This window comes from Myotis daubentonii, chromosome 2 (assembly GCF_963259705.1).
Source record: "Myotis daubentonii chromosome 2, mMyoDau2.1, whole genome shotgun sequence".
NCBI classification, from domain to species: domain Eukaryota; kingdom Metazoa; phylum Chordata; class Mammalia; order Chiroptera; family Vespertilionidae; genus Myotis; species Myotis daubentonii.
The window spans coordinates 177724816-177868994 of NC_081841.1; the positions used below are offsets into that span (position 1 = coordinate 177724816).

The following is a 144179-nucleotide window of genomic DNA, read 5'->3' on the forward strand; positions in this document are numbered from 1 at the left end:
TGAGAAAGACTATGGGAGAACTCGAATTTCAAAGGGAACCACACCAATGTGGAAAGGAGGAGGCTCTGCCGTGATTCCGCACACAGCCCATTGCACTGGAAGGTACTTCAGAGGCTGAACTCCAGATTTAAGAAATAACCTGTTGTCACATATGCCTTCACACAAGTAAATGTATATAACTATATAAATATTCATTCCCTAGATAACTAACTTTAGGGACTACTGCTTTCCTGTCAAATTTTCCTTCAGGTAATCATGAAACTTACATAAAACAGACAGGCAGGAGCATGCTTCCCCTGTAACAGGACACATCAATGTCATTTAAGTGTGTGCATTACTATCAAAAGCACTTTAAACATTAATTTAGGTTTTCATACTGACCAGGAACTCTTGGGCGTTCCATCTTTTCATGCCTATCCCCTTCTTTCAAGGCCCTCAAGAATGGAATGGCAATTTTCTTTTCTGAATTCTCACCACATACTGCTCTGTCCTTCATGTGTTCATCTCCACATGTTTCTTTTACCTGAAACTCTACTGAAGGACCCAGATTTTTACTTTTCTAACACTGAGTCCATCTTTAAGCAGACATTTGTTCTGGGAAAAGCACTTTGAAAAATAAAATAGATTACTTGCAAACAAACTAGCTTAAAAAAACAAGAAATTCTGAAGTAAACCCCCCAAAAATCCAATATACCCACCTCTATACACAAGATGACCAATGTTATCAAGTTTACAGTTAGTCCATTCATCATAGGAAAGCAGCGATTCTGCCACCAGATTTAATCTACAAATGTCACCACACATCTTCAGACATCAATATTGAAATTGTCATGATAAAATTATCTTTGACGCAGAGTCAATAACTTTCAGGAAAGGCTCATAACCTCATTTATTATGAGGACTCTCACTGGAGACATGGGATCTTCTGGGGGCTGCTTGATTTATCTCAGGATACAGGGTGCTTTTGAAATTTTTTTCTGACTAGAGTACATGATTGTGACATGCACACTATCTCATCATAGAGGTGGGGAGAGATGCCATATGGCTCCTAGACCTATTTAATGTTTAGAAATAATAGGATCCATCCCAACTACCCCCTTTTTTAAATATATTTTTATTGACTTCAGAGACTAAGGGAGAGGGAGAGAGAAAGATAGATAGAAACATCAATGATGAGAGAGAATCATGGGTAGGCTGCCTCCTGCATGTCCCCTACTGGGGACCAAGCCTGCAATCCAGGCATGTGCCCCGACTGGGAATCGAACCATGACCTTCTGGTTCATAGGTTGATATTCAACCACTGAACCACGCTGGTGGGGCACCAACTACCCTTTTTATGGTCTCTGCCAGCAATGCCCACATTCCATGATACCCCATCCCCTTCCTTCCAGAACTGTCAGCAGAACAACCACAAAGAAACCACAAATCAGTAGTTTTTTTGGAGGTGTCTGAGGGTGGCAGAATAAGCCAACCCAAACATACCACTTTGGCATAAGGATTATCTTGAGCGGAATGCAATTGGGAACATGCAAATACAAGAAGAGCTCACATCATTTGTAAAGATGTCCCCTCTCCCCTCTCCACCAGGAAGGACAGAAGTTAATCACCTGAGATAATGCTAAACCCTAATTAGCCCAGAGGTGGCACCAGAGAATCAACATAACAAACTTTACATCTAACCCTCATCTTCTATTAGCTTTCCCATATATCTGCCTTTCCATAATCAGCCACCCTAGAAACTCCAAGTCCTTTTCCTTTGTCTTGTCACTTCTCTATAAATGTACTAGAGGCCCTGTACACAAAATTTGTTCTCTGGAGAGGGTCCCTCAGCCTGGCCTGCACCCTCTTGCAGTCTGGGACTCCTTGGGGGATGTCCACCTGCTGAGACCCCTTGGAGGATCGGGCCTAAGCCGGCAGTTGGACATCCCTCTCACAGTCTGGGACCCCTCTCTCCTTACTGCCTGTCTGCTCACTGCTCCTTACTGCTTGGCTCACTGCTCCTTAGCGCTGCCACACAGGCGGGTGAGGCTCCTGCAACCACTGCTGCACTCTCCAGCCGTGAGCCTGGCTTCTGGCTGAGTGGCGCTCCTCCTGTGGGAGTGCACTGACCACCAGAGTGCAACTCTTGCATTGAGCATCTGCCCCCTGGTGGTCAGTGCGTGTCATATTGACGGGTCATTCTGCCGTTTGGTTAATTTGCATATTAGTCTTTTATTATATAGGACTAGGGGCCCGATGCACGAAATTTGTGCACTGGGTGTGTGTGTGGGGGGGAGTGTCCCTCAGCCCAGCCTGCCCCCTCTCACATACTGGGAGCCCTCAGGCGTTGACCCCCATCACCCTCCAATCGTAGGATCGGCCTGGGCAGGGGACCCTCATTTCCCCCCATCACTGGTTCTGCCCCCAGCCCAGGCCTGATGCCTCTGGCCCAGGTGTAAGGCCTGGGCAGGGGACCTCCAGACCCATCCAATTGCTGGCTCTGCCCCTTGCCCAGGTCTGATGCCTCGGCCAGAGGCGTAGACCCCCATCACCCTCCGATCGCCTGATCGGCCCCTTGCCCAGGCCTGACGCCTCTGACAGAGGTGTCAGGCTTGGACAGGGGACCCCCATCTCCCCCCGATCACTGGCTCTGACCCCCGCCCAGGCCTGAGGCCTCTGGCCCAGGAATCATGCCTGGGCAGGGGACCCCCATCTCCCTCTGATTGCTTGCTCCACCCCCCGCCCAAGCCTGATGCCTCTGACCCAGGCTTCATGCCTGGGCAAGGGGACCATCATATCCCCCCAATCCCTGGCTCCGCCCCCCACCCAGGCCTGATGCCTCCGGCCCAGGCCTGATGTCTCGGCCAGAGGAGTTGACCCTCATCACCCTCTGATCACCAATCACCGGATCAGCCCCTTAACCAGGCCTGAGGCCTTTGGCAGAGGTGTCAGGCCTGGGCAGGGGACCCCCAGCTCCCCGTGGTTGCAGGCTCTGCCCCTGCCCAGGCCTAAAGCCTCTGGCCAAGACATTAGGCCTGGGCAGGGGACTCCCAGCTCCCCGCGATCTCCCGCTCTGCCCCTGCCCAGGCCTAACGCCTCTGGCCAAGGCATTAGGCCTGGGCAGGGGACCCTCAGCTCCCCGCGGTTGCAGGCTCTACCCCTGCCCAGGCCTAACGCCTCTGGCCTAGGCGTCCGGCCCAGGCAGCGGGGACCCGCAGTGGCAGCGGGGGGCACTGCGATCGCGCGGGCTCCGCCCCTGCCCCTGCAGGATGCCTCTGGCTGAGGCGTCCAGCCCGGGCAGCAGGGACCCGCAGCTGCAGCGGCCCTGTGATCGTGGCCTCCGCTTTAGGCCCAGGCAAGAGACCCCTAGCTCCCGGGACTGCCAGCTTCGACCATGCCCACCTCCCATCGCTGGCTCCACCCCTACTTCCTGCTATCACTGGCCAGGGCAGCAAAGGTGCCTGATTCTCCAATCATGGCTGGGGGGCAGGGCAAAGGCAGCCCCAGGGCCACCTTTGCCCTGCCCCCCAGCTCTTAGCTCCCCCCTGGGTTTCCAATCACTGTCAGTGGCAGGGGGCTTCTACCTGCTTTCCCTTTCGCCTCCCTGCATTGTGCCTACGTATGCAAATTAACCGCCATCTTTGTTGGCAGTTAACTGCCATCTTAGTTGGCAGTTAATTTGCATATAGCCCTGATTAGCCAGTGAAAAGGGTAGCGTCGTACGCCAATTACCATTTTTTTCTTTTATTAGTGTATATTGTTTTTTGGTTAAGATGCTATAAGCTCAAGTTCTAATCACTCCTTACAGTTACTCATCAAGTACTCCCAAGTGCAAACATGCGGCACATAATAAACTTGTTGTTTTTCTCTTGTCAGTCTAATTTACAAGGCCCTAGCCAAGAATCTCAGAGAGTAGTGGGGAAAAGTTTTCTTCTGCCCCTACATACCAAAGTTGGCTAAACACAGACAAATCTATTCAACAGCAATTCTCTAGATTACCCAATTTGTCCAGCTGCTTTTTTAAAATCAAAAATCTAGATAAAATATTTTATCATAATTTGTCTCTTTAACTAACAGAAATTTCTCATGCCTTCATCTAAACCCATTTCTTCTTGTGGCATTTTCCTAAAAATTATATAATCTTGAGAAACAATAATTTGAAGACAGTAATCAAATTACCCTTTGCTTTCTTTTATCTTAGCAAGTTTACTTCATATCTTTTTTGTTATTTTATAAATAATTCTCCTCTTCCTTAATCATGTTTTTGTTCTTTGTTAACCATTTCCTCTTGAGTTAATTAAAACTGAACAAAGTGCTCTAACATGGATTTCACTAACAACATATAAAAGAACTGCTACTTTATTTTTATGGCTAATGCTCCATTTTAGTACATCTCAGAATTATGCTGACTTTTTACAACAGCACACCCATGTAGCATGTTTTAATTTATATTCATCTATGCCTCCTACCTCAAAAGTTTATTAACAGGTTTGATGGGGAAAGTACTCATTAGACTGCTTGGTACACAGACAACACTCCATACATGGTGACTCTGGTTAGTCTTGATACCTTATACTAGAGTCAATGAGGTATGGAGGGGAAAGGTTTGATCAAAGTGCACTGTAAAACATATTTAGCTAGTGAATAGTCAAATATTTGTGCACCCTGCTTTAACACAACTCATTATATGCAAATTGGAGTTTATGGAACTGGTATGTGACTCAGAGGTCTGTTATGAAGAACTCCTTTGCCTTTGCCCCAGCTGCCCTCTTTGCTTCCCTGGGTGTCTGCTTGCCCTCTCCCAAACATTACATCCAGCAGCTGGACTACAAACAATCCTTCATGATTTTCAGTTAGATATGTGAACTACATTTAAACAAGGTAATCCACGTATGAAGGATGATTGAGCAGGATCCATATATCTCTGGAATCTAAAGCAAATCCAAACAGGAGTTGTACTAGTATTTCTGACCAAGGCACAACATCAGATAAATCAGAGATATCAATAATACAAATAATATAACATGAAACTAAGCAACTATAAAGCACTATGCATTTAAAAGAGTAGAAGTATGATCCAAGACTAATAAAATGGGCATTAATGTGTGTACACATTGATTACACAAGAGGCCCCAATGAGTTATTAAATGCTCATCTAGTTTTATTGTATATAACAATTATAACAGCTTCACTATATCATAAACCTGGCCTAAAATGAAAATAGTATCCAGAATAATTAAGAAGTAAGCCTTCATTTAGAAACATGCTTGCCAATCACCTTAGAAATTTGTCAGATGAGCCAGATGTCCCAGGTTTCTTTCTAAAATCATGTGGGGTTAATGCATTGGCCCCACAGGGTAATCAGCCCTCAGATTGTCTGAAATGACTCTCATTTCCAGCATCTACACCATTCCCCTCCCATTTAAACACATGGATAGCTGGTTGTTCCTGCTTAGTCTTTCCCTACTCAAGAAATCTCCCTCTGAAGGCCCAATCAAGACCTACTTCCCCTACGTGCCCATCAGCAGACGAGTGTATTAAAAAACTGTGGTACATCTACACAATGGAATACTATGCCGCTATTAAAAAGAAGGAACTTTTACCATTTGCAACAGCATGGATGCAGCTGGAGAGCATTATGCTAAGTGAAATAAGCCAGTCGGAGAAAGATAAATATCACGTGATCTCACTCATCTGTGGGATATAATGATCAACATAATTTGATGAACAAGAATAGTTCGATCTAGAGCAGCGATTCTCAACCTGTGGGTTGCGACCCCTTTGGGGGTAGAATGACCCTTTCACAGGGGTCACCTAAGACCATCGGAAAACACATATATAATTACATATTGTTTTTGTGATTAATCACTATGCTTTAATTATGTTCAATTTGTAAAATGAAATTGGGGGTCACCACAACATGAGGAACTGTATTAAAGGGTCGCAGCATTAGGGAGGTTGAGAACCACTGATTAGAGACAAATGGTAGGGGAGGGAGGGTTAGAGAGCAACCGAAGGACTTATATGCATACATATTAGCATAACCAATGGACACAGACACTGGGGCAGTGGAGGCTTGCCCGGGCTGGGAAGGGATGGGGGAGGGGGTCAATTGGGGGAAAAAGAAGACATATGTAAAACTTTAAACACTAAAAAAAAGACCTACTTCCCCATAGAGCAGGGGTGGGCAAACTTTTTGACCCGAGGGCCACAATGGGTTCTTAAACTGGACCGGAGGGCTGGAACAAAAGCATGGATGGAGTGTTTGTGTGAACTAATATAAATTCAAAGTAAACATCATTACATAAAAGGGTACGGTCTTTTTTTTTAGTTTTATTCATTTCAAATAGCCGGATCCAGCCCGCGGGCCGTAGTTTGCCCACGGCTGCCATAGAGCCTTTTCAGATTAACCAGCAAAAGCTTTTACTTTCCTCCAATTACCTCCACTTTTATGCACACATCTTAACCAAACATCCCAACACATACTGTATTCATGTATAGTGACATTTAGGAGGTAATAGATGTTATCTGACATATTTAGTCCTTGCAAACCTACAAGTACTGTTACACGTTATGTACTTCATAAGGTAGGTATGAAGATCAAATAATACCTGACACATAGTGGGAGGTCAATTAGTTAATGTCCAATTGATGAATGAATTAACAACGTGAGAGCACATAGTATTTCATAAATATGAGTTTCCTTCTCCTCTCAGACCAATAGAAGCAAAAGCTACACAAGACCAAATGTATAAATCCAACAGGTGACTCTTTCATCTGTAGGCCAGCAACTCAGCACCCCACTAAACTGTATATCCCATTTTGTAGTGACGCCAATAGATTAAAATTTCTTCCTCCTGTAATTCAGATCTACATCCCTGAACCTTCAATCCCGGAGTCCTGGCTCAGCTAAAGGAGCCACACAACCTATATAATAAAATCCTAAGTGACTGTTATAGCAGAATGACCAGAACGACTGGTGGCTATGATGCATACTGACCACCAGGGGGCAGACGCTCAACACAGGAGCTTCCCTCTGGTGGTCAGTGCGCTCCCACAGGGGGAGCGCCACTGAGCCAGAAGCCAGGCTTGCGGGATGCAGGGGCAGTTGCAGGGGCAGTTACCGATTAGCAAGCAGGCGGGTGGTAAGGAGCAAGGGGTCCCAGACTGCAAGAGGGTGCAGGCGGTGCTGAGGGACATGTCCCCCCCCCCCCCCCCCGCCCTCCAGCCCCAGTGCATGAATTTCGTGCACCAGGCCTCTATTATAGAATTAGATGCCTGGGGCCTCTTCCTAATTTAGCCTCCTGGAGGGCTCCCATGGATAGCTAGGAAAGGGGATGCCCCTGCACATTCCACACCCAACACACACTCTCATTGTGAAAGCAAAAATTCTTTAAGAAAAAATAATTTCAAGCGAATGTCAAAGTTTTATTTCAGACTTGCAGAACAAAAGGCAGCAAACAGGAAAAGTGCGTTCACAAAAAGTCTTGGTAAAGGGCTCTTTTAGGAATAGAAAGGAATAGCTAGATAAATGGATGTCAAACTCTAGTTTCTTCAGAGCCTCACTTGGAGGGTGTGTTAAAACAGTGTTGGGAATAAGAGTTTCTGATTGTTAGGTCTGAGGCGGGGCCCAAAATATGCATTTCTAACTAGTTCCCAGGTGAACGTGAGATGCTGGACCAGCGACCACACTTTGAGAACCCCTGGTCTAGAGTCCAAATAAAAGTGTTTAGCTGCAAGGCTGATTCCTTTTACAGGGCCGTGAAGCTGCCTCGCCTCTATCCATTGGGCATGCGAGCCACCCTGCCTGTGCCTCTAACCAGAAATACCGAGCCGCCCCGCTTCCATTCACGGGCAAGGCCAGGTGCGAGCCATTTGATTCAACCGTTGGGTTCTGCTTTTCAATTGGGATGCTTTGGGGGATGAACTTTGGGATGAAGGTGTCTCGTCCCCCGAGACAGAACCACTCCTTTCTCACCGGACTCCCTGCGTAGCCCGAGAGAAGGACGGCGCCAGAGCAGCCGAGCCCTCTGCCCCCCCCCCCCGCCTCCCCACCCCCCCCGCCTCCCCACCCCCCCCCGGGCTCCCATCGCGCACGCGCAGCAGCGCCTCCTACAGCAGCAGAGGCCTCTGTCCCTGGCTCCCACCGCGCATGCGCAGCAGCGCCTCTCGCTCGCCTCTGAGATGGCGGCCCCGAGTGGCTGCTGCTCTAGGAGTGACTGGGGACGGACGTTTTCACTCCTCCCTCAGCCTCCCAGTCCCAGTTTTTACCAGCGCTGGCATTAATGTGTCAGGTTAGTACGAATTTTGAGTCCCTTCGCCTTAAAAAGAAAAGAGAAGGTGGTCCTGCCGAAACCCGGGATCGAACCAGGGACCTTTAGATCTTCAGTCTAACGCTCTCCCAACTGAGCTATTTCGGCTCCTCTCACGCACGTCTTGCAGCGAGATATTACTGAATTCTTCGCGTCTTCCCGTGGGTCTCCTGGATAATTGCAGCGTTTCTCCTTTGTCTCATTAAATGGTTACATCAGAATTCTTTTGTCTTACTTTTTACAAGCCACGATTAGCTGCCCTGTATACGTAACGTACTTTCTTCAACGTGACCCGAATTTCTGACTTAATATTCAGCGGGGATCGAGGACGAGCCCGTGTGCGGCTGCCGGCTCCGGCGGTCGGTGGGCCCGGGCGCCCGCCCCGGGAAGAGCGGGATCGGGGGTGGCGGGGAGGCCGCCCCCTGGGGCTCCTCGGAGCTGGGCTGCTCCCCTGGACCCGGCAGGGCGGTCCCCCCAGCCAACCCCGGCCCTCCCCTCCAACCCGCCCCTGGGATCGGGGCGTGGACGAGGTCGTGGAGGCAGGATTGGGCCCGAGCCGCCCCTTCACCGCACCGCGGCTGTGTGCCAGGGGCCAGGCTCTGCAGGCGCCCTGAAGCCTGGCGTGCTCTTTAGGGCGATTGTCCATTGGCGGTCCTGCTTCCTACGCCCGTAGATCATGTTTCTGAGACATCCTCTTCGTGCCGGGCAGACATTCTGCAAGGCCTAGACATCCTATTTTCCCCTTCTCCAATTAAACCGCAATTCGCTGGAGGCAGGGATGATTATCTTAGCGCGCTTTTAGCCCGCTGCTTAGAGCATTGCATTACAGCGGGCGTCACAGCCGGCATTGAGGGATGGATGCATGCCTGCATTCCAATGGGAGGGGGCGATATTTGGATTTGTTTGCAAACGCTAAGGTGGAGAATCGTTTTCTGCGCTCCTTTTTTGTGTCAAATCCAAATAACAGAAGAGCTTGGGATTTAAAAGAAGGTATTGGCTAAGGCGGGGAAGGAGGCTGGAGAACTTGGGGACGGACAGGGATCTGTGAAGGCTTTGGTGGGCTTGGAGTGAAAGAAGGAGAAATTTGAAGCGTCTGCCTTGTGCGGGTCATACATAAGAAAGAGATAAGAAAAGACGACTTTTACAGGCTTTCTTATGAGACATGAATGTAGCTACCTTTCACATTCTCTTCAAAACAGTGTAGGACAGACTTGAATCTGGGTGACTAGGCAAGTGCCCGGGACGTTTGGAAGGGATTGGGTGGGGGTGGGAGTGGGGGGGGGGGAGTTGGGGGGAGGATAAAAGGTCCAGGGTCTGAGGGGAAACGGAGGAAAAAGGATCAGAGAGGTAAGAAAAGGAAGAACACAACCAATAAACTTCATATTTTACAATTTAATGTGGTAGCATCCTTTGGCCAATGACAAGATAATAGAAACTAGGTTGTAATAGCGATCACTTGTCGAGTAAAGGTGGATTTCAGAATGTAAGCGCTGTGATGTATGTCATGGATTAACCCGGTGGCCACACCACTGGTTTGCCCTGAACAGTCCTTGTTCACGTCTGTTGTCTCTGAACCGTGGTATGTACTCTTGAACTGGAAAATAACCATGTGACCATCCAGTTTACAAACTGTGAAAAAGAGCCACAGCTTGTTCTACATAATGAACTCTACTAGTGTCACCATTAGTGAGAAGATTTTTAACATCAGAACAGTATTTGTTGCTGTTTTGTAAAGGCGATTTTTCCCGGGCTGGGTGTCATAATTCCCAAATTGCGCAGCCAGGTGCCATGGGATACTGCAGTGCTGCATATTAGTAGGTACATTTTTGAGGGAAACGCGGTGATACTGGACATCTGTGGGACACTGAACAACCTACTAGGTAGCTCATAGTTTCAGCCATAGATAACGCTACATTTCTTTCAGGGACATTATCTCTTCGAGAAGCTAGGTTTTCAGCCGTTGTGATAAAAAAGCAATTGCCCAAGAAAATAAATGTGTAAAGGAACTAAGAGTGGCGGTGTCTAGTCTGCTTCCACGGCTGGAGAAATTGTGCACGACCTACAGGGTGCACACATCCCATTGGTAAATCATGATGAGTGTTTATAAATAAAAGAAAAATAGAATTTTTCTTTCCATTTATGTGTATAATTTTTTCCAAACAGTTACAAAATTGTTGGACATAAATGCTTGAGTTGTTTGAGCCTGAGAACTGTTTGTGCCCTGGCCAATGTGGCTCAGTAGGTTGGAGGTTGCGGTTTCGATCCCAGGTCAAGGCATATACCAATGGATGTGGATGTATCTCCCTTCCCCTCTTTCTAAAATCAATAAGCATGCCATGGAGTAAGAATTTTAAAATTTTTTAAATAAATATTAAATGAACTGTTTGGTATTTCTTTTGGCCTGAGGCATTGGAAAAGATTATTAGACACTAAGCATTAGGAACAGAGAAAGTTTGAAAACCTCTAGCTTAGTGCCTTGGATTGATAGTAAGATTGAAAATTATTACTGAGCTTAGGAGAAAATCTGGCTTTGCTCAGCAAGACTGCAGAGGCAAGAAGAGCCATCAGAACCTCCACAGAGACCATGTGCCAAGAGCTCCAGGAAAGTGAAAACCTGCACATACGTCACAGTAGGGACAAATGAGAAAGAAGTTGGCATTCGAATGAGAAGGACGTTGAAGAAGAAGACTCCATGTTGAAAAGCAGTTTGACATAGGCCGCAAATTAGCCCATGGATTTCAGCCAACTCCAGTCTAATTACCTAGGATGACTATGAAAACTAATTATGAGAAGACCTGAGACTTTAACCACTACAGAGCACATGTTGTATATAGTTATAGCATCTAATACATTTTTGAGTTGCTGTCAACTATAATTTGTCCTTAACTTTGCCTCCAGGACCCCACAGCACAAAAATAGCACTTACTTTGATTTGCTTCTGATTTTAATCAGTATTTCTCAAGTGTTTAAAAAAAATATGGGAATATATAAAAAGCATAGGCGCCAGTTTGAAGGGAATCCCAGTGGCCAAATTTAGGACAATCTGAGCAACAAAATAAATAAGGCAAGTAATAGATTATTTACCTATTGAATAAAACAAATATCTATGAGCACAATAACAGGGAGCACAATACCACTGAGAATTCTGGCTTATGGGTGAATGACTTGCACCTACTGATAAATATGAAGGGTGTGGTGGCATTGGAAGTCATCATTTTCCAAGCATTATAGTAAAGATTGGTTCAGTCAAGAATCATCAATGGATGCAAGGTCTGAGGGGAAAGTTATATGATGAGCAGGATCATTGCATGGTCTCAAAGTGTTTCTCCACATGCTTAATAGTTGCATGGGGAAATAGAACCTATACAGTGGAGAAACTGTACAATGCCTTGATCTGGTCATCGAGATCAACATCAGCAATGAAGGACATTCAGATATCATGTGCCTCCTCATGTGACTACCTGGAAAGGACACAACTTTGTCACTTATGTACCAGTCCAGCCAGGGATGCATAACCTGAATTTAATCTGGAGGCAGCACACACAATCCAAAATAAGGTCATTTTGGTAAATGACTGGCTTGTATTACTAAAGTTGTTAAATTCATAAAAGCAAAGAGCTGAGAAAAGCAAAGAACTGTTTCAGATCGAAAGAGGCTGAAAAGACATATTCACTAAATGCAGTATGTAATCCTGGACTGGTTCCCATTGCGGGGAGGGGTAGACGCCTTAAAGACTATGATTGGGGCAACTGAAGAAATTGGAATAGGAGTTTCATGTCAGTGTTAAATTTTCTAAAACTGGCAACCATCGTTAGGTAAGACAATATTTTTGTTTTTAGGAAATACATACTGAAGTATTCAGGAACAGAGAGATATCATATCTGCCATCTACTCTCAAGTGATTCAGAAAAATAAAATAGTATGCATACAATACACACAGAGAAAAAGAAAAGAGAATAGGAAAAAGTAAGTGGTGAAAAATATTACAAGTTGCTGAATCTGGGTAAAAGAAAGATGGAACTTCTTTGTACCATTTTGTAATTTTTATAAAAATTGGAAAATCAGAATTAAAAATAAAAAACTTAACTGATGTCCTTCTGGAGCCAGACAATTTCAGTTTAAATCAAAGTAATGCTAGAGACAGAGAAGAACTTAGGGTTTATTTAGTCTGACCCACAACTTTCACATACCAGGAAACTGAGGCCCAGAGATGCTATAAACAACTTGATTACGGTTATTGTCTTGCTTGAGATTGACTTGGGCTGCCATAGCAAACCACCACAAACATTTGGGGGAGAGGAAGACAGTGATTAATGAACAGAAATTTGTTTTCTCACAGTTTGGAGTCTGGGAAGTCCAAGATCGAGGTGCCTGCCAATTAGGTTCCTTGTGAGAGATCTTTTCCTGACTTGCAGGTGGCTATCTTCTCACTGTGTGCTCACAGGGACCTTTCCCTGATGCATGTGCATGGAGAGAGAGATTCGAACCCTATCCTTATAAGCTCCTTAACCTTAATTACCTACTAAAGGCCCTGCCTCCAGTTACAGTCACTTTGGGGGTTAGGGCTTTAACATATGAATTTGGGGGAGGAGGTGTCATAGTAGTTTCACAATTTGTTTAGTGCAGAACTGGCTGCTGACCTATAGAACATATTCTTTAGCTGGCACCAAATGCTCCTAATATGCATTGGAAAAAAAAAAAGACCTTATTTCAATTAAAATTTGGCTTGAGAGTCTAAATCCTCAACTGGAATCTGGTATTGAGGGCTCAGCTTTTATATGGGCATGTCTACACATTTGAAATTCTCTGTGTACAAAAAATAATACCTTTGCTTGATGGATATAAGGTGATTTCTTCAAAGTTATATACTTTATTAATGTTGTAACTTAGGGGGAGAAGTATAAAAAAGTTAATAGATTGCAAAATCATCAGTGTACTGAATTGATCCAAAAGAAGTTCATTTATTTAAAGCCATTAAACCACAAGTCAATAAAGACCTTATTGTTTTTTGTTTTTGTTGAATCACATACGTCGATATAAAGCCTCTAGGTATACCTACCGGGCCAGAAACAATTAAGTAAATTATACTCAAGAACAACCTACTGAGTTTTTCATATGTCCTAATCCAATCCTCCCACATCCATCAAGCAAAAGCCTAACTAATCATGTGGACCCTGCACAATGGCCTAAAGGCCCAAAAACTTGGATTCCAGAGCTTGAGTTTCATCAGCTTGCACACTCTTTAAATACTTGTCAACTTAATTGCTTGTCTCTCTTTTTTAATGAAGTGGGCCAGCCTCCCAACTGCATCCCTGCCCAACTCCTTACCCCACCCCTGTCTAGCAATGAAAGGATAAGGCCTGATTATTCACCCAAAGAAATAAGACAAAATAAATGTAATGCAGGAGCTTCCTAAACCCTTGATAATTTTTTTAAATGCCAGAAACAAAAAATAATTAGTCTCTTTTTTTTCCCCAGTGAAGACGCGCAAGGTAGTGTTAAATGACCGGAGGCTCAGAAAAGGAGGCCAGGACAGAGAGGCAGGTGCCTGTGCTATTTGGCCCTGAGTCCCCTCCAACCTCCCGGGAACCTCATATTCTTGACTGTCACTGCTTTCATCCACTTCTCTAGTCCTGTTCTCTTATACCCTTACCACACCTCCATGTCTCACCATTGGCCAATTCCTGATCCACGGCACACTTACCCAGGAGTCTTCACAACAGTCAGCTCTTCTCTACCATTCTTCCCTGTCTTCCTAGCACACACCGGGCAGAGATTTTCTGGAGGACGTTAGTAAATGGGTGGGAACGGGTGGGAGAAAAGAGTAGAGTTTTGCTGCTTCCTGTGGTCAGGAAATGACCACCAGCTTTCTTATGTATGAGAATGGCATTATAATTATGTAGGAGAATACTATGGGTTTTAGGCTATGTTAAAGTGTTTGGTGTTGAAGTGTCATGGTGGCTACAGTTTACTTTAAAATGTCTCAAACATAAACACACACACACACACACACACACACTCATACAAATACAATTAATACAGCAAAATGTTAACAATTGTTCAATCTAGTAGGTAGAGAAATGTATCTTTTAATTTTTTATAATGACATTTGAGAAAAGATAAATATGAGCCTTAGGTTACAGATCCAAGGAATTTCTGAACTGTAATGCTATTTTTCACTACATAGTGAAAAATTTTGTTTCTTATTGATGGGTTTTTAGGTGTCAGACTGTGAGAAGGAATGTATTTTGTGAGAATAGAGAGGTTCTTCACCAAATCCACAATCAGTCCAAATAGCCCATTTGTCCATCTGTTGTTGAAGTTTGTCCTGTATGTACCAGGACCATATTTTTGGAATCACCAAATCAGGACATGAGGGCTGACAGAGGATTTTTTCCCTGACTTCTGTTCTTACTCACATGAAAGCCTTACAAAGGTATAACATCAAAGTATGCATAAGTATGATTTTTTGCTTAATATATCATGAAGCATCTTTACTGAAAAATAACACAATTAAATGAAATGATACTGTTTCAAGGTCTGGGACACAATTTCCATATCTTGTAGTCAACTCCAATGTGATTTACAGAAAAATCTTTCTTTAACTTTACAAGGTCAACTTAATCTATCATGACATATGTTCGGGATAAAAATGTCTTCCTTTGTCTTTTATTCTTAACTTTTCATTTCCTTCTTGAATCAGGCTTTCAGTTTTGACCTTCACAATTACTAAGGAAAATCAGATTGCAGTAATTAGAATATTGCAGAAACACCATATAAAGCTATGGCTTGATTAGTCCATTAACTTAAGCAACCACACTTTTAACTCCTGAGAATTTTAAACTGATTTAATGTTAGCTGTGTGGTGCACTATTTTTTTTTTATGATAGCTTAAATATTTGCAGAGTAAGTCAGAGGTAGCATACTTCTTTAGAATGTTATGAAGGCAAAAGGAAAGCCTGCAGAGTAGATGACTCTTAGGGAAATGAATGTTTTCTAAATATTAACACATGGAATTTGCACTTGAAATGTAACATCCAAATAAGCTATAATGTACATTTTACTATGGAGGCTTTTTCTGAGCAAAGAAAAATTGCCTTATATTTTCACCTAAGTTTATTCGATTAAAAAATGTGAAGGGCAGAACTGCAGAACCATTCATCAAAGTTTTTAAATTTGCTAGAAATAGAAAGATGTTTCTCAAGGGCTTATTTGGCCTAGTTTATGTAATATTTCTCATCTCTGTAATTTTTATGCAGCATTTTAACCTGAAAATGTGCTCTCCCTCCTCTCTTACCCATTTCGCTGTTTCTCACCACTATCTTCATTAAGTGCTCCAAGTCAAGTCAGTATTAAGGGATTAAGCAAAGAACAGAACTGTTATTAGAAAAGACTTTTTATTGCAAGATTTTCCAGCAGTTTAAAGCCAAGAGAGGGAAACTGTGAATTAAAATTGCTTTTTTGCTTCTCAAAACTGACCTAATTAAGTCATAATGATAAAAGGGGGCTTCCTACTTTCTGGGCTTTTTTTTTATTGAATTACATTGGTTAATAAAATTCTATAGATTTCAGGTGTACAATTCTATAATACATCATCTGTATATTGTATTGTGTTCACCACCCCATTTCTCATCCCATCAGCATTAAGCCCCCTGCCCCCACTTTACTCTCTCCTGCCTTCTCCCCACGCCCCATTTCCTTTCCCAATGTAGGATAGAAAGATTGCATTGGTAAAACAGGGTATTTTCCACCGTTAGGTAAAGCTTGTCTAAGAGTGTGTCAATTAAAGCATGGTGAGTTTAGCTATAAACACAATATTAGAAACACTGACTATTAAAGCTAAGCAAAGATCAAAGAACAATTATTCCAAGAAGTTTCCACAAAGAAGCACCAAAGTGAGGATTAAAGATCAGTCCTTCTAAACAACAAAACGTAAGTGAAATCAGTAGCAAGCATAAGACTTGTGAAACTGGTTTACCTCTTTCTTAAAAGTGTGAGGTTCAAGGAAGAAAGTATGTTTTATGTGGTCAGTGGTGTGTGAAGAAGCGTGGGGTTCTGCCTGGGGTGCGGTGGAAAAGCAGATGTGTTTGTGTGGAAAGAAGGGCAGAGAGAAACTGAGAGAGACAATAAGACAGTGACAAACAATCTGCTCCTTTAAAACCCCACAAGCGAATAGAGATGCTGAGTGTCTGGGTCTTGGGATACAGAGATGATGACACTCCCAGGAGCAACAAGTCTAGTGGGGCACACAAACCTATAAACAGATGAATCTCCGAGTAAAATCTGATGGTAATATAGAGGGCAGAATGTCAACAGCTGCAGGTGAGGCCAACTTTGGTGAGTAGGTGACATTTGGGTTGGGTTTTGAAGATTGACTAGGAGTTATTCAGACAAAGAAGAGGAAGGTGCCTTTCTGAACGGACGATAGCTGTGCAGAGGAACAGGGCCTTCAAAGGGCATGGAAGAGCCCAGCATCCTGAGGAGGCCAGGGTGCCCATGTGTGAGGGCAGCTGAGGATGGAGCTGGAAGGAAGCAGCGAGCCTGGGTATGGTAACTCTTTAGACTAGATTTTGAAGCATTAGGCAAAAGGGAACCAAAAGTATTTTCTATGTCAGGGAGTGGTATGACTTATAGAAATACAAGTCTGGGTGGGTTAGAAAAGGCCAATGGGGGAAAGGGGGGGCATATGTAATACTTTCCACAATAAAAGATTAAAAATTAAAAAAATAAATACAGGTCTGGGGAAGTATAAAGGTCTGAGTGGAGAGGGTCTTGGGACAGGGAAACCAGCTGGAGGGTGTCACAGTTAAGTACTAAGGCAGTGGCAGTGAGAGCTGAAGAGGAGACACCAGAATTCAGACACTGTTAAGGAGGAATTGCAGGCTTTATAAACAAACATGGGCAGGGAAAGAAAGAAGAGTCAAGGATGGCCTCAAAGCTACTGGCTTTGGAAAGGGTGAAAAGTTGCTCTGAGTGTAGAATACAGGAACAAAATGTAGGTGCTAGGAAAACGAAAGGTGAGCATCATGGTCGTCAGGAGGATGAGGATTGAGGATATCCAGAGAGAGCACGTGAGTGAGGAGGTTGAGAAAGGAATGCTGGGAAAATCATCGCATGGGGCAATGATTCTCAACAAGGGAGGCGGCACCGAGGAAAGGAAAGAAGGTCCCCTGAACTGGCTGGCTCTGCTTGGCTGCTTTTTAAGCTGGGGACAAGGTGGGTTTTGGTGACAGGGCATACTTTCTAGGAAAGGCAGGCTTGCGGAATTTTCCTTTTCCATCTGCATTGCCTGGTAACTATGTTTGCACCTTTACTGTGGGGATAAGGTGGCAGATGGCTCATTACTGCCACCCTAGAAAGGTGTTCCTGTCAAACCTTGATCCATTGTGCGGGCAGGCCAGTGGCTTTAACACTGGCAGTTAGAAGGAGATAAAATCAGCTATCTCTGTGTTTCTGAGTAGAGAGTGGAGGGGTGGTGACATTGAGGTCAGCCCATCTGGCATTCCTTCTGGCCATGTGGTCTTAACTTGGCTTTCTGGTCACCTGGTGTTTTCTATTTTTGCCCCAAATTACTATGCTATCCCATAACCACTACTTTTTATTACCTAGATGCTCTCCTCTCCTACACTCCAATAAATGGACTCTAGAAATTTTGCCTGTGTTGCCAAAAGGAACAGATGTTTTTGTCTTTACCTTAACTAAACTTCAGCTGGCCACCTACTTGTTACTGAATGTCTATCCCTTTGGCTTCTGTGGTATTATTTCCTCCTGTTGTCTGGTGTTCCTCTATTTTTTTAAAACCATTCCTTCTTAATCTCTCTGGCTTCTCTGCCTGAAATTTATACGTTGGTGTTTCTCATGGTTTGTTTGTGAATCATGACACCCAGCATCAACATTTGTGTGACCTCCTTGGGAAGATTTTAATCCATTCTCAGGGTTTTCATAGCCATTTAATACCTAAATACAGTTGTTTGTACGGAAAAAGACTTGCAAGTTTATGATTATAATAGCTTTAACTCAAAAGAATGTCACAACTGTAAACCTACTTTGGCCCACACGGTTTGGATCTGTAGCTCTCGAGACCTGCCCACCAATTTGAGCTTCAGAGTAATGTCTGATTATTTATTAGATGTCTCCCACAGATCTCTAAAGATCTGCTAAATGTAATTGACCATTCTCCACTCTTAACAGTGCAACACTTAAAAATCTTAAAGTACCACACAAGTCAAGTTCACCTCCCACATATAATCAGTCAAGTTTCTAAACAGTGTTCTCACATCTGTTCTCCATACTACCCCTTTCTTACAGTGCTGGGCGTTAGGCCTTATCATTGCTAGTCTGATTTACTGCAATGGCTTCAGAATTTGAATCTCTGCAGGAGCTCAATATTGCTTTCCTTAAACTCATCTTCCATGCCGCTACCAGAATAAGCTATCAAAAATGTAATTCTGCCTGACCAGTGTGGCTCAGTGGTTGAGCATCGAACCAGGAGTTCACGGTTTGATTCCCAGTCAAGGCACATGCCTGGGTTGTGAGCTTGATCCCCAGTGGGGGACATGCAAGAGGCAGCCAATCAATGATTCTCTCTCATCATTGATGTTTCTATCCCTTTTTCCCACTTCCTTCCTCTCTCTGAAATCAGTATGTTTTTAAAAAAGAAATGTAATTCTATCAATAAGAATGGCAATAGATCTCATAACATGTAAAAACACTCATGATATATTCTAAGTTAAAACAAGGCAGACTCTAAAACAGTATGTCCATTATAATTCCATATTTGGTTTTTAGAAATATATATATATATAATTTTTTTTTTAATAAATGAAATGAAGACCATCCATCTAAACAATTAACAGGGGTTATCTTCCAGTGGTAGATCATGGGTGATTTTCTTTTTTTTACTTATTTAGTTTTCCAAGCTTTCTGCAATGAACAGATATTCTTTTTGAAATCAGGAAATCAATAAATCCCACAATCTAACAATTTCAATTTCTACCGTAAAATGTTGAGTTAGCTCCCTGCTGGCAGAATAAAGCCCAAGAATGCTTTCACGGCAGACAAGGCCCTCCATGAGCTGGCCACCACATTCCTCTCTCGCCTAATTTCCCCACAGAGCAATGGCTCTCAAAATACAGGGTGCATCACAATCAGTAGGCCCTACCCACAGAGTTTCTGATTCCAATCAAGTCTGAGATGGGGCCCAGGAATTTGCTATTCTAACAACTGATTCCAATGCAGTTGGTTTGGGAACACATATTTTTAAATTATTGTGATAAAATATACATAACAAAAATTATATCTTAACTATTTTTAAGTGTATAATTCAATAGCATTAACAATTTACAATGTTGTACAATTTCCATCCTTATCACTTTCAGAACTTTTTCATCTTCCCAAATAAACTCTGCACCCATTAAACAATAACTCCCTCTTCCCCTCTCCACCCAGCCCCCAGCCCCTGGTTAACCTCTACTCTACCTTCTATGTCCGTGAATTTGCCTACTCTATATACCTCATATAAGTGGAATCATTTGTCAGCATCTGCTGGTGTCAGTGTTCCAGATTTTGGGTTAATAGGTGTGCAGCGGTATCTCATTGTTATGTTAATTTGCATTCCCCCTGTGACATGAAATGGAGCATTAATTTTTTTAACACTTTGTTGCATTAAAAACAAACAAACTGGTTTTTCATGCTATGTTCCTAATGTCTGTCAAGGTCATCTTCTGAGATGAGACGAACAATAAAGTGAGTCTATTAAAATTGAAAACAAAATTATACACAAAAATGTATGTAAGAACAAATGACAGAACAAATGATACAGCAAGTGTTTTTATTTTGTCATCTACCCTCAATGACCAACTCCACCACAATTGCTCAGTTGGTCCCATTTCTGCCTGTAACTTCCTAGCCTCCCTGAACTTTCATCTCAACCTCCCTTACACCTGGCTCCCGATCTCCATTTTCCACAGGCTACCTCCAAGAAGCATGTCTTCCCCACACAACCAAGACCTGTGGAGCATCATTTCAGTTCCTCTCACTCACTAGTCCTTCTGCCCGACCTGATTCATACTATTCCCAATTCTTGCTCAATCTAACTATTTTTACATATCTCAGAATTTTGAAGTTACAAGTGTTCAACTTCAGTTTGTGTTTGATTTCTGTTTGGCAAATCCTCTTACTAATGTTGGATGTGCTTACTCTTTCCCCAGTCTCCACATTCTCAAGGTCCTCACTCCATTTCTCTCCCCCTCCCTCACCACCTCTGGGCTAATGACCTTGCTTTCCACTTCACAGAGAAAACAACCTCAATCATGCACCGAAGCCAGAAAGCTGGGCTTCCTCTTGGACTCTATTTTCTCTTTCTCAACACAATGTCCAATCAGTTACATTTTCAAATAATCTTAAAGGAATTAAAAATACATAATTAAGTATTTAAAAATTGTTCTACAGGAAAATAAAAACATTCATTACTAAAAAAACATGTTCTATATTAAATACATTAAAATATAGATCATTTTATAAATTAAATCATTTTAAACATGATAAAATTTCTGATACAAGGTTACTTATACATAGTTCAATGACTAACTTTGTTTTTTTTTTTTTTTTTTTTTTTTTTTTTACAGGAAGTCGGTATTGATATATTTCACAAATGAGAGTAAGTTGGGAAATATTAGTGCAATTTAATCACCCACAGGGGTGATTTATGCAAGATACACTGACAGTGAACAAACCAGTAAAAAAAAATAAATCATTTTGCATTTTTAAAATGGCACCCATTAAAGACTGAAATAGTCAACATTTGAGTCACTGTTACATATTCAGTACTTTAAAAGTTAATGGACAACAATGAATCAAAAGGCACTTTTTAAAACCTAGCTTCTCACTACCACCTGAAAAAAAAAATTCATGGTAGCAGTTTCTAAGACCCATCCTAGTTGATAAGGAATGATTAGTGTTGGCACCAGAGAATCCCATTTGCACATGGTAGTGAAGGAGCCGGTTCACAGGACATGTTTTGGCCAGGGCTGTCTTGCACTCTTGCTCTCCAGCCTTCTGTGGCTAAACGGTGGTGCACTCAATGGGAACAGGCTTTTGGCCACAAGCTCTGTTAGGAGGCAGTCTAGATGCGACTTGTCATGGTTTGGAATATAGAACTCCGTTTCCACTTCATGTGAAAAAGACAGTGTCAAAGAGCGGGGTTACTCATAAATCGCTTGGTAGCCATCTTTTCACTCTACCACTGTAGTTTTTAACAAGAGCATCCTGTGTGTGTGTGGATATGGGGAAAGCTGGGCTTGGAAGGACATGCCAGAAAGGGAACAGTATTTGTGACTGTTGACAACAAACTCACAACTTTGACACTGGTCTTACAGTCAGCCTGCAAAGATGCAGACCTCTTTTACCTCCTCAAGCGCTTCAGGTTCCCATCCCTGCCTCCTGCCACCCGACCCTCACTAATGAGACTTCTGATTGGAAGTCAGATGACAAGAATTCAATGTTGGCACATGGATGAGGCAGTGGATTATCTAGTAAACAATGAAAAGCTATCTACCCACAATGGTTTCCCCAGGCCAACATAAGAAATTATTTCAAGAACCAAGTCAAGAACTGTTTCTGCTGGCCCAGTATATGTGGATATTGCCCTGAGTGTTTGGAAAGGTGGGTAGCCACCAACATTAGGGCCAGTTAGGTGCCCAGGGACTTATCCTGGTCCACCTGTCTCCACACCCCATGCTTCTACCTCCCAGAGCCCTTGAGATAAGATCCAAGGAAGGCTCATTGGGCAAAACCACCTTGCTGCCAATGGAGGTCTGACAGGATCCAATAGTTGTTATTACAAAAAGTGCTTTTGCAAAAGGGGCAGGTTAGAAGAGGGAGGTAATATTCTTTAGAAAAACTCAATACCCATCTACTTATCAATACCCAAAAGGCTGAGGCCATCCAGGGCACAATTTGGTCCGTGGAATACTGAGTGAAAGAGGCAGCTGGTATGAAGAGGCACCCTCACTGCCTGACTCCTGGGAGCACTTATCCATCCTTTTCGGCTGGGGGAGTGTCAAAGAGCCCGACTGCCTTCTTGCACAGCAGAGAGAACCAGTAGAGCTGGGGAGCGATGAGGAAGGCATTGGCCACATTGCAGAAGACAGGGATCCTGAATGGCACTTGGAACAGGCTTATGTCCTTCTGTTGGGCATAGGACCAATACATGAAGAGGAAAAGAAGGATCCGACAGGAAAAGAAGGTGGTCAGCGTGAGGATTCCGTTCACCTTGTACAGAAGGGTGTGCTGCTTCTTTAGCTGAATCAGAATTTTGCCCAGCGACACAAATGGAGTGCTCAGTTCTGCTGTGAAGATGCAGCCAACGAAGAAGTCCCCCAGCTCTCCCCTAAACCTCTGTGCAATTGGCACAAGGACCAACAGAATGGCCACATGGTGCGTGATCATGAGGCGGTTTTTACTTAGGAAGTTTCGAAAAATGATGAGGGAGTGTCTGCGGTTCTGTTCTTTGATTCGGTACCAGTCACAAAGGTACATGGCGTAGATGTCGTAGACCATATATGGAATCAAAAACCAGACATATTCTTGGGCAAGCCAGTGCCTGTCGGAGACCACGTTGTTACAGGAGCGGATGATGGCGATCCCCGACCCGGTGGCCAACACAGCCTGCGCCGAAGAAACCACCCTGGTGCTGATCATCACGCAGTCGTAATCGGTCCATTCGGGCCGCGCGCGGCGCAGCCCCCAGGTGCAGAGCGCGAAGAGCCCGGGGAAGAAGAGGGAGCCCCAGGCCAGCGTCAGCAGCATGGGTGCTCCGGGCTCGGCGCTCACTCGGCGCCCTCGGCGTGGCTCAGGTCGACTCCGCTGGTCTCCGAGACTGCCGCGGCCCGCCCGCCCCTATTTCTACCCTCCACCCTCCACCCTGCACCCCGCCCCGGCCCGCGCGACTCCGGCAGCCTCGGGGCGCTGGCCCCGAGCCCGCACCGCCACTCTCCGCGTGACCTGACCGGCGGCCGCGATAGGCGCGGGCCGCGGGCCGGGGCGGGGTCTCGCCGCCACCGCCCCTGGGCCCAGAGGCTTCCCCGGATTCCCGGGCCGGCCGCGAGCGGGGTGCGGGGGCGAGCTGCTGCCCGGGCGGGGAGGTGGGGTCCGCGGCGGGCGGCCCGGTGGGCTCCGAGCGCGCTGATGCTGCGCCGGGACCCGCCGCTGCCTGGCGGCCCAGGCAATGATGCCAATGACTAACTTTGAAAATATAAAAACTATGTCCTTCTTTTAAAAAAGATTTAACTTCATGTTACAAAATTATCAAAAGTTAAAAAGTGCTTCCATTTTGTTCCATTTTTAAAGCAATTGTAGTATAATATCATACCTTAAAAAAAAGATGAGTTAGGGCCTAAGTCTCATCCTACTTGCCTAAAAATGAAAACTTCAGAGAATTTCTAGGCAGGACAAGGCTGGGAGGCTGGCTGAGTTCAGTGCCAGCAAAGCTGTCATCGGCCGAGCTAACACTCCCCTTGTTCTCAGAACCAGGCAATGCCTCCTTCTGCCCACTCTTATGAAGGAGTCCTTCTATGCCTACTGGTTCCTAATTCAGAAGTTTCCTGGAACAATTTCAATATTTAAATCCTATGCCAATACTGAAACTCTTCTAAAGATTGAGGAATTTGGCATTTGGATTTTATACAAAAAGTCATGAAATAAAAAAGAAAAAGAAAGAAGACACTTCATTTGGTCACTTGATTTCTTATCTTGTCGAGGTAGGATAATTTTCTTCTTTTTCCAAAAACTGTCCTGACTACACAAACGGTGGCTGTGCTGGGAAGGGTTCTAATGCCTTGTCCGCATTCTTCCAGTTGTCAAAATTTTCTTTGTACCACTCAACTGAAAGGGGGGAAAAAAGACAAAAATCAAAATTAAAAAACTAAACATCAGTTAACCAAAATTTACTGAGTTCTGCTAAGTAAGAAAAGTCTTGCCCAACAGCTTATGAAGACTGCCTAATGACAATATGATTTTGAACTGACATTAATCAGAAGATATTTCATCAACGAAAATTCAGATTTAAAAATCAACTATTTTTTTCTTTTTAACTTCAAAAGTGCTTCAATGTTTAATTTGCTGGTGTAAGTTTAAGACATTCTGATTTTAAGAAATTCAGGGGAAATGAGATAAATCATTTGCGTTAGTTTTAAAGTTATAGAAAATAGGTGTAGTATTTTATTCATGTAAATGTAGTAATAATGCATTACAGGCATAGTGAAATGATATGAGTTTCCTTCTATTACTATGCGAAATTATTTTATGTTGCTATACGATCAGTAAAGTTTTTTAATTAAAAAAAAGATCAGGAGGTAGGGGGGTAAGAGATCAACTAAAGGACTTGTATGCATGCATATAAGCATAACCAATGGACATAAGACACTGGGTGATAGGGGAGGCTAGGGGACTGTCTAGGGCGGGGGGATAAAATGGATACATATGTAATACCCTTTGTAATACTTTAAGCAATAAAAAAAAAAAAGATAAATTATTTTTGAATTTGCTTTTTAAAATTTAACACAAGTATTTTGTATTTTAAACTCTGAATCAAGAATTTATGTTTGGACATATTTTTTCTCATTAGTATATTTCTAAACAGAACTTTAATATATATATACACAGACTTTATATATACCTATTTTAATAGATATTTCTATACATATTCAACTTGCTTCCTATTTGTTTGTTTCAATATAAAAAGACTCAAGACACTTGCCCTAGCCCGTTTGACTCACTGGATAGAATGCCAGCCTGAGGACCTAAGGGTCCCAGGTTCAATTCCAGTCAAGAGCACATGCCCAGGTAGTGGGCTCATTCCCCAGTAGGGGGCATGCAGGAGGCAGCTGATCAACGATTCTCCTCATTGATGTTTCTATCTCTCTCTCTCCCTCTCCCTTCCTCTCTGAAATCAATAAGAACATATGTATTTAAAAAAAAAAGACTTAAGACACTTGAAGACTGTAAGTATCTATATTTCATCAAATCTAAAATGACACTTATCTTAAGATGGACCATTATTTTACATACCACTAAGAAAGAAAAACATTGCAATGATAATTCTAAGATGCTAGTGACTATAAAAACACGTAACTTTTAAGGATATGAAAAAAAGCAAAAAATCATATACCTGAGAAACAATGAAATTAAGTAGCTGGTAAATGCTAAAAAGATATAGGAAAGCTGATCAGAAGTTAGTCTATGAAATTCAAGATGCTTAAGAAATATAGTACTATTGCTGGAAATATATTAAATGTAACAATTTGAAAAGTAAAAATGATTCATCACAATATTCTACTGAATTTGTAGTGTTCTAAAAAAAACCCACTTTTTCTTTAAATTTTTCTCAACTTTCATCCCTCAAATGACCAATTCATAACATACTTGTTTTCTTTATTCCTTCTTTCCAAGGCACTTTAGGTCTCCATCCTAAGCCACGTATTTTTTCTGATTTCATTGGATATCTCATGTCATTGATGGGTCTTGGAAAACAAAACAGATTTAAAATGACACTGTGGAAATATATTTACAAATCTGAATACTAAGAGAAATAATGGGTGTCCATGCATCTTCACCATAATTCAAATTTTTTTCTTAAAAATTTTCCCGCTGATGACATGACCATAGAAAATTTATAAAATAAAGTATATATATTTTTAAAATCATCTATAATCCCAGATGCCTAACACTCACTGTGGCTTATCTTCTCATTTCAGCACAATCTAAGTATGAATGCGGTGGGTCATACCTAAATGTTTGATAAATAAATAAATGCATATAAGCTTATTAGGACTCTTGTATTTCATATCCTGGGCTGGGTACTTTATATTATAACTGAACCTTAAAATACTTTTTAAAAAGCAAGATAAGTCCTAGATTGTTTGGCTCAGTGGGTAGAGCATCAGTCTGTGGATTGAAGAGTACTGGGGTCGATTCTGGTCAAGGGCACATGCCCAGGTTGCGGGTTTGATCCCCTGTAGGGGGTGTGCAGGAGGCATCATTGATGTTTCTATCTCCCTCTCCCTTCCTTTCTGAAATCAATAAAAATATTTTTTTTTAAAAGCAAGATAATATTTTTTCTATTTCACATTCAAGGAAACCTCAGTCCTGGAAAAGGTCAGTAACTTTCTTTAAATCACACAGTTAGTAATAATGCTACACTTTATTCTTATGACATTTATAATTAGAAAAAAATATTTTAGTAGAAAACTCAAAATGGACAAACTAGTTTCTGGTTAAGTCCACATATTTTATCATTTTATGAGTACCTAAGATGCCAAGTCTTTCCCCAACGTTTTAACTTGTTACTCACCTATCATTAACATAATCAACCCAGTTTTCCATTTCAGACTCTGAATTGGTCTCTTTGATCTGTCAAAACGGAAAGGGCTTTTAAGTCAAATTATAAAATGAGACCAGAGAATAAGAATGGTTTTCAACAGAGGATTCAAAAGACAAGGAAAACAACTTCATGAGAGCAGGAGAGACAACTAAGATGAACAGCATTTTAGTAACTTTCTGTACTTTATAACCCAATCTCTACCTGAAGCTCAGAAAGAAGACATATTGTATACTATCACAGAAAATAAAATTTTTTGGCTTTTGGTTTTTACTCATTGTGATATTGTCTTTATAATAAGAAATATATGTTTGGTAGTCAACCCTGTTCCTGTCACGGAACTCCTGAAATACTTGGAATTTCCTAAGTAATAAGAGATAAAGGTGTCTTTTGCTATTTATAATAAGCCCTTTTCAATCGCATCAGAGTTGATGTTAGTAACTGATCTTGGGGAAGTTCCTAAGGATGGAGGCTGGCTGCCAGGAGAACCAACCAGGTGATTAGAGGGATAGAACTCACCCCCTACTCCCCACACACCTGGGAGAGGAAGGGGAAGAAGTGCTGGAGGTTGAATTAATCACCAATGTGTTAATCAATCATGCCTACTTAATGAAGCCTCCATTAAAACACACACATACACACACACACACACACACACACACACACACACACACACACACAAAGACAGGGTCTGGAGTTTCTAGCCTGCTAACACATGGAGGTGCTAGGAGAGGGGCATGCCCAGAGAGAGCATGGATACTCCACACCCCTTCCCTCACACCTTGCCCTATTTGTCTCCTCCACTGGCTGTTCCTGAGTCACAGCCTGTGTAAAAGACCAGTGATCTAGAAAGTAAACTGCTTCCTGAGTTCTGTGAGCCAGTCTAGCAAATTACCTCCACCTTATTGCTGGTTGGTCAGAAGCACAGGTGACAGCCAAGTCTTACAAATGGCATCTGAACTGAGGACAGTCTTGTGGGACTGATTCGTTAACCTGTGGGATCTGATACTATCTCCAGATAGAAACCATCAGAATTGAGTTAAATTGTAGAACACCCAGACGGTGAATGACGATTATTCGGTGTGGGAAACCCACACGTTAGGAGTACAAAGAATTCTGAGAATAGTGCAGAGGAAAACAACAGTTTTTCAATACACTCAGTCCTCCTTTCCACTGAATTCTGAGATTCATCACTGATGTTCACAAATACATACAGACACTCATAACCATAATTATTTACATATCATTGCTCCTTTATTCTAAGACTTAAAGCTTTTTATTTCTAAAATTGAGGTATATCTTTTATTGGGATATTAGGATTTTTCTCCCTGAAAAACTGTTACTAAATGAATAATATAATTTCAAATGACACATCTTAGTGTATAGATAGTAAACATCAGTGATTGTCAACCTTTTACATCTCATGGCACATAAACTAATTACTAAAATCTGTGGCACACCAAAAGTATATTTCTTGCTGATCTGACAAAAAAAAGATATTATTTTTATTCATTCACACCAGATGGCCATTGTTGTGTTAGCTGTTGTCATTTTTTTTACAATCTCATTCTCTGAAAAGAGGTCAGTGCCCCTGACTAAATAGTTAGGTATTATTACATGTTTTAAAAATTCTTGCAGCACTCTGGTCAAAAATTGCTGGTATATATAACTATAAATTTTATGTATTATTTATTAACTTTCAATTGAATAAACTGTAAATTGTTGATTTTGACTAAATTAGTCATTGCTATCACTAAATTTTGAAAATACTACCCTTTCACAACATTTACGTACCAGTTGTATTAGTTCTTTGGCAAGCTGGAGAACTGACATTTCAAAAGTGGTTCCAATGTTATAAATTTCACCTGGCTTCCCCTTTTTTAGGACAGTGAGAAATGCTTCTACTACATCAGTAGCATAAAGAAAATTTCTCTTTTGGAGCCCTGATCCATGAATGCAGCTAAAAATATTAAATAAAAGGAAATCATAAAATGTAAAAAAGTAAGCTCGTCCAAACCAAAGTAAGGCAACAATTGAGCACAACTCCCGAAAAGCAAATTCCCAATGCGATCCTAGAAATCTTTTACTGAAAACACAAAATTTCACAACTTTTCTAAATTTTATCCATAGTTCTTAAATGATCTTCAAACCTCCTGAGGGTACTCAGTAGAAAAGTGGCAAATATATGTGACCCTCTGAGAAATATTTATTCATCAATTGTATACCATAAATTTATTTTGAAGAAATATCTACAGTTTTATGAATTAAATAAATCCTTTCAAAAAGTAAAGTTATATACAGATAGATGTCGAATTTTATGCGATAACTGAAAGTTCCAGGATAAACCATTTAAGAACTGAATTTTTTCCCCCTGTCACCATTTATTCCCCTTTCCTCCATTCTACCTCCCCGTAACCTCTTTCCCTCTAATAATAACCATACTGTTGTGTGTCTATGAGTTGTTGTTGTTTTTTTGTTTTTGTATTTTGCTTAGTCCCTTCACTTAAGAACTGAAATGATCTTAGTAAATAAATTATAAAGATGAATTACAAATTATACTTATTTTTTAAAGAACTATTGACTAAATGTAGAAGAAATTCCACAACATTTCAGAAAAGCATATGGGTACAAAGGTAAATAGTAACATACCATTTCCTGTTGTGTTGTAGTAAAGAAATAAATTTTGGAATAACCTAAAAGAATATTTAAATATCACTTTAGACTTTGGAAATTTACTCATTAATATGAATCTAAGCTCATCATATTATTGTTAAGAAATATACATATAGCCCAGCCGATGTGGCTCAGTGGTTGAGCATCGTTGACCCATGCACCAAGAGGTCATTGGTTGGGGCACATGCCCGGTTGTGGGCTCATTACCCAGTATGGGGCATGCAGGAGGCAGCCGATCTATGTTTCTCTCTCATTGATGTTTCAATCTCTCTCTCTCCCTCTCCCTTCCTCTATCTCTAAAATCAATAAAAACATATTTTTTAAAAAAGAAATACACATATAGATGCATTCCAATTATTATCAGAGTTCAAGAAAAACCTATTACAATTTCAATAAGTAAAAGAACTCTAAGACAGCTCAGCCACTGAGCCACACCAGCAGGGTCTGACTACATTTCTTTATTCACTACTTGTACTACTTTCTGGAAGACATTCAGGCCTGCAACAATAAAGAGGAGTTGGAGAACAGTTAACCAGATGACTGCAAGATAAATTTATTTCCCCCCCTCTTTATTTTTTATCCAGTCTCTTAGCTCCCTCCAGCCCTTATCTCAGTTCACTCCAAATGTTACTCTGAGGACAGGGACCACAACTTGGTTGTCCTATCCCCCAGCCATCCTCAGGGGCCACACACTGCACTCTCTAGAAGTGCTATAGACAGAATTGAATCAAAGGACAAAGACACTAATGTGACCTCTTTGGGGATTTCATACAGTAACAGGAAACAAACAATGTTCTCCAAAGGCCTCAAGTGCACAGTCTCTCTGGGGAACACTTTAAGCGCAGAGAGGTTACCTAAAACTTGAATAAAACAGATTTGCCACAGCTCTACCACACGCAAAGCACTCCCTCTTGCCTTCACTGGGCAAATATTACTGTACAGCACCATCTGTCTCTTTAAATCTCCCTGACTTTGGAGTCCTGCTTTCCAAAATGCACTCTAAAGTCAGCATTTCCAGTTCAGGATTCTTGGCACTAGCATGGCTGATTTCGTATGGTGTCTCTGCCCACTTGGAGATGCTTTCCTCCATACTAACATCCCATCGCTGTGGAGTCTCAGATCAATTTCTGTAGAAGCTTCCCCCATCACTCTCTAACTAGTTTTTACATTCATGTATAGCCTGACGTACTGGTCTTACTGCAAACCAGGAGTCTAAACTGCAGCGTGATAGCAGTGCTTGGGAATCCTGCAAAGTGCAAGGCATTTTCACGTGTATCATCCCACTGGATTCCTCAAAATCCTTTCTAATATTATCCTTACTCCTCAATCGAAAGATGATGCTCGAAGGGCCCAAGGTCATGCCAGCTGATGAATGTAAGGTCAAGACTTAAGCTCAAGTCTTCCAACTCTAAACCAGAGATCTGCATGTGGCCTATATAGCATCTATAAATTACATATAATTACAACATAATTGTTGAACAAATAACTGAAGAGAGATTACTGTAAGTTACAATCACTAAAACACTCTGAATTTAGAAATAAAATGTACCTTTTCTGGATATTGATGTGGTCCGTAAACATTACTGCTTCTTGTGATGACAACTGGAAACTTAAAGAGTATTCGACAGTAAGATAATGGAACGGTCCAAAATAATAATTATCTAAAGTTAAGCAGCTTTAAAATAATGGCACTTTTGGCTAAATAATTCCACACACCTTAAGGACAGAGCGAAGGGATTTTTTTTTCTAATGTAAGACTCCTGAAAAGATGGGAGAGGATGGGATTCAGATAAAGGCAGAGGTTTCAATAGGGATTTTTTCTTTATTGGGACAAGGGGAGGACAAGTATAGATGAAGGCAGGTTTGTAAGTCTGACAGAAGAAAATGAAGGAAATTTCCACCTGATTATTTCAGAGACCACCTATAGGTTTGCTTAGATGTTATACTTCAAATTGGCTTTCTCTGCTGTACCAACCCTTACAAATAAAAAACCTACCAGAAAAGGGAAAAGGACCAATGCTACTGGAACACAAAAGGCAAAAGAACCGTAAGTCGTTCCTTGCCTTGCCTTTCTGGCCCAGGCCCTAATTACTCCCACAGATCAGTGGGAAGTCAAATGTAGGGGGTTCGAGCTGATAATTCATACTGGGTAAGGCTCCCCGCTGACACTGTCAGAGCCACCGGGGAACTCTGCCTCCTATTCACGAGGAGCCACGAGAGGTGAGTTGTGCCGACAGGAGCACAGAGGCGGTAATCGAATCTGCCCTCCCTCTCTCTTCCTTCTCTCCCAGGACTCCTAGGAACAGGGCTTTTCACTTTAGCTGTAATACTCTACCTATTACTGAAGTAAGAAAAAAGACCCTTCCAAATCATTCCTTTAAAAGATGAACTAAACAAGAAGTAGGTCCTACATTGTCCACACGCTATAGAAAATCAGATTTTTTAAATTCCTTAATATGTAACTTTTCTCACTACATATCTTCTACTCTAGAAATGAAATATTGCTAATGCTAACTTGATGTTTTAACATCTAAGTCCAAAGAAAAATGATTGAAGAGTTTTAAATTTAAATTGAAGTTCTTACTTTATATTGTTCCCAGTAAGATTGTACAAAACACTCGGCCTCTGCCTTAGATGATGCATACGGATTTGTTGGTTGTTTGGGTGAAGATTCATCAAATTCCTAATTTTAAAAAGATAAATTTCTTTTAAAAAGTACTATGCATACTTTCTAAGTAGAGAAATCAGAAAACATATTACAAACTTGAAATGTTAATCACTACATTAAAAAAGACATTAATGAACCCCAACTACGCGCCAAGCATTTCTCTGAGCACTTCAATGTAGTAACCTATTTAAAGTTCACAACCACCCAGTGAGGCAAGAGGCAGAACAGCAAGTGCAAAGGCCCTGAGACAGAAGCGTGTTCAAGGGAACTACAAGGAGCTTCGTGAGACGTGAGAGAAATGGGAGATGAGGCTGGAGAGCTAGAGGGAGTCCAGAATATGTGGAACCTTGAAGGCCAGCATCAAAACATTAACTGACCTTGAGCAGAGTAGTAATGTCATGATCTTACATTTAAAAATTATTCTGGCTACTGTGTCACATCAGATGTAGGGTGACAAGGTACAAGGAGGAAAAAGTTCAGCTTATAAAAAATGCAAGGAGAAATGAAAATGGTTGCCTCTCAGAGGTGGGATTGTGGATTGAAAAGTGGTTAGGGTCTGCTTTTTCTCACTATAAGTTTTTCCAAACTACCTGATTTTTTTCACTCATATATGTTTTGGTGAAAACAAAATAAAACAGAATGAGGTCATTACTGACTATAAAGAATATAGACTGGAAAATTGAGCCATTTTTTTGCATTAAAAGTATGACATTTACATATGATTAAAAAAGGAGATCAGATTCCAGTTTCTACAATAATTTCACACTCAACTCCTTGACATCCCAGGGTGCTTTCCTGAGTGAACAGGCAGCATGCTGCAGCCTAATTTACACATGCTCTAGCTGATGCAAATAACATTCATCATGCAAATAAGACTGGACAAAAAGATGAAATCTGCTGTTCTCTTGTAAAACACTGTCAGTCATATTACATTTACATCTCTTCTGTGAGTATTGTTGTTGCCATTGGAGTGGCATTATTTGATTTGACTAGAGGCACAATGGAATGACAACTGGAGAGTCCCACAGGTAATGTATAATCAGAGGCTGAAAAAAGCCCAGAGAAAGTCTTAATATTTAAGGTTTGTTGCAAGGTCCATGGTAAGTAGATGAAATATATATTTTCTAAGCTTACCTTATCAAGACTCCCTCCGTATACTTCATCTGTGCTGACGTAAATAAATTTCTCTACTCCGGCTTCATGAGCAGCACTTACCAAAACGTGAGTACCATAAACATTAACATATGTAAACTCAAAGGCACGTACAAATGAAAGATCTAAGAAAAGAGAGAAAGCACGAACAATTCCATCCAAGGGATAAAATAAATACCAAATGGTAGACTCAGGTTTAAGGAAAACTCTATTCACTTCTCTTCATTCACTACAAATGCGATAGTTTTAAAAATAACATAAAACACATGGCTATTATGATTTCTTTAAGCCTAAATTACATCGTACGTGTACATTCTTAGAGCCTAGAAAACCATCAGTGCTAGATTTGCAGGAAACTTTTAGTTCCATAAGAAAAATAAATAAATAATACATCTAAATTTAAAATAATATTTAAATTTAAAAAATTTTTGAAATTTCATGTTGAAGCTAGAGGGCTGGGCTTTTCAGCTCAACATGTTATTGCTGAAAACAACAACTATTGGACAAATTATTTTATAATACATAAACTAGAGGCCCGGTGCACGAAATTCATGCACTTGGGGGGGGGCGGGTCCCTCAGCCCGGATTGCAAGAGGGCACAGACTAGGCCAAGGGACCCTAATGGCACATGATCGGGGCCAGGGAGGGACATGGGAGGTTGGCCAGCCGGGGAGGGACCGCAGGAGGGCTCCAGGGTGTGTCTGGCCCGTCTCGCTCAGTCCCGATAGGCCGGACCTCAGCAGCAAGCTAACCTACTGGTTGCAGCGTCTGCCCCTGGTGGTCAGTGCACATCAAAGCGAACAGTTAAGCGGCCTTAGCCTATCATTAGCATATTACCCTTTGATTGGTTGAATGGCCAACCTGACGATCAGACACTTAGCATATGAGGCGTTTATTATATAGGATTTACTTTTAAAGAATCAATTCTCTATAACCGGGGAATGAGGGCAGCTTTCCTAACTATGGCTCACAATACAGAAGCAAAAGAAAAGAAATTGATAAATTTGACTACATAAAAATTTTTGCATGGTTAAAAAAACAACAGAAAAATCTACAAATTAAAAAGACAAATGACAAACTGGGAAAATATTTAAACTTATCAGAAATAAAGGGTTAATATATTCAATCTATAAAGAAGTTACAAAAAATAACAACCCTATGGTAAAATGGGGAAGAGACATAAATAGTTTGGACAATAAATACAAAGATCCTGAAGCTTAAGATGCTCAACCTGATTACAAGAAAAATCCAAATTAAAAACTCATAGAGCCCTGGCCAGTGTGGCTCAGTTGGTTGAGCACCATCCTATGCACTGAAAGGTCGCCAGTTCAATTCCCGGTCAGGGCACAGACTCAGGTTTTGGGTTCAATCCCCATTCAGGGAGTGTGCTGGAGGCAGCTGATTGATGTTCCTATCTCATATCAATGTTTCTCTCTCTCTCTCTCTCTCTCTCTCTCTCTAAAAAATCAATGCAAATATTTTTTAAAAAATACAGTTTGAATGTCCATCTCCCCAAAAGTAATCACTATGCTGACTTTGGTTAAACTCGTATTTTTAAGATAACATTCAAGGTTACATTTCAATCTACACTAAAAAAAAAGTGACCTAAAAAGCACCAATTACTTTGATGACAGAGTGACCCCTGGCTTGTTTTTCTAGTAGAGCAAGGTATATGCTCGCTCAGGGACACATACTAAGTACCTACTTGTTCAGCCCCATTACTGGACTTTGATTTAGGCCAGTGATGGCGAACCTATGACACGCGTGTCAGAGGTGACATGCGAACTCATTTTTTTGGTTGATTTTTCTTTGTTAAATGGCATTTAAATATATAAAATAAATATCAAAAATATAAGCCTTTGTTTTACTATGGTTGCAAATATCAAAAAATTTCTATATGTGACACGGCACCAGAGTTAAGTTAGGGTTTTTCAAAATGCTGACACGCTGAGCTCAAAAGGTTCGCCATCACTGATTTAAGCTAATCAGCCACTGGAAAAGATAATTTGCCCCTCATAACTGTAACATAAAACAATGCTTACCTACATGTGTTTGTGCAGCAAAATGTAGTACTATATCTATTTTCTCTGTTTCAAAAAGCAGTTTCACAAAGTGAGAATCACATATGTCACCCTATATAAAAGCAAACATGAAAAAAGTAAGTTTCATTTAGCATTCTCATTTGTAAAAACCATTTTACTGTATGAACAACAACAAAATGATAAGAGAAGAATTCATTTTCCCCTCCCCAGTTTAGTAGAGAACAGCTTAAAATTCAACTGAGAGGTCAAGTAAGTACAGTAATGAATAATGTATTTTTTTCAGCATCCTAGGATATAAAATATTCAATTCAAAAATATTTTTGCAAATAAATGTCTAAAATAATATTTTATTGAGCACCAACTACTACTGAGGACTGTACTAGGTTTTTTCCATAACATTCTTGCCAACCTAAGGTCACTATATTAACAGGACAAATTTTAAACATATTTTCAAAAGTTCGAGATAACCATTATTGAAATATATTTAAAGTAATTATTACAATTGGAATGACATTTTGAAAAATGTACTTAATCACAACTAAGTAAATGTAAGAGTACATCTGATGTGTAGTTAGTTCTAAAAATATGTTTTCTCACCCTAGCTGGTTTGGCTCAGTGGATAGTGTGGACCTTGTGGCTGAAGGGTCCTGAGTTTGATTCAGGTCAAGGGCACATGCCCAGGTTGCAGGCTAGATCCCCAGTAGGGGACATGCAGGAGGCAGCCAATCAATGATTCTCTCTCATCACTGATGTTTCTATCTCTCTCTCCCTCTCCCTTCCTCTCTGAAATCAATCCTATATAATAAAAGGCTAATATGCAAATCGACTGAAGTGGAACAACTGGTCACTATGACGCGCACTGACCACCAGGGGGCAGATGCTCAACGCAGGAGCTGTCCCCTGGTGGTCAGTGCACTCCCATAGGGGACCACCGCTCAGCCAGAGGCCTGGCTCATGGCTGGTGAGCACAGCGATGGTGGCGGGAGCCTCTCCCACATCCGCAGCAGCACTAAGGATGTCCAACTGACGGCTTAAGCCCAGTTGGACATCCCCAGAGGGCTCCTAGACTGCGAGAGGGCGCAGGCCAGGCTGAGGGACCTCCCCCGCACCCCTGGAGTGCATGAATTTTGTGCACCGCGCCTCTAGTAAAAAGATTTAAAAAAATAATAAAATAAAAATATGTATTCTCAATAATTCTTTGGTGACTGAAGAAAACACTTTCATACAGAAGAACAGAAGAATGAAATGTGGTTAAAAATAGAGTTTCTAGAACCACTAAAAAAAAACCCCACATAAACCAAAGGATAACGAGTTGCATTTGACATTAAAATTTGCCTTTGCAAATTAATGACCTGGTTCTCTGGTTTATACTTTGGACTCTTTTAAGAGTGGCTAGGAAGAATCAGTCTCCCAGAGCCAATCAATCAACTTTCATGGGAGAAGACTATCCAATGGGCTGTATGGTGGGCTTTTTGGCTATTGGCTGGCCTGTGTAACACCCCAATCTTCTCAAATCCCAGCAAGGCCTTATTAAGAAAGATAGTGAGGACCTAAAAGTCACAAACCATGTAAGTTCAATCAGCTACTCACAGGTGTGCCAAAGTACCAAAAATCACATGTAACTTTATATATCGTGTCAATCCAAAAGTAGTATTCTCTATAGCATGTGGTACTTCTGGAACCTAAAAGGTCTTTAATTAGCATGTTTTCTAAGCCCATATTACACAAGTGTGTGAAGAAGGAAGATATAATGTCTGAATAAGTAAAGAGGCAATCTATAATAGTTATCTAATTACAAGAAACTTTCATACCTGTATAAATTTGTAGTTTTGTTTGTTAGAAATGGTTTCAAGATTCTTCAAACTTGCACAGTAATCCAGCTTATAATAAGTAAAAGAAGGGAAGAGAAACAATACAAAAAGTGATAATAGCTTTTCCTATAAAATATCAATTTATTTTAAAGACTATAGATGTTCTGATTGTAATACAAGAACATATGTTCTTAAAGTGTTTGCTTTTTGTATTTTTAAAAGTTTCTAATATCTTAAAAGTAAAAAACAAAAATGTAATTTCGTTATCGTTTCAAAACACACATACACACACACACACAATAAAATCACTTGTTATAAACCTCTCCTTCAAAAAATTTTCCTGCCCAGATTTGCCTCCAGCCTTTGGTGGCTAGAAAAGTTTACTATTCCTTACTGAAAAGGAATTAGTGATTGAGAACAATTACACCTGTGTTACACATATTATAAGCTCATTACACTTTTTCTGAGTTAACTGCTGGTAAATTGGTATAGAGAAGAGGGAAAAAATTACTATGAAAGCAATGCAGGCAAAAATTTCTAGGACTTATGGATTATTCTTTGACTACGTATTTTTCCTATTACATTTTGTGAAATGAAGGTAACTAACTGCATCTTGTGTTTAAAGTAAAAAATTCAGTAATCATGGTATTTCCTCTGCCCTGCAGGTGTGGCTCAGTGGTTGAGTGTTGACCTATGAAACGGGTGATCAGGGCTTGGTTCCCGGGTGGGGCACCTGCCCCGGCTGGGGGCTTAATCCCCAGTGTGGGGCAGGCAGGATGCTGCCGATCAGTGATTATCTTCCATCATTGATGTTCCTCTCTCTCTTCCTCTCCCTTCCTCTCTGAAATGAATTTTTTTAAAAATCTGTGATTACCAGTCATGGTTTCAGATTCTCTAGGGAGAGTCCGACTATTATTAAAAAATTCTCAAAATTAATTTAATTACATTTTAATTTAAAAACTAAATATACAGTTTTCCATGAGGTGACAGTTATAAAATCAAATTATAAAATCAAATAATCATAATATTCGAATTCAGAAAAAGGTTAATAATCACAAAATTACACTGAATATTGAGTTTAGGGTGAAGATTTTTTGGGGGTAAAAATACTGCTCTTAAAACCTTTACTTTATAGGCTATCATAATAAATGAAAAAGTTTCAAAGGACTTTATTACTAAGATTAAATATAGCATGAACACATAACTATAGGCCCCTAAGTTACTAAAGTGATAAAAAAATGAAATTATTAGCATGACAAAATTCTAATATTTTAAAAAATATAAATAAGTTTCAGTGCATGAACTCATTTTTATAAAACTTACCTTGTCTAGATTTATGATCATATAGTTTGGATAATCTTCCACTAAAGAGACAATCACATGTGATGCACTATAAGAAAAAGTATATGTTGTTAGTAGAAAATTTCACCTTTTCCATAAATTCTTTAATGTTGCTCTAAGGCTTAGAGTGGTCGGCAAACTCATTAGTCAACAGAGCCAAATATCAATAGTACAACGACTGAAATTTCTTTTGAGAGCCAAATTTTTTAAACTTAAACTATATGGGTAGGTACATTGTTATTAATTAGGGTACTCCTAAGGCTTAGGAAGAGCCACACTCAAGGGGCCAAAGAGCCGCATGTGGCTCGCGAGCCGCAGTTTGCCGACCACTGCTCTAAGCTATCAAGTATTAGGCAACAAATGAAAGATACCTTTACATTTTTTACAAGAAATATAACTACACTGAATATACACACACTAACCTTGTCAACAGTATCAATATACAAAGCCTTATATTCCCTTTACGCTATGGAGAAGACAATTTACTGGTTCTGGGTATAGAAAAAATTAGTTTAAACAAATGATCTGTCCATGCATGCTTTGAGTATGGGAATAAAGCAGGATGATAAATACAATGATTGGTGGTCAGTGCAAATGGACTATAATGAGCCTTTTCAGAGACTGTAGGTATAATTATGTAAACATTAAGTTAGTATGAGCATAGGAGTTGTCTATGCTCAATGTAATCCTACTGCAATTGCTATCTCTTAGTAGAGAATTTGATGATGTAAACAACGGGGGGGCGGCGGGGGGGGAGGGGGGTCCTAGACTAAACCTAGGATTGCAAGGTTAGCTGAAACCATCTGAGTTAGATATCCATAGTGGCTCCTGCGTTTCAGAGGACCCTGGAGTGGAACCAGAGGCATATCTCAGTGAGATGATCCACCAGATTTTATCAAAGACACCAAACATGGGCAGGAACAAGGACAGCCCTCGACCAAATGTTGCATTCAGAGTTTGTACTTAACAGGCCTTTCTTTCATAGCATTTTCTAGAAATACCCTTCCTGGACCAGCACTCTCACACCGGTACCATCCTTTCATGTCCATGTTCCTGTTCTCATTAAGTGAACCTTGCCTGCTGGTACCCTTCTCCAAGTCACTTTCAGCTCAGAAAAGAAGATTTAATGTGCTAATGGGCTTGGGAGAAAGAGTCCCATGTCCCTCTTCTTCCACGAGGCATTGGGAATGTTTCTTGTTTGCACTTATGCACTCATCCATTCAACAATTACTGAAGACCTTTATAAAATGAGCATTCTTCCGGGTGCTAAGAGAGCAGCAGTTTCTGCCCTCATTCCGTTTACATTCTGAAGTGGGGATGCAAGCAATAAACGACACATAACAATACGCACAATGCATAATACCATTTCGGGGAGTGGTAAGTGTGTTAGTAGGGAGGGGCTATTTCATTTTAGATAGGGTGGTCAGGTAAGGCCTGAGGAGGTGGCATCTGAGGAAACATCTGGACTGAGTGACGCCAACAGCCTAAGCAAAGGGGAAGCAAGGGCAGAGGCCTCAAGAAAGGAGGAAGGAGCCTCCTGTGTTCCAGGGAAGGCAAGAGGCAAGCGTGGCCGGCACAGAAAAGCTAGGGGCAGACTGGCAGGAGATCAGAGTGGAGAAGTAATGCTTGGGCGTGTGAGAGTCTTCTAGATAGGGGAGAGAGTCTGGCTTTTATTCTAAATCTGATAGGAATCATCGGAGTAAAAGTTGTGCACGCTTGCTTAATAAACACTGACTTGTGAGAAACAGACTTGGAAGCATTGTGACCAATCAGGAGGCTACAGCAGTCGTCCAGGCAAAAGAAGAAAGTAACATGGGCTGGGTGCAAGGGGAAGGGGGTGAGAAGAGGCCTTGAGGATATACAGTGGGGCCTTGACTTACGAGTGTCCCGACTAACGAGTTTTTTTAGGCCGATTTTTTGCATTGAGTTGATAGAGTAATTTGAGTTAACAAGCTTCTTAACGAGCTCGGTCTCGAACGAATTAAACTCGTAAGTCAAGGCCCCACTGTATTTGGAAGTAGCAAGAGAGGACTTGATTGTGGGTGCGAGGGAAAGAGGCAGCAAACGTTTAGTACCAACAGGGAATTTTTAAGTCAGTTGACTAAATCAATGTCCTATCACATTACAAAAGTTTATTGTTTGGCGACAAGACCTGTGTATTGGAGGGGAGGGGGTCGGGAGGGTTGAAGCAACTGGCGAGCAGCTTACTGCAATTACGGGCGCACTCAGAAGAGCGGCAGGTGCACCTCGGGCCAGGTAGGCGGGCGGGTACGCCGCCCCTCTGCCGGGGGAGGAAGGCGTTTTAAAGAAGTCGCAGTTTCAAAGGAGCCAGGTCCTCGCAGGCCAGGAGCGGGGAGAAGGCAGGCAGATACCGGTCATGCACTAAGGCTCTCCCCGTCTCAGAAACCCAAAGCTGGTCCCAAGCTGCCCAGAGCACGCAGAGCCGCAGGAAAAGGCTGGGATTTCTGGGGAGCCACGACTCGGCCAGCGACGCCGTTACCTACATGAAGCCGGCGCCCCCGGTCACCAGCACCCGCTTCGCAAAGCAGCTGGGAGGACCCAGGGGATCCACCCAACACGCAGCCGACATCTCCGGGGTCAGCAGCGCCTGGCACCGTAAAGTGCCAGGTGTCCAGACCGTAGGGAAGTTCCACCGCGACCTTTTACGACGCGCCTCGTTCCCGCCCCTTCCCCCCCAACACCCCGCCCCCCAAAGTTACAGGGGCGGCTTCGGGAACGTAGCGGATTCCCCGCCCATTGGAGGGCTGGGCGGAGCCCTCGGGTGCGCAGGCGGGCGCAGCGATTCTCTGCCGCCGCCCGGCTTGCTAGCATCTATGGGGGGGGGGGGGGGGGGGGGGGGCGTGTCTGGGAAAGGGCGGTCTTGGAGGTTTCCGGGCGAGTGTCACCAGCATGAATCAGGCTTTACTTAGATACCCAGGTGGTCGGAGTTATGCGTGATCCCCTTCTTTTCATTCTTGTGCAACAGCGATCTCCACAGATTACGCAGCAGTTGAGTTGTGAACTCCGGGCAGTTATCTGACCAAGTATAGAGATGAGAGGTTGGAATAGCAGAATGACCTCTTGCTATTGGTGTTAATATTATTACAGACAGCGCAAGCGGCTTGCAATCAGGGTAAAGATGTTCCCTCTCCGTGGTGGGCAAACTGCGGTTCGCGAGCCACATGCGGCTCTTTGGCCCCTTGAGTGTGGCTCTTCCTAAGCCTTAGGAGTACCCTAACTAAGTTAATAACGACGTACCTACCTATGTAGTTTAAGTTTAAAAAATTTGTCTCTCAAAAGAAATTTCAATCGTTGTGCTGTGGATGTTTGGCTCTGTTGATTAATGAGTTTGCCGACCACTGCGAGTCCTACTCTAAGATCTTTTTCTGCTCTGCCCTAGCCTGTATCCTTGTTTTTCCTTGGATTCGCCTGGCATGCTACTTCCTTAGACCTGGGTGCTGTTTCCCCAGATGTCTGCCTAGTATTGACCAGCCCAGATGAACCACTTTACTCTTTATTTTTCTCCGTAGCAGTTATCAACATTTATGTTGAATTGGTCATTGTTCCTGCCCCATGAGGGCGGGGCTTTGTTTCCTGATACAATCCCAAAGGCCTGGGACCAAGCCTGGCACAGAACAAACTCAGTAAATATTGTTAAATAGGCGAATAAGATTCTTACGGGTTTTTTAAAAATCTCATAATACCTCCAGTTTATTCCTAGTCTGCCAGAGATACCAGAAAATGCTGGCGATATGATAGGAAGTGTTTCCCCAAGGTTTCTTTTCCTAAAAGGTGAGGTCCGTTGTGAGAATTTGCTTATACGTAATAAAGCTGGTTGTCAAGTGAAAATAATGTATATACATTTCTTCATGAAATAATTTTACTATAAACATTTATAATACCGTATGGGAAGTGCCTGGGCAGGGAAGTAGGGGATTCCTGTTCCAGGGGCATCTAACACAGAGTTGACGTTTAAGGAAGGCTTCAAAAAGAGCCTTGGGGAAGAAGAGTAAAGTAGAAAAAGGAAGGTGATGTGGAAATTGAATAGTAGAATAAGACAAGTAATCCAGCCAGAGGGATCAGCAAATGCTCTAGGCCCAGAAGGGAGAACTTTGAATGTTCAGCGAACTAACCATGGCTTGGTAAGGATGGAGATAAGAGACCAGAGATGTAAATTTGAGAGACTCGAAAACCATATTCTAAAGAGTGGGTTGTGTACCAAGAGCAATTGAGAACTTTTGAAGGAAAGCAATGCAGTCACATTGCATTACCCAAAACTTTCTGTGGCTCTAGAGATGGGCTATGTGTAGCCAACTGGAGAAAATTAAGACTGGTGCAGCAGGTCAGTTGCCATAGGCCAAGTAAAAAGATATTATGAAGGCCTGGAGAGGATAGGGGCTGCTGCTTCCTACCATCACCACCCGGAAGACACACTAATAAACATCTGTTGATTTGAGTTGACTGGGTGCAGGCATGTAAGGAGTGGAGGGTCGCTGTAATTCCCTACTGTCTGGCCTGCTGGGTGATGATGTAATTCAGGAAGACAGGAAACTGGAGGAAAAAGTCGATTGGACTATAAAGTTAAGTATCTTTGAGATATTAAAGTGGAAACGTCCAATAGGCTGCACTGGCACCCAGGGCTTTGTTGTGGGTCCCTCTCTTCACCAGAAACGGTGCTGCCTGGGTTTGCTGTCCCGCAGGCCCCTGCAAAACCTCCGGCCCCGGCCCGCAATCCCACGCATGCGCAGTGGACAACCGGGGCAATAATTTTTCCGTAACCTGAAGCAACATCCTCCTAACTCTCCATAAAAAAAGGCGGGAACTAGCCAACAGGCTGGGAAGTGATGGGGCGCACTCATCTGCACGTCCCGCCCACTTCAGCCTCCAATTGGTGGATGTCTCTGGCTCGTGGCGCAGGCGCCCTCCTCATTGGTTGTCAGTCTCCCGGGCTGGTCGGCGGCGCCTGTCCGGCTCTTCCCTCCCCCTTCCCCGGCTGCCGACGTGGGACTGGGAGCCGCCGGTGGTTAGCAGCCGCGGGTGGGTGCCGGGCGGCGGGCCGGCATGGGGGTGCTGCGGCTGCTGGCAGTGGCCCTCGCCTGCTGCTGGTGGCCGCCGGGCAGCCAGGGTAAGACGCTGCGGGGCAGCTTCAGCAGCGCCGCGGCCCGAGACGCTCAGGGCCAGAGCATCGGCCACTTCGAGTTCCATGGTAGGTGCGGGGGCGGGGAGCGGGATGAAGGCAGCGGACATCCCGCGGCCGCGCCCCCGGCTGGCGCGGGGATCCTGGCCCCGAGTGGCCAGGCCGGGAACTTCACGCAGCTCACCTGGACTCGCAGCGTCGCCCACAGCCCTCCTCTTTCCGCAGCTCAGCGGCATCGGGGGAGGCGTTTACTGCGACCCCTATTACTGCTCCCTACACCCCGTTAGCACCCTCTCCCCGCTTGGGGGTTGTATTCTGCACTTAAAGAGCGTTCCTCCGACCCTCCCATACAAACGTAGTACAGATGACTCGCCTGCTGCATTTGTCAAGATCCTTCCCTCAAAGAAGCATCAGTTGCTCACTTCTGGCTCAACCTGATTATATATACACACTAAGGCAGCGGTTCTCAGCCTGGGGGTCGATCGACCTTTTCACAAGGGTCGCCTAAGACCACCGGGAAACACATACATAATTACATATTGTTTTTGTGATTAATCACTATGCTTTAATTATGTTCCATTTGTAACAATGAAAATACATCCTGCATATCAGATATTTACATTACAATTCATAACAGTAGCAAAATTACAGTTATGAAGTAGCAACGAAAATAATTTTATGGTTGGGGGTCACCACAACATGAGGAACTGTATTAAAGGGTCGCGGCATTAGGAAGGTTGAGAACCACTGCACTAAGGCACTGTAATTGTGTGTGAGTTTAAGCCCCAGAATGTAGATTTCTTGGGTTTGTTATTAAGATCAATTCGATAAAAAGTACAACAAAGAGGTTTTGGGAATTAGATAAAACACCTAGTAATCTAGTTGTCACTATTGCTAGAACAGTTTAGTTACTCTGCTACTAAAGGAGGCGATTAACTATGAATCACTAGGCCTAGAATTACGTTGACAGAAGTGCATGAAAGTGTGTCCTGGGAGCTTCATAATTTGTGTCCTCTCTGGCTCTTCTGAAATCAGAACTGCATTTGATTCTTATCTTCTGGTCTCCTTCAAAAATCAGTAAGTCAACAATGAATGAATTTACAGTTTATCCTCATTTTTACCGAATTCACTTGTACCCTCAAGATTTTTCTTGGCACACACTCTTGGTACTCTTAATTTGACTACTATATTTCAAATAATTACTTGCCTTGATGGGGCTGGGATCCTTGACTTACATAGTCTTTGGAGTTAAACATAAGAATATTATCCTAGAGAGGATTCTTAAGAGAAGAAAATAGAAATGAGAAGCTATTTTGTGTGGGAGAGCAATTTAAAGTATTAGAATGTTACAGATTGGTAGTTCAAGGGAGGGAAGTGTTTTGTTTTTTTAACCCAAAGTTTTCAAAATAGCTGAGAAAAGGAGATGCAATCCAGTTTTCCAAAATCCAATGTGGAATAGATCTTGGGTGAATAAAATAGAAACTTTAGAAACAGAGTTTTATTTCATTTATTTACTTTTGTTGTTAATCCTCACCTGAGGATATTTTTCCATTAATTTTTAGAGAAAGTGTAAGAGAGAGGGAAAAACAGAGAAACTTCGATGTGAGAGAAGCACATTGATTGGTTGCCTCCTGCATGAGCCCTGACCAGGGCCCCTCCAGGGGAGGAGCCTCCAACCAAGGTATGTGCCCTTGACCGGAATCTAACCCGGGACCCTTTCCTCCACAGGCTGACGCTCTATCCACTGAGCCAAACCTGCTAAGTCCAGAATTTTATTTTTTAGATAACATTTTACGTTTCTTAATCAACTTTGAGTTTGACAATGAAAGCAATATCACTACAGTAAATGGCACAATGTCTAGAAGCAAGACTTAGACAGTCGTCATGATGATTACTTGGTAAACAGGAGAAACATATGTAGTAAGTCCAGATTTTTCAAGAAAGCTTGCGGAATAGAGTGATCCAAGTATTTTAACACTCTCCCCCTCTCCCCATGGCCCCCTCTTTGTGTGTGTGTGTGTGTGTGTGTGTGTGTAATTGCAATTTTCATTTAATGCAAGTTTAATAAAATAATACCACAACTATACTGAAATAATGAACTCTGATTCAGAATGCAATTTAAGGTGTTAATAAGACCTTAAAGTCATTCTTAACTTTTTATAATTTTTTTAAATATATTTTTAATTGATTTCAGAGAGGAAGAGAGAGAGGGAGAGAGAGAGATAGAAACATCAATGATGAGAGAGAATCATGGATCGGCCGCCTCTTGCACGCCCCCCACTGGGGATTGAGCTCACAACCCTGGCATGCGCCCTTGACCGGAATCGAACCTGGGCCCCTTCAGTCTGCAGGCCGATGCTCCATCCACTGAGCCAAACCGGCCAGGGCTTTTTATAATTCATAATGTAATCAATTTATATAGGAGACTTACACATTCTTTGATACATACTTATACATTTAAATTTACTTAACATGTTTAATTAAAATGATCATTATAACAAAAGTAAAAACAATAAGATAATTTTAAAATGAAAAATCAGCCCTAACCGGCTTGGCTCAGGGGATAGAGCGTCGGCCTCCAGACTGAAGGGTCCCAGGTTCGATTCCAGTCAAGGGCATGTACCTTGGTGGCGGGCACATCCCCAGTAGGAGGTGTGCAGGAAGCAGCTGATCGATGTTTCTCTCTCATCAGTGTTTCTAACTCTCTATCCCTCTCCCTTCCTCTCTGTAAAAAATCAATAAAATATATTTTTAAAAAAATGAAAAATCAGTCTCCTGCTTTACTTCTCACCCAGAGTCCATTTCCGTAGGAGCATCTATTTTTCTGACATTTATTTTTGGGCCTTAAATGTAGCTGATGTGTGCAGCCAGGCTCATTCTATAGTAGTCTTACAACATATTCTGAAAGTTGTATTGTAAAAGTCACATGTCAGATTTTGTCAGGTATAAGATGTCTACCCCAAAACCTCATTTATTTAAACTTCCTTGCTATTAGCTATGCTTACTTTTTTACATTAAAAGTGTAATTCAATTGCCTGTCCAGCACAGCTCAGTGGTTGAGCATTGACCTATGAACCAGGAGGTCAGGGTTTGATTCCCCGGCAGGGCACATGCCTAGGTTGAGGGTTTGATCCCCAATAGGGCGCGTGCAGGAGGCAGCCGATCAGTGATTCTCTCTCATCGTCGATGTTTCTATATCTCTATCTCTCCCTTACTCTCTGGAAAAAAAAAATTAAAAAGTATAATTCAATATTAACAGCTGTGTTATATTGAAAAACAAAAGAAACTTAGTAAATTTCTATAGGTAATTTATGAACATGTTAAAGACGTGGAGTGGTTGTAAAATGAGGCACAAATTCTATTACAGTGAAGATGCACATACAGCAAATGTTGTTTATTCAATGAAATGTCATCAGTTAGCTGAAGTATAAGGAAAGGCCACACATTGATTTGGGTAATTAATGTGCATAATCTCTTGACTTGCATCTGAATGGGATGTTCATTCTAATGTTATCTACCTAGTTAAGTGAGATTTAAGAAAAATTGTGTTCTTTAAATTCCAACTTTGATGAGTAAAAGTGAATTGTCCTACTATCTTGCTTTTGTACAAGACCAAACTAGTTGATGATAATTTTTGTTTCAATGTCCAGGTGATCATGCTCTTCTGTGTGTCAGAGTTAACAACATAGCAGTAGCTGTTGGAAAAGAAGCTAAACTCCACCTATTCCAAGCCCAGGAATGGCTAAAGCTGCAGGAAAACAATAATGGTTATAGTTGTAGTGAAAAATTATCCAAAGCTCAGTTGACAAGTGAGTATATCATTTTTCATTTGATTATTGGGTATGTTTTTTTTCCTCCTTAATGTTAAATGTAGTGTTTGCATACCAGGATGTTTCATGACACAGCACACATTACACTGTGGTGATACGTTGGTATGTTTTAAACTGAAGTTTAAGGAAACTGACCTTTTCCTTGATTAAAAGATAGAATGCCTTTTTCCCCCTTTATCATGCAAAATTTTTGAAAATATATCCAAATAACTTATAAGGACATACTTTTTCCTTCATTCAGACTTTTTACTGGTCACATTATTCATACTAACATGGCAGATATATTTTGACCCAGTAGCAGCACAGAGTGAATTTGTTGAGTACATATTATATGCCAGCACTGAGCTAAGCACTAAACAGGTATTATCTCAGTTAATTGTCTAAGTTAGCCCAAGTGATGCTGTTTTGCAACATGCTATTGGAACATAGGACCTCGTCATGTGGTGACACAGTATGTCATTTTAGGATGTACCAGCACCACATCATTTGTAAACCTTTAGGTTTGCCTCTAGAGAGGTACTGCTTTTATTCTAGTTATCTGTATCCTTGAGCTCTTCCATTCTCATCAACACGATCTCATCCATTAGGGTGTTAGCCATCCAGAGTGAGTACAGACTTTTTAATATAGAAATGACAAGCATGTGCCATTCTACCCATTTCATTAGGAATATGAAGCATCCATGAGAAACAATGGAAATTATCTCTCCTCCCTTTTCTCCTCTATGTTTTCTCTATCCTGTTTTCCATATTGATGGATCTCTGAATCTTCTGTTAGTCTAGTCAAGTAAAACACTGCCATTTCTAAACACCCAGTCTTCCTAGCCTTAGCAGCTCTCTGGTTCCCTCAGAAGGCAGCGAGCCAGAATAGGGATAAGAGTAGAAGTCTCCAGTCCTTGCCACCCATTGTGGGGGTCTTTTATTTAGATTTGTGAGATGACTTTGACAGTATGCTGAAGAAGTCTGCATGACTTAAGGAGAGACAGTTATATTAAGTTAGATACCTCAACCCTGAATTTCAGAACTTACCTGAGAAATTCGTGCAAATGCTCATTATCAATTATCTTTTTTTCTTTATACACCAGTTTGCTCACCTGAATGTTCCACATATGTATAAATAGTCCTTGCCCATCCAAACCTGGTCCTCTATCAGTGTTCCCAGTTGTAGGAACTGGCACTACCATCCATCTCGGACACAAGCTGGAAACGAAGGAGTTTGCCAACACTCCCCTCTCGGAATATCTCTTGAATTCATCTAATTTTCTTCATCTCCACCTCTACCATGTTATTCCAGGTTGCCATAATCTCTTGCCTATACTGGTGCAGTAGCCTCCTACCTGGTCACTGCAGCCATGCTGATCCTTCTCTGTCTGGCCATTGCTTACCGGCCCCTCCCACCAGCTTCATTTCACAGTAATGCCCCCTCCTGCCTCATTTTATTTGTAGTGCTTGTTTAATTTTCGTGTTATTCTGGACTTTTATACAGGCTTTCCTCTTCTTGTTATTCCCTCCCTTCTTTGGCTTCTCCCTCCTCTAAGTTAACACTTGAGTTTTTATAGCCTCTTGTTTTCCCTACAGCACTTATTATAGTTACCACTTTTCATTTTATTTATTTGTTATAAAAGCAATCAGTAAGAGTACCAGTGCTCTTTTGGTCTACTCATTCGTTCATTTATTGATTCACTCACTGAGCACTTCTATTGTTTCATGTAGTATGCTAGGCACTAGTGATAAATCATGGACCAAAATACTGACACTGAGTCCATAAGGCTAGTGGGTGACAGGAAAGAATCACATCACTGTAAGTGTGATACTGCAACTGTGATAAGTATTATGAATGTTACTTATGTGGTACTATGAGAATGAGAATTCAGGATTCTCTAGTGCTGGGTTAATAAGCATTTACTAAATATTTGTAGGGTGAGTTATCATAGACCTTAGTGCTTGAGGGTTTTTTTTGGTTGGTAGGTGTTTTGCTTTGTATTGGGTACCTCAAAGTCTTTTTCTTTCTCCAATAAAAACTTACCAGGTGGTTTAAAGCTTTGAGCTGTAGGAAGGATTTGTTTCTTTATATCACATGGCCCATACTATATACACTTGCAAAAGCATAATTTTTGTATCAGTCATAATATGCCTTCAGTCACAGAACTTAGGTATACAGGAAGACAGTATGGTACAATGGAAAGACTGCTAAACTGAAAATCACTGCTAGTGACTTGCACTTTACTTTGAGCCACACTTTACTTATCTGTAAACAAGGAATCTGGACTAGTTTTTTTCTAAGGTTTCTGAAACTCCTAAAATGCTGTGTTTCTCATTATAATTCTTTAGGATGGAGTTGCATATACATAGAGCTATAACTTATAAAACCTCTTGCTGTTGTTTCTTTTTTATTTTCCGGTTCAATTCCCCACTCTCTTGAGTACAAGAGTATTCTTTGGAATTATTGGAACAGAAGATCTCAAGAAACAGGAATTTTTGAGGAAGAAGATTGTTTTGTTAAATTTTGGGTCCTGAAGTAAATTAAGTACTAGTGAGACATTAATCACTTTCTACTTATTTCATCAGTTCTTTTTCCAACAACAAAAGCCAAGTCTTAAGAAAATGTATGTTCTCTAACTTATATATTAGTTGTTATTGTTTAGGAGCTTTGGTGCACTGAAACAAAAAGTATATCCTTAAATTCATGTCAGTGTAATAGTACCACATTTTAAAATAATTTATCGTAGAAATAATTCTCATTTTGTGGTCATTAGTGATATTTTAAGAATTAATAGTCTTTCACCTACTTAGTAATGAGTTCATTAGCTATTCCTAACGCCTGTGTAAAACTTTACTGCTGCTATGAACAATGAAAAGACTAGCAGATTTGAAAAATCCCCTATTGTCAAATGTGGCTTGTCAATTGAGTATACTTTTGCCCAAATGAATGTTTGAGAAATTAGTTTTCAGTCTTCCTTTGTTCTCTTTTAGTAATGTCATAAAACATCAGCTTTAAAGATCATAAAATATTTTGTAGGTCTTAAAGCAAGCCAACAAGGCATTTAAAAGCACTGAAAATAAATTTATGTAAAAAAATTTAGCAAGGAGATTAAGAATAACTTACTGTCAGATTAGAAGAGCTAAATATAATTTTGCAGATAAAACATGTTCATATGTCTTTGTACATCATGTGCATATATTTTCTTTTGTACATTTGTCATGTTTATAATTCCTTTAAAAGTTTTAGTATATTATGCTGTGTATTTTTGTTAACAGTATTCATTTCCTTTTATAATATTCGTGCACTCAGCAGTGTGGGGGAGGGGGTTGCACCCTTTCGCAGTCTGGGAGCCCTTGGGGGATGTCTGACTGACAGCTTAGGCCCGCTCTCTGGGCCTAAGCCATCAGTCGGACATCCTTAGCACTGCCACTGAGGCAGGAGAGGCTCCCACCACCGACGCTGTAAGCCATGAGCCCAGCTTCTAGCTGAGCGGTGCTCCCCCTGTGGGAGCACTCTGACCACCAGGGAACAGCTCCTGCATTGAGCGTCTGTCCCCTGGTGGTCAGTGCACGTCATAGCGACCAGTTGTTCCGCCGTTCGGTCGATTTGCTTATTAGCATTTTATTATATAGGATAATTAGCCATATAACATTATTCTCTGAAATTCAAGTTTTGTTAATAGTTGAGGTACTGATTACATCAGCATAGAACATGTGTGCTGTGCTGTAGTCTTTTGTCTCAAAAACAATGAATATACAGTTTTGTTAAGAGGCTTATTTCCCAGGCTTGCTGAAAAAGGCAACAAGACCAAAAGTTAAGGCTGTAACACTTTCTGAAGCACACTCTTGTTTTAATATGATGTAAGTCTGCGTAATTTAAAATGAAACATTAAAAAGTGTATTGGTGAAGATATAATGGCTAATTTTTATATTGTTTTATCTAAGAGGAAAAGTGCAAGTGATAGAACAGCAACATTGCAGAGCTTTTATATAATCAGGTCCAAATTCTGTAATTGCAAGCTGTACATTTCAAAAACCTTATTTCTGAGCCATGTATGTTTGTATGTATTTCTTTAAATGTATTTTTGTTGATTTCAGAGAGAAAGGAAGAGGGAGAGAGAGATAGAAACATCAATGATGAGAGAGAATCATTGATCAGCTGCCTCCTGCATGCCCCACACTGGGGATGTGCCCTGACCAGAATTGAACTGTGACCTCTTTGTTCATAGATAAATGCTCAACCACTGAGCCACATGGGCTGGCAAGCCATGTATTCATTATACTGTATATTGAATTCTTACTAAAGGTCTTCAAATATTTAACAGAAATTAGAGTCTTTGTTACATTTTCCAGCAGCTGTACAGTTAAAAAACAACAACAGTATAAATGTCAGCTAAATTTAGATAGCCAGAAAAACAATGCTGTAGTATTGTTGATAAAATCATCTTGTCCATTTAAACTGCTATTAATGAAATTCCTAATTATAAAGTCCAAGTCCTCAAAATTTGAATCCTGACTAGATGCATCAGTGTTTCACTTATAAAGACAACTTTATATAAATAACATTTTTCCAGTTTTTAATTAGGAATATTTTCAGTCATACAAAAAAGTTTAAAGTAAGTACAACCACCACTTGTACATCCTTTGCTTAGATTCGGTAATTGTTAATACTTTGTTACATTTGCTTTGTGTTTGTATGTGTGTGATTTTTGTTTGTAATCAAGCCACAAGAAAATAAGCTGTGGGTGTCATGAGCAGTTCAACCCACCATAGTTCAGCCTACATTGTATAAGAGTAAGGACATTCTTCTTAACCGCAATACTGTACTACAGCTAAGATTTCTTAAAGTGAATTATTCCATACTGTCCTCTAAGATATTTTTCAAATACAAATTTCAACAGTTATCTCAAGACATGCCTTTTATTTATTAAAAAGTTTTTTCCTTCAGTTGAGAAATAGTTTGAGACTAGTTGACATGCTGTGCAGGAAGTCTAGAGTTGGGAATCAGGCCTATGATAATTCTAAATTTTAAGAATACTTGACTTCGTACAGAATGAGACTCTTTACATAGGATTTTCATATATTATCTCATTTGCTCCCCTCTGGGCTAGCTAGGGCAGGTATCTTTTTTTTTTTTTAAATTAAATCTTTATTGTTCAGATTATTACATTTGTTCCTCTTCTTTTTTCCCCCCATAACTCCCCTCCTCCCAGTTCCCGCCCCACCCTCCGCCCTCACTCCCCACCCACTGTCCTCATCCATAGGTGCACGATTTTTGTCCAGTCTCTTCCCACATCTCCCACACCCCTTTCCCCCCCAAGAATAGTCAGTCCATTCCCTTTCTATGTCCCTGATTCTATTATAATCAACAGTTCATTCTGTTCATCAGATTATTTATTCACTTGATTCTTAGATTCACTTGTTGATAGATGCATATTTGTTGTTCATAATTTGTATCTTTACCTTTTTCTTCCTCTTCCTCTTCTTAAAGGATCCCTTTCAGCATTTCATATAATCCTGGTTTGGTGGTGATGAACTCCTTTAGCTTTTCCTTATCTGTGAAGCTCTTTATCTGACCTTCAATTCTGAATGATAGCTTTGCTGGATAAAGTAATCTTGGTTGTAGGTTCTTGGTATTCATCACTTTGAATATTTCTTGCCACTCCCTTCTGGCCTGCAAAGTTTCTGTTGAGAAATCAGCTGACAGTCGTATGGGTATTCCCTTGTAGGTAACTGAGTTTCTTTCTCTTGCTGTTTTTAAGATTCTCTCTTTATCTTTTGCTCTTGGCATTTTAATTATGATGTGTCTTGGTGTGGTCCTCTTTGGATTCCTTTTGTTTGGGGTTCTCCGCACTTCTTGGACCTGTAAGTCCATTTCTTTCACCAGGTGGGGGAAGTTTTCTGTCATTATTTCTTCAAATAGGTTTTCAATATCTTGCTCTCTCTCATCTTCTGGCACCCCTATAATTCTGATGTTGGTGCGCTTGAAGCTGTCCCAGAGGCTCCTTACACTATCCTCGCATTTTTGGATTCTTTTTTCATTTTGCTTTTCCGGTTGGATGTTTTTTGCTTCCTCGCATTTCAAATCATTGACTTGATTCTTGCGCTCCTCTGGTCTGCTCTCGGGCGTCTGTATAATATTCATTATTTCAGTCCATGTATGCTTAATTTCTAGTTGGTTCCCCAATATAAGATCGAGGGTCTTATTAGTTTTCGTGTAGATCTCATTAAGTTTATCGGCAGCTTCTAAACAGTTCTTGAGAGACCTTAAAAGTGTGGTTCTGAACTCTATATCTTCCATTGACAATTTTGTCCTGTTTCTTTGTCTCCGCATTTTGTTATGCTTCCTTGGTGCACCCCCTAGTGGTCTTTGTTCGCAGTCTTATAGTTAAATCTTGATTGTTGTAGCTAATTCCAGGGAGGGTTTGACCTCCAGGCCAAGTGGCTATGAGAATCAGCTGTGTCAGCAGTGAGAGAACTTCTGTCCTCTAGGGAGGTGCTAATCTAGCCTTTGCCTGAGGCTATCCGGCAAATGCCTCTGTGCAGGGCTTGGGTAGGGCGGGTCGCACAGGATCAACAGGGTGGGCCGGAGAGAGCAGTTATGGCGGCTCTCAGTCCTGTCCCCAGGGGCTCTGCCTCTCTGAGTCCCAGCACCCGCTGCAAAGCTCAGAGAAAAAGCTGCACTCGCTCTGACCGAAGCCAGACAGTCCCGCTTCTCCCGTTTGAGTCTGGGTCCCTAAAGACTCGCCCGGATCTGGAGCTCAGAGTCTGCGACTCCCTCCCGATTGAAAACAACAACCGCGCCCTCCGCCGCCAGCACGCTCCGCGCACTCCTCACCTCAGAATTTGACTTCACCACTGTGCCTCCTCTGAGTGTCCGTGTGCGTTTCTCTTTCCTCCTAGTTGTAGGACTTCCACTCAGCCAGCATTCCTGTGGTTCTGGGTGATGTCCCTTCCGTTTTTTGGTTTCACTTTTGAAGTAGTTGTTCAAAGCAGCAAACTCCGGCGTTAACCTATGCCGCCATCTTGGTTCTCCTCAGGGCAGGTATCTTAATTGTACTACCGAAAAACAAATTTAGAGAGGTTAAGTAATTTATTTGCTGAGTCATATGTTGTTAAGTAGTAGGGCTAAGACTTGCTCTTTTAACTCTTCCACTCTTCTTATTATATACTAGAGACCTGGTGCACAAAAATTTGTGCACTCAGGGTAGGGGGTCCCTCAGCCCAGCCTGTGCCCTCTCGCAGTCTGGGATCCCTCAGGGGTGACCACTTGCTGGCCTAGGCCTGCTCCCTGGGGGGTTGGGCCTAATATGGCAATCAGACATCCCTCCGGCATCCCAGCAGCCCTCGGGGGATGTCCACTTGCCAGCAAGGAGCAGACCTAAGCTGCAGTCAGACATCCTTAGCGCTGCTGAGGAGGCAGGAGAGGCTCCCACCACCACTGCTGTACTGGCAGCCATCAGCCTGGCTTGTGGCTGAGCAGAGATCCCCCCTGTGAGAGCGCACTGACCACCAGAGGGCAGCTCCTGCATTGATCATCTGCCCCCTGGGGGTCAGTGTGTGTCATAGTGACCAGTCATTCCCAGTCTTTCTGCTCTTAGGGTCAGTTTGTATATTACCCTTTTACTATATAGGATAGAGGCCTGGTGCGTGGGTGGGGGCTGGCTGGTTTGCCCTGAAGGGTGTCCCGGATCAGGGTGGGGGTCCCGCTTGGGTGCCTGGCCAGCCTGGGTGAGGGGCTGATGGCTGTTTGCAGCTGGTCACACCCCCTTCAGGATGGGGGTCCCCACTGGGGTGCCTGGCCAGCCTGGATGAGGGGCTGATGGCTGTTTGCAGCTGGTCACACCCCATTCAGGGTGGGGGTCCCTACTGGGGTGCCTGGCCAGCCTGGATGACGGGCTGATGGCTGTTTGCAGCTGGTCACACCCCCTTCAGAGTGGGGGTCCCCACTGGGGTGCCTGGCCAGTCTGGGTGAGGAGCTGAGGGCTTTTTTCAGGCTGGCGGGTGACTGAAGCTCCCAGCCTCTTTTTTTTTTTATTCTGGGATTTATTTACCTTCTATAGCTGTCACTGGAGCTGAGAGCCGGCTCCAGCTCTGAGGCCGTTGCCTGGTGAAAGCAATTATCTGGGTTTGTTTAGCTTCTATAATTGAAACTCTGTTACCATCACTGGTGCTCTCAGTTCTGAGCCCGCTGCCGGCTGAAAGCAGGTACCTGGGGTTTGTTTAGCTTCTATAATTGCAACATTGTTGCATCTGGAGCTCAGAGCTGGGCTGCGGCAGGCGGGGAACCTTGGCTTCCTCCATCACTGGAGCAAGCAAGCCTCATGTTCGCTTCAGCTGTGTGGCTGCCAGCCGCCATCTTGGCTGGCAGTTAATTTGCATATCTTGCTGATTAGCCAATGGGAAGGGTAGCGAAGTTACGGTTAATTACCATGTTTCTCTATTATTAGATAGGATAGTGTGTGAGACACTACTCTCCTTCAACTTTTGATAAAGTGATAGTGTTAGTAAGTGCGTCTTAGGTCAGTATCATAGATTTGGATTGAGGGATCTTAAACATCATTTAGTGTTTCTCAAAGGGGGTACTATTGGCATTTTGGGAGGAAGAGGTCTTTTTTGTCAGTCTTTGGATTGCATGAGGCTTAGCATGGCCCCCTTCAAGTATCTTCTCAACTATTGTGACAATAAAACTGTCCCTACACATTTTCAGATTCCCCAGAAGGGAAAAGGATTACCCTGTATTGAGAACCACTTGTTAGTGTAACCATCCTGTTTTAAAGAAAGGAAAAAGAGAATAAATCTTTATTCAGCAACAATCATATGACAGATACCATGCCAAGTGACATATAATTTGGTCCTTACATCAGCTCTTTGCTCTAAGTATTACCTTCGTTTTACAGCTGAAGTGAGTCATTGCTATGTTACTTGCCCAAGGTCACATGGAAGGTAAGTATTGGAGCCAGGATCAAGTACAACTTTGTGTGATGCCAACATTCATGAGTCCCCTCTCTCCTGCCACTATATAGACCTGACCAGTGTAATAACTCAGAATCACTGCTAGTGACTTATAATTTCTTTTTCTTTTATTTTGCTTTTAGTGCCTTTTTTAAGAATTGACAATTAGAAAAAGATTTTGGAAAATCTTTTGAAGGTATTTGTCAGTCATAGTTATTAGATATGATTTTCTAAGTTGAATGTTCCCTTTTAAATTTAATTCAAATCAGTTTTCAAAAATGTCATTGTGGTGGTTACACAGCATTTTGAATGTATTTAATGCCACAGAATTGAACACTTAAAAATCGTTCAAATGGTAACTTGTTTTTTGTATATTTTACCACAATGCAATATACAGATCATGTATCATAGAAACCTATGTAATCTTATTAACCAATGTTAAGAATATGTGCACTTGAAACCTGTGTAATCTTATTAACCAATGTCACCCCAATAAATTTAATTAAAAAATTTTAATGTCACTAACCTACTTGAAAAATTTGAAACATTTAAAATGAAAAATCAGAGTTTCAGCAAAACCATTCTACTCATTTGTGGTGTTTCATAGTACTATCATAGTGATTCCTTTGGTTAAGATACATTATTTTTCTCTGCTTCATGATATACAGACCATATGCCAATACTACAACAACGTTTGAATTTCTAAGGCTATAAGAATTAAACAAGAGGTGTGGCTCAGTGGTTGAGCTTCAACCTATGAACTGGGAGATTGTGGTTCAATTCAAGGTCAGGGCACATGCCCAGGTTGGGGGCTTGATCCCCAGTAGGGGGCATGCAGGAGGCAGCCGGTCAATGATTCTATCTCATCGATGTTTCTATCTCTTTCTCCTCCCTTCCTCTTTGACATCAAATCAATAAAAATACAAAACAAAAAAACTTAAAAAAAAAAAAAGAATTAAGAGAATTCTAACTTCAAACTGATTGTATGACTAAAACAAATACATGTGAGAGTTTTGCTTTGAAAGTGCTATCTTCTTTCTCTTTAAAGTGACCATGAATCAGACTGAACATAATCTGACAGTATCCCAGATTCCGTATCCACAAACATGGCACGTATTTTATGCAGACAAGTATACATGCACAGATGACAATGAGAATTCTCAGGTGGAAGATATACCATTTGAAATGATGTTACTAAACCCAGATGCTGAAGGGAATCCACTTGATCATTTTAGTGCTGGAGAATCTGGTAAGAATATACATTTAAATATACTAAATACAGAAAAAGATCTACCAGTATGCGCAAATTTTTTTATGTTTTTAGATATTAAAAGTTAAAAACTTATGTGTCTAATAGTAGAGAAATGATTAAATGAATCTCCTTATAGCACTTTAATAGCTATGCTATTAAGTTAAAAAGGCAAAACACTAAATTTTATACTATATGATTTGAACTATGTTAGGAAATGCAGAAAAGAAGTACAGAATATTAACAGATTATTACCATGTTAAGTGGTAGAAATTTACAATTTTATTTTATCCTATATATTCTAAATCTTTAAAAAATGATAACCTAGCATTATTTTTATAAACAGAAAAATATTAATAAGTTAAGTAACTGAAATTGGAAACTCCATGAGAGATTAGAACTGTGCTACTTTGTATGACTATCCTTTCAATAGGTTGTTTGAGCAGATTTAAGGATTGTATTTATTGGAGCTTTCAACTATTTTAAGAATGGTCAAAGTTTATAATGCTTTCCAAAATTAGGTGTACTCCCATTAAATTTTTCATCAAAATTTTAGGTTGATTATATGGTACTACTGAAATGAGATACTTAGCCCAAACAGAAATGATTTCTTGTGATTCATGATAGACATGCCAGTAAGTATCCTAATAGATTTGTAAATTAACATGTCAGAATGAAAACTAAGACCTGTAAGCAATCTGTCAAAGAAAATAAGATTCATGAGTTCATTAGCCATTTGGAAGAGTCAATCTGTGTAGAGAAAAATTTAATCCCATTGCATCTCATTGGCCATCAAGGTGGATGGGTGGAGGTAGAACAGGAGCTGAGGCTACATTATACAAAACTGATTGTTTAGTTCAAAATATAAATTGCCACAGAAAACTCAAGAAGCATGTGTTAAGGACAACAGGTTACAAGTAAATGTATGAAGAGATCAACTTTTTTAAAAATATCTTTTGGTCTGAAAAATATATATCTATATAGTGACAAAATGAAATGCTAAATGTTTTAAAATAGTAAATTCTGAAAGTTTTTTATGTAAAGGAAATTTCATAAGGATAAGCTACTCAAGTTGTTTTGAATGCAAATTAACCTAAAGATTATTTTTACTTAATGGTAGTTTTGGTCATTGTATAGTGTTATTGGAAGTTAAGTCAGTCCTAATGGTAGTTTGGATCATTGTGTTGCCAGTAGAAATAAGAAAAGCCTTTTTAGGGATTCACCCATGGGAGGTTGAGGTGGTGTTGTAAGATTTATTGGGATTGCCCTAACTGGTTTGGCTCAGTGGATAAAGCGTCGGCCTGAGGACTGAAAGGTCCCAGGTTCGATTCCGGTCAAGGACATGTACCTTGGTTGCGGGCACATCCCCAGGAGGGGGTGTGCAGGAGGCAGCTGATCGATGTTTCTCTCTCATCGATGTTTCTAACTCTATCCCTCTCCCTTCCTCTCTGTAAAAAATCAATAAAATATATTTTAAAAAATTTATTGGGGTTGAAATGGAAAGCATTCCCCAGGTTCCTGGGGTGTCGTCTCCATCCGACCCACTGTGGAAAATGACCAGCCTTGTCTCCATCAGGCCCAGAACAAAGGCCAGTGTCCAAAAATTTTGCCATGCTGCACCTTACTCCAGTTCAGCCTCTGACCTTATCCAGCTAGCTTAGTCTGTTCCTGCCTGCACTTGGGCTGCTGCTGTGGCAGGCTGATGCTTGGAGTTCCACAGCTTCTGGCTGCTGGCTGCTAGGGCCGCATGACTGCTATGGAGAGAGAACATGCAAGAGAAACCATGGGGCAAGAGTGTGCTAGAGAGAGAGAGAGAGAGAGAGAGAGAGAGAGAGAGAGAGAGAGAGAGAGAATGAATGAATTTGTTAGATGTTAGACTGAAAGTGGAGGAATGGAGGAACCTCTCTCCCTGTGCCATCTTGGCTTCTACTGCACATGTGCCCAGTAGAGGAATTTCTTCTATTTTATCTCTCCCTCAGTAATCTGACTAAAAGATCCTTCCTGCCTGTTAGGTCCTGAGGATAGAGGAAGCAAGGTCTCCTGGAGAGTGTGTGAAGCTGTAACTCCCTGATGAAGCAGGTTTATTGTCTGATTCAGCTCTCTAGTTTATTAGACTTGATGTCTGATTCCCTTTGCTTCCTTCCTTTATTAATATCTAGCTACCTACACTAAAAATTGTAGATTACTATTAGAAGTTAAGTCAATGCTACCATTTCTTTTATCTTTCTAAAAGATGTTGGCATTTATTTTTCACTAGAGGCCCGGTGCACAAATTCGTGCACCAGTGGGGTCCCTCAGCCTGGCCTGTGGGATCAGGCCAAAACCAACTCTCCAACATCCCCCGAGGGGTCCTGGATTGAGGGGTCCTGGATTTCAAGACGGCGCAGGCCAGGCCGAGGGTCCCCATCAGGGCTGGGAAGGGACACGGGAGGTTGGCCAGCCGGGGAGGGACCATGGGAGTGCTTTAGGGTGTGACCAGCAGTCGGACATCCCCCGATCCCCTGAGGGGTCCCGGATTGGAGAGGGTGCAGGCCAGGCTGAGGGACAACCCCCCCACCGTGCACAAATTTTGTGCACCGGGCCTCTAGTCTATATATATAAAAGCCCAGTGACTAGAACGGCAGAACGACCGGTGGCTATAACATGCACTGCGGCAGCCAACCAGCCTGATCCGGGGCCAGATCGGCCCACCCCCAGCCGGCCCAGCCAGCCAACTTCCCGTAGCCCCTTTCCCCGGCTGGCCCGGCCCGATGGGCCCCCATCAGGCAGGTCGCCCGGACCCCACCCATGCACGAATTCATGCACCGGGCCTCTAGTTAAGATATATCTTGAGACACTTGAGGGCAGGATGGACCCTGTGTCTCTGAGAGAGCAAGCATCATGGGTAGGCTAGAGTGTCCCAGGTGCTGCCTGTGACCCAGTGACTCTCTTCCCTTCTCTTACCCTCTTGTCTCCCATCTCCTATCATTTTAGTTGGAGCTGAAGTTTTTGTGTTGTTCTTTTTAATATGTTTGTATTGATTCCAGAGAGGCTAGGAGAGGGGGAGGGGGGAGAGAGAGAGGGATAGAGAGAAACATCAATGATGGGAAAGAATCATTGATTGACTCTCTCCTACATGCCCCCTATTGGGAATCGAGCCTGCAACCTGGGCATGTGCCTTGACTGGGAATCAAACTGTGACTTCCTGGTTCATGGGTTGATGTTCAACCACTGCGCCACACCAGCTGAGATAGAGCTGAAGTTTTTAAAGCTGGCCTGTTAAGTTTTCTTACTACTGAATGTTGCCAATGCTTCTTCCTATTAAGCTTACCTTAAAGCAGCAGTTCTCAACCTGTGGGTCGCGACCCCTTTGGTGGTCGAACGACCCTTTCACAAGGGTCACCCGACCATCCTGCATATCAGATATTTACAGTATGATTCATAACAGTAGCAACATTACAGTTATGAAGTAGCAACAAAAATAATTTTATGGCTGGGTCACAACATGAGGAACTGTATTTAAAGGGCCAGAAGGTTGAGAACCACTGCCTTAAAGTCTATACATTTCCTAATAATATAAGAGTTAGTCACTTGTTGCATGCTCATTTAAGAGCATTTTTCTTCTTTTGTGTGTAGGTAAAATTTAATACCTAGTACCCATCTGTTTTAAAATTAGATTTTAATTTCAAAGTAAACATAGATTGCTTTCTTGTGAAGGATGGTGGCAGAACAAAAGTAAAATTGATAGCTGAAGAGAAAAAAAGATTTTTTTTTTTCTGAAGGGGATTTATTTAAAAGAACACTGAGGGCAGAATTCATGTTTTATCTTTAAAGTGTTTTGTGGACAGGGTCATGGTAAAAATAATTTATGCAAAATTCAATGAACTAAGTGTAGGACAAATGACCTAGTTCAAGGCATTTAATATATTATCTCAATGAAATAATTTGTTGATTATAATGTTAGCTTTTTCAAAAGATATACTTAATCTTGAATAATCCTAAAACACTTTTTTGCTGGTGACATGTCTTATTTTCAAAATTTCCTCCTTCTATATTATTCTGATTACTCAGTAAATCGTCTGAGGATTTTCTTTTCATGCTAGCTTTGTAACCTAATGAACTCTAAAACTTTACCTTGTAATGGATATTCTGTACAGAATTATAAATAAGTAAAACTTTAAATAGAATGCCATGTTTAATTCTTTATACTAAGAATGAAAGATAAAAACTAGGATTTAAAACACAAGCTAGCAAAAAGAATTTTACTGAGTTATAATATAATCAGCATATTTTCCATCTTGTTCCATTACTATTACAATCCCAGGTTTATTGTCCCTTTATTTCTAAAGCTGAATACTTTTTCTATGTAGGGAATTTTATCAAATATGCCTTTTCTGTTATTTGATTTTCTCTTCCTGAAGACTAAATGTAAACAGGCCTTTTCACCTGGACTAGAGTGGACTATCGCCATTTGTATACATAGAGCAGGAGAGACACCCAGTGGCTGAAATACTTCTTATCTCTCTTTTTTCTCCTAACCCTGCCAGAAACATGATTGAGATTGAACTGTTTATTGACTATTTTTCCTATTAGTATCTGGATTGCTTTTCTAAAATTATTTTTCATATAATGGAAATGTTCCCTTCTCTGCCTTTTGACTGGAGTTTCCCACAAATGAGAATTGGAGTAGGTTCAGTATTCACAATTGGAACGGAAGTGATTGCAATTTAGACTGTTCATCCACAGGTTCAATAGAGACAGCTCTATCCATATCCACTGTCACTAGTGTTATTTACATAGGATATAAAAGCCCTAATATTGAAGACTAACTTTAGATGGAACCAAGTAAATGTAATTCATTAAACTCAAAGCTAGCCTTCTGGTTTATTATAAAAATTTTCTGAAATTTCTGAAAAATTAAGACAGTCAAAATATTCCAGGTAATGCAAGAAAGGGGTGGGAGGGATTTATCATGAAGATGCAGGAAGTCTGAACTGAAAAGCTGCTAGTAGGAGGGAGCGAGAGGCCGCTTAATGACTGGCACCATTTTTAATATGAAATCTGCACATTTACTTTGTTTTTACCAGCCAGCTCCCTTTGATCATTCAACATTTCAATGTACTCAAAATTTTTATTTTATCATGGTCTGGGTTGACTCCTTTAGCCTATCCCAATATCAGCCCTTTTTAGCTTCAATTTCTGTTGCCTAATCCTTTCCATGTTTTGTGGTTTGATTTCCCAAGAGAATATGATTAGCCTAATTTATTTTTGAGAACCAAGTTATGCTGTTTTTTGGCCAATGGCTAGTCTTTGGACTGGTGGCCATTTAGTCAGGTGTTATAGTTTAAGTTAACTGTGAAGGACAGGTATTTTGAAGCTTTGTCCAAATGGAAATTTAAGGTAATACATTCCAGAGCTGTGGCTCTCGCACTTAGCTGCAATCAGAATCACCTGAAGGGTTTATTAAAACACAGATTGCTGGGCCCTGCACCCAGAGTTTTTGATTCAGTAGATCTGGAATGAGGCTCAGGAATTTTCATTTCTAACAAGTTCCCTAGTGATGCTGCTGATACCGGCTCTTGGATCCCACTTTGAGACCTGTTGTCAGGGTATATTTTACTATTGTTGATTAACTAAATCTGTTTCTAAGTATCTTACAAAAGAAATCCACTTTGAGGTTAAAAAGTATATCTAACAATGCTGAAATCATTGTTTTAATTTACTATTTTTGAACAAAACTTTGATCTTATGGGTAGTCTTTGGGCTTATGCCTTGACCACTACGCTTTTTAATAGATTAACTAGTTTAATCTGTCTTCCTATAGTTAGAACTGTCCAAAAAGTATAAAATTTTTAAATATCAATTATCTCTTTTTTTTCCCCCTCTTACAAAAGTGAATGCTATGATTTCAGTTAAAAAACAAGTTCTAGAAATGTATTGATAGGAAATTTGAAAGCAACCCAATACAATAACTGGCTTGTTTTACTGAAGCAAACTCCTTTCTTCTCTTCACAGGGTTACATGAGTTCTTTTTCCTCCTAGTCCTAGTGTACTTTGTGATTGCTTGCATTTATGCTCAATCATTGTGGCAGGCTATTAATAAAGGAGGACCCATGCACATGATTTTAAAGGTTCTGACAACTGCATTGCTGTTACAAGCTGGTTCAGCTTTAGCTAATTACATTCATTTCTCCAGGTAACTTACAACCACTAAAACTGTGTTCATCATTACGTCTAATTAATCCTAATTAGTCCACCAAAATTATGCTTGATTTGATTATAAACATTTTTTTTCACCCTTGTAATTTATACTGATACTCTCCTCTTCAATTCCTCAGTTACTCCAAAGATGGAATAGGGTTACCTTTTATGGGAAGTTTGGCAGAAGGTGAGTATCTTTTTGAGCCTTTTATTTATTTTTTAATGTAAACTTGCTACCTACTTCTTGTTTGTTTTTCTTTTTTGTAAATTATTTCTGTCCTAATACAATTTTTCTATTCAAGGTTGGTTTGAATTTAACATGACTGAACACAGGGCTACAGTTTTAGTTCCCATATACCCTATTTAGTTTCTTCTTAATAATAGGCAATGTGTGTAGTTGTTCACTGGTTTTAGAACATATTCATATGTGTTCTTCCATTTTATCCTCAATAAAACCTCAGTAAGGTATAGGTTTGCTTATTCCTGTTTTGCAGATAAAGAATCAGGGCTCAGTGGCATGAAGCATATTTCCAAATGTCAGTCAGCTGTTGAGTGGCAGAGCCAAGACTCAGACGAAAGTTTTCTGACCCAGAACTGAAGTTTTCCTGTTTTAACCTTTTTTTTTAACCTTTTTTCCTCTTTTCTGACCCACAGCCATAGAGTATAACTGAGCTGACCTTGCAGCTTTGCCTTTGATGGGCTTCTATGTGTTTTGCCTCTTTAGGCCTCAATTTCCTCATCTAAAATGCATAAGCTAAATTATTTAAGCTCTGTCCAGCTTTGAAATATTCTGTTTCTAGTAAACATTCAGAGTCATCTAAGAGAAAAGAGTGTGAGAAACTTTGGGGGTAAAAAGGGCTCTAGATAATGTTAAAAAAGGAGAAGCAACTCTTATTCATGCCCAAAAGAGGAGCAGTACACATCTCTTCACAAGGAAAATGAAAGGTTCTAGAAGATTTTTAGAATCTTAAAATAGACAGCAAGTGTCTACACTGTGTATCTTCACTGTGGGTTAAAAAGCAAGTCTTTTTTAAAAAAAATACTTTTATTGATTCAGAGGGGAAGGGAGAGGGAGAGAGAAATAGAATCATCAATGATGAGAGAGAATCATTGATCAGCTGCCTCCTGCAGGCCCCACATTGGGGATCGAGCCCACAACCCAGGCATATGCCCTGACTGAGAATTGAACCTTGACCTCCTGGTTCATAAATTGACTCTTAGCCCTAGCCAGTTTGGCTCAGTGGATAGAGCATTGGTCTGCGGACTGAAGGGTCCTGAGTTCAATTACTGCCAAGGGCACATGCCCAGGTTGAGGGCTTGATCCCCAGTTGAGGGCATGCAGGAAGCAGCCAATCAATGATTCTCTCTCATCATTGATGTTTCTATCTCTCTCTCCCTCTCCCTCTCTGAAATCAATGAAAATATATTAAATAAATAAATAAATAAATAAATCGATGCTTAACCGCTGAGCCATGTTGGCTGGGCAAAGCAAAAGTCTTTTTTTTTTTTTTTTAATAAAACTGCAGTAAATCAATATTATTCATTTTGGTAGTTTTGACAACAGGTTTGGTTAGTTAAATGGTTAAAATTTTAAGAATTTTAAGATTTTTAATCAAATCCCACAGAATGGACTTTTTGTGTAATCTGTGTATTTTACCTACAATTAATTATTTTTTAACAACAAATAAACATTTTTACCTATCCTCAAAGTTACAGTATTATATCAATACTAGAGGCCCGATGCATGAAATTCGTGCAAGAGTAGGCCTTCCTTCCCCTGACTGCCGGCACCAGCTTTCGTCTGGCACCCGGGACCAGGGGTACCCTCACAACCCTGGCTTTGTCTGGAAGGTCATCTGGAAAGACATCCGGTCTAATTAGCATATTACGCTTTTATTATTATAGATGTGAATATCACTTCTCGGCCTTTTGGCTAAGATCAAGTGTATAGATGTGTATAACGTAGTATGTAAAGAAATGAACCAGAAAAGTCAGGTGTTTTTTCCCCCCAGGTATTTGTTTTTGCAGATTAGCAACTTATGTAGGAATATTTCTTTGGCTATGACTTCTTTAAGTAACTGAATATGTACTTGTGAAATGCTTACTAAAAATAATTAGCATTATAGTAATTTAAAATTTATGAAAGAAAACTGCTCTGAAAGGCTATATTTTATCTCACTCAAATGTAGTGACAGTTTATTATCAGAATTCATTATTACAAATATATAAGCATAAATGTAGAGTATCCAGTTTTAATTTGAATGGCAGAGCAGGGGGAAATGTGTCAAAATATATATGAAAAATATATGTAATAGGTTTTTGGCAGGTTTTTGGCTTGTAACTTTTAAATATAAGTATTAGACTATAACTAGTTTTATCTGTTTCTCCAAGAATTTCTTTATATAAAAGAAGTTAAAAGTTGTAGACCTCAAAGTTACGGATGGCAATTTGAAAAAAGTTTTCTTTTGTTAAATTGTGATCACATGTTCATTCTAAAATCCAGATTAAAGTACACTATGAAAAGTGATAATCTCTTTGAAATCAGTAAATACTCTCTTCTAAAATTAATAGGCCTTGAATTATTTACAGGTTATTTTTTTCTTGTGGCGCTGAACAGGGTGCATGCAGGTGATTTTGTTGCATCCTCTTTGAAGTAGCAGGCTTTCCCTGCAGTGTACGTGATGGCCACCTGGTGGCACATGACACTAATGCGTGGAGTATTTTATTTGTCTCAGGACTCTGACACTGAAGCCAACATAATTAGATGTTACTGCAGCTATGTGTTTTATTGTCATGCTATTTCTTATGAATAGTTTTAGAAAATACTCTTCAAATTATAGTTCAGCCTTCAAAAAAAATTAGCAACTGAAAAATGAAGGCACCAGCATTCTTTACATGGCAGAAATTATATTTAAAATTTGTTTCTTTTAATAAGCAGTGAGCTATAAACAGGATTATGTACTTAAAGAAGCTAAGAAGCTAAGAAAAATGGGAAACAGAGATTTAAAGTTTTTTTAAATATATTTTTATTGATTTTAGAGAGGAAGGGAGAGGGAAAGAGAGATAGAAACATCAGTGATGAGAGAGAATCATTGATTCGCTGCCTCCTGAACGCCCCCAACTGGGGATTGAACCCACAACCCAGGCATATGCCCTTGACCAGAATCATAAATGTGTTATTGGCATGCATGTCCATGTACTAAAACAGGAGTATTGACCTTGCTTTAACTATTCTCATAAATGTTTACAAATTTAATGGCAAAATTTTACTTTTTTAAGAATTGTTACATATGAATATATCTTATTATTGAATTTCATCAGTTCTCTTTGAAAATGCCCATCTTTTTGTAGTTTAAAAGTTAATTCTATTCTCAACTCAAGAGGGACCACATTCTTTGTATTATGAAAACTTGGTTATCTTTGGTTTTCATTTCCCATTAGTTTTTGACATCACTTCCCAAATTCACATGTTATTCCTACTTCTGAGTCTATGCATGGGCTGGACAATAGTCAGAATGAAGAAGTCTCAGAGCAGACCTCTGCAGTGGGATTCCACTCCCGCGTCCACTGGCATTGCTGTGTTCATTGTCATAACACAGGTGAGTATTGGCACTCAGTGTTTCTGCTTTTCAATATTCAGAAATGCAAATCTAGATATATCTCATATCAGAATTGAAACTTGGGGTCCATAAGTAATTTGTGTCCTTTTATTTTTTATTTTTAAAATATATTTTATTGATTTTTTACAGAGAGGAAGGGAGAGGGAGAGGAATACAGAGTTAGAAACATCGATGAGAGAGAAACATCGATTCAGCTGCCTCTTGCACACCCCCTATTGGTGATGTGCCCACAACCCAGGTACATGCCCTTGACCAGAATCGAACCTGGGACCCTTCAGTCTGCAGGCCGACACTCTATCCACTGAGCCAAACCGATTAGGGCATTTGTGTCCTTTTAAAGTGTGAATTTAAAGAGTCATAGATCAAATAACCTGTTAATCTTAGTACTGAATTTAATTGTAATTTACCTGAATTTGTGCTTCCTATCCCTTATTCAAGTACAATATATTTAATACTAGGTTACATTCTTATTTCCTACTTAATAGTTTTCTTTTCATATTTTCTAGCACATAGTAAGTACTCAACATTGAAGGAGTGAATCAGTGAATTTGAGATTCATTCACTGGCAAGGATCTGTAGGTTCAGTTTTTCTACTTTATGCATGACATAATTTAAGTGAATATCTGAGATCAATGAAAAAGCAAAATGTAGTATAAAAAAAGAATGGAATCTTGTTTTTAAAAACAATTACGAAAACAAATTTCAGGTTCTAGAAAGGTCCTCTGTGCCTTTTTTCTCTCTATAGCGATAGTACAGAGGTTATTCTACAGCCTCCATATGCCTGTGTGCAATGGCTTTATAAAAGTTAAGAGGAAAGGTACAAACATAAAAATTTGTACTGAGTTTGTAACCATCATTGGCTATAGATAAAAATGAAATATACCCTGGACTCTGTCAATGACATTATAATCTAAATTTTAATGTATTGAATAGTTGCAAAATTCATTAAGGAATGATAAGGTCTGTGCTTCATTCTTCCCTGTACTTCTAGTATTTAGTAAGTACAGTAGGATCAGAATGAAGTAGGTGTCTTGAATTTACATGATTGAATTTAGAAAGAGACTATATCACAGATATGGTATTTAGAAAGAGATAATGCCAGGAAGGGAAGGTTAATGAGAAAGAAGGTGGGGGTGGGTGGTAGGAAGAGATTAGCCAAAGAACTTGTATGCATATATGCATAATCCATGAACACAGACAATAGTGTGGTGCAGGGCTGGGGGAGGGAGGGGGACTAGAAGGGGTCCAATGGGGGAAAAACGGAGACATATGTAACACTTTCAACAATAAAGATGAAAAACTAAATTAGAAGTAAGTAAAACAAGGACAAGACTCTACCAACTTAATGTGTTTGACTCAGGATTTGTGGAATGTAGTGTTAATATCAGGTTAAATTCTCATATCTCAATAACTTTTAAAAATTTAAATTTTTATGTCATTGTAATTTAATTTGATTATCCTGGACAAATACAAATTAAGAATTGAGATTATGACACTACCCTAGACTGTATGTGAGCATTTGTGAATACATTAGACCTAACCCTGGTACTCAACAACTCAGACAAGGGGAATGATGCAACCAGAGACTATATGAATACTTATGTATATTCCATAGGTCATGTATTCACATACATATATGAAAATATGGGAGTTCGAATTGTAAAAATGTGAGTCATGGGAATTGGTAGGGTTTTTTTCTGCTTTATTGCAGTATAATTGACAAGTAGAAATTATATATATTTAGGATGTACATGTGATGTTTTGGTATACATATACATTGTGAGATGATTATAAACATATTCATTACCTCACATACATAGCAGGAAATGGTAATTCTATAATAGCACTTTTTTTGGTAAAAGTTAAGTTTGAAATGGAGGATGGGAGGATAAGGGGTGAGTGGGTTGTAATATATGGTGACAGACGATTTGACTTTGGGTGGTTGGCACACAGTGCAGTATACAGATCTTGTAACAGAAATCCACACCTGAAACCTGTTTGATCCTATTAACCAATGTCCCCCAATAAATTTAATGGGGGAAAAAAAGAAATGTGAGTTAAGAAATCAGATGGGTATAATTGGGTAAGTGGAGGAGTAACATTTTCAATAATACAGAGCAAATATTTAGTCCAAGAAGGAAATTCATGTGTGCCAGATCACAAAGGAAATCACCTATCAAGAATGATAGCAAGATTTGAGAATGAGAAAAAGAAGAGGTTGCTGGTTAATAAGGTCTAAGAATTGGAATTAATACTTGAGGTTTTTTAAAAATATATTTTATTGATTTTTAACAGAGAGGAAGGGAGAGGGATAGAGAGTTAGAAACATCGATCAGCTGCCTCCTGCACACCCCCTACTGGGGATGTGCCCGCAACCAAGGTACATGCCCTTGACCGGAATCGAACCTGGGACCCTTCAGTCCGCAGGCCTATGCTCTATCCACTGAGCCAAACCAGTTAGGGCAATACTTGAGTTTTGATATGAATTCTTTGGAAGCCACAGAAGACACAATTCTGAGATCTGGGTTGGAAGTGAAGGAAGCACAGAGGCTTACTGATTATTATAGTAATTTATTTAAATGACTGCTGTTTGGTAAAGAAGGAAGGAATATGAACAGATTTCTACTGACTAGCAATAAACAGAACAGCATGATGAGGAACTTGCTGAGCTTTTTACTTTTACAGTAACAATATGGGAGAAAAAGAAGTAAGGATAAGTAATTGTGCTCTTGGTGTTTATAATGAATATTAAGAATATATTCTCCTTTACCCAGGAAGGTTACCATGGAAAAAGAGTAAAACCTGAATCAGCAATTCTAACCTATTTCTGGATCACAAAAAATACTGAGATATTTGGAAGTTATCCTGAGATAGTAGGCTTGAATGCAGGACAGTTTGATTTTGAATACGGTGTTGAAGAAAAAGATGGATTTGCAACAAAGTTTATATTTATTCTCTTAATCATTTCAACTTATTTTTATTCTTATAGGTATCTTACTGGAGTCATGATAGCAATAGCATTTTTTATCTTTTGTTTGTGGTCTCATTTGGTAATCGTTTTCTCTAGCTTAGGGTATCAACAAGGAAAAGACTGCATGTGCTTTATTAACTGACAACTTCATAGTCTGATAAGTCTTAGAACCTCTTAGAAATGTTGGTATGTTTAAATGGATGTTTAAAATAGTTTAAAAGTGCTAATTGTAAGTAGATACGATTTTTTTTTCTCAAAATGTATTTTTTATTTTTTGCAGAGTATTTTGCTACTTTGGGAACAGTTTGAAGAGACCAGTCCTCACAGCTATTATTCACACCACAACTTAGCAGGGATCCTGCTAATCATTTTAAGAATTTGCCTGGCATTGTCATTAGGTTGTGGACTCTACCAGATCATCACAGTGGAGAGGAGCACCCTGAAAAGAGAGTTCTACATCACTTTCGCCAAAGTACGGGTTTGGTTAGAAAGTGGCTTCTGATTATCAGCTTTGTTCTGCTTTCTTTAGGAAGTATATAGGCAACTACATGCCAACACTCCTTAAACTTTTATTATGTGCCAGGCACTACTGTAAGCCCTTCATGTGCTTATTTAATCTTCACAACCTATGACATGTCGATAATACTATCCTGATTTTATAGAACCCATGGAACAGTGGTTTCCATGTAATTTTTGGCAGGTCAATTTTGTCTGGTTTATGATTTCTTTACCAATGGGGAATTGACATTTTTCTGTAGTATCAGAATTTTAAAAAATTTTTAAATTAGAATACAGTTTACATTTCTCAAAAAACAGTTACTAGTTGACTATTACTAGATACTGTTACTCAGAATTATGCAGTGATTTCAAACAAATTGTGAGGAGCTATCCATTGGCATAAGCAGATGGGTCAGGAAGCTGAGTCCATATTATGTTTTAGCCATTTCACTGCCTCCATGTGAGATGTTCACTTTATTCTCCCACTGTCCTTCATATGCTAGTGAGATCTAAAAGCAAATTTGATTTTTTTTTTTTCTAAACCCATCTAATAGAGGGAAATATCAGGAGAGAGGTTGGGCAGTGACACTGCAAGCCTTCCTCCGTAGAAGGTTATGGTTTCCTGTCAGATTGAGAGAATTCCATAATAGCACTCTGATGAGCTGTTCCTCAGCCCACCCTGCTCCACAGAAATCTCTGAGGAGTCAGAGGCCGCGGTAGAAGAGGGGCCAGACTCCTTTATTCCTGGTGCACAGTTTAAAGCGGCTGCAGCCTAGAAACCCAAACGGGCAAGGAAAGGCCATTTTGCTTCCGAATTTTTACAGGAAAGCAGTGCTTATTGTTTGAAAGGTAGTTATATATTTAAGGTGTTTAAAAACTAATTTCTTCTTTGTTTTATGTTTAAAACAATATCGAACTCTTTCATTGAACCTAAACATTTATTTTTATATATTATAATTTAACTTTTTGAATGGGTTCAAACATTCAAAAGTACTTAAAGAGTAGCAAAACATGTTTCTTACCTGTCTTCCATCCACTCAATTATCACCTCCTCATATAATCACTGCTGTTTTAATACATCCTCCCAGAGAATTTTTAATATATAATTCTATGTTTTTCCAGCCTTTTTATATAAGAGGTAGCATAGTAAACACGTTTTCTATATCTTTTTTTCCCTTATTTTCAATATACTAAGCATCTCAACAACTATTATTTATTAACTTATTATTTTATTTCAAATTTAATTTTGGAAAAGAGAATATGTTGCCAAGGTTTTGGGAAAAATAGAAAAGAGAGTTTTGAAAGGTATATTGTTAAAAAGCTTCCCATTCTTACTTGCCCAGTTGCACTCTCTGTTGTACTAACACCCTCAAACAGGTGACCACCATCAGTCACTTTTTTGTGTATTCTTTCACAATTTCTTTGTGTGTGTGTGTGTAATCAGTGATTCCCTCTCATCATTGATGTTTCTGTCTCTCTCCTCCCTTACTCTCTGAAATCAATAGAAATATATTTTTTTAAATATGAATATACAGTCTTATTTTTTTACAGAAATATTATACATTTGTACATTGGTTTTCTCAATTACTAATTTGTTACTTAATATATTCATAGTGTATCAAAATGTCCAAATGTAGATTTAAGATTTTAAATACTCTAGAAAATTTGATGAGAAACAAAGTAGCAACAGCAAATTTATTTCTACCTTTTTATTGCAAATTCTCTAAAGTCCAGTTGATATCAATCAAAATCTCTTAAATATGCCTACTGTGTTTTATCTGGTACATTCTGAAAATAAAGACATAGCTGCACTTACTTGACTTAATTTTCATTTGTTTCAGGGCTGTGTCTTGTGGTTTTTATGCCACCCAGTTCTTGCATGCATATCTTTCATGTTTAACGACTACCAAAGAGATAAGGTAAGTAGTATATATGAGCAAAATAGTTTTTGGTAATTCTTATTGGGCCTATTTATCCTTTCAGAGGCTTCTTGAGCTCTTCAAAATAAAACTTTGAAACAAAATACTGAACTGGTGAGGGTATAATTTAGAAGTTTAAAATATAAAAGACAAATTTTTAAATTTAGTTTATAAGCAAAATGATGGAAAATAGTTTTGTCATGCATATTATAACCTATTTCATAGTGCCATTCATAAATTAGAGGGTTCATAACACATCTTTGTTAAGAAAAATGTTTGCTGTGTAATAGTAAAAATCAAGATAGATTTATAAAAATCAGTCTAGTTGCTTTCACAGACTGTGGACTGGAGTGCCATGTTCAGGTGCACCACATTTTGATTGTGTTGATACCTACCTTGTTAGGTGAACAGCTCCATCATTTCAAAGTGGAGTTCTGCCAGGAGCCCTTCACAAGCAGTGCAGTATATGCTTGAACTCACAAATGTGTCTTGAGCCTAAGGTATTTACAAAGAGTAAGTAGATAGGAAGGGAGTCTACAAAAATAGAGAAGCAACTTGAGGATTTTTGAAAGGACTCGGGGCATGTTTTATTCCCATTACTAGATTAGCCGGGAGCCAGGTTTTTCTCATTACTTTCTGTAGTGCATGCACCGTAAGGAGAGAATGGCATAGCATATTACTCTTTTCTGTCTTATTTTGCTGTCTATAGAATGTTAAAGGAATTTAACCTTTGAACAATTATAGTTCTGAACATTAGTCATATTTTCCTATTGAAAATGAATTTGATAAAATGTACCCATGGAGAGAGGAAGGATAGTGTGTGTACATATGCAGGGTGGGGCAACGCTGTGAGTACACAAAGCACAGGGTTTATTCTTATACTATTTATTAATAATTGTTTTATTTTCCATATGAAAATTATAAACCTACTTTTGCAATATCTTATTTGTATATATAAAGTACATATAGGTTTGTGATTAATTGAATTCTTTGTTTTTGCATGCAGTAAAAGCATTCTCTTTCTGTTCTTTTCAGGTTATTACAATAGGTGTTATCCTTTGCCAGTCTGTTTCCATGGTTATTCTTTACAGACTCTTTCTGTCCCACAGTCTGTACTGGGAAGTTTCTTCACTCTCCTCAGTAACACTACCACTGACCATATCCTCTGGACACAAAAGTCGGCCTCACTTCTGATACTTGATTTTCTTTAAGGAAAAGTGAATTGATTAAACAGAGTGCAATAAGGATCCAAATACACTGACTTTTTTTTCATACTTTGGTATGAAAAATTGAACATAGAGAGCAGAGCATGTTATTTATACAACTGCATTTAAGCAGTACCAAAACTGAAAAAGGAAATAAATGAAATGTTTTGAAAAATACTTAAACTTTGAAGAGTATTGTTATAAGGTGATTTATGTGATTTCCATGTGGAAATAAAGATGGAAAAGAATTATATGATATTTTGGTAAGAGATTCACCACTTATAATGCCTCATTTTATGTCAATAGTTAACTCAGGTTTGATAGTCTTATAAAAAGTAATCAGTTAAATGATTACTTGCTTATACATATCTGAACTAAGTCCAGTTATGAAATCAGTTTAGTACACTGATTAAAAACTACGTCTTTTTAATGCTTTAAAGAAAATGCATTTCATATTGGAGTTTAAAGGAATTGAAAGTAAAATTCAGAAAATAAATATAAATTATATTCATAGTTAAATGAATAAGCTTTTGTTCATTTGTAGGTGGGGGTTTTCTCCATTTTCTTCAATCATTTTGCTCTAATTCCAGTTTTAGTTTGATTAGCAAAGAGTTTTGGACAGTTTATGAAAAATAAAATTAGATATATTACATGTGTTTTAAGGACAAAGGGTTTTAAAACCTGAGTATTTAGGTAAAGGGACAAGCAGTTTTACATGTTAAAAAAGAAAGAAGGAAAAAATACTATGTGATATGGTACTAATTTAATCCTGATATAATTCATTTCTCTTACATTGAATCCCCAATCATAATTAAGCCATATACACAGATTAAATTAACAGAAGCATTTCACATAAATGTTGGTTTCAGTCATCAACTACCTATGAATTCCTGCCCAAGGATACTTAATCAGGATTAAATTTTCTATGAATAATTGAAAAACAAAATACTCACTGGATTTGTTATAATCCACATTGGCAGTGGAATCTAAGTAGTTGCCATCTTGAATCCTTAGTAATAAAGCAATATTTTTTTGTGTCTGTGATGCCCCTGTATTGAATATGATAGCTAAAAAATACTCTATCAAGTGCCTGTTTAAAGAATTGCTAAATGGTTGTTAAAACCTGCTATTATATAAAATGAGTATTCCCATTAATGGTCACTGATTGGAAATTATTCCGTTTCTGTTTGTCACGCTGTTCAGGTCTGTTCATTTTTACCTCTGGCTTATTGTTAAAGATTATTTTAATCTACTTCCAAAGGTATTACATGTTTAAGCAAGAACTGGTGCACTTGCCATAGCCGGGTGGCTCAGTTGGTTGGAGTGTCGTTCAATATGGCCAAAAAGGTTTTGGGTTTGATCCCCAGTTGATGTTTCTCTCTCTTTTAAAAAAACACACAAAAACAAAAAACAATAAACATATCCTCTGGTGAGGATTAAAAAAAAATGGTGCACTGATCTGGTAATTAAACTTTTTAGTTAAATAGTTAAAATAATGTAGTGCAACTTAAAAATATCCATGGCTTGCTCTAGCTGGTTTGGCTCAGTAGATAGAGCATCAGATTATGTACTGAAGGGTCCCGGGTTCAATTCCAGTCAAGGGCATGTACCTATGTATCTTGGTTGTAGGCTCAATCCTTGGCCCTGGTCAGGGTGCATGCAAGAGGCAACCAATTAATGTGTCTCTCTCACATCGATGTTTCTCTCTCTGTTTCTTCTACTCCCTTTCACTCTCTAAAAGAATCAATGGAAAAATATCCTCCCACGGGGATTAACAACAACAACAAAAAAATCCATGGCTTTGTTTTTCCCTTACACCTAGTCTCATTGGAAATGAATAGTATTGTTTCATTTTAAAGGCAAAATAACATGCGTTTGTGACTGGCAAAAGGCAAAGTGGCAAAGTTCAGTCTGCTCATGAAGTCATCTCTAATAGTTCTTTCTAAATTATTTAATAATGAGATCTACAGGTTGAGACTGGAAAGTCTGGGGGATATTTTAGGTTTACATGATCTGCTGAGTGGTCATGACCATTTCTTTTACCACATCTCACTAATAACACCATTATTGTCTGTTGTGTTCAACTGAGGTGCAAGTTAATTAAGCTGGGAAAAAATAGTGAAGCCTTTTCATAAAGTTTGTGAACTTACAACAGTGGCAAGAGAATAATCTTTATGTTACCTTACACAAAGAACATAGACACTGTAATCAGTACTAATATATGTATTACTGTGCTCATGTTTATGAAACTTCAAGGGTATTTTTACTTTATTTTTTAATTTATGGTTGAATTTGCTGATAATTTATTTTGTTATTAAGAGCTATTTTTAAAGAAAGTAAAATAATTGTTAATTAATGTATAAAAGAGTTGTTAACCCTAACCGGTTTGGCTCAGTGGATAGAGCATCGGCCTGTGGACTGAAGGGTCCCAGGTTTGATTCCAGTTAAGGGCATGTACCTTGGTTGTGGGCACATCCCCAGTGAGGGGTGTGCAGGAGGCAGCTGATCGATGTTTCTCTCTCATCGATGTTTCTAACTCTCAATCCCTCTCCCTCTCTGTAAAAAATCAATAAAAATATATTTTTTAAAAAGAGTTGTTAATAAAGTTTAGTAATCAGAGCCAAAATTTATTATTTCTTAAGTCATAGCATAGCATTCCCCTTTTTCTGAATGTTTACATGGAGATATGTCACTAAAGATTACAGAAAGATGAGTGGATAATGCAAACTAAAGTTCAAAACTTTTCTATGTTCTTTCTCTGTTAATAACAATTTCTAAAAAATTATTTTTATTTTATTTTTTAAAGATTAATGGTCTGTCCAGAGCCCTTTCTTAAAAAAAAGAAAGAAAGAAAGAAACATTTTGGGGTTTTTTTCTTTAGAAAGGTATAAAAGATGTTTATTTGTATTGATATGTATAATAATGTTAATTCCTACTTAATTAATTGGGCACCTCAGCACACTTCAATATTTGAACCTTGGCTTTCAGCAAGAAAGCATTGCTAGCAGGGAGAGATAATCCAGGCAGAAGAGCTTGCTTTAGGGAAGTTTTTCATGCTCTCAAGTAAAGTAAGACAAGTCTGATGAAAATAGAAGATATGCAAGTCTAAGGCCAACTTAAACATAATGAGAGTAGGATTTACACATTAGCATGAACATTGCGCCCTTCAATATGTTTCCCTTAGGAGGCTGTGCATATTCTCTGGAAAGTCTTTGAAAACCCGAAATTATTTTTTTTTTAATCTTTATTGTTGAAAGTATTACGTAGGTCTTCCTTTTTCCTCCATTAACTTCTTCCAACCCTCTCCATTCCCCCATCCCAGGCCCTCACCACCCCATTGTCTGTGTCCACAGGTTATGCATATATGCATACAAGTTCATTGGTTCATTTCTTCCCACCCACTCTCCCCTACCTTCCCTCTGAGGTTCAACAGTCTGTTCATGCTTCTAAGTCTCTGGAAAACCCAAAATGATTTGTGAAACATTCTCTGGATAACTTAGTGGTAACGAATCTTTTAGGGTTTTTTTTTTGTTTGGGGGAATTGCGATAGTCAATTTGAGACCAAATGGTAATACTATTTTTGTTTCAACCTGAGTTCATGAATTGAGACTATGTGAATGAGACTGGTGAGTTAAGAAAACTAGTGTAGATCTTTGGCTGGAACTCCTGCAGCAGTTCTCTAAGTAATATTGCTGCTTCCACACTTGGACATCCTCCCTGCACAACTGAAGGGCTTCATGTGCCTTGTGTTCTAGGAGTCATCGACGTAGACTACCAGGAGGCTTGGTGTCATGGAAAAAGTGGCCCTGTTCACTACAGCCCATTCTCTGCAAAGCAAAGCTGGATGATAGAATTCTTGGTGCTAACCTTATGCCTTTTTTTAACTTTTAAATTAGTTTACAATAGAGAAAAAAATGTAAATCAGGTCAAACTACTATTGTCCTGTTAAAAACTTTGCTTCCCATTGCACTTACAGAAAAGTGATCCATGCTCATTACCATATTTTACACGGCCCCACATGATCTGGTCCCTTCCTCTACCTCTGATATATTATACCACTCTCCCTCTCACCAGGCCCCACCCTCATTATTAAAAATAACCTCAGTTATATCACTGCCCCCGAACCTTTGCATTTACCCTTTTTTCTGCCTGAAATATTCTCTTCCAAATCTTGGCATGGTTGCATGGCTAAATCCTTCTCATTCTTTAGGTTCTCAGCTCAAATATTTTTAGACACCTCTGACCATCGGCAGTGGATTTATTTGTTGCAAATTTAGATACGCTGGAGATATGTTCCTCAGAATTCTCCCTGCATAATTCCAGGTTAGTATAGGCCACAAGAGATGTTTGCCGCAAGATTTAGAAGATGGAAGTAAAGTAGCTAGATCCAGATTCTTTTTATAATTGAAAGGTCCAAGCAACGTGCTCACCCTCGTTGCTTATCTGCTGGTTCATCTTCTTGGCTTATAGGCCAACAGCTAGGCCCACGGGATCACAGCTGCTGCTGGGTTGCCTCCTTCAGCTATTCTGACTCCTGGGCCAGGTATATGTTTTACTCCGTGACAAAGGGTGCCAGGTTTGCAGAACAACCCATTGTTGGAGGCTTGGAAACAGTGAGAGATTGGCATGAGTTCCACTCAGTCCCCATGGATTCTGCTCACCTGGCAGCTCCAGTGTGCCCTTGCTTCCCTCCCTGCTTCACACCCATCATCCCCACCTGTCAGACACAAAAGGATCAGCCTCCTATAATCCCCATAATAAATCCCTTATTTTCTATGTTAAAGATGGTGTGTATGTGTGTATGTGATAGCCTAGTGGTTCTCCATTTCCATCAGACCCTCACTAATATGCCATCCTATCTAATGCTCCCCCATCCTAATTGCTCTATTGCATTAACTCCTTTTCTCTTGATAGTGCTTACTGCTTTATCTCTCCCCAATTAGAATGTGAATTCTAAGGGACTTTGATCATTGTCTGTATCCCTAGCACCTAGAACATTCCCTGGTGTACACTAGATGCTCAAAAATGTTTTTGAATGAATGAAAAAGAGCCCCAGATATGAATTTAGCAGTATAGCATTATTAAATAATAGAACCTCACATTGTGACTTCAATAATACTTTGCCTGTTCTTTATTCAATTGTATGGAACTGAGACTATGTAAAAATCTTGAGTAGTCAAATAATTGTTCTAAGTCTAATCTCTAAAACTCATCAATTATGAGAAGATTCCTCAAACTATCAAAGAGGCGGTTTCCCTCTATTTTACATAATGGTGTATTAAGACCATGTGTCTGGTTTCTTGGCCCATCAAAACTAAAAGTGCCAATCTAAAAGAAGTTTGAGTCAGAGGAAGAATAATTGACAGCAATAATAATAATAATGATGATGATAATAATAATAAAGGTGGGAGAAGACAGACTAAAAATGACACAGGTACATTTACCAATGGAATACTCTGCAGCTGTAACAAATGAAGGCGCTCTTACCCTTTGCAGCAGCATGGATGGACAAACATCACATGATCTCACATATGTGGAATCTGATTTAAAAACTAAACTAACAAAATAGGTCTAGAGGCATGGAAGCATTGAACAGAATGATAGATCTCAGAGGGGAGGGGAGTGAAAGGGACAGGAAGAGATCAACCAAAGAATATGTATGCATAACCCATGGACACAGACAATAGTGTGAGGAAGGCTTGAGGTGGGATTGGGACTTAGTGTAGAGGAGAATAGTGGGGGAGTAAATGAGGGACACCTATCATACTGTCAAAGATAGATAGATAGATAGATAGATAGATAGATAGATAGATAGATAGATGGATAGATGATAGATAGATAGATAAAAATGCCACTGAAACCATAGCAGTGTGAATGAAAACAGTCTATGGGCCTTAATAGACACTTGGAATTGTATTGTTTAATACTAGGGGCCCAGTGCATGAATTTGTGCACCTTGAAAGGAACTGTGGACCACAAGGCTGCAGTGAGCACAGGGGCGGGTCTTGGCCCATCCTCTGCGCACCGGCCTGGCCCCTCCTGCCCTGGCCCCCTGGTCCCCTGTCTGCTAGCAGCCCTGCTCCCACCGCTGCTGCTCGTACACGCTGACAGTGCCAGCACCGCTGAGGGCATGGAGCGACTGGGACCAGCTCCAGTAGCAGGTGCGAGTGGTGGCTGCTGCCCCAATTGCCCCTTAGGAGCAGGGAGATGTGGAGAAGCCCTCAAGGGCGATCAGGGCCGGCAGCCGCTGCTCACACCTACTGATGGCACCGAGTGATCGGGACCCGTGCCAGGTGCCATCAATGGGTGTGAGTGGTGGCTCTGGCACCAGCTGTGGGTGCAAGAGGTGGCTGCCGGCCCCAATCGCCCCTCAGGAGCAGCGTGAGGTGGAGATGCCCTGAGAGGCAATCGGGGCCAGTGGCAGGCGCCAGCAGCAGGTGTGAGCAGAGCCAGTGTCGGCAGCAGGTGCAAATGCCTGGCGGGACTGCGGCATATGGGAGCAAAGAATTTTCAGTAACCAGCAGAGGCTTGCCCCAATGACAGCGACCGGCAACCTGCCTTGATCTGGCACCCCTGCTCACCTGCTCCACCATCCCGCCACAGCAGAGGCCCACCATGTCCCGCACTCTGCTGCCTGCTGCCGACGCCCGCCATGTTCTGTGCACACCCTCTGGTGGTCAGCACACATCATAGCAACTGGTTGTTCATTTGTTCTGCCGTTTGGTCTATTTGCATATTAGGGTTTTATATATATAGATAATTCATGACAATGACCTTAGTAATCAAAAGATTAAATTATATATTATGTTTAGTATCTTCAGAGAAATGTGCAAATGCATTGTAATATTTCAGTCTCATTAAACAGGTAATACATGCATATTATACAAAAATCAGAAGGTTGAAAAAGATAAAAATAAAGCAAGTTATTCTCCCAGTGATATCTTTTCTGTGGATCCAGCCTCTATTACCAATTCCTTGTTTATTTTTCTAGAGGTGGCCCCTTGGATATATAAATATACATATATATAAAGCACACCATACAGATTGTTTTGCACATTCAGCAATTTATTTTGTATACCTACCTACAGAGTTGGCCCACTCCTTTCATTAATTGCATAGAATTCCATTATACGGATGTATTTTTAATTTTTTTAAATTAGTCCTTTGTTGCTGGACATTGTTGATTTCCAGTCTTTTGCTATTACTAGTAGCCTCCCTTGGCATAAAAATGTGCCTGGCCCTCTTCCTCTCCTTCTAGTCCCTTCCCTTTCAAGCTCCCCCTCCTCCTTGTCCCCCTTCCCAGGACATAAATCCTTGGAGTTTTCAGAGTGATAGAAGTGTCCTTGTTATCCATGATGGAACCTGATAGTTTATGCTAATGAGATAACTCAGTAAGAAGGTTAGGCACACCAGAACCACATACTTAGAGGGGGTTGGTGCTTTGAGTCACAATGATATTAGCCTGACTTGGGAGGGAAGAGGGATGGAGATTAAGTTCAACCTGTAGCCAATGACTCAATTAATCATGCCTATCTAATAAACCTCCAGTGGAAACCCTAGACACTGAAGCTTAAGTGAGCTTGTAGATTTTGTTGTTTGTTTTTTAAATACAGGTGGAATTATCAGTACGTTTTTTATGGCTTCTGTGTTTGTGTTCTACCTGTGCCACATGTGGAATGCTTTACCTCTTTGAGATTCTGTTTAAATCCTCTATTTTTTTCTTCTGGTAGTTTTATGTTTAAAGTTTTGATCCACCTAAAATTTATTTCGCTATAAAATATGAACCAGGGCCCTGCCAGGTGTGGCTCAGTGATTGAGCGTGGACCTATGAGTCAAAAGGTCACAATCCAATTCCTGGTCAGGGCACATGCCAGGGTTTCAGGCTCCATCCCCAGTAGAGGGTGAGCAGGAAGCAGCAATCAATGATTCTCATCACTGATGTTTCTATCTCTCTCTCTCTCCCTTCCTCTGAAATAAATACAAATATATATTAAAATATGAACTAGAGATTCAACTTAATTTTTTTTTTCAGATGGTTGCCCACTTATTACAATATCATATATTGTGTGGTCCACATTTTCTTCTTTTTAAAAATATATCTTTATTGATTTCAGAGAGGAAGGGAGAGGGAAAGAGAGATAGAAACATCAATGATGAGAGAGAATCACTGAGTGGCTGCCTCCTGCATGCCCCCTAATAGGGATCAAGCCCACAACCCAGGCATGTGCTCTTGACTGGAATTGAACCTGGGACCCTTCAGTCCACAGGCTGACGCTCTATTAACTGAGCCAAACCAGCTAGGGCTGGTCCACCTTTTCTTTACTGATTTGTTTCTAGTCCATTTCTGGACTTTTACAGCTGTGCCAATGAACTGTTGTTGATTCATGATCTACTACCACACTGTTTTGATTATTGTAGCTTTAAAATATGCCTTACAGTCTTGTAGAATTAATTTATTTTAATGCTGTTCTTCATAATTTTTCTCATTATTCTTGCTAATTTTTATGATTTTAGAATTAATTTTTCTGATTTTCAGAAGAAAAATAAATCCTGTCTATTATTTTTAGTGGATAAACTGGATTTCCAAGTCAATTTAGGGAGATTCAACTTTCTTTTAAGATTTTAAAAGATTGATTTTTAGAGAGAGAAAGGGAGAGGGAGAGAGGGAAACATAGATGGGCAATCTTTGGCTGCCCCTACTGGGGATTGACCCCGAGACCTGGGCATTGCCCTGACTGGGAATGGAACTGGTGCATGTGATGACTGACACCCAACCAACTGAAACACACTGAACAGGGCAGGAGATTCAGCTTTCTGTTGGATGCTAATCCCACAGACGGAAGCTCATTCTTTTGGCCAAGCATATCATCAACTGTGTGAATCTGTGGTTGCTTTCATAGTGATCTAAGAAACTGCTATAAAATACCTTTCCATTTCCTCAACGTGAGCATGTGTTTGTCATTTTTTAAGAAACTTCTTTTTATAGCTCTTGTATATTTTTTGATATACCTGGGTTTTTCTTTCACTCTATCTTGCATACAGCTATTATTTTACATGTGAAGACTGTTGATTTTTAATTTTGCTCCCAATTACCTAACTGAATTCTCCTAACAGCTGTAATAATTTTCTAGTCCTCTTATATTTTGAGGTAAATAAATATGTCATCTACGAATAATGATCATTTTTATTCTATTTTTTCCCCTCTCATTTTTATCCCTTCTGCCAGTATCTCCAGAATAGTGTTAATTACTTTGGGTAATATGCAGTAAGATTTCTACATTTTTCATGAAGTGGTTCCAAGTAGACTTTGAAAAGTTAAATATGTATACTGCAATCCCTACAAAACAAAACAAAATATACAAATGTTTTATAAGAAATACAATAGTAAAATTAAAGTGAAATACAAAAATATGTTCAAATAACCCAAAAGAAAAGCAGGAAGGAGAAACAGGGATTAAAAACAGACAAAAAAAAAAGCAGAAAACAAAAAAGATAGACCTAAATTCAAACACATCAATAATTTCAATAAGTGTAAATGTTTTAAATACCCAAATTAAAAGACAGTCAGAACAGATTTTTTAAACATGTCCCAACTATCTGCTCTCTACAAGAAATTCACTTCAAATATAATGATATAGGTAAATTAAAATAAAATGATGGGTCTAAATATATATATATATATATATATACCCATGCAAACAATAACCAAACAAAAGCTGGAATGACTATATTAATATCAAAGTAGACCAAAGTTATGAAAATTACTGGGGATAAAGAAAGCATGAAAAGATAAAAGGGTCAATTTACTAAGAACACATGCAATCCTAAATATATTCAGCAAGCAGCAGATCTTCAAAATACATACAGCGAAAACAAAACCAAAAGGAGAAATAGACGAACCCCTAATTATAGTTGTAGACCTCAACATTCTTCTCTCAGTAATCAATAAAACTAGTAGAAAATCAACTAATATAGAACAACTGAACAACAGCTTTAACTGGAGTACTTGGCATTTTCAGATCACTCTACCCAGCAGCAGAATATATACTCTTTCCAGGTTGCACATAGACCATCAAGATAGAGCATATCCTGGGTCAAAAACCATAACAAATCACAAAGAATTGAAATTATACAAAGTATGCTCTCTAATCATAACCAGTAATGGAAAAATAACTGGAAAAAATCTATAAGCACGTGAAAATCAATTTCAAACTAACCATAACTTACAAAATATTTTGAACTGACTATAAATAAAAATACAAGCATACCAAAATTTGTTAGAGGAAACAAAAGTATTTCTTAGGAGGAAACTTATAGCATTAAATGTTTATACAGAAGATAAATCTTGAATCAATAATCTAAGCTTCCAACTTAAGAATTTTTTAAAAAGTGAAAAATAACCCCAAAGCAGCAGGAGGAAGGAAATAATAATGATGAGAGCAGATATAATGAACTTGATCACACAAAAACCTATAAATAAAAATCAATGAAACCAAAACTGTTTCTCTGAAAAGATCATTAACACTGATAATTCTCTAGCAAAATTGACAAAGGGCAAAATGGACAACACAAATTAACAATATCAGGAATGAAAAAAGAGATACCAGACTCTGCAGACATTAACAGGACAACAGTAAGGAAATACTGTGTTGGGGGCCAAGGGGACTACTACTAATATAAATATGATAATTTAGGTTAAATAACCAATTCCCTGGAAACTGCATTGTGGGGAAGCATGAGACTTGGTCGGAAAGTTTGTAGGGAGGATATTCTGATAAAAGGGAAGTGTGCAGAAGGCCATCTGCCCTATTTATCGGAATTCTGACTTAGGGAGTGACCTTCCCAAACAAGTCTGTGCACGAGCAGACCCCCGGGTGTTTACTGGAATCGTTATGCTTAAATCTTTGGGTGCCCTTGCTTAAAAGACACTACAAACACATGTGTCCTCCCAAGATTACTTACCTTACTGATTGTATCTAAAAGATAAACTTCATCTCAAGCTGCTGCTACAATAAAAGGCTAAAGAGGCAGGCAATCAAGGCTGTCTGGTTGCTATAGCAGTCCCTTAGCCTTTTTTTCACAGTAAATGTTGTGTTGGAATAATCCACTCATCCGTCGCTCAGGGTCTGCTGGTCAGTCCTGGCACTGTATGTCAAGAACTATGAGGGGTCTGAGATTTTACCCTACTTACAAGCTAACTAGTTAACCTATTAATGCTTCATGGAGGCTGCAAAGGACACAAAATTCCTAGGTCAGAGATGAAGGACTTTATTATTCACAGCACAGCAAGCATCATGAGCTTCATGTTGATTTTCATGGCTTGTACATAACTCCTAAGGCCATAGGGGCAATACAGCTAAGACTAGATGGATGCTACACATGTAATAGATTTGTATAGCCCCCAAGGAACACTGAATTTAGGGTAGTGGTCGGCAAACTGCGGCTCGGCAAACTACGGCTCATGAGCCACATGCAGCTCTTTGGCCCCTTGAGTGTGGCTCTTCCACAAAATACCGGCTCTTCCACAAAATACCGACTTCTGCGCATGGGCCACTAAGTTTCAATCGCACTGTACATGCACGCCCACACGTGTTATTTTGTGGAAGAGCCACACTCAAGGGGCCAAAGAGCCGCATGTGGCTCGCGAGCCGAGGTTTGCTGATCACGGATTAGGGAATTTATCTCTTTTAAAACTGGCATTGCTTCTCGGCCTTTTGGCTAAGATCAAGTGTAGTATCTGTTCTTATCAGTATAAAACTGGCTCTGTATTGAGAGGGAGATGTTAGCTCAATGCTGCTCACAGCAAACACAATCCTGAGAAAGGGCCCAGATAAAGAGTCATTGGAGCTTTGCATTTGGGGCATACCTAGAGCTTGCAGAGGTGCATAGAGCCCATGGTGGGTTTCCTATTCCAACACCCCAAACTACCAAAACCCACTCAAGGTGAACTAAGTGTCCAAGGTAGTACTCTAACAACTAAAGAATTCTTGTTTAAAAGCCTTCTGAAGTAGAAATCTCCACAGTTTCACTGGTGAATTCTACCAAACATTTAAAGAAGAAATAATTATATACAATCTCTTCCAGAAAAATATGAGAGAAGCGAGAGAAAGGTGCAAAGGCAATTCAGTGGAGAAATGAAACTATTGGACTTTGATATGCAAAATAATGAACCTCAATCTAAGCCTCACACCTTATACAAAATTAATTCAAAAGGAATTGTGGATATAAATGTAAAACATAAAACTATAAAGTCTTTAGAACACATAAAATGAAGTCTTTGTGACTTAAGGTCAGGCACAGATGATTTTTCTCTTTTGTTTTATTAATATGATGAGTAGTATTAATAGATTTCCTGATGTAGAATGAATATTCACTACATTTTTGAATGTTTTATCATCTCAAACTAATGAGATTTTTTTAAAATATGGAATATTTAATAGGATATAAACCTTAGTAGTTTGGAGAATGAAAATATTCCGATTCTCTCATTTCTTGAGGATATCTTAGAAAGACAAGACCCATAGGTTCTGAAAAGAGTATTTATTTTAATCCTTACCCGAGGACATATTTATTGATTTTTAGACAGAGAGAGTGAGAGAGAGAAAGAGACAGAGAGAGAGAGAGAGCGAGCGAGAGAGAGAGAGAGAGAGAGAGAGAGCAGCATCAATCAGCAGCCTTCTGAACTCCCTGACTGGGGATCCAACCCACAACTTAGGTATGTGCCCTGACCAGGAATTGAACCTACAACCTTTTGGTATATGGGACAGGCATTCCAACCAATTAAGTGACCCAGCCAGGGCCTTAAAAAATGTATTTAAAATAAGTTGTATAAAAGGAGGAGGCAAGAGCAGACAATGGAGTCAAGACAGTCTCTTTAATAAATGGTGTTGGGAAATTGGACAGGTACATGCAAAAATAATAAAACTAGACTACCAACTTACACCATACACAAGAATAAACTTAAAATAGATAAAATACTTAAATGTAAGTTATGAGACCATAAAAATCCCAGAAGAAACCATAGACAGCAAAATCTCAGACATCCCTCATAGCAATCTTTATGGATACATCTCCTAGGGCAAAAGAAACTAAAGAGAAAATAAACAAATGGGACTACATCAAAATCAAAAGCTTCTGCACAGCAAAAGAAACAACGAGAAAATCAACAAAACAACGAGAAAATCCACTGTGTGGGAAAACATATTTGCCAATGTCATATCTGATAAGGGCCTAATCTCCAAAATTTATAGGGAACTCATACAACTTAACAAAAGGAAGATAAACAATCCAATCAAAAAATGGGCAAAGGACCTAAATAGACACCTTTCAAAAGAGGACATTCGGAAAGCCAAGAGACATATGAAAACATGCTCAAAGTCACTAATCATCCGAGAGATGCAAATCAAAACAACAATGAGGTACCATCTCACACCTATCAGACTGGCTATCATCAACAAATCAACAAACGACAAGTGCTGGAGAGGTTGTGGAGAAAAAGGAACACTTGTGCACTGCTGGTGGGAATGCAGACTGGTGCAGCCACTATGGAAGATAGTATGGAGTTTCCTCAAAAAACTGAAAATGGAACTCCCACTTGACCCTGTGATCCCACTTCTAGGAATATATCCCAAGAAACCAGAAACACCAATCAGAAAGGATATATGCACCACTATGTTCATAGCAGCACAATTCACCATAGCTAAGATCTGGAAACAGCCTAAGTGCCCATCAGTAGATGAATGGATTAGAAAACTGTGGTACATCTACACGATGGAATACTATGCTGCTGTAAAAAGGAAGGAACTCTTACCATTTGCAACGGCATGGATGGAACTGGAGAGCATTATGCTAAGTGAAATAAGCCAGTCAATGAAGGAAAAATACCACATGATCTTACTCATTCATGGATAATAAAGACCAGTATAAACTTTTGAACAATAATAGATACAGAGGCAGAGCTGCCTCAAACAGATTGTCAAACTGCAGCGGGAAGGCTGGGGAGGGTTGGGGGGCAGGAGGGAGGGGGGTAAGAGATCAACCAAAGGACTTGTATGCATGCATATAAGCATAACCAATGGACATAAGACACTGGGGGATAGGGGAGGCTAGGGGACTGTCAAGGACGGGGGGAAAAAAAGGACACATATGTAATACCCTTTGTAATACTTTAAGCAATAAAAAAAACAAAACAGGAAAGAACAACAACAAAAACAAATGACAAGTGCTGACAAGGATGTGGAGAAAAGGGAACCCTCGTGCACTGCTGGTGGGAATGCAGACGGGTGCAGCCACTATGGAAAACAGTATGGAATTTCCTCAAAAAATTAAATATGAAACTGCCATTTGACCCAGTGACCCCACTTCTAGGAATATATGCTAAGAAATCAGAAGCACCAATCAGAAAGGATATATGCACCCCTATGCTCATAGCAGTGCAATTTACAATAGCTAAGAATTGGAAACAGCCCAAGTACCCATTGGTAGATGAGTGGATAAAAAAGCTGTGGTACATTCACACAATGGCATACTATGCAGCAATAAAAAAGAAGGATCTCTTACCCTTTGAGACAGCATGGAGGGACCTGGAGAATATTATGCTAAGCAAAATAAGCCAGTCAGAGAAAGACAAGTATCATATGATCTCACTCATATGTAGAATTTAATGAACAAAATAAACTGATGAACAAAAGAGATCCAGAGAGATAGATACATGTAACAGACTGTAGAATCTCAGAGGGAAGGCAGGGATGGGTGGGTCTGTGGGAAGAGATCAACCAAAGAACTTGTATGCCTATATGCATAACCCATGGACATAGACAATAGGGTGGAGAAGGCACGGGGTAGGGGGTAGGGGTGGGCTAGAAGGGGTCAGTGGCGGGGGGGGGAGGGGGGAGAAGGGGACATATGCAATACTTTTAACAATAATGATTTTAAAATAAAATAAGTTGTATTATTTTGAAATTTTGCTTTATGCATCACTCCTATTTCAGGTTTATTGTCACCAGATGCTTTAGAGTACAGCTGGTTAGGCATAAAGGTGCCCAAATCTTTCATATAAAGAAGGCATTCTGTTATACAGGAAAGAGCATGGACTTTTTGGAAAGATAGATCAGTTTCAAATCCTGGCCCTGCCACTTTTCAACGATTTTTCTCACGGAGCAAACGGTGATTCTTTTACCACAGAGAAGGGGTCTTACTGAAAAGAGGGAGGAGTGGCCAGGTGTGAGAGATGACCGCTAATATTACTAAGTCATGCAATTGTTTTAAAGCTTATGTATAACGCTTGTGCCTATTCAACACAATATTCTTCATTTATAGATCTGAAGGTTGTGTGCAACTTTCAGTGAACCTGAGGCTCTTCCTAATCTTTCATTTCTAAAGATAATATTTAAATGGCAACGAGAGGAAAGTGTTTGCTTTAAATGATCATACATATGTGGTTAGAGCAGAAAGTAGGTGTGATTGGAATATCTTCAAGATTCTATCTAATCCACACACGACTACATTCCAACTTACGCCCACACAAAATAAGCTTTTAAATCTCTTGCCTAGCCTGTGAGCCTTACAGATCTTTCAGATTAGTTTTTAAGACTTACCCAGAAGTTAGTGTTTGTAAAAGATTGCTGTTGTTTTTTGGGGGGGTGGGGGGGTGGATTTTTTTAACTGGAAATTGTTTTTGTCTCAGATCCACCCATTGCTATAACTGAAGTTCTTTGTCAAATTAGTAAACTATAATATCCTTTATTACCTTTTGTAAAGAAATTTGGTTTTATAAAAATAAATGATACTCGATATTTGTTAAAATTTAACAGTTCTAAACTAACACTCCTTTTAATCGCCTGGTAATTCCAGCTTTGCTTGCTCCTCAAAGCATATAGAGTGTTTTGTAAAGTTAACCTGAGAATTCAAGACGGAAAGCATTCCTGACATAGGAAGGTCTAGTTTTAAACACAACAGCAAACATGTCAAATGACGGCTCCTATCTAGATTTCAAGGTCAGAGATCTCTTACCTTTTCAAATATAAATTTCCCTGTAGAGATCAACATCTCACTGGCTGCTCAAGTTTCCAGGAACCATCTCTCACATCTGGCCACTCCTCACTCTACCCAGTGACCCTTCACTGTGTTGAAAGAATCACTGTTTTCTCTGAGCCAGATGTTTTCTCCCAGTGCTCTGCTTGAAGTGGGGAAGGCAATATTTTCTGCCCTTTGCCTTCTTATTTTTCATACTTCTACACTTTATCATACTGTTGTTTTGGTGTTTCTGGTTCTTGATGATACAACACTGTCAGTTCAAGCTCATGCTATGAGTTTCAACAGCTGTGGCATGTCTAAACTGCATTATCTTGAAAGTGTTGGCACCAATGAAAAAAAGCAAGGAGCCAAATTAAAAAAAACAAAGCATTTCAAAGGGTTCCTATGGATACATCCTGAAACCAGGAAGTAGACACGGGGTTGAGTTGACTCCATCTGCCTAGAATGGCCTCTGAGTCATTTGTGTACACACTGCACACAATACGTGCTTGAGGGGAATGAGAGCATCTGATGACTGTGATCACATCACTGACAGGGTGCCCTTTGCTTATAAAATCTATTCTTAAATGGGTTACTGCGTTTGAAGTGATTTACCACAATCATCAGGGATAAAATAGGAATACTGTACAAGGGGTGTGGAAACCAAGGTACAAAATGGTGTGTTTTATGTAGAGAAGTAATCAGAAAATAACGAGTATGCATCCTAATGGGACTGAAAAGACTTCCTTTTTATTGCAAGTTGAACCTGGGCAGAGCTGGACTTGGGCAGCAATCAAGTGGTGTTATGTTCTTTTGCATCTGATTTTATGAGACTTTTATGTGTCACTGTGGCTTTCCTCTTTATGTATTCATATTTTAGTTTTAATATATTTGCTTGGAGTTTGATTTTGAATGAGATAAAGCTTTCATGGTATAAATGTAAATGCCCCTGAGTTTAAGGGGGGGGGGGGGAAGACTCAGAAAAAGAGGAAAATATTCTGAAGTGAAGATCAGCTTATTTTTCATTTAAAAAGAAAATACTGCCGAATGGGTTTGGCTCAGTGGATAGAGCGTCGGCCTGCAGACTGCAGGGTCCCAGGTTCGATCCCGGTCAAGGGCATGTGCCTTGGTTGCAGGCACATCCCCAGTGGGGGGCGTGCAGGAGGCAGCTGATCAATGTTTCTCTCTCATTGATGTTTCTAACTCTCTGTCCCTCTCCCTTCTTCTCTGTAAAAAATCAATAAAATATGTTTTGAAAATTATAAAAAATTAAAAAAAAATTAAAAGAAAATACTTTTTGCCCTGGCCGGTTTGGCTCAGTGGATAGAGCGTCGGCCTGCAGACTCAAGGGTCCCAGGTTTGATTCCAGTCAAGGGCATGTACCTTTGTTGCGGGCACATACCCAGTAGGGAGTGTGCAGGAGGCAGCTGATCGATGTCTCTCTCTCATCGATGTTTCTAACTCTCTATCCCTCTCCCTTCCTCTCTGTAAAAAATCAATAAAATATGTAGTTAAAAAAATAAAAAGAAAATACTTTTTATCTCTATATATTTAATGAGTTTTTTTCTGGGTAATTTTCCTATACCTAAACTTTTCTATTTAGTCCTAAATGTTTTTCTTTATAATTTTTTTATAATTTCTTAAGATCTTTGCCTATAATGTATATTGGAAATATTTTTTATAGTTTCTGATTTGCTTTTTAGTTTTGTTTGTGGGTTGTTGTTGTTGTTTGACATTCGGGAAGCTAAAGTTCTCATGTAATTAAATATATGAATATTTTCCTTGGTGTTTCTGTCTGTAGTATTCTTTAGTACCCTAAAATTACATATAAAGTTATATTTTTATTCAGTAATTCCACAGTTGTTTTTTTAACAATCAATTTTTAAATCTACTTGGAATTTATCTTGATGTTAAACTATAGTTCTCAGCCAGGGCTATGTATTAGAATTACATGAGAGAGAGAAATTGTGCCTACATCCCATCCCAGATTAATTTATTTAGAATCTCTGAGGATGGGGAATGACCACTGTATTTTTCAATTTTTTCTGCAGTTGATTTGTGCTGTGCAACAGGAATTACTATGTAAAGAGTCAAGCATGGATCCAATGTTTTCTTTTTCCAAAATGTTCCAATCCATCTTGCAAGGTTTTTTGAGGAATGCTTTCTGATATCAAAATGATCCTGATAAAATGAGCATAAGTAAAACATATTGATATAAACTTTATATATGTATACATATATGCCAGTAGTCTCTGACTCCAACTTTACACACATGCATATAGTGCTACATAAAAGACTGGAAAAACACATCCAAATCTTACTGAGGGTTATTTCAGGGCGGCGAAATTTTAAATTCTCTTATTTTTTGCATTTTCCAAATTCTCTACAAGAAGCATATGTTACCCTTTATAATAGGAAATGTTAGTTGCAAAAGAACATTAATTTTTAAAAAGATTAATTTCTAGTCATGATTTTCTAAATAGTGCATAGAAGAGTGTCAGAAAGATTCCAACAGTGATAATATCATTAGATTAATTCTACAACTTATGAAGGTGGCTTATTAGATGATGACTTGCATATATAAGTTTCACTTTATTAGCTGCTTGTATTTTTATAGACAAATACTTATTTTATATACATATAGTTATATAAATTATAACTACTTATAAGCTTATTAATTTTTTGCTTTTTAATATTGCCCTGGCTGTATGGATCAGTTGGTTGAGCATCATCCCATGCACTGAAGGGTCACAGGTTCAATTCCTGGTCAGGTCATATGCCCAGGTTGTGGGTTTGATCCCCAGTGGGGTGAGTACAGGAGGCAACCAATTGATGTTTTTCTCTCCTTCTCCCTTTCTCTCACTATAAAAAAAATCAATAAGAACATAATTTTAAAAGTATGTTATCTGAGAATAAAATACAGTTGGGAAAGACTGCTAAAAAGAATCAATATAGTTCAGCCTTTGATTTCCTTGGCCAATGAGAAAATCATAGCAGCCAATATGGTTTTATCTTAGCTTGTGTTAGCACATTTCCTCACTCTGCAGAGAGAAGACAATTTAATAAGATTTTGCATTCATATAGGATTTCTAAAGACATTAGAAACCAAAACTTTAGACAACATTCAGTCCATTCTGTTTACAATTGATAAGACTTTTTGAAGACCATTTATTTCTCAGAGCCTTACAAAAATTTCTGTATTCAGTTGGCAGAATTTTACTCTATTTAGCTGAATTTAAAATTCCATTGCTTTTAAGATTCATCACTAATTTTATGAAGAAAGAAAAAGTATTGCTAAGCAAATTATGACACAATGTTTTTCAAACACATACACTATTAGATACATTCAATTTCAAGGTCTGGAAATACAAGCATTACTCTCTTCAATTGAGAATTTTGAAAGATAAGGAAACTTTCTTGTCCATTACATCCAGGATTTGAACTAATATCCAGATTGCTCTACACCATACAAACAATTAAGTTGTAGATGTTACAACTGAGTTTAGTGAAGAGAGGTGTCATGTGATAATTTGTTAGGAGACTTAGTTCAAGTGATAAAGGTATTATGGTGGGAGGTCAACTTGAGAAGTACCAGAGGCCACCATCTTCCTACGAATCCAAGTAACACTCAAATGACCTATTTGGAGATATTTCTGCCATATTAAGTGTAATGTCTTCTAGATCAGTAAGAGTTTGCTGAAGCTTTCTGATTGATTGGTTAAATGACTCAGGCACCTACTTTGTCATAGCTTTGGCACCTTCCCTAAGTGCTAGAGTGGAGTGAGGGGATGTGAAAATTTTATCCTAAATATTTGACTCCTTCGATCTGAGCAGTGTGGCAATTACTGTATATTACTTAGTCAAATCTTAAAATCATAGATTTGAAAAGGAGTCTTAGAGTTTCTCTTAAAACAATCCCCTCATCTTACGGATAAGGGAGCTAGAGCCTCTGGGAGTAAATAATTTGCTGCAGATCCCATGTCACATAGAGGCAGAGCCAAGACTAGAATCCAGGCCCTTGGTGAAATATGCCCTTTGTACTGTTCCTGGCATTCAGGGATCCAATGAAGATTATGGTTATTAAGTAATTTTAAATGCACTTAATTTGAAAACCATGAGCTTACTTTGGCCTATTTGTTTTGTGTTTGCTTCACCTACCTTGGGGAAAATCCAAAAAAGAAACTAGCGGTGACAACTTACTCGTTACTTACAGAGTTCAAGGCAGTGGCCAAGTACACATTATTTAATGTAATCCTCTCAGTAACCTTGGGAGGAAATGAGTTGAAATAGATTAAGTAATTTACTCACTGTTACACAGTTAAGTGACAGAACTGAGCGTGTCAGGCTCTAAAGCTAATTAGCTGCTACACTCTTCTCCCTTCTTTTCATTAAAACTATGCAGTATTTTGTACTGTATAGAAGACAGACATCCCGGGCCTCTCTCGCATTTGCAAAAAAGACTTTGACAGACTTTCCAGAACATTCATAGCCCCTTTGGAAGAGGAGTAGGAGGGAAAACACTTGTTGGGAGAGATCTTGCACTGGTTCTGCTTGCACTGTGTTTGTAAAGAGGGGAAGAAAAAGGCATTCCATTTTTTCTAGGTCACTATACAGCCATTTTTTCACTGGTAGCATAGCCTCTTTCTCGTCAACCAGGTTATAGTTCATTTTTATTAAGTATTATACTTTGTGCCTGGCCAACAAGGTTATAGTTCATTTTTATTAAGTATTATACTTTGTGCCTGGCCAACGTGGCTCAGTGGTTGAGCGTCGAACCATGAACCAGGAGGTTATGGTTTGATTCCCGGTCAGGGCACATGCAGAGGTTGCGGGCTCCATCCCAGTGATGGGTGTGCAGGAGGCAGCCAATCAATGATTCTCTCTCATCATTGACGTTTCTATCTCTCCATCTTCCTCCCTTCCTCTTTTTAAAGTATACTTTTTCTTGAGGTGTGTTAAGGAAACTAAGATTCGCTGCTTACATTTTGTTATATGATTTTAGTTGTATATTTATTCATTCCATTATTTTTTTAAATTAAATCTTTATTGTTCAGATTATTACATTTGTTCCTCTTTTTTCCCCCCATAACTCCCCTCCTCCCAGTTCCCGCCCCACCCTCCACCCTCACTCCCCACCCACTGTCCTCATCCATAGGTGCACGATTTTTGTCCAGTCTCTTCCCACATCTCCCACACCCCTTCCCCCCCAAGAATAGTCAGTCCATTCCCTTTCTATGTCCCTGATTCTATTATGATCACCAGATTATTCACTTGATTCTTAGATTCACTTGTTGATAGATGCATGTTTGTTGTTCATAATTTGTATTTTTACCTTTTCCTTCTTCTTCCTCTTCTTAAAGGATACCTTTCAGCATTTCATATAATACTGGTTTGGTGGTGATGAACTCCTTTAGCTTTTCCTTATCTGTGAAGCTCTTTATCTGACCTTCCGTTCTGAATGATAGCTTTGCTGGATAAAGTAATCTTGGTTGTAGGTTCTTGGTATTCATCACTTTGAATATTTCTTGCCATTCCCTTCTGGCCTGCAAAGTTTCTGTTGAGGAATCAGCTGACAGTCGTATGGGTATTCCCTTGTAGGTAACTGAGTTTCTTTCTCTTGCTGTTTTTAAGATTCTCTCTTTGTCTTTTGCTCTTGGCATTTTAATGATGATGTGTCTTGGTGTGGTCCTCTTTGGATTCCTTTTGTTTGGGGTTCTCTGCGCTTCCTGGACCTGTAAGTCTATTTCTTTCACCAGGTTGGGGAAGTTTTCTGTCATTATTTCTTCAAATAGGTTTTCAATATCTTGCTCTCTCTCATCTTCTGGCACCCCTATAATTCTGATGTTGGTACGCTTGAAGCTGTCCCAGAGGCTCCTTACACTATCTTCGCATTTTCGGATTCGTTTTTCATTTTGCTTTTCCAGTTTGGTGTTTTTTGCTTCTTCGCATTTCAAATCTTTGCCTTGATTCTTGCGCTCCTCTGGTCTGCTGTTGGGAGTCTGTATAGTATTCGTTATTTCAGTCCGTGTATGCTTAATTTCTAGTTGGTTCTTTATCATAACATCGAGGGTCTCATTAGTTTTCTTGAGGATCTCACTACATTTATCGGCGGCTTCTAAACAGTTCTTGAGAGACCTTAAAAGTGTGGTTCTGAACTCAATATCCTCCATTGACAATTTTGTCCTGTTTCTTTGTCTCCGCATTTTGTTATGCTTCCTTGGTGCACCCCCTAGTGGTCTTTGTGCGCAGTCTTGTTGTAGTTAAGCCTTGATTGTTGTCGGCAATACCGGGGGGATTTGACCTCCAGGCTAACTGGCTATGAGAATCTGCTGTGTCTGCAGTGGGAGAGCTTCAGTGCTGGATCTCTAGGGCGGTGCTAATCTAGCGTTTGCCTGAGGCTATCCGGCAAATGGCTCTGCGCAGGGCTTGGGCGAGGCGGGTCCCCGGGGCTCTACAGGGCGGGCAGGAGCGAGCAGTTATGGCTGCTCTCAGTTCCATCCCTAGGGGCTCTGTCTCACAGAGTCCCAGCAACCGCTGCAAACCTCGGAGAGAAAGCTGCCTTCGAGTTCCGACCGAAGCCAGACAGTCCCACTTCTCCCGTTTGAGTCTGGGTCCCTAGAGACTCGCCCGGATCTGGAGCTCAGAGTCTGAAACTCCCTCCCAATTGAAAACAACAACCGCGCCCTCCGCCACCAGCCCGCTTGTGCACACTCCGCACCTGAGTATTTCACTTCAGCACTGCGTCTCCTCTGAGTCTGGGTATGATATTCTCTTTCCTCCTAGTTGTAGAATTTCCACTCAGCCAGCCTTCCTGTGGTTCTGGATGATGTCCGTTCCGTCTTTAGTTGTTTTTCTGAAGTGGTTGTTCGAGGCAGCAATCTCCGGCGTTAACCTATGCCGCCATCTTGGTTTCTCCTATTCATTCCATTATTAACAAGTGTACTTTTTCAGCATTTTTTGGTCCCTTTACAAATATTCAACCTTGTATTTTGTAAAACATGTTGACAATGACCTCCAATAGAGTTATGTCATTGGTAAGAGTCATAAAATGCTCTCTTCAGGAATAGTGTATAACATTAACTTATAGCTCTCTTGTTACAATTCTTTTTTTCTTTAAAATTTTTATTTATTTATTTATTTATTTATTTATTTAATTTAAATCTTTATTGTTCAGATTATTACATTTGTTCCTCTTTTTTCCCCCCCATAACTCCCCTCCTCCAAGTTCCCCCCCCACCCTCCACCCTCACTCCCCACCCACTGTCCTCATCCATAGGTGCACGATTTTTGTCCAGTCTTTTCCCGAATCTCCCACACCCCTTTCCCCCCCAAGAATAGTCAGTCCATTCCCTTTCTATGTCCCTGATTCTATTATAATCACCAGTTCATTCTGTTCATCAGATTATTTATTCACTTGATTCTTAGATTCACTTGTTGACAGATGCATATTTGTTGTTCATTATTTGTATCTTTACCTTTTCCTTCTTCTTCCTCTTCTTAAAGGATACCTTTCAGCATTTCATATAATCCTGGTTTGGTGGTGATGAACTCCTTTAGCTTTTCCTTATCTGAGAAGCTCTTTATCTGACCTTCAATTCTGAATGATAGCTTTGCTGGATAAAGTAATCTTGGTTGTAGGTTCTTGGTATTCATCACTTTGAATATTTCTTGCCACTCCCTTCTGGCCTGCAAAGTTTCTGTTGAGAAATCAGCTGACAGTCGTATGGGTATTCCCTTGTAGGTAACTGAGTTTCTTTCTCTTGCTGTTTTTAAGATTCTCTCTTTATCTTTTGCTCTTGGCATTTTAATGATGATGTGTCTTGGTGTGGTCCTCTTTGGATTCCTTTTGTTTGGGGTTCTCCGCGCTTCTTGGACCTGTAAGTCCATTTCTTTCACCAGGTGGGGGAAGTTTTCTGTCATTATTTCTTCAAATAGGTTTTCAATATCTTGCTCTCTCTCATCTTCTGGCACCCCTATAATTCTGATGTTGGTACGCTTGAAGCTGTCCCAGAGGCTCCTTATACTATCCTCGCATTTTCGGATTCTTTTTTCATTTTGCTTTTCCGGTTGGGTGTTTTTTGCTTCCTCGCATTTCAAATCATTGACTTGATTCTTGCGCTCCTCTGGTCTGCTGTCGGGCGTCTGTATAATATTCGTTATTTCAGTCCGTGTATGCTTAATTTCTAGTTGGTTCCCCAATATAAGATCGAGGGTCTCATTAGTTTTCTTGTAGATCTCATTAAGTTTATCGGCGGCTTCTAAACAGTTCTTGAGAGACCTTAAAAGTGTGGTTCTGAACTCTATATCTTCCATTGACAATTTTGTCCTGTTTCTTTGTCTCCGCATTTTGTTATGCTTCCTTGGTGCACCCCCTAGTGGTCTTTGTTCGCAGTCTTATAGTTAAACCTTGATTGTTGTAGCTAATACCAGGGAGGGTTTGACCTCCAGGCCAAGTGGCTATGAGAATCAGCTGTGTCAGCAGTGAGAGAACTTCTGTCCTCTAGGGAGGTGTTAATCTAGCCTTTGCCTGAGGCTATCCAGCAAATGCCTCTGTGCAGGGCTTGGGTAGGGCAGGTCGCACAGGATCAACAGGGTGGGCCGGAGAGAGCAGTTATGGCGGCTCTCAGTCCTGTCCCCAGGGGCTCTGCCTCTCTGAGTCCCAGCACCCGCTGCAAAGCTCAGAGAGAAAGTTGCACTTGCTCTGACCGAAGCCAGGCAGTCCCGCTTCTCCCGTTTGAGTCTGGGTCCCTAAAGACTCACCCGGATCTGGTGCTCAGAGTCTGCGACTCCCTCCCGATTGAAAACAACAACCGCGCCCTCCGCTGCCAGCCCGCTCCGCGCACTCGGCACCTCAGAATTTGACTTCAGCACTGCGCCTCCTCTGAGTGTCCGTGTGCGTTTCTCTTTCCTCCTAGTTGTAGGACTTCCACTCAGCCAGCGTTCCTGTGGTTCTGGGTGATGTCCGTTCCGTGTTTTAGTTTCACTTTTGAAGTAGTTGTTCAAAGCAGCAAACTCCGGCGTTAACCTATGCCGCCATCTTGGTTCTCCTAAAATTTTTAAAAATTAAATTCTAAAATTGTAATCAATGTTTGTTATGTTCCCACATATACCTGAATGGTTTTGTATACAAATCATAATAGGGTATATAACATGCTAATCTATATACAAACTGGGCAGACCTTCAGGACAAAGAGGGATTGCATCGGTTATTGTTTTATTGGCCCAAAGAGTTATCTTGAAATTATTTAATAAAATTGACTTTTTTCAAAGATTTTATTAGTATTAAACAGTGTTTGATTTTTTAAAAATTTATTTTTATTGATTTCTGAGAGGATGGGAGAGGAAGAGAGAAATAGAAACATCAATGATGAGAGAGAAACATTAATCAGCTGCCTCCTGCATGCCCCCTACAGGGGATTGAGCCCACAACCCAGGCATGTGCCCTGACTGGTAATCAAACCATCACTTCCTGGTTCATAGGTCTGCACTCACCCACTAAGCCACACCAGCCAGACTAACAGTGTATGATTTTAAAGATGCAGCCAGAATAATATTGAAAAAGAACAAAATTAGACTCACATGACTTGATTTTAAGACTTACTATGTTATTTTTTTAATTAGAAATGTCTTTTTAAATATATTCTATTGCAAACTGAACACATAGGAAAATTAGAGGAATTCAGTGGAAGACAATTTAAAAACAAAATTAAGAAATAAATATTATCAACAAAAAACAAACAAAATACGCTGACCTGCCAGATACCACTATTGATAAATTTGTGGATATTCTCCTTATGCAGAGTATGCTTAGAATATTTAATAATATTTCAATGATTTTAAAATGTAGATGCTACAAATAACTTTTATTAATTTGATTTATGAGACTTTACAAAATTCACTCAGTTCACAGACCTAACACGAAATTATGAAACTTTTAGTAGACCTGCTTGCTTTGAGAAATAACAAAGATAAATAAACAGAAGCATAAAAATGATGAAATATTGAAATAGATTCTGGATAGGTGCAAAATATTTTTTTTCTAGAATGCAAATGAAAAATTTGCAAGACTTTCTACAAAATAAATTTTTCTTTGGCAAAGTTGTTAATTCATAAAGAAGCATAAACATTAGTGGAAAATGTCTTAAAAATGTATTTCAGCCCAGCTGGTGTGGTTCAATGGTTGTGTCGACCTATGAACCAGGAAGTCATGGTTCAATTCCGGGCTGCAGGCTTGATCCCCAGTAGGAGGCATGCAGGAGGCAGCTGACCAGTGATTCTCTCTCATCATTGATGTTTCTATTTCTCTTAAAAAAAAACTCTTTAAAAAAAGAAAAAAGAGTATGGTCATTATAGGATTCTGCCTACCACAGAGAATGTATCGTGAATCAAACTAGAAAATAAATGAAGAGAGACAATTTTGTTGGGATTAAATATTGAGTTTAATTTTCAAGATATTGAATTTGAAATTCCTCTGTGTCATCTGGGTGTAAAGTACTGTATTTGATGACTTTCTACAGTACCTATGGGCTGTGGCACGCATTCCACTTTTCCACTTCAGCACAAATACTGAAAACTCATCTTCTAAGTAACTATACTCATCCAACTGAACAAAAGTAGTAATCGCATGAATAGTAAGAGCATCTTAAAATTTCTTTGCATTATTATATTACAATCTTAATGTAAAATTTCAATTTTATGTACTCTAATTTTACTTATGGTTTTGTGTATATGTGTGTTTACACATACACACACACATCTTGAAATAATACAAAATGCTTTCCTAAGATATATTTGCTTCTAAGTAGTATGGGATAGTCCTATGAAAGATGTATGCCCAAACTACTTGTTTTACATATTTCATCAACAGTATACACTTTCCCCCCCAATATTTTCTGTGCTCTCTGGCTTCAGGACAGAAACGAAAACACATTCTTTCTTATGCTTTGAATTCTAAGGAGAATTATCATTATAATGACATGTTATCATGTCCTTCTACAGAATGTAATCTCATGCAGTGAAATGTAATGCCCAATATTATATAGTTGGTGTCCATGAATATGGTTGCATTTTACATTCACAGTGAGTGGGTTGGCATCTTACAGGAAGAGTCTGTGTGACAGCTACACAACTGCCCACAAAGTTTAAAACAGTGCCCGGATGGGAGTAGACACTGCCTGGAGCCTGTCAGAGCACTCTTTTACATGAACAACATCAAACAAGATGGTGGATGGCTTCATTAGCAGCCTGTTTGAATAGCATTTTCTCCCTTTGAGATAAAAATGTTCTAAGAGTTTGTTTAGGTCTACTAATGAATATTCCATCCCAGCTGGGGAGAGCACACAGGGGAATGCTACACAAACAAGCCTTGCAGAAACTCATCACCCTTTGTGCTAAGTGGTGGATCAGCTGGAGAGGATGCGGCTGCATATTCGAGAGCACGGACTCTTTTCAAATGTGGTTTTCTTGTTTTTGTTTGGTTTTGTTTGCTGTGTAAGACACCTGAATTCTCACTTTCAGTCTGAGTTCTGTACATGTGGAAATTAAATTAAATTAGTATTTATTTAGTAAACAACTATTTTAAGAGTTGTCAAACCACCCTTCCTAAAAACTTTTATGAGGCTGAAACTTTATATGGAATAAAAAAATTAAAAGGTTTACATATAAGTATGTTTTGCTATGTCAGATGATGATTTTAGTTTATGAGTTTTTAAGAAAATCTTTGAAGTGTATCAGCCCTTACAAGTTCACAAGATCTGGAGGATTAGGTCCTTCATTTGCATTTTTGTTTTTTTCTTTAGCTCAAAATAGATTTGATTAAAAAACAAAATTTGGCACAAGATTAATCCATAATAGTATTTTATTGCTTCTGTTACTTAAAAAATCAACCAACCAACAATGGTATGCTTCAAGGTGTGATTGGCATGTAAGTATACAACAGTTACATTTCAGATATGTCTCATTTCATTTTATTCTATATTCACCCATGGGGTTCCACATTTATGGAATGGTGTGTTGAAATTTCACAATTTAGTTCACTCTCCTTGCATTTATCAAAAACCCATATATTTACTATTGGTGTTGCTTTTGTTTTGTCTTTTGCCAAGTTGCAACAAATGAGTCCTTATACTAGTATATATACACAGGTCTGAGGTCTAATTTATTATAAAAATGAACAGGTTTGTGTAAAAGTTCATCCAGTAGACATTTCAATTGTAAGAAACTTAAAGTTATGGTTGAAATGCTAAAATTAAGTTGCCACACCCTACCTCAGGAATGTATATTATAGGGTCCAGATTTTACACTATAAGACATCTATATAAGTAAAAATTACAGAAATCAATACACTTCCTGTAATGTGTAATCTACTTGGAACATTGTTCTTTTTCTTTTTCTGTATTTTTAAATATATTTTTACTAGAGGCTTGGTACACAAAAATTTGTGCACTGGCAGGGGAGGGGGGTGGGGGGTGTCCCTCAGCCCTACTTGTGCCCTCTCACAGTCTGGGACCCCTCGGGAGATAACCACCTGCTGGCTTAGGCCCGCTCCCTGGGTGGCAGATGGCAGGCCCAATCCCTCGGTGCCTGCCCCGCCTCCCCAGGTCACGCACACAGCAGGGCCGATCCGGGGTGGGGTGCCGCCCCAGGTTGGGTCACACACGGGACACCCAGGCGGGCCAGCGGATCGCTACTGTCCCGCCTGGCTGCCCCGGGTCGGGTCGCACACGGGATGCCCAGATGGTGGCTGGGCGGGCTGGCTGATCGCTGCTGCACTGCCCAGCCGCCCCGGGTTGGGTCGCACACGGATGCCCACCGCCCCGGGTCACAGATAGCAGGCCCAGATGGCTGTAGGGCAGGAGGGATGGCGCTGTCCTGCCCTGCCTGCAGTATGCAAATTAGCCGCCATCTTTGTTGGTGGTTAATTTGCATATTGTGCTGAGTAGACCATGGGAGGCATAGCGAAGGTATGGTCAATTACCATATTTGTCTATTATTAGATAGGATTGATTTCAGAGAGGATGGGAGAGGGAGAGATAGAAACATCAATAATGATAAAGAATCATCAATCAGCTGCCTCCTGCATGCTCCCTATTGAGGATCGAGCCCACAACCCAGGTATGTGCCCTTGACCAGAATCGAACCCAGGACCCTCAGTCTACAGGCTGACACTCTATCCACTGAGCCAAACCAGCTGGGGAGATTGTTCTTTTTCTTATAGTCTATCTTGGTAGAAGAATTGACATCAGAATGGCTATTGACTTAGTTTTCTATAAATGACCAATTAATTCTTTCCCTGGATATGACTTGATTTTTTAATTGCTCACTTTGTTTTCTATAACATTATGGTCATAATTTAATATTTCTTGAGCACAAGCTGAGAATTTGACAAGGTTCAAGACTAGAAGGTAAACTTGGTCCTTGGAATTATGACCTAAATTAGTTGTATACTTCAAAGACAGATTGTTAAAACATGTAGTAGATATATAAAACTCATTACCTGAAGAAATTGTGTCAACCATATGTATGTATTGGGTATATCTGTGAATTTTATACATGCTTAGCTCTCTAAATACTTGTCCTTTATTTTATTTACATATGAACATATGTGTACATACATATGCATATGTATATATATATGAGTTTTTGCCCATACACACATGTGTACACATGTATACTTATATACAAATAAGAAAGGATGAGTATGTAGAGAATTAACCATGTGTATAGTTCACATATTTTAAATCACAAGTTTTACCTTAGTGGAAAGAACATGTATGAACATTGGCCTCTTATCATTCAAGGATCCACTGCAGCTCTATCGCATAAGGATGTAAATTCAGACACGTTATTTTAATTCCTACATTTTTGAACAGCCTCCTTAGGAAGACACCTTTAGGCATTTAATCCTAGACTGGCTCTAACTCCCCACCAACCTGCTAGGTAGGGTTGATAAAGTCTATATCTTACTGATGAGGACCTGAAAGGCCGGGCCTATCTTTTTTGATGTTGATGCCATTGTAAGCTAATCCCAGGCTCTCTCACAAAACATTCTTTCATGCAAGACTAAATAATCACTAAATTTAGCATCATGTTTTTTACATAGACAAAAATGTGAAATGTGTAAAAAGAACACTTACCTGACTAAATTTGATTATCCAAAAGTCATGTTTTTCAGACTTTATACCCCGAACTAGAAAATAGTAGCATTGCCAAAATTACACATTACTAGAAGAGAAGTGGAATATCCCAATAATTGAACTAGTTAAATATAAAATACTTCAACTTAAAATTTTCTTTAGGAAAAGAATGATATTTTTAAGATAACTTTTTAGTGAGCCTAACTGTAAAAACAATAAAAATTATCGCCAGTTCAACTGATCAATTAATAAAAATGATCAACTATTAAATCAATTTTTAAAATCAAATATTAAGTGCTTTAAGAACCAGCATTCGCAATGTGGGAAAAGAGACATATAATGTAATCCAGAAGTTGAATAAAACCCTGTAGCCTTGAATTTAAATTAGATATATCACTGTGAATCCTCGATGTATATGTGTACATTCCTAGTGCTGTCCACTGGAAAAAAACAAGAAACAATGGTGAGCCCAGTAACAGCGAGCACCTCTAGTACCATCTCCATCTATTATTTTTCACTCAAAGGAACTCGGGCTCCTTGGAGAAATTGCTGCCTCGGAGTTGGGGCAGAGAATGTATAAGAGGATGACAGAGCATCTCGTCAAACCAGAAAGAAGGGAAACTATCGAAGATTACTAGGCTCTTGCCTAATGGACTTAGAAGCCAACTTGAAAAGGTTACTACTAGCCAAATATGGAACAGTTTGAGCAACAATTAGAATAGTAATGTACTGAAATGCATCAAAAGTGTTTAAATACATGAATTCACACAGGTACCAAAAAATCGGTTGCCATCGAAGGAAACCAAATCATGATTTTGAAAATTGATAAAGTGAAGAAAGCCAAAAATTTCCCTGTCTTTCCTATATATACTGGATTAGTAGATGAGGGGGTGTTTCTCTTTATACAAGTATCCCAGCGCATAAATGAAGAAAGGTTGGATGATAGACTATCACCATTTATAACTCCAAATAACTAACAAATAAATAATCTGAATAAGTTGCCATGGATATTCCTGTGCATGTGTGAAAAGAATTTCTCTGGGACACACTCGAGCAGTGAGACTGCCGGGCCATAGACAACGCAAATGTTCAACTTCACAAGATGATCTCAACCTATCTGTTACTGTAGGTCTACCAAATTATACTCCAACCAGCAGTTTATAACGATTTCCATTAGCTTGTCACTATTCTTCACATTTTCTATTAAGAAATGGAAGTGGCCTTCTCAATTTTCTATTAGGAAACCACCTCCTACTGTTTTCCCAATCCACATGGTTTCAGTGCGGTTAGCCTACTCCCCAGATGTACTCCCGGCCCAGCCCTGGCCCATTCCCCAGGCACAGGTCAAGAGGGAAAGGAGACTCAGGTTGTGCCTCCAGTTGGCCCAATGAGACTTGATTTCACAATTTTTGTTGCTAAGTTTAAGAAAAAGGAACTTAATTTTTATTTTTTACTTTGGGCCTTCTGAGCTCAAAGAATGTATGCTTACAGGTGCTGAAGGTCATGCGGGAGTGTGAATCAGAGCTGCCTGAAAGTAAATCCAACACAGAAAAAAGTAGAACCAAATGAGAGAGAGATTGGTTCTAGATCCAGCCCATCCCAGAAGCCAGTTAATGTTCCCTGGTTTCTTCAGGGATCCGAGCCAGGGAGTAACACTCTCCACTCTGCACTCCTAGTCCTGGCCTACCTGTGATTTATTCTGCAAGTATTTATTACCCACACATGCTGGTTTTAAATGCACAGTAATGAACATACTCCATAAATGTCCACTTACTTTGATTTTTATTTAAATGATCTTGGTGTCGGAAAATTATAGTTTTATTCTCTAATAATCTTTAATGTGGATACTTATAAATAAACCAACAGTTTCAAACTTCCTCAGAAGCAGTTGGTCAAAATGTTTCTTCAGTACATTAAACCAAAACTCTTATGTTCTGGTACAAAATATAAAGAAGAGATGATGCCTATTGTGGAGCCATTTATTATATTACCTAATGAAAAAGATAATACAACTACAGAGCGGAAACCTTAGAGCTCCTAAAACTGACCATACACACAAGCACAATATGTAAGAGAGCGAAAACAGGCATGTGCGCAAGTCCTAAGCGGAGATGCCCATATGTGGGAGAGATAATAAAGGGTGAAGCCTGGGGCAGGTGCTGGTTATGTGGGGGTGGAAGCTTATTCAGTTTGGGGCCCTATGCAAGCCATGGGCCCTGAAGGCTCGTCTTCATTAGCTTTGTGCCGAAGGTGCCTCTACAGGCGAGGCGCGTGTGTGTGTAAAAACCCAAGTTGCAGTTCAAGGCAGAGCAAAGAGTTTTAACTAACTGCAGTCGAGCGTAGAGCTGAAAGGTGACAATTGTGTTACTAAATGGTTGATTAAAAAGACCAGTCCTGTTAGGGGGCCTCCAAGCTAAGGAGATAAAGTTTCATGGTGATGTAGTTGGGATCCTGTGCACATTTCTGAGAAGGAAAGTTGCATCATCATATATACATATATACACACACACACATATATATATATATATATATATATATATATATATATAGCCACTGGAGTTAGGATGAATTAATTAATAAATAAAAGGAGGCACTGGGGCTCCTAGGAATATTTTTAGCAAGAAATGATAACTTCATGGACCAGGAGGGAGACTGTAGAAACTGCAAAGAAGGAAATGAAGCAAACCCAAATGTAATTGAAGGAAATAGTCTAAATATTTGGGAGAAAACTGGACTTAAAGTTCTGCAGGCTTTCAAGGCTGAAGGCCAAGGAGGTTTGCAATGGATTTATGTTCAGATGTTATTTTTTCCCTAAAGTTGTAAGCTTCTTGTAGGTCAGGGCTTAAGGACTTAGGATAGTTTTGCACATTTTTTTGGTAGATGCACATTTAATAAATATCTAATATTATTTTCCTCCCCTATTCCAGTGCTGTGGTCTGAACGTTTGCATCTCCCCCAAATTCTTACGGTGAATTCCTAACCCCAATGGGATGGCATTAGGAGGTGGGGCCTTTGGGACGTGATTAGAGCCTCATGAATGGGATTAGTGTTCTTATAAAAGGAACCTCAGAGGGAATCCCTCGCCCCTTCTACCAGGTGAGGGCGGATACATAGAGAAGTCGGCAGTCTCCAGAGGCTCTTCACCAGCACCTGGCCATGCCCGAACCTGGACTTCCCGTCTCCAGAACTGTGAGCAGTAAGTTTCTGCTGTTTTTAAGCCACCGGATCAGCGGTGTTTTGTTCTAGGAGCTCAAACAGACTAAGATGCCCAGGAATCTAGGGAATCTAGGGACTGTCCCCATCTGAGCTATCAAGGGGTAACACTAGGTAGCATCTACCATGATAAGTAGATGTGATGGATTCCACGGCTACACAGTCCAGAAAAGGAGCAGGGCTGCGAACATGGCCAAGGGAAACGAAGCCAGCTTTCCGGTGAACGGTCTATCTCCTTATTGCCACGTTCAAAGCTTGAAAGATTTCAGTATCCTCAAGTCAGTTACAGCCCGCCCGTGAGTCAGCGGCCGCCTAGAAGGAAGCAGAGGAGGTTGGTAGGCAGTTCATCGCACCTGCAACATGGGAGGAAACAAGATTCCCCACCTCTGTGTGCAGAGTAAAGACAAGGATTGGACACTGGATAGCAAGGACAACCAAGCATTTCTCCGTGGCTAGTCTTTCTTTTTTTAAATTAATTTATTTGTTGTTGTTGTTAAGCCTCACCTGAGGATATTTTTCCCATTGATTTTTAGAGATAATGGAAGAAAGGGGGAGAGACAGAGGAAAACATCAATGTGAAAGAGACACATCGGTTGGTTGCCTAATGCTAGAACCTGCAACAGAGGTAGGTGCCCTTGACTGGAATCGAACCTGGGATCCTTAAGTCCACAGGCCAACGCTCTATCTGCTGACCCAAGCTTGCTAGGGCTCCATGGCTATTGGAAAACATATAGGATTTTAAAAATCATTTAAAGGATTAAAATAATCTAGTTTGGGCCAAGCCTTCCTGAAAAAAAGCTCAAACCATTTCTTTCTTTTTTTTTCTAAAGATCACTGATATTCATTATTCAAACCATTTCTATGATTTACTCTTTTCCCTTCAGAAACCCAAATCCACCCTTGGAAATATTGAAAAGACCGAGTGTGTCCAACCCTAGTCTAGTCACTGATTTCAGTGATGGGAATGTGAACACAGAAATCTGAGGCTACCGGACAGTTTTGAGAAAACCCTTGAGATATAATGCTGCTTTCTGGTAGGATTTAGTCCAATCACTATGAGAGACCGGGCACTGTCTAGGAATAGGAAAGCAGGGATTCAGTGAAAACGCATTTCAATTCTCAATAGTCTGATCTGGGGTTTTTGTTTTGTTGTGTTGTGTTTTTGCAGTTTCTCTGCTTTGAACCCATAAACTAACCAAGCGGGCAGTTTCATAAAGCCGAGTGTACATAAATCTCAGGGACAGGAAACAGACCACTAGGGGGGATTGTTAAGCCATTTGTGCAAAAAAGAATGACTCTTAACTTTGGAAAATGACTGCCATTTCATTCCTTTAAATTGTCATTAGTCAACTTTAAGCAGGCGCAGCAGACCAGACCTGGAATTCAATCTTTGTAAGCGAACTCCTATCTCCACCAGAAGCTATCAAATGCCTGTAAACATCCCTTTCTTGTTTTAATTGCAAAAGGATTAATGCGGGCTTTGAAGGAATAGCTGTTCCCACTCGCTACCTGCTTCCAGAAGCAGCTGTTCCCACAGCATCTGGCAGGTGCAGCCCAGAAGCTGGGCCCTGCCCTTACCATGGAGCGGGCGGTATATTTGCAGAGTCCAATGTGTGTTCAGCCCTGAATTAGTCAACGTGGTTATCTAAATTCTCCTAAACCCAAAGCCTAACAAGAAAATCGCAGAGTAATTCCCCCACAATGATTACAGAGGGACGGGGATGAGAAGGGAATGCAAGAGGCCAGACTAAAGGAAGCATTTTTCAGACAAAGAGGCAGAACTCTAGGAGAGAGAGAGAGAGAGAGAGAGAGAGAGAGAGAGAGAGAGAGAGAGAGGCTAAAATGCACATGTGGGGATTGTTTAAACAAAATGCCAGAATTTTTTTAGAATTGCTTCTCCAGTGGCGAAGATAGCTTGCATGTCAATAATCACTTTCAAATCAGTGACTAGAACTCGCTCCCATCACATCCCAGGCTTGGTGTCTTGGAGGATGTGTTTGGAAAAGTCAAGAGAAGAAGGGGCTGGGGGTGGGGGTGGGGGTGGTGGGGGGGAGGGATGGAACAGTACATCCAAAAGGCTCTCAATTATTTCAGTCATTAAACACCGGTATTTAATTTGAGTTTAGTCATCCCGGGTATTATTATTTGGGCCAAAGCAAAAAAGAGAATTAAATAAGTATAATAAAAAAGTGAGGAGGAGCCAAGCTGCTTTGGGCAAAGAAGGGTAATAAAGGAGTGTTTATAACTGCTGGATGGTGGAATATACTTCCCACCCCCACCCCCTGCCGAGAAGAATGTCCAATTCTGTCCCCCTTTTTCCCTCGTAAAGCATGCTAAAAGGAAAATTCTTCACAGAATCTTAAAGAACTTTCTTGACACAACAGCTGCAAAATCTATTTTCTAAACAAAGATTTATACATATTTATATGAGCTTAATCCAGATTTTTTTTTTAATAAATCATCCTCAGAACTGCAGAGGTAAACTATATGTAAATACCTCAAGTAATAGGCTTGTAGTGCAAATCACATCATTTTATCTTCAATTTTGCATTCGTTTTTCTGGCTTAAAGGTGCATCAGAGATATGCATTTTAGCATATTCAGAACACGGGGCGTGAAATTAAATGTTTGACAGAGTGAGAAAAATATACAGACTTTGGAGATGCCTTAAAAATAGTAATTTATGCAGATCTAGAGGAGTGAAATCATTTGCAATGGAGTGACCCTCTCTCCAGGAATTTTGTGCTCAGTGTTCTTCCCTAATCTCCTGCTGTATCTTCATTTTTCATTGAACTAGCCAGTTTTCTGCGGCGCCGTCTTGTAGATAAGGGGAGTGCTAAAGAAGAAGAAAGAGGACGCTCGGTGGGTCCGTTTCCATTGCACTTTTACCCAAGGCAATGGGCAGAATTTAACGGATTCCTTCCAACATATGTTTTTGCCAGATAAGTAAACAGTGTGTGTCGGAAATGAAAAAGCATTTGCAATTTAATGACATTACAGCTCTCAGCTTAGGCTGGCGTGCTGCGAGGCGAAAAGCAGAAAAAGAGAGGAGAGTAGAAAGAGAAAAAGAACAAAGTTCATCTTCCCTTTTGTGCATTTTTATCAGGGAAAATATTACTTCTCTCCCCCTCTTGTTCTCTTTCTCTTTCTCGTCTTTTGGCTTTTTTGTCTCACTCATTTACATTTTTCTTCTTCTCTGCCTTTCTGTCCTCTGTTCATTTTTAGCTTCTCCTTAGATTGCCACCGACTCATTTCTTTTTTCTCTCTCCATTGTGCCTCCTTATTCATCTATTTTGGCCATTCAGTTTTACCTTTTAAGAAGCTGTTTATCCCACAATGTATCCTTTTTCCTGCGTTGTACTCCTAGTGCTATAGCTCATCGTCAACAGGATTGTCGGAGGGATTATAACGTTTCATTTCAAAGCACCACAAATCTGCTCTCTTGCCTTCGGTCCCTGCTCCTGTTTCATCTGATACTTGTCATTTTATTTCACATTCATTGCAGTCTTTAGTTTCACACCCAGACTTCACAGCACCCTGGTGTCTAACCACTGACATTCACTGTCTTTGCATTGCATGCTGTTTCTGCAAGGCTCTGGAGACTTAACCTACAAATGACAGCGCCATTCTCTCACGCCCTTGGTCAGGCTCGGACGGGTGTGGACAGTGACTATGTGGTCAGAATTGGTTCTTCCGATGCCTGATGGCCAGGACAAGGTGTCCTGTCCATGCTTGTAATGGGCCACCTTCCGATAGGAAATGAGACCTACTCACTGCAGCTGCATTTGCTGCTATTTTTTCCTTTGTGTCAAGGTGATGACTGAAATGCATGTACCTTGGACTTCGTGATTGTGTAATTGAGTGTGCATGTGTGTGTGAACTGACTATGTGACAGGTGTGCACAGGAGGTCATGTGGGGCTGTTCAAGGCGGTGTACAATAGGTCTCTGAATTCAGGTGTATAGGAAGACATGACTGTCTTTACTTCAATTCCAGGAGTGAAAGTTGAATGAAAAACTATTCTTCCCTCCCCACTGAGGTCTAGAGCATTTTGATTTCTAGGATTATTTTGACTGCGTCTTTTATAAGTAAGAATACAATTTCCCGCCCTGTCTCCCTTTTGTGACAGCCTGGTTATGTGACTCCGGGACCCCATTTAGGAGTAAGGAATGTCCCTGAGTCATTTTTGCCGCCTTCAGTTGTCAGTCTGTCGATCTAAGCAGTTCCTGAAAGAAACAACTTTTAACATGAAGATTAGGACTCATCTTTGCCTTTTTACTTTTGCAAAGCTGGTCCCCATTATTCTTGATCCTGTTATCATGAGCATTTGAATATTAGTGCTCCCGATGTTTAACATAAATTCCATTCCGAGAATACACTTGAAAGTTACTTGTTAACCTGCAGGTTGAGCATAATTGAGAGGCCCAGTAATCAAACTGCGAGTCCTATCACAGAAATTCTGCACAGACTTTAAAAAGATGCTTAAAGAAAATGCTCTTGTCTAAAGACATGTGCATGTTTTTACCATAAAATTACATCTTCCACATCTTCCAGATCCGGCACTTGGTAAGTAAGAAGAAAATCTATTTGGACATAAGAATGTAAAGTAGCTGGAGGTGGTAATTTAATCAACCGGGGATATATTTCAATGTTTTCCTGCTCTTCTAGGCATTAGCACTTTAAATTCATTATGTCGGTTTGACAGATATATGCAGCCTTAAGGATCTAAAAATGAAATCCTAGAAGTATAGCCTGCTAGAGGATATATATTGAACTTAAGAGATTAAAATGGTATAACCATTGCAACAGAATGGAACATATCGCTTTTCTCATTTTTCCCCCCACTAAGCATGAGTATTTTGCAGATGTAAAATACAGTCTTGTCTAATTATGAAACCTGGCTCAAGAGCCAGAGCTTCCTAACTTTTATACTGATAAAGTGGATAGTAGAAAGAAAATGTTGGCTTCACAGACAGTCTGAAGATGGAGAAATCTTCCATTTGGGATTTTCCATATCAATAATTTATTAAGGAAAATGACACAAGTCGTTACATGAAGCCTACTGTTAACAGGCAAGCATCATGCATGCTTTTCCTATTTAAGACAAATAACAAAAGAGCCAAATTATAAAGCAGGTCTTAACATAACCGGGATGTTCAATCTACTATATCATTATGCCAATTTAGTAACGTTAATGATCTGTCGTATTAATTCATCATCCTGGAAAATGGGGAAGAGTTGCTATAATTAACTACATTAAGCCACAATTAAAAAGTCATCCAAGCTGTTGTAAAGATTCTGATGATGATTAGAGCGTTCGTTATATTATAAACCTTTCTGGCCACATGAATTTTGTCTATAAGACTTTGTTACAAACAGCCCCTCACTCCAAATTCAGATATGTCAAAGGAGCAGCCACCCACGGAGGCAGTGGCACTGAGTAGACAACTTATCGGCCGTTTCCATCGCCAACTGCAGTTAAACACTTTCTTACAGGGAGAATCAGCTTTGAAAGAGGTACAACCTTTTAGCATATCTACTTTGGTTCCTTATGGGGAAGCTAAGACAGGCTGTCTAGTGAAATTCACATATGTCAGGCAGACTACTCCCCTGGGATTAGGGTCACCACTGAACGTCACATTTCAAACTGCACCAAATGATCATTTTGATGTTTTAAAATGGAGATCCCGTCATGTCTAAGCCTAAATCTGAGTTGCCTATCACCAGATGTCTCTAAGCTCTTAATTCTCTTCCCCACATATTTGAAATCTCTATTGTGGATGGGAATCTTTAAGGCACAGACAATCTCAGGTGAAAAGATAAACGGGGCCATGAAAGGGTGAGATGCAGCAATGATGACAACTGATCCAGTCCAAAGGACTCCCTTTATCTTCGATGGGAAAAACCAGCTGGTGATAAAGGACTGTTTTCTCTTTTCCTGCAACTTCTCTTTACACCCTTGCCATTAATGATCATGAGCTCTTCCTTCCTAAAGCAACATTTGGTAGGCTGCTATCTCTCTGTACTAAACACCCCCTAAGTGCATTTACACCCAGGGACTGCCATGGCTGTAGTAAGCCGAATGAGTGGGGAAGAGTAGGTAGTAGCTTGCATACACGTGTAACTGAAAGTAATTTCTGACAACTAAAAAAGAGAGCACATCACCAAATTGTTCTGAATAAGGGGCTAGGGATTTATATTTTCAAAGATTCATAAAGGACTACGGTATGTATTGCTGTGGCTGTGTTTCTTGCCTAGTAAGTTTCAAGCCCCACTGTAAATCCAAAATTCCACCTGACAATATTGTTCAGCATTTCATCAATAATTTCAGTGAGAAGAAGCTGTACTGGGTCCCCCTCAGCAGACTTTTCCCCCCATGTCAAGTGTCTTTCTATCAACATTATGATATGTGCCTTTTTATTTTTAAAATATATTTTTATTCTCTATGATTCGAAAACTATTTTTCTGTAATTAATGTATGAGTTCTTGTTTATGAATGCCTGATTTAAAAAGAGAATATATATATACATATATATAATTTATTTCAGAGAAGAAGGGAGAAGGAGAGAGAGATAGAAACATCAGAGGATGAGAATCATTGATTGGCTGCCTCCTGCACACCCTCCACTGGGGATGAAGCCCGCAACCCGGGCATGTATCCTGACCGGGAATCGAACCGTGACCTCCTGGTTTATAGGCCGATCCTCAACCACTGAGCCATGCTGGCCGGGGGGTATGCGTCTTTAAAAAATGCACGTACACTCAACACTCTGATTTTGGCAGTGTGCCCACTGTGGGAAAAGTCTTGACGGCATCCATGTCAATCGTTGATGATCTTAGCCTTCCTGATGTGAGTGATGTTCATTCCAACCTTGCCCCTCGACAGGACCCAACAACTTGTCCTCAGAGAAAAAGCTCTGTTCCATTCTTGTACCCAAGCAGCCAATCTAAACATCCAGCAAAAGACGAATCATGTCCCTTCATGGCATGCTGGAGGCTTTGTGATGGCCGGAAAGAAGCCCCATTCCAAGGGGGGCCTGGGTAGGAAAATGGCAGTTACTCCGCTGATAGGAGGAGGCTCCCAAGGAGCCTTTCTTCCCATAGACGTCGTTAGGAGGAAGGCAGCTCTCTCACATAACCCCTCTGGAAACTGGACACACCTACCAAACCAAACCCGCCTCCACGCCTTCGCCAGCAGTTCCCACCAGGAAGCCTGATTGACCCTCCTTAGCAAATGATGTGTGGGAGAGAGAGATGAAAAGACACCGTTTTGTAGACAAGTTTGCAAAAATCCTGGCATGAGCCTGGCCAAGATTTTGGGAAGGAAAGGATCTTGCTAGGTCTTTATCCGTAGATGTACATGGGCCCATTTCTGTGCTTTGTATTTTGAGGATGCATCCGAGGATTCAAAAGGATGCCAGAACTGGGGTTCTTTCTCTGAGCCTCTCAAATACTTTCCACTCTGTATGAGCTGGAATCCTTGTGAAAACCTGCTAAAACAGTAGTTCAGCTAATGACTGCCATTAGTGTACACACACACACACACACACACACACACACACACACACACACACGCAGAGAGAGAAACTCAGGCATTATGGACTATGTTGTAGGATTCTTGTTATGAAAAGACAAAGGTCAGTCTGTCAAGCCTGCCTCTAGGCTTTTCTGAATCATCCTAGGGAAGGTGGCCAGTATCCCCAGACCTGACCACTCTTTTTAGAATGCCTCTTCCTCTATACTTCCACCGATCCTTCTCCCTGTGTTTATGGTCCTTGTAGTTCACACAAGCCTTTGTTTGGTGAGCTTTCCACATAGACCAACAACCCCTCACAGGCCTTTGTGCCCGTGTCTTATGTAGCACTGCTCACACAGTGAGCGCCAGTGTTTGTGAGTGAGAGGAAGTTACTAAGGGACAAGAGGAGCTCCTAGATGTGCTGTCTGGTAAGAGTTGCTCTAAGTTTTTCATTTCGTGTGATGTGGAGAGCAGCTACAGGATCAAGCCTCAGACTGATGAGAGGGCACGGTCCTCTTGTGGCAAAGGCACATACAAGTCCCAGCTTGGAGGGCAAAGTCCTCCCAGCACAATTATAGCCAAAGGCTATGGTTGTATGTAAGCTTGACCTTATAGTCCAATCTTGTAGTCCTGGGTTGCTGAGGCATGTGGGCTGCGGGAGGTATAGCGAGTGCTGCCAAAACAAAGCTTGATAGAGTTCAGAGAATTGCAATAACAGGAAAGAAGCAGATTTGAAACTTGCAAGAACATTGTAAATATCTTGACCACTCCCTTGTTTTGCTTTGTGTGATCTGACTATAAAAATAAAGATTCAGTTTTCAGGCGGGGTCACTGTGTCCTCATCCAGGCTCAGTGATCCACCTGGCCCCAACTATATTCTCTTGTCTGTTTTCTTTAATCCTTCACCATCCCTCCTCAGGTTTACCATGGCTGTGCTGGACACAGTTCAGTGTGATTGGGGCCTTGATATTTCCATGAGCCCATAGTCCCACTGAGACTATGCTGAGACCAAGAAAAGTTCATTATCTGCCCAAAGCCACCAGCTATCTGGAGAAGCAATAACCAGTAGAAGTCTGCCCCTTTACACTACATAACTAGGCAATCCATCTTTATTAGAACTCTTGACTTGTCAGAATCAGACTTTACTCATAGTCTTTAAAATCAATCATTTTGTTTGAAGCTTTTGATAATTGACTTTTGATCAGTGGATCAGAAAGTGAGTAAGAATCAGTGCCCCCGTGACTATCTGCTGTAATAGCATCTTGTGTTATGTTGTCTAGGGTGACATTTCTTTCCTGTAACTCTCTGGATTCAGATCATTTTGGACTCAAATGTCAGCTCTTCACTAATCAAAATGGAGCTTTAAAAAAAACAACCTTACTAGCTTAGCATGGTTTCCTTTCTTTTAAACCCACAGGTATTTAGACTCTTGCTCAATCCCCCTGTTCTGAGTTGAATTGTGTTCCCCCCAAAGAGGCTGAGGTCCTAAGTTCCAGTACCTGTGAGTGTCACACCTTATTTGGAAATAGTATCTTTGCAGATGATAAAATTAAGATGAGGTCATTAGGGTGGACCTTATTCCAATACCATGGTGTCCTTAGAGAAAGGGGAAATTTGGACTGAGACAGAGGGAAGAGGATGTGAGGACACATGTAACGACAGAAGATTGTCACAATGCATCTACACGCCCAGAAAAGCCCACCTCCAAAAGCTAGGGGAGAGGCATGCAACAGATTCTCCCTCATGCCTCAGAGGGAACCAAAGATGCCAATACCTGATCCCAAACTTTCAGCCTCCAGGACTGTGAGACAATACATATCTGCTGTTTAAGGCTCCCAATGTGTGGTACTCTGCCACAGCAGCATTAGGAAACTAATACAAGTCCCAAAGGGAATATGAAATGCAGATTTCCTTTTGTGGGTTCCTGCATGTGGTTTTTGGTTTTTTCTTTTTTACTGAAGGCAGTTTTGAAGTCAGAGGTCTTAACTGTATTTGGAGAAAGGCACCATTGGTGATCTTACATGGAAATAAGATTTGCAATCCTTAGTTTGTAACTACTCAAACTCTCTTTTTCAGAGATCTTTTTGAATTTCTTATGTTATTTCTAAATATAATTTAATAAGTATCCCAAAAATTTGTTTTTGCACTTGATTTTTAACCCTCAATGAATGAGTTATTTGGTGAATTTAATAAGGCTGTATTTGACCTTTTGTTTGAAAGTGCTAGAAAATACTATGTGCAGCACATAGTAGGAGCTTTATCAATATTTAGATGAATTAACAGAAGAGGCACATATGTGCATATAGACAAGTCAAGAGACTTTGTAGCATTATTTAATTGTATATTAACAAAAAGCTACCACTAAGTGTTAATGAATTTGGAATACATGGTCAAATTTTTGACACTTGTACTCAGGTTTTTGGGGCATGTAGTGGGGATATATGTACAATGATGTGATTTATTTATTTATTTATTTATTTATTTATTTATATTGTCTTAAGTTTTACATATGTCTCCTTTTCCCCCAATTTACACCCCCCCTCAACCATTCCTACCCCGGGCAGGCCCCCACCACCCCAGTGTCTGTGTCCATTGGTTAAGCTAATGTGCATGCATACAAGTTCTTTGGTTGCTCTCTAACCACCCCCCCCCACCGCCCCTGCCATTTGTCTCTGGATCTATTTCTGTTCATTACAATGATATGAATTTTAACACCAAGTCGAAATTGTAAAATAGAATCGAGTTTCTTTATTCGACTCCAAGGTCTGCAAAGGCTAAATTATATGTTCTACTCAGAGAGGTTTATGTGAGAATACCTATTGGGGCTGAAGTGTACAGCTTTTAATAGGTGAGAGCTGAGTCACACCCCTCTGCAGGGCACCTCAGCCTGCAAGACAATATGTTCCTCCAGACAGCAGGCGTCTTTCAGGCCCCTGCACATACCGTGACAGACTCGGCCAATTCACGATGAAATAGCCAAGTGGAAAGCAGAGATTGAACATATACATGCTTTATCCACTAAAGCTTTCTTTAAGCTTGTCTTTCAAGAAAATAAGCACATCTTTCTGGAGTTTGCAGTTCTTATGCTGGCTGAGAATGTTTCTCAGATTTTTATATTAATTGAAAACTTATCATCTTAAATTGAAACTAGCCTCTGACTGGTGTGCTGTAAAACTTTGTTTTAGGCAAAAGCAAAGGTATGAAAGAATGATACCTACAAATCATGAAGAAATCTTGGGCTTCTGGCTGTCCAACCTCAACTCACCCATGCTCCCTTCCATTACCTCAGGACAGCCACCTCACCTTCTCCACAGTGGCCACACCCTCTCACCTGCTTTCGGCTCAGGTGCCCACCTGGGATTGCCAGATAAAATGCAGGATGCCTAGTTTAATTCAAATTTCAGAGAAACAACAGAACACATATGTGCAGAAACCAGATAAGTAGTTGCCAGAGGCAGTAGGTGGGGGTTGGGAGAAATGGGTGAAGTTGGTCAAAGGGTATAGGCTTCCAGTTATAAAATAAATAAGTTGTGGGGATGTACTGTACAGCACGGTGGCTATAGTTCATAATACTCTATTGCATATTTAAAAGTTGCTAAGGGATTAGATCTTAAGAGCTCTCATCACGAGGAGAAAAAATTATAAATACGTCCAATGATGGTTGTGAACTAGACTTGGTGTGGTGATCATTTTGCAATTATACAAATATCGAATCTTTATGTTGTACATATGAAACCAATATAATGTTATATGCCAAGTTTATCTCAATTAAAATTTTTTAAGAGAAATAACAAATACTGTTGTAGTGGGAGTATGTTCCAAATGTTGTAAACTTATACTAAAAAAGTATTCATTGTTTATCTGCCACTCCTTCCCCACCTGATTCATCACCTGGCTGCCTCAGGTTCAGGCTTCAGGTGACTTAAATGTCACTTCCTCAAAGATGCCTCCTGAAGGCCCGATCTAAAGTAGGCTACTATTATTCTCCTTCAGACCACCCCATCTCATCCACATAAACTTGTAACTATATTTTTATGTTTATTTGATTCAAGGCTCTCTTCCCCATGAAGGCAAGGGCCATGTCTCTTTTGGTTACTGTTATAATACCCAGTGTCTGGCATGTACTACACATTCAATAAATATTAGTTTATTGAATGGATGAATAGGGAATGGAAAGTCTTTCTCTTTTTAAAATAAAATATATATATTTTATAATTTGTAAAGTGAAAGTATATTTTTATTTGGTAGAATAGCTGATTATTTAGCAAGTTTACCAAGAAAATGAGATTCCTTAGGAAGTTAATGAAATGTTCACAGAATAGTTGGGAGTAGTATTAAGGTACTTGAGATCATGTAATATGTAGTTACATGTTATAAAGTAGATGTTCAAAAAATTGTATCTCAACCATAGCTTGCTGTAATTCAAATACTTTTGCTGGTAGAGCTGCTGTTTTTTTCTAAGGTGGAATTCTGAATAGAAAGGTTATTAGCTCCAAGTTAGTTCTTAAAATGGTCAAATTAAAACAATCGGCATTCCTAGCCATTAACTCAGCTGGACATTTAAACCTATCTAGTACATAGTAAAATATGTCTTATAACACACAGGAATTTTAGAAAAGAAAATAGTTGTAATGTTTCATGGAGGATGTTAGTTCTCTCCAGCTATAAAGAACTAAGTGACCAAAATGGATTATACTTTTAGAAAAAAAACATATATATATATATATATATATATATATACATATATATATATATATATGTGTGTGTGTATATATATATATATATATATACATATATATATATATATATATATATATATATATATATATATATTAGCTTTATATATACCAAAGATTTTCACATACTGCGTATAGCTCTGACAAGGTGAATATTTTCTAATTGAGAATCCAGTATCAAATTCTGACTGACTGTTGTGTGGAGGTTTTCTCCTACTTAATGATCCATTACTAAATGTTGGATCACAGCTGTCACTCTAAGAACAATTTTAGCACAGACAGGTTAGGGTTGGATCAACTCAGATGAAATGAAGAGAATGGTTGGACCAACAGTTTAGATGGGATATAGGCATGAGTTTAATTTACTGGAGGATGGTTCAATTTCACTTCTTTTTAGCTTTGTAGCCATGTGACTAGAGCTATAAATTGGATATCATTCAACAGTTGCAATTGTACATATTTTCCTTTTTTTAATAATGCCCAAACCAACTGTCAGATAAATTAAAACCTTCTATTTTTACAGGATAATGGCCTCATCATTGATTCTACCCTGTTTTATAGTTGTTGTTTTTTGTTAAAATCACAAGCTCATACAGTAATAGATAGGAGTATATGTATTTAAAATTTTCAAACACTCTCACTTAAACTTTTTCATTTTAGCTGTCAGCCTCTATCCAATGTAATACTTTAATGAAATATAAGTAAGGAAAATTGTGAACATATGTCATATAGTAAATGTTGGCTATTTAATACTTTCTGTAGAATATATATAAAAGATAATATTTGGCATGAAGTATGCTAACACATGCTATTAAGATTAATTTGTTTTACCATAATCTGAGGTTCATAGAGAGATGGGAAAAGTAGATCTACAGTTATGAGTACACGAAACAAAGTTTATTCTTGCAATTTTATTTATTAACTAGAGGCCGGATACACAAAATTCGTGCAAGAGTAGGCCTTCATGGCTCCAGCTGCCTTGCGGCCTCCCCTCCCCCCAGTAGTCGTTCCAGAAGGTCGTTCTGCCATCTGGTCTAATTAGCATATTAGCTCTTTATTATATAGGATTATTGTATTATTTTCCTTGCCAGCAACTACAAACTTACTTTCTAAAATATGCAAAATTCCAAATCTGTATTTTTATTTTCTAGTATTATGCTTCTATGGCACAAATGCATTTGCCCCCCAATATTCATCCCAAATGCAAAACACAGTAAAATATGGTGGTGGTGTGGTTTTTATTCACTGAGGATCTGTTTCAAAATTCCAAGACAAACTTGAAAAACATTGCATCCACTTGCTGAGCCAAAGCTGTCTCGTTTGCTTGTGTATTGCTTTGTTTCAGTTTTGGGGAGACAATTGTGGAGACTCCAGGGTCTGTTTCCTAATCATAAAGAGGTCTGTGGACAGGAAAAATTCAAGCACAAATAAAGGCAGAAAAATATTCAAGACTACATGATATTTTTCACATTTTTTAAGCAAACAGTTTGGCTGTTTTATAAAATAACCTCAAAGCCAATGATCATACTTGTTAGGTGTGATGGGGGACATTCCAGTGTCTTCCCAGCCTGGACACATCAATAAGTGGCCTGACAGCACAGGAGCACTGAGAAGGCCAGCGTGACTGTTCTGGGTCGGCATCTTTGTCAGGACAGTAAGCTGCATTTGGTGCAGGATTCCATGTGTCTTTCTTTCCAAGTTGCCAAAGATAAATGGAAGGCTTCTTTCAGCAGTTGCCACAACCTGAAGGATATCCTAAAGCATTGCTTTATGTAACTTTTAACATCCTGAGGATATTTTTCCCATTGATTTTTTTTTTTTTTTTTTTTTTTAGAGTGGAAGGGTGGGAGGGAGAGAGAGAAAGAGAGAAGCATGGATGTGAGAGAGACACATCCACTGGTTGCCTCTCACACAAGCCTGAATTGGGGCTGGGGATGGAACCCTGCCACCCAGGTACCTGCCCTTGACTGGGAATGGAACCTGCAAGCCTTTGGTGTGGGAGGCCAATGGTCTAACCATGAGACATACCAGCCAGCACTCTACTTACTTTTTTGGTTATTATGTCCAAGGGTCAAATTAGGTAACATATATAGTAGAGTTTGTTCAAGGAAGTTAAATAGCATTTTGACGTGTGTGTGTGTGTGTGTGTGTGTGTGTGTGTGTGTGTGTGTTCAAATGAAGTTCTTATGTGTACCAGGTTACATTTAGCAGACAAGTACTTTTTTTAAAATTTTGTTTTATTGCTTAAAGTATTACAAAGAGTATTATATATGTCTCCTTTTTTTTTCTCCCCTTGACCTTCCCCTGGCCTCCCATACCCCCCAGTGTCTTGTGTCCATTGGTTATGCTTCTTTGCATGTATACAAGTCCTTCAGTTGATCTCTTACCCCGCCCCCGCAGACAAGTACTTTTACTTGTAAAACATTCTTTAACTTCATGAAGAGGAGGCATTGTTTTTCTTTGAAAATTAGCAAATAAATTTAATGTGACTGGTGATATAGTTTTTGCTGAAACTAAATGGCTATTTGCAACACAATTATGTGCTCACTGCTCTTTTCTTAATATAATTTTTGATTAGCAAAACATTCACATGGTTCAAAAATAAGCAATATAACAGAGTATAGAGTGAACAGTCTTTTTTTAAAATATATTTTATTGATTTTTTACAGAGAGGAAAGGAGAGGGATAGAGAGTTAGAAACATCGATGAGAGCGAAACATTGATCAGCTGCCTCCTGCACACTCCCCACTGGGGATGTGCCCACAACCAAGATACATGCCCTTGACCGGAATCGAACCTGGAACCTTTCAGTCCACAGGCCGATGCTCTATCCATTGAGCCAAACTGGCTAGCGCTAGAGTGAACAGTCTTATTTCTGCCTCCTTGCACAGCATTCCCAACCCTTCATCCATACCTCTTTTGTTTTATTCCAGAATTTTGAAGATGTTCTTTACACATCATAACACATCAGCACTATTGAAAACATACATAGGTGGAAAGAAATCAAAGTGTGATTAAAAAGTAGTGGTTGAGCCCTAGCCGGTTTGGCTCAGTAGATAGAGCTGTCGGCCTGCGTACTGAAGGGTCCCGGGTTAGATTCTGGTCAAGGGCACATGCCCGCGTTGTGGGCTCCATCTCCAGTAGGGGGTGTGCAGGAGGCAGCCAATCAATGATTTTCTCTCATCATTGATGTTTCTATCTCTCTCTCTTCCTCTCTCTTCCTCTCTGAAATCAATACAAATATATATTTTTTAAAAAAGTAGCAGTTGAATCTTTGAATTTCCTGGTTCAGTTCACTTGAATAGTTTTAGTCTTTTGATTCCTGAATTAGGATTCTTTGTTAAAATATTTAAAATTATATACATGTCTATATGAACTTAAAGTAATCATTTTCAAGGGAAAGTTAAATGAAAAGTTAGGGTTGTTTGGAAAGTTTTGAAGTGGGATTTTTCTCACTAGGTGGCGCTCGTGTGCTTGGAGGTCTTGGAGGGAGTTGCCCGCTTTCTGCAGAAGCACAGTTCGCCAATTAGCACAAAGTTGCCATGGAGACCTGCAAGGTCACTAGGAGGGAAAGACTTCCATATTTTCTCTACTCATAATTCTCCACTGCGTAACATAGGGGCCTTCCAAGTGAAGTGAACTTGTAGTTTCCTCTTTAGACTGGGCGCTATATTAGGTTTGTACCCAAGGAGAAAAAGGTCAAGGCAACTGTTACTTTGACCTGGGGGAGGTGGGGAAGGGGGGCGGGGGCTGGGGGGCGGTAGAAGGTAAGGGAGGGGGAGCCCTGGGAAAATTCAACTGAAACTATTATAGAAAAGTTCCCATTAGCATATAGTGATCTGGAGGATGTTCTCCCACTTTCTCTGAGGACCTTAATGTCCATCCAACAACAGAGCTTTTAAACATGCTTTGTCAGTGTTATCTTCCTTAGGCATTGACATGTCCTCTCTACTATAAAGGGGCCAAAGTGCTTTATCCTGTCTGATTCTCACCCCCCTCCCCTATGAGACATATAGAACAATACAAATGTGCATAACATATTAATCTGGGTGTTTGCATTTACCACTCAACCCTGTCAGAAAGTCAAGAAGAGCAGCAGGCAACAGGGGAAGAGAAAAAAATGTAACCAAGATGGAGCAAATTTAGAAATACACTAGTTCACTTTTTATTCAATATATTTGATTCTGCAAAAATTATTTTTTATGCATTAATTCACCAGGCATTTTTTGCACACTTACTATGTGCCAGGCACTATGCTGTTTGCCCTAGATGCAAAGGTGGATTAGACCAGCCGTGGGCAAACTACGGCCCGTGGGCCGGATCCAGCCCATTTGAAATGAATAAAACTAAAAAAAAAAAAAGACCGTACCCTTTTATGTAATGATGTTTACTTTGAATTTATATTAGTTCACACAAACACTCCATCCATGCTTTTGTTCCGGCCCTCCGGTACAGTTTAAGAACCCATTGTGGCCCTCGAGTCAAAAAGTTTGCCCACCCCTGGATTAGACTATATCTGTGTTTAAAACCTGATGAGAAAATGAACTCTCATCTAGAATTTCTCTGTCTTAATCAAGCTTCCACTGTCCTCATAGGAATTACTCTGACTCAGCTTCATGTCTTTTTATACACAACTCTCTCCCACATCAAAATCTCTCAAATTTACCTCTTTTAGGACACCTTTTAGTGCGGATTACTTCCTTAAGCCATGCACTCTATTGGATTCTGAATGTGTAATTTGTAAATGTTTACATGTAGCATTAACCTGGGGACAACTTCAAGTCATGTGCGTTGTCGGTTCACTTGCTTGAATGATTTTGAGCTCTGAGAACAATGTCTCCTGGATCTTTTGTACACAAATTGTGACTTTGGGTCTCATTGACTGAAATACTATTTTAATGTTTTATTGGGAGCAACAAAGAAAAGCCTATTGCCCTAGCTGGTTTGGCTCTGTGGATAGAGTGTCATCCTATGGACTGAAGGGTCCTGGGTTTGATTCCAGTCAAGGGCACATGCCCAGGTTGCTGGCTCGATCCCCAGTAGGGGGCGTGCAGGAGGCAGCCGATCAGTGATTCTCGCTCATCATTGATGTTTCTATCTCTCTCTCCTTTTCCCTTCCTCTCTGAAACTATATATATATTCTAAAAGCCTATTGCAGAAGACACTTTGGGAAACAGGGTACAAGCAGTTCAATGGGCATCAGCTAATTTGGGAGGGGAGGCTCCTTCAAGTGTCAGCTGTCCAGTAGGGACACAGGTAGCGTGGGAAAGCCTCTGGCTTGGGCCCAGGGTCATGCCAACTATTGTGATGATTGCACCTCTCACCTCCAGAAATAATGTTAATGCACAAGTGGTCAAGTGGTGTTCCCCAGTAAATATTTTTTAAAGAAGAAGAAAAGAGGGAAGAAAGAAAGAAAGAAAGAAAGAAAGAAAGAAAGAAAGAAAGAAAGAAAGAAAGAAAGAAAGAAAGAAAGAAAGAAAGAAAGAAATCCTAACATCCTCAACTACCTGGTATAGTTTATCTTATGAAGATGTTTTTTTTCATGGTTCTTTCCCAAAAGTGGAAGGAAAGTAGGGGAAGACAGGAAGAAGACATTCTCTACTCATGACCATAAGGAAGATTTTCATTCCTGTGATGATGGCATGTGAGATTACGGAGTGCCTGATCTGAGGACTCCACAGTGACAAGGAGAAGTTGTACTTACTTGCCTTCTGCAAGGATGCAGTAATTTGAGGTGAAGTATAAGAGTGAAAGGCCCTGGAGATGCAGTGCACTCCTGGCTAGCGTAGAGCAGGGAGGACACTACCTCTTCAGGACAAGGTACCTACATTCTAATTGGAACTAAAATGCAAAGGAGAGTCGGGAGAATCGCCTGATGCTTCTCCATGCCCTGTGTACTGTGCCTTACTCCTATGTGAGTCTAGCATAAATGCAAAGAAGGGCAGAGCTGCACATTTCCAAACACTTAGATGGAAATTACCATATTTTTCCGTGTATAAGATGCCCCCATGTATAAGACGCCCCCTAGTTTTCCAACCCAAAATTAAGAAATCAATATTTTGAACATAAAACAGAACACATCTGTATTTAGTAATTACCCCAGGTAATGTTACACATCAGTACTATGATATTATGTAGCACATCACTTTATTCAGCCTCTGTTGCATCACTGCTCTCTTCTTCATCACCATTAGTTCCAGACATATCGATTTCTTCAACTTCTATTGTGTCACTGCTGTCTTCTGAGTCACTGTCTATATATGTGAGACCATCCTCATAAACTGGTGGCATATTCTGAGCTAACTTTGTTTGTGTTCTCATGGCCAACCCTTCTCTCTTCATGAATTGAAGCACCATTTTGCCTTTCTAAAATCAACAGTGTTCATTTCACTTGCAAACGTTCTTGCCTGACTTGAATAAGCTTGGTTGACACACATAAGCCACTCTGGTGCTGCTCCATAATCCAAGTCTTAAGCCTCTGCTCCAAGTTTGCCCATTTGGTCGTTTTCCTCTTAAGGCTTTCTTCCTTTTTGGCATCTTCAGGAGTTGTTCTTCCTGTTTTCTCCACTGTCTGATCATATACTCAGTGAGAGGAGGTCCAAACAGTCTCTCTGCAGCTCTATTTCCATGCTCTTTTGCATAGCTGATTACATTCATTTGAATTTTGCAGAGTAAGACAATCTCTTACCGGTATTTATCTTCTTATTTTTTGACATCTTTATGGGCTCAGAATGCTCTAGTCCCTGTTGCATCTGCACACTCTCCACATCCACCTCCAATTATGGCATCAGCTGATGTCAGTAACAATAAGGCTCGTGATTGGAGGAAACCTGTTTGACAAAGTATGGCAGCTACGCACCGGTGTGGCTCCGTCCTCGGCTGGGCTGACTTCCATGTATAAGACACCCCTTGATTTTCAGTCTAATGGTTTTAGAAAAATATAGCTTCTTATACATGGAAAAATGCAATATAAATTAGGTGATAACACAGTTGTGCCTGCTTTCCCTTCAGCCTCTCCACCATTCTACAGCTGTGCACAAAGAGTTCCTCCATTGTATCTCTTAGTCCTTAGGGATGGAGAATAATACAGTTTTTCCCTACAGATGATTTCCCACAGCATTTCTTTAACTTTATCTTTTCAGGATGGTTGACTTTGAGCACCCAGTCACACCAAATAAATCTCCTTTATAATCTGGCATGCCAATCACCCATATGAGTTGTTCCAAATAAAAAAGACCACAAGGACACACTGCAGCAGTTATTTCCAATGGCCATCAAACTCCAAATATCTTATAACCAAATCATATCATAATTGGTATCTATTGGGGATGGCAGGCAGCAAGTAGTGATGATTATTATGAGAGAAAGATGTATCTGGAACAATTTTTTATCTTAAGACACATAGTTGAAGTAGAAAACACAAGCACTTCAAAACTAAATGCAAAGAAGGGCAAAACTACAAGTAAGTAATGTTAGGCCATGATGTGGGCATTTAATGTTCTAGGAGCTCTGGGGACAAACAATTGTCCTGGGAACAAGAGGCAGAAGATGTTGACATGGGTCTCAAAGAATGGACACAAATCTCAGTGAGAGGCTGGAAAAAACATTTCTAGTGAATGAATGGTGGAATGAACACAAATCTCAATGAGAGGCTGGAAAAGAAACCATTTCTGGTGGATGAATGGTGGAATGAACACAAATCTCAGTGAGAGGCTGGAAAAGAAACCATTTCTGGTGGATGAATGGTGTGATTTGACTGGTTTGAGTGGAGTCTACGAAAACTGTGGGGAAGGTGCAGGCAATTACCAGAAATGTGGATTGAAGCCAGATAGTAGAAGGAAACTAAGGCACTTGGATTTTATCCTGGTGGTAATGAAGAGATAATGAAGATTTTTAATTAAGGGTTTGGCATGATTAAATGGTGTTTTAGGGAGATTACTGTGGCAGCAGTGAATGGGAGGGGGAGAAAGAAGTAAGCGATTAGTTAGGAGGCTATTATAATCCGCCAGGCTGGAAGCAGCAGGGGGTCTGGGGGCAATGGGAATTGAAAGGAAGGGTGGAGTGTGGGAGATAATGCAAGGGAACACCCAGCAAGCCTTGGGGACTCAAGGAAATTTGGGACAAAGGAAAGAAAGGTGTTAGCAAGCATTGGTTCCACAGATGGTGATGGGAACCACTTGGAAACAAAAAGGGAGATTGGAGCATTGATTAGAGTAATTACAAAGCATCCAAGTCCAAATGTCCAGAAAGGTGGTGATGGGAAGCTGAGGCTCTGGAGGGCTGTCAGGCTAGAGCAGTGGTCGGCAAACTCATTAGTCAACAGAGCCAAATATCAACATTACAACGATTGAAATTTCTTTTGAGAGCCAAATTTTTTAAACTTAAACTATATAGGTAGGTACATTGTTATTAACCTAATTAGGGTACTCCTAAAGCTTAGGAAGAGCCACACTCAAGGGGCCAAAATGCCGCATGTGGCTCGCGAGCCTCAGTTTGCCAACCACGGGGCTAGGGGACTGAACTTCTGTCTTTTATAAGTCAACCTGGTTTCTTTCCCCAGAAAGAAATGAAATTCAATGACTAAGCAATTATGATAGAATGTGCATAATTTTGGGATGTGTCCCTATGTATCAATAGGAAGGAAGAATCCAGGTCATTCTTTGAATATTTTAAACTTCTGGACAAGTACTTTTTAAATCAGTCACCCAAGTATTTCAAATGAATATTTTTTAAATCTAAATTTCCCAGATAATATTCCCAAATGTTCAAATTCCTTCCTCAGGGAGGCTCAGGCTTAGTGTCTAATAGAGTTCAATTACAGAGTAATTTCCATGTTGAATGTGGTGGTGATTGCGCTATCTACATGGAGCTCTGTAACTGCTGTGTGACTTCAGACGAATGGTACAAGAGCCCTCATAATCCTTGTAGGCCCTTTGCCTAATTCTCTCATGCAAATTAGAGGGAAGAGAGGCTTCCAGATTTCATTTATCAGGGAAGTGCATCCTTCTAGCAAAAGGAATCAGCAAGAAGAGTCACATGTGTCCTGTAATGTGTGCCGCCTAACTGGTGGCACATGGCCACTTGGAATTCCACCAGACTAAATGCCAACTGGCCCTTCAGAAAGTAGAACGTTATGGATCAAAATATGGCCATGGTAGAAATAAAACAGCTTTGTACTTCACCGTCAGCCGTGTGGACTCAGCTGCCAGAATCAATCCTCCCCACAGGATGCAGATCTAGTGGTCATTGTCTGAGACTTGCAATGAAATTCAAGGGACCAAACACATCGCTGAAATCAGCCATTATTTGAAAATCAAGGGGGAACATTTTTAAGCCTGAAAACCAAGTACTGTTTAACAATTGGCTTCCAAATCTAGCAGAACGATTCCTTTTAATTCACAGACTTACTTGAGTAGTGCTTGCCCTCGCATGAGACTTACAATGGGGAATTTGGAGGCTCTGTTGCCATGTGTGAATTCAGAAGCTCCACGGTGTTTTTGATGCAGGGGAGTCTCAAGAGCAGGATCCCTGGCTGGCAGGGGAGTTATAACCACCATGGCTGGTTATCATCTGGCCACAAAGAACTTAGAATCCTACCCACTGATTCCATCAGCAGAATTTGTACTTGCCCTCCTCCAGAGGTGACCTTCACCGACTCTCCCAGGAGACTTTGCCAGCACCCTGAGTCATTTCTATTCAGACTGGGAAAGTGGGGATGTGAGATTCTCCCCTACAGAAGAAGAGCTTTAACCAAAGCTGGACTCAACTCTCTAAGACCCCAGGAAACTTGAAAGGGAAATTGAGATCTCTCAGGCCTCACCATCTCCCCACCCCCAATCCTCCCTTACCCAAGAAGCATATGAATTTAGCAAACACTCAACATTTTCAATCCTATGCATGACATTATAGCAATGAACAAAGAATCCCACCTAGGAATTCTGGTTTATTTATGGTCAAACCTCTCTGTTGGTAAATAATAGATAATATTAAGTAATTAAGAAGTTACCCAGTCAGACTGGATCAGGTTAGGGAGGAACTCCATCCTCCTCCATGCCTCATAAGATAAGTTATCAGTAGAGCCTATTCTCTGAATACAAGGTGATGGCATTAGATGACTTTTAAGGGCACTTCCAACACTGTGATACAATGTCTTTTGATTAAGATGAATGTACTTGCACACTGTGCTCTGTTCCATTGGTCTCTATGCAACAACTGAAACACTGCCTGCCCTTGACCTCCTGGTAATGGCCTCTGCCCTTGATTTTGGGAATGTCTGCTAGATGCTCCAAGCCTCCAAAAATAGGGGGAAACACGCATGTGCAAAAACATTTATTTTAAATATTAACTGAGTTGATCCCCACTTTTCTGATGTACTTAGGATTTAACTTTCTTCATATAAAAATAACTTTTAATTCCTAGTGTTAAAGTCCATCCACCCTTTTGCTTGCTAAAAATAATTCCAAATCAACACATAAGAGGACCATTATGTAAAGAAATTTAATCTTGGCTAATTCAAGATAACCAAGGTTGATAGTTTGGTCTTAGTTCTCCTTTAGCAAAGAAAGACAAAGGTCAAAAATAATCTTTTTTCAGTTGTTCTCAGTTGAAAATAAATTCTGAATTTCTCTTTTATTAATATGTTGCCCTTTATTATGTGTCAGAAGTAGAAAGGGTAGAGGGCTGGAATGTGATCTTGATATATGACTTTACTGCTCTTTCTACTAACTGCTGAATTATTATCATTTCACAGAAATTATATCTGAAAGGGAGAAATGTGTTTTTAAATCGCATGATTCCAACTGAATAACCTTTGCTAAAGGAATTAGTAATTTCTCCAAATGATGAGCTTGAAAATACTCGATTCCAGGAATCTATATAACCCTTTCATTCTTCCTCTTCTATTGTCACCCACTGAACAGAAAACACAAGGAGAATGTCTACAACACATGGAAAATATTCTGCTTTATAGATACCAAGAAAAAGAAGAAAGAAAAAAACCCCCACACAACCAGCAAGTTACTCTGGGGGAAAATAGTGGAAGGTGTTAACAAGGGTAGGATGAAAATACTGTTATATACTTAAATTAACAAAAGGTAACTCCCTAGTGGTGCCTCTATACATTAATTGTATGAGGGTGCCACTCAATGGGCAAATTTAACCTCAGGAAGTGACTTAGACACCGGGAAGAATAGGCCACAATAAGTCATCAGCTGCAGCAAAAACAAATTACCTCAGACCCAGGAACCCAGAGACCACTTTCTAAAAGCAAATGCTGCGAGAAGGGGAAGAAAATTACTTTCTCAGGAACGATGGTATCGGGGGCGGGCGCTGGCTTCCCAGCCCAGCTACACTTACCTTGTGAGGGGACCTAATAAATACCAAATTGACAGCCTCTAGGTACAGCCTACTTGTTCCTAAAGGTGGACTTTCATTTGCTTGGTTTTGATTTTGAATAAAGACGAAGGTGACTTTCTTGATGCTCAGAATTCCTTGGGAAGGTTTTAGGAGCAGGATTGTCAAAGTCAGCTGCAGACTTGACTTGCAGACAGTTGACGGGTTCCAGTAGGACATGAGTGGATTTCAAATGGTTCTGGAAATCCATTTATATTCGACCTTCTAGTATTTAAGACTAGCCCCCCCCCCCCCCCCCGCCCCCAGGTTGTTGTATCTCCTTGTGTTCCAGGAAGGGTCTCCTTTGAATCCAAGAGAGAAGAACTTTCTGGTCTTTCTCTTGCCCTTCTGGTCTTTAATTATAACCAGGGCTGCTCCTATTGGGTGGAGAAAGCAGAAAGTTATAGTTGTTAAGATGATGGTCTCTGAAGACTGATTGCCTGGCTTCAAACCCTGACTCTCCCATCTGTGACTCTACTTTGTTCCAGGTTCTTAACTTCCTGTGCTTTGGTTCTGCCATCTGTAAAACAGGGATTCACTCATTCACTTTGACAAGTGTTTATCAAGCACTCTAGGCACAGAGATGAATGGAGTTTTCATTATGTAGGGGAAAAAGGCAATAAAATAAGATGTATCAGATAGTAATAAATGCAATGAAGAGAATTAAAATAGGTTTATGTGGTACAGTGATAAAATGGCTTTTGAGCCCTAGCCGGTTTGGCTCAGTGGATAGAGCATTGGCCTGTGGCTGGGTTTGATTCTGGTCAAGGGCACATGCCCGGGTTTCGAGCTCGATCCCCAATGTGGAGAGTGCAGGAAGCAGCTGATGAATGATACTTTCTCAGCATTGGTGTCGCCATATCTTTCTCCCTCTCCCTTCCTCTCTGAAATAAATACAAATATATTTTTAAAAAAGGTCACAGGCTCTGAATACTGACTGTGCGTCCTGAAGTCTCTTGGGGGTTGTCTTCAAGAAAAATAAGACAGGCCAAGCCGGTTTGGCTCAGTGGATAGAGCGTCGGCCTGTGGACTGAAAGGTCCCAGGTTCGATTCCGGTCAAGGGCATGTACCTTGGTTGCAGGCACATCCCCAGTAGGAGGTGTGCAGGAGGTGGCTGGTCGATGTCTCTCTCTCATTGATGTTTCTGACTCTCTATCCCTCTCCCTTCCTCTCTGTAAAAAATCAATAAAATATATTTTTTAAAAAATAACACAGAATTAATACAAAATTATGTGTGCAAATAAATGTCTACTTAGAATGATAAATCATAAAATAAATTATCAAGTTAAAATGTCTGACAAATCCTATACACAACAAAATACAGAAAAATTTGTTTATTAACTAACAGCAAATTGAACCTCTACAATATTTTTTTTTTATTTGTCTAGGTAAACTTTGTATGACAATGATTTTTATCTATCATACACACATATATACACTAAGTCAACCTCCTCACTTACCCTCTGGAGCCTATAAAAACATATTTTATACATGGCTGGACTGCAGTCACCAATGGGGGTTTTTCTTCTTTTATTTTACTCCTGGAATTTTGAGTATTACTTTTTAATAGAAGTAGAGAAATCTGAACTACTCTCCACTATCATCTGGAGGTACAGCTGAAGAGATTGAAACAAACAGGTGTAATACACTGAAACTTAAAGATAAGAAAAGTCCTCTTTGATATCCTATTACATTAGAGTTTCTCAACCTTATGCTGTTGACATCTGGGGCCAGATAGCACTTTGTTGTCAGAAGCTGTCTTGTGCATTGTAGAAAGTTTAGCAGCATCCCTGTCCTCTACCCACTAGATGCCAGTAGACAACCAAAAATGTCTCCAGATATTGCCAAATGCTGGGAATGGGGGGTGGGGCTGGGGGTGGGAAGAACACACAAAATGCTCCCAGTTGAAAGCCACTGTGTTATACTGTGTGTGTAGTCCTCGGTTGACCTTTTCCTGCTGTGAATTTGTGGTCCAGGATTATTTGTATTTATCCCAAAGTTCTTTTCAGTGTTTGGTCTTTGACCAAGGCTTGTCTTTTATCTCCCTGAGAAGTTATGCAGGGATAAAAATGTCAAAGCACCTTTTTGCCCTCCTTACATCCCACTTCTGACTTAGAATATCTCCATGCAGTCAGAGCCTTCAGCAAGCTGAAATACTAGAACTATCAGAAAACTAACCCTGGCAGGTGCATTATGACCATAGAATCTTGAAGAGTGAGGAGGGATTGAGTATGAAAGGTCTCAACAAATAGATGATTAGGACTAATAAGTAATTTGTGAAATATGAGTGAATTCATTATTTTTTTAATGACAAAGGCAAGCATTATTTTAGGCAAAGAGTACATTTACCAAACTTTTGCTCCAAGAAGTGGTTCAAATTGAAAACATGCATTAATTTGAAGAATTTTTTACCAAACGTAAGACCAACATCAAGACGAAGAGGGTGATATGAATATTTCAAGGGACCATCTTTCAACTTTTTAATATACAAGACAAACAAATGCAAACCAAATGACACAGTGAGATACCATTCACACTCACTAGGATGACTAGGATAAAAAAAAACTGAAAATAACAAGTGTTGACAAGAATGTGGAGAAATTGGAACCTTCAGGTATTGCTGGATGGTACAGCCACTGTGACAAAGCCTAGCAGTTCTTCAAAAAAATTAAACATAGAGTTACCCTATCACTCAGAAATTCCATTCTTAAGTATATACCCAAGACAACTGAAAATATATGGCCACACAAACACTTGCCACACAAATGTTCATAAAAGCATTATTCATAACAGCTAAAAAGTGTAAACGGCCCAAATATCTATAACAGATAAATGGATAAACAAAATATTGTCTATCCTTACAATGGAATTATTTAGCAATAAAAAGGAATGCATACTATAACATGGATGAACCTTGAAAGCATTATGCTAAGCCAGACACAAAAGGCCATATATTGTATGAGTTCATTAACATAAAATGGACACAATAAGCATATCCATGGAAACAAAGCAGATGAGCGGTTGCCATGACACAATATCACAGACTGGGTGGCTTAAACAACAGAAATTATCTTCTTATTGTTCTGGAGGCTGGAAGTCTGAGCTCAGGGTGCCAGCATGGTCAGTTTCTGGGGCAAGCTCTCCTCTGGCTTATAGATGGGCATCTTCTCATTGTGTTACTGCATGGGAGAGAGAGAGAGAGAGAGAGAGAGAGAGAGAGAGAGAGAGAGCGCTCTGGCATCTGTATAAGTGTACCAATTCTATCATGAGGGCCCCTCTCACTGGGTTTTGGGGTTTAAAGATATAAATAGGGGATGATGGGACAGACACAAACATTTATCTCATAATAGTTACTAATCAGTTGACTTTGAGTTAATTTGAATCAAATGGGTCTGACCTAATCCCATGAGTCCTTTGAATCTGGCTTTGAGACAGAGAAGAGAGAAATTTGAAGCAAGATTGATTGCATGCATAAGAAATTCTCCATTGCTAGCATTGGTAGCTTCAAAAGTTGGAAGCTGGGGCCATGTGGCAAGGAATATGGGCAGCCTCTATGAGTGAGACCAGCTCCTTGATGACAGCTAGCAAGAGAATGGGGACCTCAGTTCTACAATCTCATGAAAGTGAATTCGGCCAACAACCTAACTGACGTTGGAAGCAGATTCTTTTCCAGAGCCTTCAAGTGATAACTCTGCCCAGATATCCTTTAACTTCATTTTTGAGTCCCTGAGCAGAGGACCCAACAGCACCATTCCTGAACTTCTGTCCTACAGAACTATGAGCTGAAAATGGGTGTCATGATAAGCCATTTAGTTGGTGATATTCATTTTACTGTAGAAAACTAATACAATCACCAAGGGAGTGAGTGTAAACAAAGACAGGGGATTCCCAAGGGCTGAACCCTGGGGCATCCTAATCTTTAAAGGTAGCAAAAAGAGGAGAAACCAGAAAAAAGAAGATAGGAAAGAGTGAACAGGGAGGTAGGAGTAAGGTCAAGGGTGAGTGGAACCCTGGAGGCCAATTGAAGAAGGTGCTTCTAGGAGAAGAGAGCATTCATCTATTCCAAAAATTGGTGATAGGTCAGGATGTTGGCATTTTATATAGATAAGGAAACAAAAACTCTAAGAGGGCAAGTGACTTGTTCAAGGTAACATAAATGGAAATTTGCAGAACCCCATCTTCTGGCTTCTAGTTTTACTTTCTCATTCACACTATATTGTCTTCACCAATACAGTTTTTTACAAAATTGAATTGAGAGACAAAATATTTTTACTTTTGTTTGTTTATTTACTTGACCAAGACAAATTCTTAAAAGTTTACTATAGCATGAAACATGGCAACTATCTGACTACTACGGGACCAGTGCACGAATTTGTGCACCTTGAAAGGAACTGTGGGCCTCTAGGCTGTGGTGGGCACAGGGGCAGGTCTTGGCCCATCCTCCGTGCCCCCCACCTGGCCCCTCCCACCATGGCCTCCTGGTCCCTTGTTTGCTGGCAGCCCCGCTCCTGCCGTCACTTGCACCCGCTGACAGTGCTGAACAATTGGGCTGGTGCTGGGCTCCTGCAGTGGGTGCGAGCAGTGGCTCTGGCAGCAGGTGTGAGCGCCTGGTGGGACCAGAGTGCATGGAAGCAAAGAATTTTCAGTAACCACCAGAGGCTTGCCCTGATGACAGCGACCAGCACCCTGCCTTGGTCTGGCACCCCTGCTCACCTGCTCTATCATCCCACCACAGGTGGCCAACGCCCGTGTTCCGTGCTCTGCCTCCTGCTGCCAACGCCTGCCATCTTCCCCGCGCACCCCCTGGTGGTCAGTGCAGGTCATAGCAACTGGTTGTTCAGTTGTTCCACCATTCGGTCTATTTGCATATTAGCCTTTTATTATATAAGATGGGTCTACTGGACACTTCTTTCTCAGGTCTGAACAATCTCTTTCAATCAATGCTGGATGTGCACCAAAATCATCAGGAGAATATTTTAGAAGTGGATGCCTGAAGTCTAGTCCTAGGAAATTCCTCCTAAGTAGATCTTCATAGTGGTTTGAGCGCTTTTAGGTTCAAAAACTCATCTTGATCCTGATGCTCTGCTTTGGCTGAGAAACACTTAGAACATTTCTTGTAACCTCGGTTCAGGGAGAGAAGAGCAGTATCTGATGGAAGAAGCTCCCTATTTAGTTCTTGATTTTTGTCTTTGAGAATGAGTGACTTTTGGGTTTTATAAAATACAGAGGGGAGGAGGAACTAATTGTTATGGAGGAACACCCCATGCCCCCTTTATAAGGATTTGTATCTCACTATTCAGTGAAGTGTTGGAGCAGTGTTCTCAGCATTATAAAGTGACAAAATAACTTCTGAAGTCCTTTGGAAGAAACAAGTTAGATGTCCACCAATCCTCTTTTCTTTGTCTTGCCACACCAGTAAATTAAATTTCCCAACATTCCTTGTAATCAGGTTGGCATGTTTGCCAGGGGAATATGGGCTAAAGTAATGCCCATTGTTCTCAGGCATGGCCATAAAACCCTGTAAAAGTCATAGGCTGTCTTTGATTGTCAATCAGCTGAAAGCAGAGAATCCAGAAGGCCCTTACTTGATGGCCTGGGAACAAAATGGAAGAAGTCTGGGTCTCGAGTCACTACTGAGAGAAAAACCACATGCCTTGCCTTGGATTGTGATATGCATGAACAAGAAATTATTGTGTTGTACCACTGAAATTCTGGGGTTGTTTGTTAAAGCAGCACATGTTAACCACCCCAACTTATACAGGCTCTTCTTGCGTTGTGTATTCAATGATCTCCTTTCTTCAGCTCCTTATACCTGATATGGCACAAATCAGGTCCGTGGGAAGTGACAAACCTCACACACTTGGAGGTTCAGAAAAGGACTGTTTATTCCATTACTGCCGGTAGTATGGGAGAGCAGCAGGTCATCCACAAAAACCTGCTCTGCCGCCCCCCCATAAACCAGCTGCTTACATAGGGTAGGACAAAGATTACACAGGGTAACTGGATTATAGGCACAGGGAAGTAGGGATTACAGGCATGGGGAAGTAGGAGGCTGGAGTAGGACTCCATTGTTTGGGCAACTAGGGTGTTAATCTTTCAATGAGAATGGACCACATTCCAAGTTGATTTCCAGGTCCAAGGTTGACTCCCAGGTCCTGAGGGTGTTCAACTCCCAGCCAGCTCAGAATGTCCTTTCTTTAACCAACACAAGGCAATCATGATTAACAGAGCATGATCAATATTTCCCACAACCATAGCCAGTCCCCAATATTCCTCTCTTGCCCCTAACATGTCTACAGACAGGAAAGAAAAGATATGAGCCCAGAGGATTTTCGATTAAAGTCTTTAAGTGTTAAGATTTAGGCTTCTTTGAAGTAGATCTGGCATTTAGATTTGAATTGACTGACGAGATTATAGTGAGACTAAATACACATACTAAGATCAGAAGAGAAGAGAAAGCTGAGAATGATTAAAGCTAGAAGTGTTTCCAATTATTTGTAGGTCCAAAAGGGTTAGAAGATGCTCCAACACAAAATAGAGCAAATTATTCCAAATATGCATTGGGCCAGGGTCTGAGCCAGGCACTGAGGGAAGGGGAGGGTACATTACTGATATACCACCGTAAGTAAGACATCTCTGCTTTTCACACAATTGTGTCATACAGACACATACAGTTACTAAATTCGATTAAGCCAGCAAGTGCCAAACAGAACAAAAACAAGAACAACAGAAATACAATGAAAAACAAGAGAGAAAGAAAAATTGCAAGTGGCATCAAAAGTTGGCAGGACATAAGATCTAGAAGATGAGATTTGAATAGATTTTTGAAAGTTGTATAGAACTCTGGAGGGAGGACAAAAGTAGAGAATTACAAGATAATTTCCCGAACAAGGGTCATTCAGTGAGACCTGTGTGTGCTGCGGCGTGGGAACGGCCGCCGGGGAGAGGTCAGTGGGGGGAAAAAGGAGACATATGTAATACTTTAAACAATAAAGAATTTAAATGTAAAAAAAATAATTTAAAAAAAGCGTAAAGATATAAGATTGAAAAGATGGCAGGAAAAGCTGGCTTTTCTTCCCTCCCGTTCCCCTGCCCCCAACAAGCATGGGAAATAAAAATTATTTAAAGCCCTGCAGAAGTATAGTTTCAATCCTGTGGTGTGGTTATGGACCTTCCAGAAATCCCTAGCAGTAAGACTGCCTGGCAAGCTGTGAATTCAGAGAGGAGATGGACATATTTTATCAAAGGCTGAGATGAAAGGCAGGGCTTCGAGCATCACAAGGCTTTCCCAAATTTGGCTGCACCTGCAAAGCACTGAGAAGTCTTTCCAATTATGAAAGGTAAAAAGACCACTGGTTAAGTCAGGGATGGTTTAGTCACATTTTCTTTCAGATAACATTGTCTCTTAATACAAAGAAGCCCACTTGGAAATGTTTTCTTTTAAGATTGAGGATGTTTTACATAAAGTCTGTTGAGGTGGTCAGTAGTGCAGTTCATCAAATAGTTCTTGCCCTCCAGCTTCTGGGCATGGGGTAGGATTGTATTCCTATGTCCCCTTTGAGTTTTGGTTTGGCTATGAGACTTACTTTGGCCACAGAAATGTGAGAAGGGATTTGTATAATTTTTGGAGAGAAACTTTAAGAGCCAATGTGTGACTATGCTGTATCCGCTGCTGAGGCGGTCAGAGAAACAGGTCAAGATAGAATGATGAACGCAGTTCCCCTGATAACCCATGTTGCAGTGAAAATAAATGGTGGTTGTGTTAAGCCACTGAGATTAAGGGTTTATGTTATTTCAGCTTACTCTTGCTCACACTGACTGATAAATCTATACTGTCAGTTATGTAGATATATTGTATAATGGACATTATAATAGTTTCCCTTCTGAAACTGTTATAGTACTATCAGGAGATGACTGAAGCTTGTTTGAAGACTGGAGAATGTCCAAGCCCATTTGGGCTGCTATAACAAAATACCATAGACTGGGTGGCTTATAAACAACATACATTTCTTTCTGACAGTTCTGAGGGCTGAGAAGTTCAAGATCAAGGCACCAACAGATTCAGTATCTGGGGAGGGCCTGCTTCCTTATTCTCAGATGGCTGTCTTCTTGCTGTCTCCTCACATGATGATGGAAGGGGCAAGGGAGCTGTCTGGAGTCTCTTTAATAGGGGCACTAATCCCATTTACCGGGGATCCACCCTCATGACTTAATAATCTCCCAATGACCCCCAACTCCTAATACCATCACACTAGGCTTTAGGCCAGGGGTGGGCAACGCCTGGCATGTGTGCCAAACATGGCACGCCAGTAACTTTTGCTGGCACGAGAAACCCTCTCTTATAATCTTCCATTTACAATTTTTTTTCTTAATATCGACTTTTTTATTTTTCAGATAAATTCAGTGTAGGTGCATCTTAGATAAATAAATAACTTTATATAACAAGTTATCTCAAAGACCATAGACATGGATTGACGAGAGAGGGGAAGAGCAATTTCTATGCCTCTGCCTTAACTCTCCCTGCCTTCCTAGATCCGACCAGTGTTTTGGTTTCATCCATATATGCTTGTGAATCTTTGTTCTCAGTGATGAATTTTGTTAAGTTTCATAATAGGAGTAGCCTGACGGATGAAAGTATAGCTCGTGCATATCTCTGAAGGCCACGAAATATAAACCTGATGTAAAATCTCTGTCATCAGTGATGCAGCAGCAAAAGTCCCACTGATAATATCAAACGAAGTCATAAAGTTTTCTGTCGGACTATCAGTGTACATGTATACATTAAAAATAATTGTATTTTTCATCATCATATACCGTGTTTTTGTCACTGGATTGAATTTTATTATTTCTTCAAGGTTCTTCACATATGTACACCTTAAGAGTTATCAAGTAGGCGTAACATGTTCTCAAAAAATTAGGGTTGGCACGCAGAAGAATTTTGAGTCAGAGATTTTGCTGGTTTTGGCACACACTCACAAAAAGGTTGCCCACCCCTGCTTTAGGCTTTAATATTTGAATTGGGGGCGGGTGACAAAAACATTCAGTTTATTGCAGAGGATAGTGAATGAATTCCTATCTCTCTGATAACACTTGATAAGAGGTTGGAGAGAAGTAGAACCAGGAAGGAAGAATGGTAAAGAGCATCCAATAGGGCAGCAGAAAAACCTGGTGAGTGTAGTGCCCTGGCAGCTAAGGAGTTTCCAGTAGGAGGGAGTAATCAATTCAGTCAAATGCTGTAGATTAAGGTAGATAAGAACTGATCATTCAATTTAGGAAGTCATTGGTGACCTGGATCAGAGCAGGTTTTGGTGGAATTGTGTTTAGGGAGGAAACAACCTTGACTTGAGGGAATTTAAGAGAGGAGAAGAAACGGAATTAGAGATAGAGAATATAGATATCTTTTGTTTTTTAATGAATTCAGTGTAAACAGGAGCAGAGAAGTGGAATGGTAGCTGGAAGGGGAAATGGGGTCATGAGAGCTTTTTTTAAAAGAAAGAGTAGCATGTTTTAAATGCTGACAATAATTATTTACTAAAGAAGAAAAATTTTAAATTGCAGAAAAAAAGAGGAGAGATTTTTCTTGAGCCATATCCTTAAGTTGATTACATGCTTAATTAGTTATCTCTTGCTGCATAACCATTCACCCCAAAAATTCATGACTGGAAACAACAAACATGACTTCTGTGGGTTAGAAATCCAGAGGTGCCTTGTTGAGGTCCTCTTGACTCTCTCCCGCAAAGCTACCATCAAGGTATCAGCCAGGGCTGCCATCATCTCAAGGCTCAGCTGGGCGAAGATCCACTTCCCCGGCGCTCACTCTCCTGGTGGCAGGCGTCAGGTCATCGCTGGCCTTGGCTGGAGGAATCAGTTGCTGCCATGAGAGCTTCTCCGTGGAGCAGCTCGGAAAACAGCTGCTGGCTCCCCTGGGAGCAAGAGCTGAGAGAGAGAAGGAGGTCATGCAGTGCCATCCTATCATCTTGCCATTCTATTTGTTATACGTGAATCACTGGGTCCAGCCCACACTCAAGGGGAGAATATAGATATCTTTTGTTATTCAACGAATTAGTGTGAATGGGAGCAGAGGAATGGAATGGTAGCGAGGCATGAACAGCAGGTGGGGATCTTTAGGGACCATCATGGAGTTGCCTGCCAGAGAAGAGATGGATCTAGTGCCATGCAGAGGGACTGACCTGGGCGGGGAGCATTGTAGGGCTGCAGTCACAGGAGAGAAGGCAGTGTTTGTGGGCACACAGCAGCCAGAAGTGAGTAGGAAGGTAGTTGTGGGGGTGGAGGTGAAGGTATTTGCTCATTACTGCTAAGAATGTTGGAGGCTGAGATACCATGAGAAGCAGGACTCATCTTCCTCTGTTCCTCTGTCCTCTCCTTCAGCACAGACAGCACAAGGCAGCTCTCTACCCTTACCAATCCTTAACCACGAAGCAAATAAAGCATCACACCAGGTTTACTGACACTGGCACTTACCTGGGCTCAGAAAAATGTCAGAAGACCCACATGAAACTAAGGAGAGAAGACAAGGTGAGGCCTCATGTGAGGAATCTGCTCACCAGTTGGGTTTTCGTGCCTGGGTTTCACTTCTCAAAAATCATATTAAGCAGAAGCTTTTGCCACGGGACAGTCTTAGTTCAAGGGGTAAGGTTATTTGATGGTTTGTTTTGTTGAAGCAGAAAAGTGAGAAAAAACTTTTTTCCTTCACTAACAGCATTCCCCAGGCCCGTCTGCTGGCAGTCATGATAGAATGGGTTTCAACTTGGAGAGTGGCTGATACCAGAAACAGCAAATTATCAAGGGACATCTGTTTTGATTTGCAAGGATGTCTGGGGATCCTACTGTTGCTCAGACTGTGGAAGTTCCTTCCTTTGGTCTATAGTGACTCAGCGGTTGAGCATTGACCTAAGAACCAGGGGGTCACGATTCAATTCCTGGGCAGGGCATATGCCTGGGCTTTGGGCTAGATCCCCAGTGTGGGGTATGCAGCAGACAGCTGCTCAATGATTCTCTCTCATCATTGATGTTCCCATATCTCCCTCCCTCTTCCTTCCTCTCTGAAATTATATATATGTTAAAAAGAAAAAGGAAAAAGATCACAGCTCCAAGGGCCGAGTTCTGCCTGGGTTTGGAGCTCATCCTAACCATTGATTGAAACGCCCTGCGTGGCATGGCGGTGCCAAGCGTCTCTCTGCAGCCCGGCCCGAGCTTGCAGCCCTGGGTGGGCGAAGCAGACTTTGCTTACACTCAAGGTAGGGGGCAAATATAGCACCCAGGGTGCAACACGGGGCTCTGGCATTTCCCCAGCTGTGGGGGGTCTGAGGCTTGAGGAAAGCCTTAGGCCCCACCGAGGCCTGGATCCGGGCTAGTCCCCAAGAGCCTGAGCCAGAGCACCCAAGCCTCGGCCTCCTTCCGAGCCGGGGCTGCGCTGCGGCCCGTGCGCGGGAGAAGAGACAGAGCCGGGGGCGAGGCGGGTGGTGAGGCTGCCGAGGCGGGCGCGGGCACTCAGCTTTGCCACTTTTCCCAGCTTCCAAAGGCGAAGACGCCCTGGCTCCAGGGAGACAAAGAGGCCCAAGGGCAACTTTTCCGAGCAGGCGGGGGCGGGAGCTTTGGAAATGCGACGGGTGGGTAATTCTTTCCTGCGGCTGCCCATCCACCGCAGATTTCCAAAAACAACCGCCTTCGGTGAGCCTGGTCCCCTCCCTGGAATTCACAGCTCGATGTGCGCGCCCCCGCCCCGCCCGCCCCCCTCCGGTAGGTCACGACCTCCGTGCGGCCACACCGGAGGGCGCAGGCAGGGCCCCCTAGTTTTGCACAAGAGACCCCTGTCGGGTAACGCTCGCCCAAAACTTGGGGGCGAGGAGAGCCCTCAGGTCTCCATCTCTGCAACAGAAGTCGAGGCAGGTTTCTAGAAGGAAAGGAAACGGTATCCAAAGACCCGCGGAGCAAGTGTGCGCGGATCTGTGCGCTCGGGCGCCCGGGGGCGGGGGGTGGGGGGCGCGTTGGGTGCTGGCTTCGGCCCACCCAGTGTCCCCCGCCGGCGTCGGGAATGGGAGGCTCGCCCTTTCCGGCTCCCCGCACCCCGGAGAGGCGAAAGGGAGCGGGTGCGAGCTGCTGCCGCGGGCTCGGTTCATTCGCGCGGCCCGAAACAGCCGTGGGGTTACATGTTAAGCAGCCGCTCTAACTCCTTCTCAGGTCTGGGTTTGCAGGAGAAAACCAAATCCCTGCAAAGGAAGGACCGCCGCTCGGGCTCTAGAGGGGCAAGGAAAGCGTGTCTGGGGCAAAGCAGGGGGTGCCTTTGTCCCGCCGAGTAGCTGAGGCCTGATTTATGCCCCCCCCCCTCCCCGGGCTGCCGCCTCACCCCTGGAGCTGGGAACGCGCTCCCGGGTTGCCCCCGGATCTGTCTGGAGCAGATTTCCAGGGAAAGAAAAAGAACTTCTAGCTTCACAGTCCCTCCCTGGCACCGACCCCCCCTTCCAAAGTTCTATCATAAGTGTGATTTAATTTTTCTTGAACAGGTCTCCACGAATCATCTAAGTTTCAGGCTGCAGAGCTTGTTTTCCAGGGTGGATATGCAGGGGTTAAATTCGGGGGGGGATCTGAGGGGGGCTGTCCCCAGTATCAGAGACTCCTCTTTCTAATTTAGTCCGGACCCCAGAGGGAGGCGTCGCCAGGGTTGGTAGGGAGCCTTTCAGGAGCCTCCCTCGCTTCCAAATCCTTCAGTTCCACGCGGAGCCTCCCAGAACCCGCGTGACCATCGCCTCCCGCACCCCTCCCTCCTCAACCCGGATAGTCTCTTCTCTCGGGCAGAGCTGAAGGGGCTTTGCCGAGGAGCCCGGGTTGGGGGAAGTCTGGCGGGCTGGCTCCTCCGCCTCCTGGTGCTCGTCCAGTCCCTCACCTGCCCTTCCCCAGGTGTTGAACCTGAAGGCAAGAGTGAGTGTCTGTTGTGCTGCGGTTCTATTTCTTTTTCTCGTCCTGCTTTTCTTTTTCTTTTATCCTCCCTCCCTCCCCTCCGTGCCGCCCAGCACCGCTGTTCTATGCTTCCCTGAGGAGGTCGTCTCCTCTCCCAGGTTCTCCTGCCCCGAGCCGGTGTGTGTAGCACAGTGAAACCATCTAGGCCCTCACTCCCACCATTTAGTGCAAAACACCCTTCTAAAGCTTCAGCTCCAATGAGAGAGGGCCAGGGAGAGAGAGTGCCTAAACATTTGTTGGGCAGAATGCACATGTTTGGCGCTTTCCTAATCCCACACGATTTCCCCCAATTCCTGATGCC

At 40.5% G+C, this 144179-nt stretch overlaps 3 protein-coding genes, 1 non-coding gene and 1 pseudogene across 9 annotated transcripts; 2 read left to right on the plus strand and 3 right to left on the minus strand.

The window, feature by feature from the left end:
- Nucleotides 1-8326: 8326 nt before the first annotated feature.
- Nucleotides 8327-8399, minus strand: TRNAF-GAA (transfer RNA phenylalanine (anticodon GAA)). Its single transcript has one exon. It is a non-coding gene; the product is annotated as a tRNA-Phe (tRNA).
- Nucleotides 8400-20954: 12555 nt separating this feature from the next.
- On the minus strand, nt 20955-23194 carry LOC132228480 (TLC domain-containing protein 3A-like). 2 transcript variants are annotated; one of them, XM_059684958.1, is made up of 2 exons: nt 22754-23194; nt 22550-22688 (listed from the first exon to the last, which is right to left on the minus strand). In XM_059684958.1, the coding sequence occupies exons 1-2, from the start codon at nt 23097-23099 to the stop codon at nt 22681-22683; spliced, it is 354 nt and encodes a 117-aa protein (XP_059540941.1). In that variant the 5' UTR covers nt 23100-23194; the 3' UTR covers nt 22550-22680. The 2 variants fall into 2 exon arrangements, with proteins under 2 accessions (XP_059540940.1, XP_059540941.1); XM_059684957.1 differs by having other exon boundaries at nt 20955-23184.
- Nucleotides 23195-23530: 336 nt separating this feature from the next.
- On the minus strand, nt 23531-41002 carry TGDS (TDP-glucose 4,6-dehydratase). 5 transcript variants are annotated; one of them, XM_059684952.1, is made up of 12 exons: nt 40859-41002; nt 38337-38403; nt 37014-37082; nt 35203-35293; nt 33143-33285; nt 31925-32023; nt 30890-30949; nt 29317-29360; nt 28462-28627; nt 26641-26699; nt 25713-25810; nt 23531-24173 (listed from the first exon to the last, which is right to left on the minus strand). In XM_059684952.1, exons 1-12 carry the CDS (start codon nt 40942-40944, stop codon nt 24088-24090), a joined length of 1068 nt encoding a protein of 355 aa, XP_059540935.1. In that variant the 5' UTR covers nt 40945-41002; the 3' UTR covers nt 23531-24087. The 5 variants fall into 5 exon arrangements, with proteins under 5 accessions (XP_059540935.1, XP_059540936.1, XP_059540937.1 ...); XM_059684953.1 differs by lacking the exon at nt 29317-29360 and adding an exon at nt 31057-31100; XM_059684954.1 differs by lacking the exon at nt 31925-32023.
- Nucleotides 41003-43327: 2325 nt separating this feature from the next.
- Nucleotides 43328-75311, plus strand: GPR180 (G protein-coupled receptor 180). Its single transcript, XM_059684959.1, has 9 exons — nt 43328-43560; nt 47142-47300; nt 57304-57504; nt 63499-63679; nt 63822-63871; nt 67126-67283; nt 70556-70747; nt 72615-72692; nt 73728-75311. Exons 1-9 carry the CDS (start codon nt 43416-43418, stop codon nt 73884-73886), a joined length of 1323 nt encoding a protein of 440 aa, XP_059540942.1. The 5' UTR covers nt 43328-43415; the 3' UTR covers nt 73887-75311.
- A 10284-nt stretch (nt 75312-85595) lies between these two features.
- LOC132228810 (U2 spliceosomal RNA) lies at nt 85596-85710 on the plus strand (annotated as a pseudogene).
- Nucleotides 85711-144179: the final 58469 nt, after the last annotated feature.

Bases quoted from the DNA above. Each gene is read 5' to 3' on its own strand.
- LOC132228480 (XM_059684957.1), bottom strand. From the start codon at position 23,099: ATGCTGCTGACGCTGGCCTGGGGCTCCCTCTTCTTCCCCGGGCTCTTC.
- TGDS (XM_059684952.1), bottom strand. From the start codon at position 40,944: ATGTCGGCTGCGTGTTGGGTGGATCCCCTGGGTCCTCCCAGCTGCTTT. The intron at 28,628-29,316 runs GTATGTTACTAT...TAATATTTTTAG, and splicing joins CTACAACACAACAGGAAATG to CTGCATTCATGGATCAGGGC. The intron at 25,811-26,640 runs GTGAGTAACAAG...TTGTTTTCCAAG, and splicing joins GTTGATTATGTTAATGATAG to ACCCATCAATGACATGAGAT.
- GPR180 (XM_059684959.1), top strand. From the start codon at position 43,416: ATGGGGGTGCTGCGGCTGCTGGCAGTGGCCCTCGCCTGCTGCTGGTGG. The intron at 63,680-63,821 runs GTAACTTACAAC...TCAATTCCTCAG, and splicing joins AATTACATTCATTTCTCCAG to TTACTCCAAAGATGGAATAG. The intron at 72,693-73,727 runs GTAAGTAGTATA...TGTTCTTTTCAG, and splicing joins ACGACTACCAAAGAGATAAG to GTTATTACAATAGGTGTTAT.